The 144,179-nt window shown below is 37.3% G+C and overlaps 1 non-coding gene across 1 annotated transcript; it reads right to left on the bottom strand.

The window, feature by feature from the left end:
* Positions 1 to 93,157: 93,157 nt before the first annotated feature.
* LOC145080761 (small nucleolar RNA R71) lies at positions 93,158 to 93,264 on the bottom strand. Its single transcript, XR_013695347.1, has one exon. It is a non-coding gene; the product is annotated as a small nucleolar RNA R71 (small nucleolar RNA).
* Between the last annotated feature and the right edge of the window lie 50,915 nt (positions 93,265 to 144,179).

Here is a 144,179-nt window from a genome sequence, read left to right as displayed (position 1 = left end):
TTTCGCTTTGGCAGACAAACATCTCTATACCACTGCATGTCTGGAGCATGTCTTAGGGATTATCCATCGGTGCAAGAAGAACACAGCGGATGATAAAAAGTAATTTGACGATATGATTCAATGGTACATTCGCTTCAGATAGACTATCCTTGCGCTTATCTCACGTCTGTTTGATACTACCAAGAAAGTTCCAGCTGCTGGTCCAACCAAGAAGAAATGAAGTCTCGCTCCAAATTGACGCAAAGGGGGAGATTGTTAGGTCCAGTATTGTGTTGCGTCTATTGGGCTCGTTAGCTAGTCCAATGTTTATCTCCGGTATGGGCCTGTCCATCCGTGAGTTTTGTAGGGTTTATTATAAATAGATGCTTGCATGTATCCTAGAACGTAATGATTAGAAACGATTAGAAAAGTATTTTCAAGCATATTCATCGTTCTTGTTTTGTAACCCTAGAATCCTCTACAGCGGAAGTTCTTAGTCGAGCTCTGCTGAGGATTGAGTAATCTAATCATTCGACTCATTGTGATCCATACTTGTGTTTTATTTCCCTGCTTTTTACGTTCTTTACTTACCTGTTACGAAGATCTAATCGATCAAAGAGTTTTTATAACTCATCAAGTTGCATATTTTTATAAAAGATTTAAATTTTATAAATAAAAAAAGAGAAAAGATGGTAATAAACCACTTAAATTTGGACCTCTCTCCTCTCTCTCTTACTTGAAAACCCTAATACTCTATTTCCCCAAAAATATAAATCATTTCCATTTTCTCCACACTTCACTCTCTCTCACACTTTCTAACACCAACTCCATTTTCTCTCTTCCTCTCTCTATAACCACAAAATTTTACAGCAAACAAACCTAAGAACACTCCTCAAACATGAAATATTTATCATATTATGGTGTTCTTAAAGGTAAAATTGATTTCTAGTTCACTATTCCTTCAAGTTTAACTATTTCTTCTCCTCCGTGAACACTTTTCTTTGAGATTATTCACATGCATGTTCATAACCACGATTTTTGTTGTTATGGTGATATTATTTCACTCAAAAACCAACATGCATGTGATGATCTTCAAGCTTAGAGGCTTGATCATCAAAGTTTGTTGTTAAAAAACATACAAAATAGGTTCATAAAGAATTTATTCCTAAATAAATATCTAAAACTTCTTTTCTGATCAAATCCGATTTTTCCCAGAATTCCACAAACAAAATGAGATGTTCTACAAATTTTCAGAAAATAATTATTTTTTCTCGAATTATTATAATTATTGCAAGAAAATAGGGCAATAATTCATATAAAATACTTTTTGAGGTCTATAAATCTTAGGTAATTTCGTGGATGACCCTTAAAGTAAATGATGACATTTCAGTGAGTTTCATCAATTTTTGTTACTGTTTGGTATGGTTTTGAATTTTTTTAATACAAATAAATCATAAAACAACTTTAAGGAATGTGAAAAGGATATATAAGATTTCTCACAGATCTTACCTCATGTGGAGTACTCAGAAAAATATTTTTAGAATTTTTCATAATGCATTCCTATTTTTCCCCTATTTTTGTATTTATAATGGACTAATAATCGGAAAAATATTCATACTCATCCAAAATTCATGAACATTTACCAGACTACCTTCTAATGAGTTATAAATCTAAATAAAAAAATTAGGTAATTTTTTTATTCAGTATGCTATTTTTCTTCTATTTTCTAATATTAAATACACTTAAATCCAAAAAATCAGATTTCAGTGGATAAAAGCCACATTTGATATTTTTCTTAGAATATTTACACTGTAAATAAAGTTTAGAATTTTTTTGGTAATTTAATTTAACATTTTAATAATTATTCTTCAATTAATGATTATTTAAGAGGATAAAACTAAGAAAAATAGAAAGACTAATTGAAAAATATATTTTACATTTTTCACAGATTCTATATGTATAATAAAAGTGTTAAAAAAAGTTTGGGCAATTTTGTAAACTTTGTTCTATTTATTTCAATTTTTATTAGAATAAATGCACAAAAATCATTAAACTCGGTTAAACAGTTTATAAATCCATTTTTATATTTTACCTAGCTTAATAATGTTAATTAACAGTAATACAAAATGCTTGGGCATTTTTGGAAACTTTTTCTATTTATTCAATTTTTATTAGAATAAATGCACAAAAATCATAAAAATGGGTTAAACAGTTTAGAAATCCATTTTTATATTTTTCCGCTTAATAATATTTAATAACAGTCATAAAAAAATGTTTCGGCAATTTTGGAAACTGTTTTCTATTTATTTTGATTTTTATTAGAATAAATACACAAAAATCATAAAAATGGGATAAATAGTTTAGAAATCCATTTTTATATTTTTTTTTCCCCAGCTTAAGTATTTCTAGTGGCAGTATTATAAGAATTTTGGGAATTTTTATCATCTGGATTCTATTTTTTGAGAATTTATATTGTTATGAAGGCTTAAAATTCTAGAAAAATAGTTAATCACATCAAAAATTAAAGGGAAATTTTATGGAAGACCTCTATTGTATTTGGAACGAAAATGTAAAATTTGATGAATTTTGGAAACTTTTTGATAATATTTTTGGATTTTAGGAGTTTAAAACACCATTAAATGTATTAAAATACCCTCAATTAATATTATAAAAATCTGAAAAATAATATCCAAAATTATCTTAATCACATGAGTTATAAAATTTCATCATTCCATAAAAATGTTTGTAACTTAACAATATTAAATTTTGACATATTATTGACATAATTCTATTGTAGTAAGTATACTAGTATTAGATTTCAATTAGAGACTCATTAGTGTGTAACATCATTGTAGGAAAACGATAGTGGTATGAGTGGAGCATAGTTCAAGGCACCATTTGCATCATCTCAATACATATTGTGAGTATTCACGTATTCCCCTATTTTCGGTTTTTAAATGTTTTGGGGTGGAAAAGCATGTCCTAAACTATTTATGTTCGTTGTATTTAATTGACTCGTATAAACTTGTTTGCTATATTTTGCATATTGTGAGTATTCACAACTTCTCCTATTTTCGGTTTTAAATGTTTTGGGGTGGAAAAGCATGTCCAAAAATTGTTTATGTTCGTTGTATTTATTTTGACTCGTATGAAACTTGGTTGCTATATTTCGTATGTATGTGTATGTTACTTTAATTCATGAGGACTGTATCGCGGTTAAGTTCTTGGAATCTCTAGACACAACTCATTAACTCTTTTGAGCCTATGGTTATTATGGATAGCGCTATCAGGAGGTAGACAACTCCTCACTCGCACGATTCGCTTGAGTGCATTTTACCATTTTATACACTATGTTTGCGATACACATAGTAGCCAATAGGGCACGATTCGGTCATTAGGCTTAGGTTGTGAACTCATGAATGGAATCTTTATGCACATACCAAACTTGTATTCTCATGTTAGCAACGACACTTGTATACTTATTTTAGCAATGAAACTTGTATACTTATTATAGCAATAAACTTTGTATCTCATTATAACAACAAACTTTTATTAGTGGAAACTTATATACATGTTTTAGCAATGAAATTGTTTGCTCCTTGTAGCAACAAAATTGATTGCTTGTTTACTCTTTTGAGTAACGAACTTTATCTTCCATAAGAATATGAACGTTGCATCTCATTTGGGCAACATACTTTATCTCTCATGATGACAAAGAACTTTGTTTTTTTACAAACTTATTTACTCATTTTAACAATATACTTTTATCATTATAAACTTTTATCAAAACTTTGATTTCAATTCATGGAACCAATATTAGTTTGTTTATCTGTGAGTACTCACCAAATATTTTTGTAACATCCCAAAAATACAGGCTAAAAATTTCATTTTTAAATACGTCATTATAAAACCAACAGTGTAATAAAACATTTGTAATATCATGTCATGTCAAAACCAAAATAGAAATAATCAAACATGTTATCATAAAACAATATCAGAGTGTAATCCCAAAGATCTCATGTGCGGAAAACCATAGTGTGATGCGCTACGATCAAGCCGACTCCTTTCTTTTAAACACGAAGTACCTGAAACCAAAACTGAAAACCGTAAGCACGAAGCTTAGTGAGTTCCCCCATCATACCACATACCATACAATCACATATCATACATATATTGCCGGGCATATCTGGGTGCCCGACCTACCCCTTCGGCCCTCTTGACCGGATACTACCTAGCATATCCGGGTGCTGGCCTCCCCTTCGGTCCTCACGACCGGATACTGACTAGCATATCTGGGTGCTGGTCTCCCTTTCGGTCCTTACGACCGGATACAGCCTAGCATATCTGGGTGCTGGCCTCCCCTTCGGTCCTCACAACCGGATACTGACTAGCATATCTGGGTGCTGGTCTCCCCTTCGGTCCTTACAACCGGATACTAGGGACTATTTCACCCCCTACTGCTACCACATAACACATATCACATAGCATCATATCATACTAGCACATAAACATAACACAGGTAGTAGCAACCCTAGATGAATATCACAGAGACAATCATCTATCATACAACTCCTACTGGTGGGCCAGCATTGTGGCCGTAGACCCACCGCTACTGGAAGGTAACTCACCTCACACTGCTGAAGTCCCGTAGACACAATCCCACACTGCTGAAGTCCCGCAGACTCAACCCCAGCTGCTAGCTGACAGATTCCCGATCTGTCAATATCAAAACATCACCCAATTAATAATTGGGTCACACTACATAACCAACCATAAACACTTACTTTGGATAATTACATTGCCCCAAGCTTGGCTTATTCAAGCCCAAGGCCCAATCCGTAGGCCCCAAAGTCAATTAGGAATCAAACCCAACACATGGCCCAATTTTCCAAATTGGGCCTAGGCCTACACATGGTCTCATTCTAAGGCTCAACACCATATAATCATTAAGGCCCAAACTATGGCCCATCTATGGCCCAATTTTCCAAATTAGGCCCAAGCCCCTTACATGGGCTTTACCCCAGGCCCATTAAATTATTTTAGTTCATTGGCTTGACTTTGGATGGCCCATTAATTACCCAACCCTCAAGGCCCAAAAGAAAGGCCCAACAATAAACCCAAGTGAAATTAGGGTTTCACATAAAATGATGATTAGGGTTAAGTTTCCTACTTAACCCATTAAGGACTTAATCCATTAAGTCCATTATCGCTTAGATTAATCTTTGCCAAAGTTTATTATTTAATATCTCATGTTATTAAATAATTCTTGTGTGTGTGTGACCCGATTAATTCTTTAAGTTAGGGTTTCATTGGCATTAGGGTTTTCCAAACCCTAATTAGGGTTACCAACCCAATACTAGTCCATTAATTAATTTGTTGGGCTTTTAGATCAATTAGGGCTTTATTGGGCCTATTAAGCCCACTAAAATATCATTGAGCCCATTAGGGTTTTATTGGGTCAATTAGAGTCCATTAGACTCATTAGGGTTTTCACTAAGACCATTTGGCTTCATTGGGCCCATTAGGCTAACAAGGCCCATTAGGGTTTCTAGCATCCCCAACCGAGTCAACTTACAAGACAAGCACACCGCCACCCGACACAGCAGCCGGTGGTGGTTTGAGATTTCATTTCATTATTTCGACACTATTACAGTTACAATGCAAAATCTCAAAATAACACACACTCACACTAATACTAACACATACACACAACCACCTAATGGTGGCCGGCGGCGGCGCATGGCGGTAGCCACCATGGCCGGCGGCCATGGTGGTTATCTTCATAGTTTCCGGCTAACCAACATCCACACAACACCCACTCTACTGCAGCAATAAACCACGCACACCAAAGCACGCACAACCACCTTCTCCGGTGGCTAGCGGCGGCGGACTAGGGTAACGACCCCTATGCATTTTGCTCGGACCCCGAAAGCAGCCACCCACATGGTGGCATTCAACGAACGACAGAGACCCACGAAGGCGGCAGTAGCGGCTAATGATCGAACAAAAGCGGCAGCCACGCTCCAGCTCCCCGGCGGCGGCAACAGCAAGGTAACCATGGCAGTTGGCAGCTCGCAACCTTGTCGTCGACTGATGATGCGGCTCCACTGACGGCGGTTGAAGAAGGAGAAGAAGAATGAGAACGGTGGAGGCTAGGAGGCAGTCGATCGATTCTTCATCGCGCCTCGGGTTCGTCGGCACCCGTCGGGGAAACATCTCCGGTCTCGGTGGCCCTCCAAGCCACTCACAGCGTCACCGGAAACAGTAGATTCTTGTGTCGGTGTTCATTAGCGAAGCGGCAGGTGGAGAGGAGGCTATCGAACCTGCGATGCAAGTGGCGGCTAAGGGAGTTTCTCATGAGGGGTGACGGCTGCTCACTTCCAGCTAGGATTAGGGTTCCTTACGGGTTATATACCCGACACCATTAAAAGTTTTGCCATAATGACCAGAATGGTCCCTCCCCATATGATTCCTTTCACAAGAAGTCCACAATTTACACTTCTCACCCCTGCTCACATAATTTCTTTCATATTTAGTCACACAGTTACCATTCAGCCCCTCCTTTACAATTTATTCTCAAATAACATCCATATGTTACCCTTTTAACCCCAACCTTCAAAATTCTTTACAAATGGAGTCTGTAATTTACCATTTTGCCCCTGCCTTCATTAATACTTACAATTTAAGTCCGAATTTTACACTTTTAACCTCCATCTTCTAAACTTGTGACAATTAGCTCCTTGAGACCATCCTTTGATATGTAATTATTTATTTTAGGGCTTCTATTCATTTATTTATTTAATAAATAAAGGGGGTTTTACAATTTTTATAGTTGACGCTCGTTTTACATGCTTTTTCAGGAATCATCGAGTAAGTGGCACTTAGGGACACATCATTGTTAGGAGCATTCGAATGTTTTGTATTTCAATTTACATTGTAATTTATTTTAAAATTTCTTCAAACCCATTGTAAATTTGTAATGATTTTTAATACAAAGATTGGTGTTGTCTTTTAACTTTTGCTATGAAACCCTTTATATTGCCACGCCTTGTGTTTCTGCTTTAGCAGGGTGTGACAGTAAGCGCGGTTCATCGTTGGTTCATGTTATAGGAATGTCAGATGGGTTGGGAATCCATCAATTTTTGTGAGATAAGAGAGCTTCAATGAATCCAAGTGGGGGAGAATCGTTCAGAATTCGGGAGTTGGATCGGGAATGGAGCTAGGGTAGGTTTCACACCCTAGTCAGGAGGAGAGACGACTCATATGGATGTATGGATTGAAGTTGTGTAAGCTAGGAGTTCATGAACTTCCAACAACTGGTTGGCGTCTTCTTTGTGATGTATAGAAGGCTTAAGGATGGATTCACATAGGGGGTTATGTTAGAGCCTCGTTGTATGTTCTTATTTGATGAAGACTTTGGGGTTCAAAGCACGACTCAAACACCTGATTGGAATCCAGTCAGATGCGGGTTCAACCAGGATGATTAGAGTTGAGATGTTATAGATGTGGTAATACCATGGGTAGTAACCATGGATTTAGACGTGTTGTAAGACTGGGGAATGGTCGTAGCATTCACTGGTTTGGCAGATAGGATAAAATTGTTGTAAGTCTACAATGGGATCATAACATTCACCATTTTGAGGTAGACTATCGTTGAGGTGGTCATGAGTATAAAGGAGGAGCAGTCCATGCCTTGGGTAGGACGGGCATGATTGTCGGAGAGCATTTCTCTGTCTTGGGAAGAGGACCATTGGGGTCCAAGGTGGGGTTTGCGCCTGTGTAGCTGTAGTAGGATGGGACCCATGGGTGAGGCCTGTGTGATTATGGCAATACAGGTGGGACCTGGTAGAGACCGTTTGGGTCAAAGTATTGGATCATGGTTTTTGTAGGAATGATTATGTGGTCAGTGAGTGGCGCAGAGTGATGTATAGGCTAGGATAGCCTTGTCAATTGGACTCTTAGGAACCTGGTGGTTGGACCAAGTGTGAGACTGGAAGTCTCAGTGGTGGTTGGGGATCTTTATACCCAGTTTTAGTAAATGGTTGCCACGAATCATAATTTTTTGGATGAAATGAAAGTGTAAATCCTTGGATCTCCGGTTACTAATTATATACCGAGTTGGCTTATGGTGGGAACTCCCATTAGGAATCACAAGTGTTTTGTGGAAGGTCTTTATTTCAGTAAGACGTGAATTAAGGAATCTGTATGCCAAGGGCATCAGCTAAAGTGTTCAGAGGAAATAGGGATGTTTTGGTTATGGTGGTAGGAAGAGCCCTTATGATCATGTTTTGGAATGATTCTACCTGTGTATGAGTCGGGAAAGTTTTGGGACTTCGGAATTATAGCAGAAGCATATCAGTTCAGCAGTGACTTGTTCAACACTAGAAGGTTTAACTCCCAGATTGTCTCTCGTTGTTCATTATGTTCATGGAATCGTTAGCTTTAGGATAAGCCTTTTCTCGAAATAATATCTAATTGCTTTTGTCAAGTGAAAAGTTTCTGGAATCAGTAAATGGTTTGTGATTCTGTTTTCTAGTGGGAACCCCAGGTAATCAGAAATTGAGTAGTTAGTTTATAATACAAGTGGAACAGAATTAGCAGTGGTTCAGTATGGGTGGTCTGTCGAGGAATCAGGCCAATTCGAGATTTTAGAATTCTGGTAGTGTAGACTTGGTTATTCTGCAGGGGATTAATTTAGGCTGAGAAAGGATTAGTTCATCATCAGGTTTGGAGAGCCCTATTAAGGTTGGGTTAGGTTGCGTTTAGGAAGGCTATTGTTGTTGGAATAGTGTCTAAGGCTGCAACTATATAATGCAAGTATTTGACCCGGTTGTGCATGGTCCTTTTGGGTTGCCTTCACCATAGCAACTTGACAGGATGATTTATAATGAGAGAAGGAATATTATTAAGGAATAATAATATTGTTATTTGATTAATATAAGTCATAAATTAATTAGGAATTAATTTGGTGACTTAAAGAGATTAATTAAATAAAGGGGTATAAACTGTCAATTGTTTGATAGTTACACTTTGGGCTATATATCCTTTAAAGATAAAGGGTGGACGATTTCTAGGGCTATGGATAGCCATAAAATCGTCCAAGCCTTATCATGGAAAGGATTTGGATTGATTAGGGCCTAAGTTATCCAATTAGGGTTTAAGGGTGAAACCCTAGGAGCCTTACTAGTATAAATAGACCCCATGGGTTAAGGAAATCGGCACTTGTTCTTTAGAAAGAAACCCTGGCCGATTTCTATTCCCTCTCCTCTCTCCTAAATCATCTTCTTGCCAGTTGGTGTTTGTAAGCCATTAGAGGAGTGACAATTGTGACTCTAAAGCCTCAAGGACAACAAGATCAAGCAACTGATTCAAGGTAAGCTTCTATTCTTTGATTTCATATTGTTATTGTTGTATATTAGCCATTAGAAGTCTTGGATTCAATGTATGTTCAATTAGAGAAACCTAGATCCAAGCATTAGGGTTGCATGTGCACATAGGGATGTTCATATGGCTAAAACCCATCAGTGGTATCAGAGCCTAGATTGGTTTCTATTGAATTGATACTTTGATTGCTTGTTTGTTGCTGAAAAATTCATTTTTCTGTCCTTTGGCTGATGAACTCGGTGAGTCCCATGGTGGTACTCGGCGAGTAGGCTGAACTCGGAAAGTCCATATGGGTACTCGGCGAGTTCAAGTGTCAGAAAGAGGAAACTTCGGGATTTCTTGTTGTTTATCTTTGAGATACTTGCCTTAATCATATTAGATCAATATAAATCCGATTTTATGATATATATATATATATATATATATATATATATATATATATATATATATATATATATATAAGTATATTCTTGACCTAATTGAAGATATTTATCAATTAATAAAATATTTGTTTCCTTATGTGATAATTGATTAATTATTTTATTTTAATTAGTAAATTGTTTTGCAAGTAATCATTAAATAAATCAAATATGGATAATTATGGAATTAATTGTTAATTAAGATTATTTGTTATTTGATCCTCTATGTTTTAAATGTTTAAAACTTGCCCTCAAGTTTTGAAATTTATGTTTTGTGATTAAAAGTTTAATTTAGACAATTTAAATTTCAAACCCTAGAATTTTACAAGTTTAAAATCCAACCCTATACTAATATGATATTACAAGATTAATATGTATATATGTATAATTAAAATGCTAGTCTTACCGTTAGTAGGCCTCATTCACGAAGCCGGTCTATAAGGTGGGTATAAGGTTGCTGCCTATAAAATGGCGCTTAATGGGTGTACACTCACACCCACCGCTTGCTTGATCGGTGGAGGGTCGTTAGCCGAATGGGTAGGATAGGGCAACCTCATCTCCTCATTAAAAGTATAATATGAAATACAAAGTAACTACATGTTTTTCAAAAATTTCCCAATCTTAGTTACTTTAGGAAAAGTGAATTGATGCAATCCCATGAAATTACACTTTGCACCCTTGCTAAGAAGTTAGTGGAGCGTGTGTGGTTTACCGGCACACTAATTGGTTCTAAGGAAAGGTGGCAAAGGGTGATTCATTGTTTGTCATAGTTCAATGGAGCGTGTGTGGTTTACCGGCACATCGAATAGGTGATCGTTACAATGAAGGCACCATGTGAATTTGCATGGTAATTCACACCCACTTTGTGATCCTCGGTATCCCAGTCACAAATGAGAGGGGCATATCGAGATTTAAACATGCCATTGAAAAGTTTCAATGAATCTCATCCAAACCTAGGAATTCTCAATACATTTAGGGCTTAAAGTTATGTTTTTATGGTGGAGAATTAGTGAATCGTCATTCACTTACCTTCATATTATTTGCATGTTGGATTACGGCATCCCTTTTCTAATATGTAAATATTGTTGTTGGATCCTAGCCCTAATTTTTCTTATTGGGTGATAATTAGGGATTCATATTCTAATCTATCTTTGTCCTTTCTATTTGTAGATGTCGAACACAAACAACGCTGCTGCTAGTTCATTCACTTTGATGAGCCTTTGTCAAAAGGTCACTTTCGATGGGACGGACTTTAGCGAATGGATAAGATACATTTTCACGATTGCTCGCTATGAGGACAAGGAGTATGTCCTCGATGAGTAGCTCGAGAAGATCAACCCAGAAATCGCTACTCCGGCTGAAATGACCGCTTTTGAAACCCACGAGCATGATGCAACGAAGGTACATTGCATCATGATTGCCACCATGAATGCCGAATTCCAAAAGTCCTATGAGGACATGTATCCGTACGAAACGCACCAAGACTTGTTGAAGAGATACCACCAGAACGCGAGGCAAGAGCGTTACGAGATTTTCACTAACATGATTTCCGCTAAAATGGGTCATGGAGAATCTCTTACCGTGCACTTGCAAAAGATGCAAAGGTATGTCGATCGTCTTCGCAAGTTAAATGTTGACTTTGGGGAAGACTTGGCGATCGACATGGTGCTTCACTCTTTTCCTCCATATTACAATCAATTTAGGATGACCTATACCACATGAACAAGGAAGAGGTCACCCTAAGCAAGCTCCAAGGTCTCCTTAGGGTTGCGGAAAGCAACCTAAAGGACAAGTCTGTTGCACCCACTCCCAACCCAGTCGCTGCTCCTGTTTTGGCCATTGGGCAAGGAAAGGGCAAGAAGAGGAAGGCTCCGTCTAAGAGCCACCGCAAGGGAAAGTCCCGAGATGGTTCCTCTTCTAGTGGGACCAAAGTTGATCCTGCTAAACCCTGTCCTAACCCTAAGGAGGCAGAGTGCCATCATTTCCATAAAATAGGGCATTGGAAGAGAAGCTGCCCAGACTACCTGCAAGCCATAAGGGAAGGAAAGATCAAGCCATCTTTCGCAGGTATTTATACAATTAAATCTAACGATTCATCTCATTCTATTTCTTGGGTCCTTGATACCGGTTGTGGTTACCATGTTTGTTCTGAATTGCAGGGACTAAGAAGAAATAGAGACGTGGAGCATGGAAGAATAAATCTAATCATGGGGAACAGAAGATCGTCGCCTGTGACCAAGATTGGAGTGTATTCTTTAGTGCTTAGGAATGGTTTATCTTTAGATTTGAACAATTGTTGCTATTCGCCAGAAATGGCTAGAAACATCATTTCATTTCATGGTTTGTTTACACAAGGTTTTAGATTTTCTTTTAATAATGAGAATGGTTCTATTCTTGCTTATCTAAATGGTGTCTTATATTTTGAAGCTATACCATGTAATGGAATTTATGAAACTGTTATGATTGTAGATAACTTAGGAAATGATGTTTTATGCATGGATTCTTCCAATGGTATGGATAGAGCATCCTTGTGGCATTGTCGTCTTGGACATGTCAACAAGAAGCGTATAACCCAACTCCAAAAGGATGGAGTGTTGGAGTCATTCGACATTAGGGAAGATGACACATGCGAGTCTTGTTTACTTGGAAAGATGATTAAGTCACCCTTCACAAGTACGTGTGAAAGGGGTGAGGGTCTATTGGACCTAATACATACCGATGTATGTAGACCGTTTAGATCAACCATGAAGGATAGGAACCGCTTCTATGTGACTTTTACCGATGACTATAGTAGATATGGGTATATCTACTTAATCAAGCAAAAGTCAGAAACTTTTGAAAAGTTCAAAGAGTTCAAGAATGAAGTGGAGAATCAATTGGGCAGGAAAATCAAGATGCTTCGATCCGATCGAGGAGGAGAGTACCTAAGTCTTGAATTCCACGATTATCTCAAGGAGTGTGGAATAGTTTCACAATTGACGCCACCTAGGACACCACAATTGAATGGTGTGGCAGAAAGGTGTAATCGAACCTTGTTGGACATGGTTCGCTTTATGATGAGTCGTGCTTCACTACCTATCTCTTTTTGGGGGTATGCCTTAGAGACTGCCGCCCATATCCTTAACCGAGTCCCTACTAAGAAGGTTGGCAAATCACCTCACGAAATGTGGACAGGGAAAGCTCCCTCGTTGGCACATATCAAGGTTTGGGGTTGTGAGGTTTTTGTAAGACGAGATACTCACGACAAGCTCGAACCTCGTAGTGAGCGATGTATTTTCATCGGCTACCCGCAGAAATCCTTTGGATATCTCTTCAATAGACCGAAGGACAATGTTGTCTTTGTTGCGAGGATAGGAGTTTTCCGAGAGCGAGAACTCATAAGCCAAGGAGACAGTGGGAGGCAAATCGAGCTTGAAGAGATTCAAGAATCGATAGATGAAGGAACCTCTACCGCTGGCACTCAACTCGAGGAGGAAACTCCGGTTGAACCGATTGACGAGTCCTTACCTCTTACACGTTCCGAAAGAGTTAGAGTTCAACCCCAGTTTTATGGTTTTCATATTACTACCGAAGGGGATACGTATATTAGTGATGGTACACTAATAAATCTAGATGAACCTAATAGCTATAAGGAAGCCATGGCAGGCCCGGAGTCTGCGAAATGGAAAGAGGCAATGGACAGCGAGATCCAGTCCATGTATGACAACCAAGTTTGGAATTTGGTTGATAATGTGCCCGGACGTAAGACCGTTGGGTGCAAATGGATCTTCAAGAAGAAGACCGACGTGGATGGAAACGTACACACATATAAAGCGCGATTGGTCGCGAAGGGCTTTACTCAAACTCCCGAAGTTGACTATGATGAGACCTTCTCACCAGTTGCGAAGATAAAATCTATTAGAGTAACGGGAAGAAACGGATCTTTTGACCGTTTGATGCAACGGTTTAAAAAAAATTTAATTATTAAAAAAACCAATTTATTATCCTATAAATACCTCCTATTTTATTTTAAAAATTTCACACTTTCTCTTCTCCTCTCTACATACTTTCAATTATCTTAAAAAAAAATATGGATCCTTTCGACTCGTCCGATGATTCAGATGATGATATTTTCTTTAGGATGATATATCATTATTACACTACCGACCTGCTACAACCAGACCCAGTCCCGCTACTAACAAGACGTGCGATGTTAAACAGAAATCGCGAGGAAGGACACGAACATCTATATCGCGATTACTTTGCGGATAATTGTGTATACGGGGCGAAGGACTTCAAAATAAGATTTCATTTTAGTAGGAATGTGTTCTTACGAATCGCCAACGCCTTGGAAAGTCGGTATGATTTATTTACTTTATTTTTATACAAAATAAATAAAAATGTACTACATGTTTCTTTAATTTTACAACATATGCAATATATTTTTAAACTGTAGTTAATTTATGTTTAGGTACGAATTTTTTCAATTAAGATATGATGCTAGAGGTAGATGCGGGTTTACAACGTTGCAGAAAATGTGCTGCGGCCATTTGTTTGATGGCTATGGGGGAGTCACCCGACACCATGGATGACTATATGAGAATGTCCGAAAGAACCGCAAGAGAGAGTTTGTATACATTGTCAAGGGGTGTTGTTGAAACTTTTGGTGACGTGTATTTGCGGAAACCTTCGTTGTATGATTTGCAAGAATTGTATGCGACGCATGAAGAACGCCATGGGTTTCCCGGAATGATCGAAAGCATTGATTGCACACACTGGAAATGGAAAAATTGTCCGGTAGCATGGAAAGGGCAATACGCCAGTGGTCATCACGGATCACCTTCTTTGGTGTTAGAGGCTGTCGCTTCTCAAGATTTATGGATTTGGCATGCATTTTTTGGGGTTGCGGGTTCCAACAACGACGTCAACGTTCTTGATCTGTCGCCAATATTCGACGATCTTTTGAATGGAAAAGCCCCGGATGCTCCTTTCACGGTGAATGGAAACGAATACAAATATGGGTATTACCTTACAAATGGAATGTATCCTCAGTATTCCACATTCATGAAGTCATTCCGCCACACGGTTGAAGAACGAGACAATTTTTTTAAGATAAGACAAGAAGGAGCACGTAAGGATGTGGAACGTGCTTTTGGAGTGTTGAAGGCGAAGTGGCATATAGTCGAACATGTAGCACGACCATTGGATTTAGAAACTTTACGATATATCATGTATGCATGTATCATAATGCATAACATGGTAGTAGAATATAAAGGGCGAAATATTGCACACTATATCCCAACGGGGCCCATACACGTTCAGTTTCAACTAGGAACAACAGATTATTTACATCGCGTTGTTGACATTCAGGACGCAAATAAACACTGACAACTTCGAGAGGACTTGGCGGATCATATCTTCTATGGTAACAATAACGATAACGAATAGCGTTGTTTTTTTTTTTTTTTTTTTTTTTTTTTTTTTTTTTTAATTTGGATGTTATTTCTTTTTTTTTTTTGTTTGTTTTTGGATATTATGTGTAATTTAGTCTTTATGTTAATTTTGATTTTTTAGAAAATTTTAATTGTTTTTTATACTTTTTAAACATTATGTTTTATTTATTTTTAATTTAAAAAATATTTGTCTCAATTTAAAAAAAAAATCGAAATAAATAAAATAAATTATAAAATGAAAAAAAAGTTGGTGTCATAACAAGATATAACATGTTGCCCATTTCCTCACTTGGTGTTATAACACCATTGATGATGTGGCATGTGATGTGGCACCAAAATGGTCAGGGCCGTCCCATATTGATTTGAGGCCCTGGGCAAAAACAAAAACGAGGCCCCTTCAAAATTGAATAATCGCAAATAAGAATACAACGATATATGTGGAGACCAGTGATGTCTATGGAGACCAGTACAACACTTGTTATATATATATATATATATATATATATATATATATATATATATATATATATATATATATATTAAAGGAGGTGAGTTCAAAAAACCAATAACAAAAAAAATGAACAATACAACAACTCGGATTATTTTAAAAAACCGTTAGGTTGGTGTCTGAAAAAAAAAACTAAACAAAAAGGTGTTTTTAGAAAGAGAAAAAAAAATCTTATGTTGGTGAAAAATATAAAATAAAAAATTAAACTTAAAAAATGACCTACCTAACCGGTTGGTTACCAAGATTTTTGTTAACAAATCTAAAAAAATAGTTATTATACCTTAAAAAACGGTGATCAGTAGAAATCTCATAAATAAACATGAAAATTATGTTAGCTATAAAAACACCAGAAGTTTAAGTAAAATAAGTGTTTGGAAGGTGTATAAAAAAAATAAAAAAATAAAATAAAAAAATAAAAGAAGGAAAGTATTATTTCTAGAATTTGGATGGTATATGAATAATAAAAAAGAATATAAGGGTCATTTTTGTAATTTAGATTCCATATCATGAACGTTTATTTATGTTTAAAAAAAATATATATATTACAAGAAAAAAGGCTCCTCCGATTGATAAAAAAAAGAGTAATAAAAGAAAACAAATCTTATTAAAAAAAATGCACATAACAGGATTCGAACATGAATCTATCAAAAAAAAAATTAAATGGAAATGATGCCTTTTAAGCTTTAACCAACTCTGCTACTCAAAGATTTGTTAATAAGTTAACAAACCGTGTATATATATATATATATATATATATATATATATATATATATATATATATATTAACCAGAAATAATTTTGGGGCCCCAAATTGTAGAGAGGCTCGGGGCGGTCGCCCAACTTGCCCACCCTATTGGGCCGGGCCTGAAAATGGTGTTGCATCTAGTTGCTCACACTTTATGGTCTTAAAAGAAAACTTAGTTTTTTGATTACTAAGCAAGAAGCTAATTGCGTCATGTCCACGGCAGTGCCCCTACCATCATATGTGTCCAAGATACATGACATGGTTATACTGAATAAGTAAAAAGCGACTAAACTGAAAAAAAAAAAAAATCGTTTTTCTGTTTTTTTATTTAAAGAAAAAATTTAGGATTTTTTTAAAATTTTTTCTAAAATATTGAGACTTTACTGTAGATATCCCAAAAAATTAAAGAATAAAATAGACATTTCAAATTTCCTAAGAGACCAAATTCACGATAAAATTAGTTAAAAATGACAATATTTGTAATTTTTCAAATGTTTGGACCTTAAATACATAAAATAACAAACCAAAGTGACCATTTTTGTAATTTTGTAATATCAATCATGTATTATAAATAACTTTATATAAAACAATCTACTATAAATTAAAAAAAAAAAAGAAAACTAAATAAATGGTTCATTAAACTTTATTAATACATTAAAGATAATGCATTACAATAAATAAAATAACAAAATTTCATACATTATCGCTATTCAACCAAATATATTCAATAAAATCTGAACGACATGAATCATGATAAAATTCATCTGAGCAGATCGCTATTCAACCAAATATTTCGATATATCAATTGTTTATTAACTTAATATTTAATATCAAGTTATACATAAACAATATAATCAGGTTTTTGAGATGCGTTATCTAACTAACATCACATGTTCACATGTGAAAGTATTATGAAAATTCATGTGGGAGAATCAGCGCGGAGAGGTTGACTTGACAAAATATTTGTTAGCCATCTTCTTGAATAAAAATCAATATTCAAAAAGTATCCCGTGTCTAAGAAAACGAATATTCCACCACCGTAGCCTAGTGAAGCCGTAAAATTAAATAATAAAATGATGTCATCAAATTAAAATAATTATTCGGCAAAGTAATCGAAAGAAATTAAAGAAGGAATGATAAATTTATGAAACAAGAGTAACTAACATAATTCTGGAAAGTAATTAAAGATAACTTGGTACTTTTTGAAAAATTTGAAATATCATATCTTCACCAATTACACCATCATTTATAACCAAACAATAAGAAAATTAAATTACGAGACTACTCGGACCCATGATAAAATGTCAAAAGTAGCACACATGCAAATTTCAAGGGTACGTCCAAAAAATTGAATTATACCAAAAAATATTAACTTTTTTTCACTTTGTTTATAAATTCGAGGAATAGCACAAGATACTGACTACTATATGGATCCGTACCTGACTCCAAAACCTTTCAGGGTTAATATATATATATATATATATATATATATATATATATATATATATCAAACATTGACAATTACGACAGTTTTGACAATAGTTTATCTAGTACACTAGTCTATTAGATGATTCGGCTTTGTTAATGTATCTTTTCAAATGCTAGATTTTTGCTAATGTTTTAATAAAACTCTTGTTATAAAAAATCTGATAAACATAATAATATGGTCTTTATTTGTTTAGGTCCGATCCAAATGGCAAACTCTATTAATATTATTGCTTTCTGATTGCTGGAAGGGTATAAGTGTAATTTCCGTACCACTAGCATCCTGTTAGTTAGATTGAGAAATGGAACCACAATTCAAACGTGCAGGTGATATTAAAAAAAAAAAATCACTTTACGACTTAAATAGATATTAGTTTGCCCCTTAACCAAAAAAAACGTGTAATCAACCCTCTGGGTTGACGGTATCTTGTAATATCAACAACAAAAAGGGACATTTCCGTCATTTAAGCTCATCATGAGCTGTATATAAAAACCCCACCAGATTTAATTAGCTCTCATTTACCACCTATCACCATCTTTCATCTTTCTTTTCTTACACCTCTCAAAATCTGCATTCTTCATGGACCCAGAAGACGTGATTAACCTCTTCGATTCCTGCTGGTTCAATTATGAAATCCTGAAGAAAGATCAGTCCTCTAAAGCAAACCAATCATTATCTTCGTCTGAGCCAAAATTTTCAAGCTTGAGATCAATCCTTGTGAGGTCTAAAAGTGATGATATAGGAAGCTTCAACTATGGTTCTTTCTCTCCCAACTCAGTTCTTTTCACATCGCACCTCGATTCCATCCCTTCAGGTAACTTAGATTCTACAGTACAGAAACAAGAACAAGTCCAAGAAGACGAAACAAAAACAATAACAGTAAGAGAAACAGTAAACACAGATCAAAAGGAGCAAAGTGTTCAAGAAATGAAGAAAAGGAAGAAGAAGAGACATGGATTTAGCAAGAGCCTATCAGACCTTGAGTTTGAGGAGCTAAAAGGATTCATGGATTTGGGTTTTATTTTTTCTGAAGAAGATAAAGACTCAAAATTGGTTGAGATCATTCCCGGGCTTCAAAGATTAGGTGTGGAGAGAGGAAATGATGATAAGGGTTCATGTTCATCTTCAAGTGCAAGGAGGCCTTATCTTTCAGAAGCATGGGAGAATATGGATAGAAGATTACAGACACCGTTGTTGAATTGGGAGATTCCTGTTGTTAGAGATGAGATTGACATGAAAGATAATCTCAAGTTATGGGCTCACACTGTGGCTTCATATGTTAGATAACTATGTGTATTTTTGCACTTCAATATTCTTCAATTTTGATAAAATATCATTCTTGTTATTTGGATAAGTAGTAATTGGGTTGATATGTATTTTCTTCTTGATATGTAAATATGATTGAGAAATAGAAGGAAATAGAAAGTGGAGGGTTGGTGTCCCTTAATCGAGTTAATTGGTTGGAAGTTTTTGAGAGTTGCAATGTCAATTGATAATGCGTTTGGCTCCAAGCAGTATCAATCAAATGTCAACACGAGTACATTTTGCTAAGACAACACTGCAAAAATGGTCCCTATGGTTGGCAAATTTATGTGTTTTTGGTCCAAAATGAAATGTTGATGCACAACTAGTCCAATTTTAGATACCTTGTGTGGTTTTGGTCCATATGGTTGTATTTTCTTGTGTTTTTGGTCCACATCCCACCTAAAATGACTATTATACCCCTTAAATAGTTATATTTTAATTTCTTTTATTTGTTTTCTTATTCTTATAATAAAATGAAAAACAAAAACAAAATAAATCCACCACACACACACACTTTCTCTCTCTCTCTCTCTCTCTCTCTCTCTCTCTCTCTCTCTTCTTTTTTCTGTATGTCATCCTCCCAACCAGATGCTCCACCACCAAAATAAAATCAAACCCATAGCACCACCACCATACCTTCTGGAACACTAGCTTCATCGGCATGACTTCATCGGACCACCCTTTTATGATGGAGGACATTTTCCGGTTCTTACATCTCTGAGACCTCCATCTCATATGCCTTCAAGATGGTGCTGCCCTACACGAACTTAAATCCCCAAATCAAATCCAAAAACTGAAGTCCTCATTTTAAATTCTCCTCTAAAACCAAATCCGAAAATCATTTCCAATCTTGTTTCAGGAACCAAAATTAAAAGTCAGTAGTGGTGTAGAGAACGAGAGGAGAGAGAGCGAGGGGGTTCAATAGATTTTAGAGGAAGGAGCTTGCAGTGCTAAGGTATGTAGTGGAGTAGAGAACGACTGAGAGCAAGACTTGAATCGATTGCTTATCGTAGGAGATGGAGTTGGGGAAGTTATGATGGTCTTCGATTGAATGGTGGTGGCAGACGGAAGGAAGCAGATGTGGACCAAGTTGGACAAGGTGAAACCAAGCTTGGTGGTGATGGTGGTGTAAGGACGCTTAGTGGAGGTTATTTGGTTGTGCTAGTCGGCTGGTACTGCTGGGTAAAGAAGAGGTCTTGACCTAATTCTTTTATCATCTTCTACAATTAATCTCCCATCACCGAAGGCTCCATGTTTGGTGGGTGATTCGATTTGGGTTTAAATTCCTCTGCTGTCTCTGTTGACCCAGTTCATCACTCCTTCCCCAATGTACGTATAGATTGGTGGGGTGTGAAGGTTTCCGGCGGTATCGATGTTGGGTAATGGTGGTGGTAGTGGGGTGGGGAGTCTAGCAACCAGGTCTCTGGAAAAGGTGGTGGTGGTTGCGATCTAGGTGAACTCCAACGAGAATAGTGGCTGATGATGGTGGTTCCAGATATCGGTGATGAGGGTGGAGCCAATAATGAAGGGCTTCTTTAAGATAAGAGTGGGGAATGGGTTATTTGTTTTTATTTTTTGTTTTAAGTTAAAAAGATATAAATTAAATTAGTTTATGTATTTCAGCAATTAAAAAATATAAATTATAAGGGCATAACTGTCATTTTAAGTGTATAAGGACCAAAAACAATAGAAATATTCAATTTTGGACCGGTGATGCACCAACATTTCCTTTTGGACCAAAAACACATAAATCTGACAACCACAGGGACCATTTTTGCAACTTTGTCTTAAAAGAACTATGCACACTTACTTCATAATTACTTTATTATAGTGCTCTGTCATCATGGGTATCATCACCCAATAATCTAATTATAATTTAAAGAGCCACGTGAAACACACGTAGTCGGGTGCGGGCCTGCCTAAATAAATTAGGTAACCACTCAATTCTTGGTTGTTCATTGGTTTGTTGTATTTGGTTAAAAATTATTTATATATTTATATTCATATCTAACACTATCTGGTGTGGGATGAAAACGATATAGAGGAGTCTATGTGGGAAGTGGTAACGACAGTGTAGCTCTGCAGAGAAAATCAACCAATCAAATTTTTTGATCTTTGAAAAGTCAATAAAAAAAACTAGTAGAGTATTTTTACCTATAAATACGGACCATCTTCTCCAATTTTTTCCACATCATTTTTTCTTTATATTTTATACAATTTCAATACATCTTCAATAAAATTAATGGGTCGACTCGTCCGAAGATGATGATAATGACATGTTCATCACCATTATGAATAACAAGCTACTAGAAGCAAATGTAGTCAATCTACTAATAAGACGTGTGATGTTAAACATAAATTACGAGGAAGAAAACGAACGTTTATATCATGATTACTGTGTGGATAATTGTGTCTACTAGTCAAAGGATTTCAAAAAAAAGGTTTCGTTAGAGTAGGAATGTGTTTGTATGGATAGCCAGCGCCTTGAAAAGTAGGTATCGTCTATTTCATTTTTTTTAAAATTAAATATATTTTTTACCTATTGTGTATATATATATATATATATATATATATATATATATATATATATATATATATATATATATATATATATATATATATATATATATATATTTCCTATTAAGATATGATGCTAGAGGTAGGCGGGGATTCACAGGTTTGTAGAAATATGATGCAGCGATTTGATTGACGTCTTACGGGGAGTCATCCAATTCCATTGACAATTATATGGGAATGTCTTAAAGAACTGTAAGAGAAATTTTGTATAGGTTGTGTTAGGTGCATTTTGGTGCACGTTTTTTCGTCCATTTTATGCATCCATTTAGTGTAGTTTACTTCATTTTATATACATTTCATTCTAAGTCATGTTAGTTTCGAGAACAACCTTATTTGCATGTTTTTATGATCTTTTCAGGTGATCCGGAGGTGGAAACACACTTTGGGATGTGCCGGGAAGTACAGGTGAAGATGGCAGGATGATTGGATGTGAAACAAAGAGATTGAAATAATCAAGTTTGCATTTGGAAGTAAAAGCGGGAATGGGCTGTGTTGGATTTGCACTCAAAAAGCGAGCTTGGGGCGTGTTTGACCAAAAAGGAGTCATTGACCATGCTAAACATGACCCGTGTTGATTTAACATTTTTTGACACGGGTCGTGTTGGTCTAGTTTCACATTTTTGAGCAACTTACTTTGGAAGAAGACCAGAGGATGGCATGTCAATTTCCACTCAACACGACCCGTGTTGATTTACTCTATTTTGACTGTTCGGCACTAGAACTGCCTTTTGGCAGCTTTTCCTTTTTACCCTATCTAACATCCGCAGATTTAGGTTGGTCAATATAGAGACAATAAGTGTTAAAAATAAATTTTTGATTGAATATTCTTTAGAATAAATAATCTTAACCAAAGTATAGTATATGTCACATGGATTCCGTACATATAAAGAACGTTGAAATCCGACTTATAACAAAGAAGTTACGACTCGTTGAAGTTTTGCGACAAAACCGGCATGGTGCCGCATATCGTAAAAAGTAATTTTTTTATAAACTACTTTTTAGCCTTAGCGACCTAAAAGAAAGTCGTAGTATATGTTAAACCGGGAGCGTGTGTATAGGGAACGTCCAAATTTGACTTCGTTTGAGGAAGTTATGATTTTTCTAAGATTTAGCATAGCAGTACACAGTCCGGAAATCAAATTTTAGATCGATAGATTTTTAGCCAAAAAAACCTAAATGAGAATTGAAGATCTCATTAATAGGAGCTCAACGATATAAAGACAGTTGAAATCGGACGTCGGATGACAAAGTTATGAATTTTTAACGGACTTTAACTGGCTAAGCCTGTTAAAATATAACTTTAAAAATAAAGTCAAAATTAGCCGACGGAGTCGAAAGTTGTAGATCCCGTCGATACCTACACGTAGATATAAAGAATGTCAAAAACGGAGCTCGTATGCGAAAGTTACGGATTTTAGAAGATATTTAGTTTTTGGAGTAACCAGCGAGTGACACGTGGCGCGATCTGAGCCACTGCTTCTTCCACACGCCTTGCCTCCAGATGGTGAAACGTCGCCAACAAACGCCCAACATTCAGCTAGAGAAGGCCCCGCGTGTGACAACTCGAAATTTCTATCTTGTACACTTATTCAATTCAATCAAAGTTAGACTCGTTTTGCTATCTTTTAGCACTGTTTAACATCTATTTGAGTGTTCTAAACCTAGTACAATCAAGGTAGGAGCCTAGAAATGGGTTAACTCGGGCCGTAGAAAGCAAATTTGGGCCAATCACTCCAACATGTGGAGTGTACGGCCGCACACCCATTCCAGCCATACACTCCCATATATATATATATATATATATATATATATATATATATATATATATATATATATATATATATATATATATATATATATATATAATCCTTAGTCATTTTTGAACATTTTTCCACTTCTGCAAGTCTAGAACTTGAAATCCTCTCAAGTATCATCCAACTTTTCACCTCAATCTTCAATCAAGTAAGTGATTCATCCTTTGATTAGCTAATACATGACCTTAACTAGCCTTCCCCTTTGATTTGATCCATGAAAACACCTATTTGGTGTTAGATCTTCAAAAACACCAAGAACACCAAGAACACCTACTAAACTTTTTGGACTTTAACTACCCTTCTAAGCCACTAAATCAGATATACACTTGCAATAGCTTGATATAAGCTAAGGGTCCTTGAATTTATGCATGAAAAACGCCATTTCAGATGATCTTCAAGTGTGTACAGCTGCGCACACCATGTGTACGGCCACACACACCAAGTGTAACTACACACACCCTTTTAAGGGTCCAAAATAGCAACAAACTTCCATTTCGGCTAAGCAATGGTCAAAACACCTTCCCTATAACATTCCTAAGGCTTGGAAAGAATTTTTTGACACACTTCATAGGGAGTGTGCGGCCGCACACACATAAAACCCATGATTTTGTGGCCTTACACTCCAATATAGGGCCATACCCCCCTTATGTGCAACCATAGGTGTTGGTAACACTTAATTCTAAGTGTTTTTAGGCCCCTAAGGTGTGTCCCTATCACCATTAGTAGTTATATACATTAAATGTATACATATATGTGTAATTATGTGTTAAATAGGATTTGTTTGTGCTCAAGACTCCAATTGACACCCAACAATCCTATATCGATCTTTCATTCGAGTTACTCACTACAGGTGAGTTCATACCCCCTTAATCAACCTTTTAAATGATATTAACTGCTTTTATGGGGGGCGGGGGGATTACAAGTTGAAACATTATAGTTATTAGATCAATCACATGTGATTAATAACTATCAAACAAATGGGATTGTTATACTTTTAACTGTTTTATCAAACAAACTATTTCAAAATGATTATCATACTTTTTTACATGCTAGAGCCTTTTGTCAAGCTTTATTAAATGCCAAATCTTTTCTTTTAAACTCTTTTAAACTTATATATTGTAAAGCAATATCTAACGCATATATAGTTATATAGGTAAGGTTTGAAGGACTTTGTCACACCCCAAAACCAAGAACGGCGGAAACGTTCTGGGGCGGAGGACGTCATGTATAATATCAACAACAATGTAAAGTAGTAAACAAGCAACAACATCATCCATTGCATTAATAAAATGATTATTATACAATTGTATTCTGTCAAATTTTGATAAACACTAAAGCATAAATCAAAATGAAAGATAAGTCTTGAATAAGCTCCATCTTCCCTTCTCCTTGCATCGGTACCTGTCTATGATGGCCTGAGGATACAAGTAATTTTGAAAGCGAGTATCAGCTTTAAAGCTGGTGAGATCATAAGTATTTAGTGGCTTAATTTGTATGTAAGAATTTGTAGGTCTATGTATTGTAAGAATTTGTAAGTGTATATGAACTGTAAGTATTTGTAAGTGTTTGAAAAACTCTAGAATCCCTATGATTCTTTCTAGTATATGAAGCTGTCTTCTACCAAGACCTATCTGTTCTGTGTGTGTATGGCTCTTGTAAGAGTATGTATTTTCCAAAGTATAACTATCATTATCCAAAAATATAGTTTGTACATTGATGTTTAAGTGAGGTTATCACTAAAAATATGTAATGGAAAAATTAACGTAGTACTAAAACGTAGCTCTAAAAGGACTACTACAATACTAACTACCTTATGCCGAATTTTAGGCAAAGGCACTATGTGATAAATTGCGCCATACTATCGACTAGTAACAACGACATAATGAATGGTCGTAATAAAGAAATGACGTTTGGCACCCGCAGATTTGCAGGTCCGGCTGTAATTAGCAGCAAGGTGTAGGATTGTCAATCCAGCATAGATCTATACGCAAACTCAACGCTCCCCCTTCAAGAGACTCTGGCCGCAACTTAAGTCATGAGGTTTTAAGTCATGCTCCGATTTAAATCACAGTAATTAACGTATTCTCGTATATGTAATGTAATGTACTGTTCTAGCTGTAATGTAATGAACTGTTCTAGCAAGTATAGTAATGTAATGAACTGTAATGTTCAATGTGTGCTAGCTGTAATGTGTGTTCTCTCTATCTAGCAAGTATAGTAATGTAAACGTTCTAGTGTAGTTGTACATGTTCTCGTCCTAGTATAGTTGTATATGTAATGTACAGTAATGTTCTAGAAAGTATTGACTCATGAATGAACTGACTCATCGTATGATATCGCGTTCTAGTAATGGTTCTAGTATCTTCCTGAACTACCCATATGGTAGCTTTACTAGCAATCTAAGTGGTACGTATGGACGTGGATGTATATCCTTGCTACCCAAGGGCATAGGATGAACTGGAAGGACCTTTTATGATTTTATATGTACACATGATATATAACTAATATTTAAACGACCTTCGGACGAGTATCCGATATCCCACCAGACCACATCTCAAGGCGCGAAAAGGAAATAGGGTGGATAGTCTTCCTAAGCCTTTTAAACATTCTTATATAACTATACATATAGAGGCATGCAATTTATAATATAAAAGCATAAATAAGTTTGGTAAAACATTTGAAACATAAATATTAGTTTAAGGAAAGATCGACTTGATGTCAATCTATAAAACAATTTGAAGGCATAAGTTTGATAAAACAATATAAGTACAAGGAACATTTGTTTGAAACACAGTTGTAAATAAGTTTGAAATATGATAAACAGAGTAAGAGGTACAGTGTAAAAAGTAGTTTGAAACATATAAAATGTTTATAAAAATCATTTGAAGGAAACTGTTTGGTAAAACGGCTAATGAGTAGCCAAATCTTTTGAATGCTGTATATTAATCACATGTGATTGATGTAATAAGTAATATAACCCTACTTACTAATCACATGTGATTGACATAATAAGTAGCATGATTCTACTTGTATCCCCCCCATAAAACATTTAAAATAGTTTAAAACATTAGTTAAGGGGTATGAACTCACCTGCAGTATGTGACTGGAATTGAACGGCTGTTATCGTATGGAAGGATCGGACAAGTGCTTGGTGTCAAGTGAAGACTTAGACACACACAATGATCCTAATTACATATGAAAACATATGTATATAAATAATTAGTGATTATAACACTAATTATACAAGTAATAACATTTAAGCGCGAGGATAACACTTTTGGTCAAGTGCTAGGAGGCTAATGGGTTGCACAAAGAAGTGCAATGCCCCTAATGGAAGTTTAAGGTCAAAAGACCATATTCATTGGAGTTTACGGCCCAGGGGAGTAAGCTCCTGGCCGTAAACTCTCAACCAAGTCTTGAAATGGTACCCTGAATTACTACAACTCTAGTGGGGAATTGTTTCAAGGCTATACAAGTGTTTGGGCACCACATTGACTCCTTTGGGGAGTTTACGGCCCAAAGACCCTTTTCCGTTGGAGTTTACGGCTGTAAACTCCCTTGGGAGGGTTCTTATTGTTCTTTCAAGTCTCCAACATTTCTAGGAACAAGTCTAGGCTTTAGTACTTGGCTTACGGAAGATTTATGGCACTAAATGGTACCATTTTATGGAGTTTACGGCCTTGGAACCTTTTGGGCCGTAAAATCCCTCACACATGGGGTTCTAAATGTTTTAGTTAGTCCAAAACTCATCTAGGTACATGCCCTAATTGTCTCATGGCCTAAGGAAGTGTCTAGGGTGTCCTTTGACCCCTTTATGGGAGTTTACGGCCCAAGAACCACTCTTGGCCATAAACTCTTCAATGCTTGTGCTTTTCTTATGTTTCCTAGGTCCTAAACACATTAAGGTATTTGCCTAAAAGAGAGTCCAAGCCTTAGGAAGTGTTTGAAGGGATTTTGGCACTTAAACTTGGAGTTTACGGCCTAAGGAGCTTCTTGGCCATAAACTCCCTTCTAAAATTGATTTCTAATTGTTTTGGTGGCATAAATCATGAGTTTAAGGCTTCTAGGTTTTTGTTCTAAGGCTAAAGGAACATTAGGCACTCATTTGTGCCCTTTACTTGGAGTTTACGGCCCAAGAGATGTTCCTTGGCCGTAAACTCCTCAAACTAAATGGTTTTGATTTGTTTCTAGCCTCTAATGCTCATACATAAGGTCCTTAGCTAGATGCCTAACACGAAAATGGGACTAGATGGCCTTTAGGCTTGATTTTGGAGTTTACTCCCCAAGAACGTTCTTGGGCGGTAAACTCCCGGATCTTGCATTTTAGACATGTCAACAATGTTATTTAGCATATAACAAGTATTAAAACACATCTATGAAAGTAGACTCACAATCTGGGATGAAAACCGGAAGATCCGTGAGAGAGGAATTGGCTTTTCTCTAATTGGAATTCAACTAATGAACCAATTTGGTTCAGAATTCTATTTATAGTCCTGAGATTTTTGGCAGAAAATTTTTCTATTCTCGGAATGGATTCTAATGATCTAGGATAATGAAATTACAGTGTTGCACAAAACCCTAGTGCAACCACTCTCCTAATATCTCTTTTAGGTGTAAAACCCTGAAAACTGTGAAACTTATACTTGAAGTCTGAATTTTCATTGTAACTGATCTACATGTATTGGCTTGATATGGTTTGATTTGAATGGAAAATTTTGGGTTGTCACATCATCCCCATGTTAAAGGGAATTTCGTCCCGAAATTAGAATTTAGGCAAGGAAGTATTCACGAATGATCGAGTCGTGAGGAGGAAACTTCCTAATCGATTGGTTCTAGCGTACTTAAGTGAAATCGGGCTCTCGGTTGGCATTCCAACGAACCTTCACTAATTGGCGATGGCGTTGCTTCGTCCGCTTGACCTCTCGGTCGAGGGTCATTACGGTTCTTAATACGAAGGCAAGAATCTCGACGAGTGGACTTGCAAGAGTCCTAACGGAAAGGTATGGTTTCACGATCGGGATGTGTAGAGTGGAAAGTACGTTACTGGGTTCGCGGGGTAGGTCTATTTTGTGCGAGGCACAGGACCGATTCTGATAATAATCTCGGAGGTCCTGTCTAACTTGGATTTAGCTTTCCACGTCCTACGAAGCGTATTAAGCCATTCCCAGAGTGAGTTATCCTAAAGAACTTGGTCACTCACTTGGAATTTCAAAGGTTCCTTTTCTTGCGTAACTTCCCAGTCAAGGGCCACCCCTTGCTGGGTCAAAGTCGTACGAGTTTCTGTAGCTTGCGAGGAGTTCTAAATGAACTAAGGCGGTAGGTCGGTAAGACCTAGAATTTGGCGAAAACTGTCGGCGTCTCTGGTGTCGATGAATGCTCAATGGTTTTGGCAAATTGAAAGAGTACCCAAAATTTCCCACATTACTAATAGTGTGTCCTAGAAATTTGACTCTTCAATTTCCAAATCTCGTGCCTAGAGAACTTTGCTAAAAGTTCCTCTGTAGGAAATGTTTTCATGGGTTTTCTTCTTACTACGAGGGTAGATAAGTAAGTCATTTCATGGAGAAATGACGAATCGATCCAAGTATGAAAGACGTAACCCTATTCATTTAGCTCATGAAAACCATGGGCGTATTGGTCCTATCTGAAAGGTTAACACTACGGACTCGAAGTGTCCGCATCGAGTCCAGGAGATAGTCTTCCTGACATCCTTCCCTAACACTCGGATTGGTGATATTCGGATCTCAGATCCATTCCTGGAAGTAATCCTTTCCTAGTGTTTGCTCAACCATTTCATCTATACGAGGCAGAGATAACGATTTCTATGGAAATCTTTGACGGAGTCCTCGATATCCGAGGTACATACGATGCAATCCGTCGATCTCTGGAAGAATATGACCGGGGTTCCCCAGGGTGAGAAGCCTAGTCTTCTAATTCTATTTCCGTGTAGTTCGCTAAGTTGTTTGTACTGTTCTTGTATCTCCGTGGGTGTTTAAACTATAGGGTGATCTGTTTACGGGAGTCGTACAGGGTTCTAGGTTTGTTCACATGATGATGTGATTACTCGTATACTTAGGCAGTCCTCCGTCCTGAAGTCCATTTTAGAATTCATACATGGTTTCACAATCACAACTTCGGGTATACGAGTCATATATAATTAAGATTGAAAATGTAGTCGAATAACTGATTCTTCTTTAAGCTCGCATCTCATCGGGGAAAAAGAAGTTAAAGTGGAATCCTCAATTCTAAACCTGTAGAAGCTTGATTATATATAACTCTTACATATACCTTCCTTAGTGATAGATCATCCGCATGAATTCCTGGATTGAACTTGACGTACTGCACGAGTGGTACTTTGGGGATTCCTTCGGAAAGAAAATAACTAAGAGGTACTCCTGGAATGAGTACTTCGGGGATTTCTTCGGAAAGAAATTAACTAGGAGGTACTCCTGGAATGAGTACTTCGGGGATTTCTTCAGAAAGAAATTAACTAGGAGGTACTCCTGGAATGAGTACTTCGGGGATTTCTTCGGAAAGAAATTAAATAGGAGGTACTCCTGGAATGAGTACTTCGGGGATTTCTTCGGAAAGAAATTAAATAGGAGGTACTCCTGGAATGAGTACTTCGGGGATTTCTGATATGACGGCTTCGCTGGAAAAGTGATCTAGAAGAAAGAGATGTACGTATGAAGCTGTTTTGGCGTCGATCAAATTGAATCTGATTGTATGATAATGTCGGAATCATACAGAAACTTAAAAGACATTAGAATTAAACATAAGACGGTTACAAACAAAACACAACTATGCAACCATGAACAGAGTTACAGTACTTTAGATTTACCACAAGACTATTGCTGCGAATAAGATATACTACAAAAGACAAGTATACGTAGCACGAGACTCCCTATACAGACAGGATTTCGCAAAAGGTAAGACTCTAGTTGCACTAGTTCTAGATAGTTTATAAGTATGTTACAACGAAACACCTTAATTACATTGACGTGGTTCCTGAGCAGGCTCTCCTGCAGTTGTGATCCTGAGAATCCTCCCATCTACGCCAGAGTTCTTTGTTATCGGGCAATCTTTCTTGAAGTGCCCTGTCTCACCACATTGGTGGCATGACTGGCTAGTACTAGCTTTGGTGACGGGATTTCGGTGCTTAGCCAATGTTATGTGACACGAGTGCCTTCCTCATTACTCCACCTTGAAAATTGCTTCTTAAATCGTTCTGCGTTATAACTCATCTTGTGTGCAGGGTTAGTCTCGATGAAAGGGACTTGAGTGATGGGTCGTTTCGGTGCTCCACAGTCACGAGCATGATGCCCTATGTTTAGGCAATTGCAACATTGCATCTCATGGCAAGCCCCATGATGATGGAAACTACACTTATCACAATTCGGGAGTTTTCCCTCATATGGCCTGCGCGGTACGGGAACGGCAGGGGTTTCCACTTGCTGCTGTTGTATAGCCAGCTTTTGGGCTCTCTTGCGTTCTTTCCGGGCTTGACGCTTTCGTTTCTTGTTCTCTGCTTTCTGGCTTTGCGAGCCTGTGACTGTTACTGTTTGGTGACTTCCTGGATGGATATCACGATTGGGAACTTCATTCCCATCAGTAGTATCGACTGTGCTGATAGCGCTACGGTGCGCAATGACCACGGTTACGGTAGCCACTACGGCAACTGTAAATGCCGTTTGAAAGGTAGCGGCGTCCATAGGAAAAGTAGAGGTCTCGTTGCTTGGCTGGTTGTTTCCGGATGACGACATGATTCTGTAACACGAAAGAGTACAGATTTTGTGAGCGATTCTGGTCGACCTTGATGTACTTAGATTATTCATGTAAAGAGTAAGAGTATGATCTCGAAAGTTTGACCTACATCCCTATGATGCAGTCCTGGTAAAGTATGAAAGTATGTTCGCTAAGGTTTGACCTACATCCCTATGATGCAGTCTTAGTACGATATGGTAGTATGTTCGTAGAATGGTCTCAAGACGTTTGTCGTTTGAGCTGAGGTATCGTGGGTTGGTGAATAACAAGATCCAACCACTGAAAGAGACTTGGAAGTGTCTCTTGGAATAAATCACCATAGTCCAATGACTTGACTAAAGTATGATTCAGATAGGCTCCAATGAAAGTAAGATAAAAGTACTTGAATGAAGAATGACGCAAAAGTTAGCCGGCTGTCAATATCTTTGATATTTACGATGTAAAGGTTCAGGAAAATGACCTTGTAAAGGTCTTACATCATATCCACAGAAGATAGTTCCTGACAGCATAAAGACCTAGCTGAAGTACTTACGGAACAAGATAATTTCATAGAAAATGCCACATCGGGCATAGACAGAAAACGATTCCTTTTTATAAGGGAAATAAAGTAAAGCGTCTAGTACTGGCGACGGTCATTCCTCTGGTGAACTCTTAGTTCAACCAATTGACGTTCCATGTCAAGTAGGTGTCTTTCGCACACCATATGGCGTACTCGGAGCTCTATGACTTCGGCTCGTGATTCATCCAGTGCTTGCAACAGGGTTTCATGGTTTCTCACTGATCTCTCGTGAGCATCCTCTAGACGAACGGTGCGGAGGGTATGCATTCTAGCATAGGCGACTATTTCTGAAATCTGATGTAGGGCTGTCTTGCCTTGAATCTCAGTTCGGGCCTCTCCGCGGACCAAGATTGGCAAGACTATATCTGCTAAGCCCTCATTGCTCAAGTCATAAAAGCTTTGGTCGCCATCAAATAGCATAGACTGCTCTTGTCCTTGGCTCCATATTTCCAAGCATTCCACTCACTCCGGGTCGGGCCATGAAAAGCCGGACGATGGTTAGGAATTGGAAAGGAGCTGCTTGGGGTAGGTTCTCACCCTCTGGTGCAGAGTTAGCATCATACGAAAGGTCTTCATCACGGTGATCCTCCAAGGGGATAGGATGATCATTTCCTGGTTCTTCTCCAAACCAACCAGCTATGACTTCATTCGGAAGATACTGGTTGTACAGGGGATGGAGTCCAGCTATGATTTCTATGCGAGAATTTAGGGTAAGTGGATAATTATTAGACGAACTATCTAGATAATTATTTAGAAAACCTTCATTAGTTACATCGCTATTTGTGAAGTGCATACCAGCTATGTGTAATCTAAACAGGATAGACCTTCGAATAAGTGACCTTATTTCCAAATTCACACAGAATAGGGGTAAGGCAAAATTATCACTGATTCTAAGTCTATAACATCCTAATTACATGTAGCCTTAGTGTATCCACTTAGCAACTATCAACTTAGTAATGAAGATCCCGTTTTAATTCTCAAGTATAAAGTACTTATAGTAACACCAAATACTCCTATAGTATTTTAAATTTATTGTTATGTTCTATTGTTCTCATTGTGGTAGGGTTGGTAAGATTTTAGCATTGTTGCAACCACACACTTAAACTTAGGCACATGCTAGTCAACCCTCGGATAATATAGGTGATCAGGCTATATCTTCCCAGTTTTGACCATATGTCTCTAAGCCCACTTGTGTTGCCCAACAATCGTAATTCTTTTGTACTGTCTTAATGACACTGATTTTAGTATGAATGCAGCACGTATACTTACTTAAATATTTTACTATTTAAAGTATAAACTCTTGGTCAGAGTATATTTTAATCCCTTATGTATTTATAGTTAGTATATCTTTTATGGGTTGATATACTTAATTCACTATAAATAATGCTCTGATACCAATCTGTCACACCCCAAAACCAAGAACAGCGGAAACGTTCTGGGGTGGAGGACGTCATGTATAATATCAACAACAATGTAAAGTAGTAAACAAGCAACAACATCATCCATTGCATTAATAAAATAATTATAATACAATTATATTCTGTCAAATTTTGATAAACACTAAAGCATAAATCAAAATGAAAGATAAGTCTTGAATAGGCTCCATCTTCCTTTCTCTTTGCATCGGTACCTGTCTATGATGACCTGAGGATACAAGTAATTTTGAAAGCGAGTATCAGCTTTAAAGCTGGTGAGATCATAAGTATTTAGTGGCTTAATTTGTATGTAAGAATTTGTAGGTCTATGTATTGTAAGAATTTGTAAGTGTATATGAACTATAAGTATTTGTAAGTGTTTGAAAAACTCTAGAATCCCTATGATTCTTTCTAGTATATGAAGGTGTCTTCTACCAAGACCTATCTGTTCTGTGTGTGTATGGCTCTTGTAAGAGTATGTATTTTCCAAAGTATAACTATCATTATCCAAAAATATAGTTTGTACATTGATGTTTAAGTGAGGTTATCACTAAAAATATGTAATGGAAAAATTAACGTAGTACTAAAACGTAGCTCTAAAAGGACTACTACAGTACTAACTACCTTAAGCCGGATTTTAGGCAAAGGCACTATGTGATAAATTGCGCCATACTATCGACTAGTAACAACGACATAATGAATGGTCGTAATAAAGAAATGACGTTTGGCACCCGCAGACTTGCAGGTCCGGCTGTAATTAGCAGCAAGGTGTAGGATTGTCAATCCAGCATAGATCTATACGCAAACTCAACGCTCCCCCTTCAAGAGACTCTGGCCGCAACTTAAGTCATGAGGTTTTAAGTCATGCTCCGATTTAAATCACAGTAATTAACGTATTCTCGTATATGTAATGTAATGTACTGTTCTAGCTGTAATGTAATGAACTGTTCTAGCAAGTATAGTAATGTAATGAACTGTAATGTTCAATGTGTGCTAGCTGTAATGTGTGTTCTCTCTATCTAGCAAGTATAGTAATGTAAACGTTCTAGTGTAGTTGTACATGTTCTCGTCCTAGTATAGTTGTATATGTAATGTACAGTAATGTTCTAGAAAGTATTGACTCATGAATGAACTGACTCATCGTATGATATCGCGTTCTAGTAATGGTTCTAGTATCTTCCTGAACTACCCATATGGTAGCTTACTAGCAATCTAAGTGGTACGTATGGACGTGGATGTATATCCTTGCTACCCAAGGGCATATGATGAACTGGAAGGACCTTTTATGACTTTATATGTACACATGATATATAACTAATATTTAAACGACCTTCGGACGAGTATCCGATATCCCACCAGACCACATCTCAAGGCGCGAAAAGGAAATAGGGTGGATAGTCTTCCTAAGCCTTTTAAACATTTCTTATATAACTATACATATAGAGGCATGCAATTTATAATACAAAAGCATAAATAAATTTGGTAAAACATTTGAAACATAAATATTAGTTTAAGGAAAGATCGACTTGATGTCAATCTATAAAACAATTTGAAGGCATAAATTTGATAAAACAATATAAGTACAAGGAGCATTTGTTTGAAACACAGTTGTAAATAAGTTTGAAATATGATAAACAGAGTAAGAGGTACAGTGTAAAAAGTAGTTTGAAACATATAAAATGTTTATAAAAATCATTTGAAGGAAACTGTTTGGTAAAACGGCTAATGAGTAGCCAAATCTTTTGAATGCTGTATATTAATCACATGTGATTGATGTAATAAGTAATATAACCCTACTTACTAATCACATGTGATTGACATAATAAGTAGCATGATTCTACTTGTATCCCCCCCATAAAACATTTAAAATAGTTTAAAACATTAGTTAAGGGGTATGAACTCACCTGCAGTATGTGACTGGAATTGAACGGCTGTTATCGTATGGAAGGATCGGACAAGTGCTTGGTGTCAAGTGAAGACTTAGACACACACAATGATCCTAATTACATATGAAAACATATGTATATAAATAATTAGTGATTATAACACTAATTATACAAGTAATAACATTTAAGCGCGAGGATAACACTTTTGGTCAAGTGCTAGGAGGCTAATGGGTTGCACAAAGAAGTGCAATGCCCCTAATGGAAGTTTAAGTTCAAAAGACCATATTCATTGGAGTTTACGGCCCAGGGGAGTAAGCTCCTGGCCGTAAACTCTCAACCAAGTCTTGAAATGGTACCCTGAATTACTACAACTCTAGTGGGGAATTGTTTCAAGGCTATACAAGTGTTTGGGCACCACATTGACTCCTTTGGGGAGTTTACGGCCCAAAGACCCTTTTCCGTTGGAGTTTACGGCTGTAAACTCCCTTGGGAGGGTTCTTATTGTTCTTTCAAGTCTCCAACATTTCTAGGAACAAGTCTAGGCTTTAGTACTTGGCTTACGGAAGATTTATGGCACTAAATGGTACCATTTTATGGAGTTTACGGCCTTGGAACCTTTTGGGCCGTAAAATCCCTCACACATGGGGTTCTAAATGTTTTAGTTAGTCCAAAACTCATCTAGGTACATGCCCTAATTGTCTCATGGCCTAAGGAAGTGTCTAGGGTGTCCTTTGACCCCTTTATGGGAGTTTACGGCCCAAGAACCACTCTTGGCCGTAAACTCTTCAATGCTTGTGCTTTTCTTATGTTTCCTAGGTCCTAAACACATTAAGGTATTTGCCTAAAAGAGAGTCCAAGCCTTAGGAAGTGTTTGAAGGGATTTTGGCACTTAAACTTGGAGTTTACGGCCTAAGGAGCTTCTTGGCCGTAAACTCCCTTCTAAAATTGATTTCTAATTGTTTTGGTGGCATAAATCATGAGTTTAAGGCTTCTAGGTTTTTGTTCTAAGGCTAAAGGAACATTAGGCACTCATTTGTGCCCTTTACTTGGAGTTTACGGCCCAAGAGATGTTCCTTGGCCGTAAACTATAAATGGTTTTGATTTGTTTCTAGCCTCTAATGCTCATACATAAGGTCCTTAGCTAGATGCCTAACACGGAAATGGGACTAGATGGCCTTTAGGCGTGATTTTGGAGTTTACTCCCCAAGAACGTTCTTGGGCGGTAAACTCCCGGATCTTGCATTTTAGACATGTCAACAATGTTATTTAGCATATAACAAGTATTAAAACACATATATGAAAGTAGACTCACAATCTGGGATGAAAACCCGAAGATCCGTGAGAGAGGAATTGGCTTTTCTCTAATTGGAATTCAACTAATGAACCAATTTGGTTCAGAATTCTATTTATAGTCCTGAGATTTTTGGCAGAAAATTTTTCTATTCCCGGAATGGATTCTAATGATCTAGGATAATGAAATTACAGTGTTGCACAAAACCCTAGTGCAACCACTGTCCTAATATCTCTTTTAGGTGTAAAACCCTGAAAAATGTCAAGCTTATACTTGAAGTTTGAATTTTCACTGTAACTGATCTACATGTATTGGCTTGATATGGTTTGATTTGAATGGAAAATTTCGGGTTGTCACAGACTTAGGATTGATAACTCACTTTATTTCATGTTCCTTATTTGGTTGTTGTCACACCCCAAAACTGAGAACGGCAGAAATGTTCTGGGGTGGAGGACGTCATGTATAGTATCATAACAATGCATAATAGTAAAGACAAGCAACAACATCCATTGCATTAATATAATAATTTGTAATACAAGCGTGTTCTGTATAGTTTGTAAGACACCAAAAGTATAATCAAAATAAAAGATGAGTCTTATATGTGCTCCATCATCTCAAAAGTTGCATCTGTACCTGTCTACTGATGACTGAGAATACAAGTTATTTTGAAAGTGAGTATCAGCATAAAGCTGGTGAGTTCATAAGTATTTGGTGTCATTGCTCGTATAAAAGTGTTTACAATCATGTAATATAATAGCTGTTATCAATGTTTGAGAATAGTATGATCCCTAGAAAATCCTATATTTTCCAGCAAAAGTAGTCTTCTACCAAGACTCGGTTATTTGTATGTTTGATCCTTTGAAAATGTAAAAGTTTTCCTGGTGAAACTATCAGTATGAAAATATAGTTTTAGACTTCATTCATGTAAAGTAATTGGGAAAATAATGTTTTACCCCAGTAGTGTCACTGCCGGCTGAATATAATAAAAATGCAGAATCCAGGTAGTATTAAATGTACAATACACCTCAGGGAGTCTGTTTTGCCTTTAATTCTTAATGTGTTTATTAAAGGTCTGAATGTGAGCTCGTATGTAACCAAGCTGATTGACGATCGAATAACATATGACCCTCCAAGTCACACATAGTATGGTGACATTTTGTCACCCCTAAGCCTAGTCGGCTCGGACTGTAGCTAGCAGTCGGGATGTGGGAGTGTCTGTCCCGTATAGATCTATACACATAATGCCCGCTCTCCCTCCAGGAGACTCTGGCTACACGGTGATAGCACAGTGAAGTGTCGTATCGAGAAATAGTATGTCAGATTCTGCTTTAGTATATTCTTTTGTATTAGTGTATAATGTACTTTCTGGTATAATGTATAGAGTGTTCTCTAGTATAGTATATAGTATTCTCTTTGCATAGTATTTAGCATGTATTGACTCATAATTGTACTAACTATAGTAAGTGTCATGGTAATAGTAGTAATGAGCGGTAATCCTAAACTATACCTATTATAGTTAAATAGAAATGTTAGTTGCATGCCTTTGATACACAAAGGTATTGAACTGAAGTGAAGACTTTTATATCCAACACAGATATATATAATATATAACTAAGAATTCAACGACATTCGGACAGATAACAATATACCCTAAGTCCACAATCAAACAAGAACAGGAAGTAAAGTGAGCTATCAGTCCTAAGTCCTTCAAGTCTTACTTATATAAATATATTGGTGTAGAGATGGTTTGGGAACAAAAGAAGTTTAAAAGAGTTTGGAAATAGTTTTATAACAATTTAACATGAAAAATGAGTTTGATAAACATTTAAAGCAGTTTTGTTGGCAAAGCAGTTAAAAGTATAGAAAATCCTTTTGGTTGCAAGTTATAAATCACATGTGATTGATACTATAACTTGATTGATTTAACTTGTATCCCCCCATAAAAGCATTTAAAACATTTAAAAGGTTGATTAAGGGGTATGAACTCACCTGTAGTGAGTGGAGTGGATGGAAATGTCGGGTATGGTGCTAGGTGTCAAGTGAGGACTTGAACACACACACAGATCCTATGTAATATGCAGTGATAGATAATTTTATCCAATTAGTTATTTAATGAATAATTAAGTAAATAAAGATGCTCTAATGCATGAAAACACTTTGTTTCAAGTGCTAGGAGTGTTAAGGGTTGTATCTAAGGAGAGTATGGCCTCACTTTGGAGTTTACTCCTCAAATGGTAGCCCTTAGGGGAGTTTATGGTTTCTGGACCATTTCTCCCATGATTTTACGGTCGTAAACTCATGGGAATGGTGTATTTGTATGTTTTAAGGTCTCATGTTTCACAAAGAAGTGCTCTAGGGTTGAATCAAAGGCTTAGGAAGTGGTTAGGGCTCGAAATGGCACCCCTTTGGAGTTTGCAGCCTTTGGACCACTCCATGGGAGTTTACGGTCGTAAACCCTTGGGTTCATGGCCTTAAACTCTTGGCCACTTCATCCTTTTCGTGCTTTGTGGTTCTTAGATCATGCATGCAAGTTTCTAGCCTCTTGTCTAAGCATTTGAAGGTGTTAGGGGCATCAAAACGCCCTTTGGGGTGTTTACGATTTTGGGAGATCCCCAAACCATAAACACATGTTCTTGGGGGGTTTTTGGTGTTCATTCCATGGATTTGCAAGCACACTAAGTAAATAACTAGATAGAAAGAGTATACTTACTTATAGGAAGCTTGTAAGAGTGTTTAGGACCCAAGAACACTAGTGTGTCTTCTTGGTGTTCTTGGTGTTTTGAAGAACACTTGAAGATCTAGTTAAAAATCGAAGATCCAAGGATGAAATGATGTATAAACACTAGATTAAGTGTTGTATGAAAGAATCTAGGAAGGAAAACTTACATTTTTGGCGGATTTGGAAGAAGTGTGTGATGCTTGAGAGAAAAAGCTTGTGTTCTTGAGGTGGGAAGTGGGAAGTGAGTAAAAAGGGTGTAAACTCATGCTATATGCGTGGGTCCTTTGGGAAAAGGTGTTTATGGCCCAAACACCAATTGTTTGGCCGTAAACTCCTAGCTAATGTGTTGGTTGTTTTGTTTGTTACACCTCACTAATAACGACACTTCCTTTTATTTAATCGTTTGAAGAAAAATAAAATAAAACACCAAAAGGACTTAAATCTGGCCAAAAATGTACTGAAATGTTTTTTACTAATATTTGAAGTGTTTGATTGTGGAAATTACACAAACGAAAATTTCGGGTTGTCACATTATCCCCCCGTTAGAGGGAATTTCGTCCCGAAATTAGAGTTCAAACAACTAAGTTATTACAAAATAACTAAGCAAAAAGATGAGGATATTTAAGTTTCATTTGATCCTCGCGCTCCCAAGTGAACTCCGGTCCTTGCTTGGCGTTCCAGCGAACCTTCATAATTGGGATGCAACTTTATTTCGTTCGCTTGACCTCTCGGTCCATAATCTCCACAGGCTCTTCCACGAAGTTGAGGCTCTCGTTGATCTCGATCTCGTCGAGTGGGATTACAAGAGTCTCGTCGGATAGGCACTTTTTCAAGTTCGAGATGTGGAAGGTAGGATGTATGTTACTAAGCTCTTGGGCTAGATTGAGTTTGTAAGCTACGGGGCCGATTCTAACGAGAATCTCGAGAGGCCCTATGTATCTTGGATGCAGCTTTCCACGCTTTCGAAAGCGTATCAATCCTTTCCAGGGTGAGACTTTCAAAAGGACTCGGTCTCCTTCCTGGAACTCCAAGGGTTTTCTTCGTTTGTCTGCGTAGCTTTTCTGTCGGTCTCTAGAGGCTTTCAACCGTTCACGAATCTGAACGATCTTCTCTGTCGTTTCTCAAATGATCTCCGGACCCGTGAGAGTGCTGTCAGGAACTCGTCCTTTAGCTAACTGAGTGTCACCCACCCCAGCCTAGCACAGAGGGGACGTGCACTTTCGGCCGTAGAGGGCTTCAAATGGAGTAGCCTTGATGCTCGTGTGGTAACTGTTGTTTTAGGAAAACTCGACAAGGGGTAAGTGGGTATCCCATGCCTTACCAAAGTCGATCACATAGGCGCGCAACATATCTTCCAGAGTTTGGATAGTTCTCTCACTTTGTCCATCGGTCTGTGAATGGTAGGCTGTACTCATGTCCAGCCTTGTTCCCAAGGAGCTTTGTAATGACTGCCAAAACCTCAAAGTGAACCTACTATCTCTATCGGAGATAAAGATATAGGAACACCATGCAGTCGTATGATCTCCCTAATGTGTGTTCTTGTGATTTTCTCCATCTTGTCTGTTTCCTTGATGGGCAGGAAGTGTGCGGACTTGGTTAAATCTGTTGATGATGACCGATATGGTATCAAGTCCACCCGTTGTCTTGGGTAGCTTGGTTATGAAATCCATAGTGATCCGCTCCCACTTCCATTCAGGTATCTCCTGTTGCTGGAGTAGACCTGATGGTTTCTGGTATTCGACCTTAACCTTTACGCAAGTAAGGCATTTACCCACAAAGGTAGCAATCTCTGTTTTCATGTCAGGCCACCAGTATGACTTTTTAAGATCCATATACATCTTATCTGAACATGGGTGAACGGAATATCGAGTGTTTTGGGCTTCCTTCATGACCAAGTCTCTGAAGCCACCGTGTCGCGGTGTCCAGATTCGGTCCATGAGATATAAGGCTCCGTCACCCTTGACTTCCATGTTCTTATCCATTCCTTGCAGGGATTCTCCCGCCACATTTTCAGGTTTCAAGGCTTCGAGCTGAGCCTCCTTAATCTGTGCGGATAGATGCGAATGGATAGTCATTGTTAATGACTTGGCCCTTCAACCAGAATATTCTTTCTGACTTAGGGCGTCTGCTACTACATTGGATTTACCCGGATGATAACGAATTTCGCATTCGTAGTCATTGAGTAGCTCGACCCACCGTCGTTGTCTCATATTGAGCTCCTTCTGGTTGAATATGTGTTGTAGGCTTTTATGGTCTGTGAAGATAGTACTCTTCGTACCGTACAGGTAGTGTCTCCAGATTTTTAGGGCGAATACAACCGCTCCTAATTCGAGGTCGTGTGTGGTGTAGTTGACTTCATGTGTCTTTAGCTGTCTTGAGGCATAGGCAATGACCTTACCTCGTTGCATCAGAGCACAACCGAGCCCCTGATTGGATGCATCACAGTATACCACAAAATCTTCTATCCTTTCGGGGAGGGGTAGTATCGGTGCGGTGCATAAGGCTCATTTCAGGGTTTGGAATGCCTTCTCTTGTTTTTCTCCCCAGTCAAAGGCCACGCCTTTCTGGGTCAATGTTGTAAGGGGTTTCGCGATTCAAGAGAAGTTCTGTATGAACCTGCGGTAGTAGCCAGCGAGGCCTAGAAATTGACGAATTTCTGTAGGTGTCTTCAGTGCTAACCAGTTCTCAATAACTTTAATCTTGGATGGGTCCACATGGATTCCTTCTTCGCTAACCACGTGTCCTAAGAATTCGACTCTTCGGATCCAAAATTCGCACTTAGAGAACTTTGAATATAGCTTCTCCGATCGTAGGGTTTCCAGGACTTGTCGTAGATGATTGCTATGCTCCTCCTTACTTCGAGAGTAGATAAGTATGTCATCAATGAAGACGATGGTGAACTGATCCAAGTAAGGACAGCACACCCTATTCATTAAGTCCATGAATATTGCGGGTGTGTTGGTCAGTCCGAACGGCATCACTACGAACTCGTAGTGTCCGTAACGAGTTCGGAAGGCTGTTTTCGGGACATCCTCCTCAAGCACTCATAACTCGTGATACCCGGACCTTAGATCAATCTTGGAAAAGTAACTCGCCCCTTGCAGTTGGTCGAATAAATCGTCTATACGAGGAAGAGGGTAACGATTTTTGACCGTCAGCTTGTTGAGTTCTCTGTAATCGATGCACATACGGAACGATCCGTCTTTCTTCTTTACGAATAAGACCGGCGCTCCCCAGGGTGAGAAGCTTGGTCTTATAAATCCCTTGCTGAGCAGCTCGTTAAGTTGACCGGACAGTTCTTGCATCTCAGCAAGTGCTAGACGATAGGGCGATTTGGCTAAGGGGGTAGCTCCTGGAATTAAGTCAATCCTGAAATCGACCTGACGTTGGGGAGGTAAACCTGGTAGCTCTTCCGGAAAGACGTCGGGGAAGTCGCGTACTACGGGGAAGTCTTTTAGGTCTTTTGTTTTCTGGCTCGTATCGACGACGTATGCAAGGAATGCATGATATTCCTTACGCAAGTACTTCTGGGCTTGAATACTTGAGATGATACGAAGACTCGTAATGGGTTTGTCTCCATAGATTAACAAGGTTTCGTTATTCGGTAGATTTAGACAGATTGCTTTGTCAAAACACAGGATATCGGTACGATGGAGACTCAACCAGTCCATGCCGACGATGACATTGAAACTCTTAATCGATACTGGTATGAGGTCTATTGGGAACGAATGATTATCTAGCGTGAGGGTACAACCTATGTAGATCTTGTTAGAACTCTCTGTCTTTCCGTTAGCCATTTCAACGATGAAGGTTTCTTTTAATGGTTGCGGTGATTGTTTAAGTAAGTGTTTAAAGTTTTGGTTTACGAAGCTCCTCTCTTCTCCACTATCAAATAGGATACAAGCATAAGAGTTATCGAGAAGGAACATACCCATGACTCAGTTTGAGTCCAGATTTACCCGAAGGTGCATCCGAATCCCTCAAACCAAGGCTCTGATACCAACTTGTAACACCGAAATTTTCAAAACAAAATTTTCATTTAAATTCTCTTATTTCTTTAACACATTTCAACAAAATCTCATTTTTATTTAAATTACAAATCATGACTCTTTTGTTCAATCAATTAATAAACCAGGATCCTCCAAAACAAACGCTTCTTCTGGTGTGTACAATCGAGCCGGTGTCGTCCCGTGATTTTGAGGAAACCTGAAACACATAACACAAAACACTGTAAGCACGAAGCTTAGTGAGTTCCCCAAAATACCACTCTAACACATATTAGCCACTCAAGGATATAACTCTGTTGACCTTCTGGTTAGTGTGTCTCAGTGGGACCCTCCAGTCCCAACTCTCGGTGGGCCCTCTGGCCTTAACTCTATGGACCCAAAGGTTCTAATTCTGAGAACTCTAAATCACATATCACAATAAATCTCAACACATAAATAGCATACAAATACACTGGAACATAATTCTAAAAATACCGCATATAACATATATTAGCCACTCGAGGCTATAACTCTGTGGGCCCTTGGGCCCTAACTCTGCGGACCCTCTGGTCCTAGCTCTGTGGACCTTCCGGTCCTAACTCTAATATACACACATCATAAATCAGATAGAAATAATGCAGTGCCACACATCACATAAATAGCATATAATATCTCTATCACATAACTTTATTACCACTCTAGGTAAAGTATAGTGAGAAGACTCACCTCGGATGTCTCTGGTAATCTCGCACGCGGATACAGTGATCTAGCCTATGCCTAAATACATAAACAATTATCTCAATCAATAACGGCTCCCTAGGCTAGACTAATCCCTTCCATGTCTTCTAAGAAGGATAAAAGACCATTTTACCCTTCAAATGGTCCACATGACCAATTGTTGACCAAATCCTAAAAGTCAACAAAAGTCAACTCAAGTCATTGGTCAACACTGACCAGACTCGTCGAGTACACAAAGGTGACTCGGCGAGTCCATGCGTATCTTTTGACTCTTCCACGGCCTCACTCGACTCGTCCAGTGAACCTTCCATTCGACGGGTTTCTACTGGATTCGACTCGCGGGCAACCCGACTCGACTCGTCGAGTCTCCCCATGGACTCGGCGAGTTGCTCCCATGCCAACACTCATCTAACCTTCTAAGGTCAGATTTGTTCCTCTAATCCATAGATCTGGCTTCCCTATGACCAATAACCACATAAAGGTCGAGGCTTGACATACATGCAAAGCTCACAAGGCTTTCGTTGGAGAAATGGCTCCAAGAATGGCATCAAATCTCATTCTCTCCATGAATCAACAACAAGCATATAAAATAAGGCCCTATTGACCTCTATGGGTCCAGATCTGGGATCTCTCACACAAAGGGACCCTATACTCATCACTACAAGCCATAGGAAGGTGTAAAAACCCTAGAATCACCAATCTCACCACAAAACAGGAAAGGGAAAACAATTTGATACCTTTACAATGAAGATATAAGCTCAGGAACTCTAAATCAACAACTCCCTTGACCTCCCCTTGCTGGAAATGACATCTCCCGTACAAAATCACACCAAGAAATGATTAGAATGGCTTTATCTCTCTCACTCTTCGCTCCAGATCTCTAGGGTACCTCTCTCTGGACTGGTAGCTGCACAAGAGGGCTATAAGGTCCTTTAAAAAGGTCTCAAACCCGGGAAATTAGGGTTTTCCTTAACAGCACTGACTCGGCGAGTCCAAATACCCGACTCGTCGAGTCCCTTCATTAAACAGATCACCAAGCCGCGATGCTACTCGACGAGTTGAGGCATTAACTCGCCAAGTCTCTTCATATTCCAATATAAAATACTCAAATTTCCATGCCTGGATATCCGGATGTTACAAGCCGTAGCAGCTGTCATGGCTCATCTGAATGCTAACAACGTCAACATTAGCAGGAGCCCTATCGGGAATCCCGATCAGAGCAATGGACAGCAACAACCAACACCTGCATACCCAGCCACCCAAGGACCTCAACCAGATCCACCGAAAAGGAAATTCAAGAGCGACGAGGGAAGTACCTCGACTTAAGGACCTTCCAAAAGGCAACAAGCTGAGGTAGTCAATACCCCTGCCAACCCTTCCATCCCGACACCTAGAAGACCATACCGAGGAAATCTTCCCCGTTGCAGCAAATGCAGCTACCATCATCATGGTATATGCCGGGAACTTTTTTGTGCTAGGTGCAACAGGAAGGGGCATACCTCTCGTACCTGCAGAGCCCCGGTTGAGTTCATTACATCAACCACCAATGTGGGGGCCAGTCCAGTATGCAACCTATGTGGTGAAATTAGACACTTCAAGAGGGACTGCCCAACTGAAAGAAATGACAAAGGCGCAGGAGTAGTCTAACTCTAATACCTAGGAAGAAGCATCAAGGAACCCGGTAGAAATTTTGGTACGTCTCTCAATCCTAGATAACTAACCGAAAACATTAAAAGGCTAATTCTAAATGTAATTACTCTCCCGTTAAGGTGAAAGTCGCAGCACTGTTTGTAAAATTCAATATTTCATCAGGTAAAGCTATAATGGCTCGGTATATACGTTAAAGCCATGTATAATTAAGATGGATAGACCTCGAGTGAGTGATGCTGCCTCATTTCCTGTTCCTTGTTTGGTTGTGGACTTAGGGCAGAGTCGCTCAGTCAACTGTCCTTTCCACCTTAATTATACATGACTAGTGTATATTAGGCGATTATAGAGAGGCCTCGTGAGAATCCATTCATGAAAAGTACATTATTCCGAAACCTCAGGACCCTCTATAGTTCCGCGTCGACTCTATCAGTCCAAGTATCCGTGACCGTGATACACGGGACGAACCCCAAGACGCCAAGAACTTGTGTGCCCGTTCAGCACATGGCCCTATCGACCCTCATTCTATATCATGTCGATGTATGCCAACTTCGACGCCTTTATCAATCATGGTTCGACTTAGTGCAACCATGTGTAAATTCCTAGTGCTGTGTAAAAAGAACTTTCATCGTAGCCATTTCGGAAAATAAAGGTTCTTCCGAACCTAATAATAAAACCTAATGCAATCCGTTAGTCGTCTCCCTTATCTAAAACCTTCCGAAATACCACTGAGTAGGGTATCGCGCGCTGTTAACCAACCCTTCCTTAGACAAATAGAACCCAGAGCGAAAGACACTGCAGGTATTCCAGAAGGCGATAACCACCTGAAGCTTACTCCGTAGATCCCCCAGAAAGACCCTTAGCACCTCACAATCAGGCTCGTGAATCAAGAGGAAAGAATCTCATGGGACTGACTGCTATAACTGAGTATATGCATAAGGGTGGTATATAATTGAGATAAAAAAGATTTAAGATGTGTGCTTCCTCCCTACTCCCTGTTCCTCGTTGGGTTGTGGGTCTGGGGTGGAGTCGCACAACTGAACATCCCTTCGATCTCAATTATATACGGCTTGCATACACCAAGTATTAGTGGTTAAGCCAAGTATGAGCTCTACCACGAACCTCATAGTAAAACCCTTCATCCTATCCCATAGAATAGGAACTAGAGTCAAGAGAACCACTGCGGGGTGAGCTACTAAAATGACCACAAATCCGAAATTTGTTGTCATCCCGGTTAAGCCAACATAGTAGCTAACACCCTTAGTTGGTAAAGAAATCTAAGTCGTAAGAGTCAAGGACATTGACTACAACCATCCATTCACGCTTAATCCCACGAATTAAGTATCTCAGCGGATATCCCGGAAACCTGGAAGCTGCGATAAGTTAAACTCTGAGAAGAGTGGATGAAGAGATTTGAAATTCCGAGTGACGGAACCCTATACTTCTAGACCTAATCTAAATCTAGGAAACTGGGAACCACCGGAAGAGTAGTTGCAGAAGATGCTCGCACTACTCAGGCACTTCGTCCACCCTGTTACTGACGAGTAGTGCCTAGGACACTCCGCCTTCTCACATGGAAGAAGTCACCGTCGCCCTGTAGACAATAGACTGCATTCTCCGAAGTGAATACTAGAATGCCAAGAACCACAGGATAACCTCCGCAGAAAAGGATACTTGAATAAAGTACGAAGTAGGTTGCGTTAAGCCTTATAACCCAGATCCCGAAGAGATTATAGACTTGACACCAGTCTAGGTGTTAGTCGATGGATTATACAAGAGCACACGCTTCCTGCAACTAAAAGAAACCGACGCCTTAGAGAATCGGGCATGTCTTAGAGATTCATTGGACTACTAGGTGTTCCAAGAATACTATCTCACACAGAAATAGTAGAACCACCTCCCGAGATAGTCCAACACTTCAAAAAATCTCTAAGGATTGAGTTAGCCCTGAGCAGAGATTGCTATTCATGAAACATCAAAGCAAGTAAGAGCATGATTCTTTCCTGTTAGGAATCATATTGTGAAAGCGTCAACGAGATGATGATGAGAAGTTTAAAAACTTTCTAAGCAATCGTCTGGTAAAACCCAATCTCACCGATCCTGAGAGTTTCTGTTAGAAACACCTCAAGAATCAGAAGTGCAGGTCCATTTTGCACTAAGTTGAGATAGATGCCACGAAACCAATTACATGCCAGTGTGTAGCCAATACATCCGATGATCCAGAAAACCTCTGAAAGCCAATCGGCAGGAAACACGAATCCGAGGATAACCCGAGCCTTCTAAGAACCAACCCGAAGAACTACACCCCCGGTATGAGAGAACGTTTTGAACTTCAAAATGGAGATCACGCCAGTGATGATCCCACCATAGAAGTACATTATGTTCTAAGTACTGAAAAGCTTTATCTTTTCGAGAGCTTAGGACGATCCGAGATTCTTTATAAGAATTGGTCCAACCCTTGTCAGACCACGACTACTTTCGGAAGCCCATAAGTTTCACCCCAAATCGATCCACGTCCTAGACTTGAAAGAGTGCTTGTCCAACGTAACTCTCTAAATCCCACTTGTCTTGATAGAAATTATTGGGAACCCTATCTTCATAGACGAGCCTGTAGGAATCGATAACCGAACAAAAAGAAATCCGCATCCCGTTAAGTGAAGGTTTGCTGGAACGCCAAGCAAAGGCCGGAGTTCACTTGGGAGCGCGAGGACCAACCGAGTAGGAAGTACCCTCATCTCTTTACCCGATTGCTCATGCCTACCTCTCTGCCTAAACCCTAATTCTGGGACGAAATTCCCTCTAACAAGGGGGGGGGGATGATGTGACAACCCGAAATTTATTCCGTCACGGTAAACCCTTTTCCGCTGATAAAACTCGCATTATAAAATTGTTCTGTTAACCTTTTTGGATTAGGTTAATTAAATTGGGACTTTTATTATGACTTCATAAGGGTTGAAACAAATTAGAAAAACCCTCAATATTCACTTGAAAAATTTTAGTTACAACCAAGTCAAATTACGACCATTTAGTCGGGTGCGACCAAAAGCCCCGTTTAACGTCAGTATCAGGTAGATTTCCTCCGAGCCACAAACTCAAACCCTATATAAGGGTGAGTGGACTCCATTTGAAACTTTTCCACCCTTTCTCTACTCTCTCTCTCTCTTTACAAGTTGCCTTCAATCAAAAAACGCCTCTTTCAAGCCCCAAACTAGTAAGTGATCTACCCTAACTTGTTGTTTAGCTCATTTAACATGCAAATTCGTGTTTAGAACATCCAAAAGTAGCAAAATCTTGTGTTTACGGCCCAAGAACACTCTTGGACCGCAAACACCCATAAGTGGGGTTTTGAACCCCAAAACCCTTCCAAATTCCTTCTAGTGCTTATATATGACTTAAGGACTTGCATATATGAGCTTAGAACCCCAAAACCATATCATATGGAGAGTAAACATGAGTTTATGGCCCAAGAAGACTCTTGTACCGTAAACCTCTCTTCATGGGCCGTGAATACCATTTAAGGTGTTAAATTAGCCCTTAAACACCTCCTATGGCTTGGATAAATGTCTAGAATCGACCACCATTGAAGTAAGGGCATTAAACATCAAAGAAACTATGGACTTAGGAGTTTACGGCCGTAAACCCCCAAGGATTGGTCCATGGGCCATAAACTCCCTCAAGGAGGCCAAATGATGCCCTAACTTCCCCCTTTGACTTGGAAAAATGCATAGAACCTTATACTCTTTCATTTAAGACCTTAAACATTGAGTTGAAGGACCAAGTGAGAGTTTATGGCCATAAACTCTATGTTTACAGCCGTGAACTCCCTTAAATAGTTCATTTGGAGCCTTAAACCCTTACTATGCCCTAGATTTGAACCTAGACTAATTCTACAAGTGATATAAGACCTTTAAACATCCAAGGACACACCAGCCATGAGTTTACGGCCATAAACTCATGGGGATATGGTCTTAGGATGAAATCTCCTCTAAGAGTTTACTCTTGAAGAGTAAACTCCCTAACTAGGCCATACACCCCCTTATTACAACCCATTAGCCTCCTAAAACTTGACCAAAGTGTTTTTCCGCACATTAGGATGCTTATACGTGTTTGACTAGTGTTATAATCACTAATTATATGTAAACATATGTCTTCATATGTTATTAGGTCATTAAGTGTGTTCATGTCTTTACTTGACACCGAGCACCCAACCGACACCTCCATCCGATCCACTTATAGCAGGTGAGTTCATACCCCTGAATCAACCTTTTAAATGTTTTTAACTGCTTTTATAGGGGGGGGGGGGGAATACAAGTTGAACTGTACAGTTATTAGATAAATCACATGTGATTGATAACTGTATAGCAAAATGGATTTTTGCATGGTAAACTGTTTTATCCAGCTTAAGATTTTCCAATCTCATTTTCAACTCTTGTTAAAATATGAATATTTCTTTTAGATTATCATAAGTATTCGAAAGGTTTTCCGAAGTTTTTTCAATGGTTTTCAAAGTTTATTTTACAGAATGACATCAAGTAGAACTTTCTTGTTAAAGGTTTTCCAAAGGTTTTTCTTCACTTAAACTATTTATTAATAACCACTTTCAAAGCTATTTATGAATGGTTTTTCAAAGGATTGCAAAGATTTTCAAAACTTGTTTTACAAAATGACACCAAGTCGTAAATTTCTTATGTATGAAAGTTTTCCAAAGGTTTCGTCAAAGTATTCTTTCTATGCTTTTACTTCGTTAAATGCATGCCTATATTTGTATAGTTATATAAATAATGTTTAAAGGACTTAGGAAGGCTAGTTCTCCCTATTTCCTTTTCCTCGTTGGGATGTGGTTTGGTGGGTATCGGTTATCCGTCCGAAGGTTGTTTAAACATTAGTTATATATCATGTATACATATATGGACATAAAGGTTTCCATCGACCAATTTATTTCTCTTGGGTAGCAAGGGCATCCTTCCATTCATCATTCATAGATTAGAGACACTAGTAACTATTATAGGAATAGTTAGGAGATTCTGCTTACTATTTCTAGTACAGAGAATTCCAAAGGAGTCAGTTCATTCGTGAGTCTATATCGTTATTCTAGTACTTACAATAGAATTCAAAATACGAGATACATCTTCAAGACACAGATCTCCCCGTCGTGAAGTTGGTAACCAGAGTCTCCTGGAGGGAGAGCGGGCATTGTGTGTATAGATCTATACGAGACTGAGACTCCCGCACCCTGACTGGTAGTTACAGTCCTCGGCCTACCAAGCCAAGGGGTGACAAATGTCACATTTATTCCGACGCTTGCAAGGCGTCAAGTACTCTAGTGTCAATCAATATGGTTATGAGTATCTCCATGTTTACCTTATAATTCATGGCCTTAAGGTAACACGGTATTTTTGAAACAACCCACTTAGGATTACCGGATGTTTTAGACTTTGCTAGCCGTGTCGTTCATTCGATACTGTCTGGAGTCTGTATTTCCATGTTTTTGACTTTGCTAGCTGTGTCGTTCATTCGATACTGTCTGGAGTATGTGCTTCTTTTTGTTAGACTGAGCCAGGTGTATCATTCGTTCGATACTCTCCTGGAGTCTATGATTTCTTTTGCCTTAGTCAGCAGTATTACTGTTGAGGCATATGTTATTTTTCCCTTAGTATCTTTACTAGTGATATTCTCATACTTTCTTTAAAGTCAATACCGTACTTTGGTAATGATAGTATTTTGGGGGGGGGGGGGGGAATTACTCCTTAAAACATAAGTCTGTTGGGTCTTGGTAGAAGACTGCTTTTATTTAGAAAATATAGGATTTTCTGGAAAGGACGCTAATACACCGTAGATTCTAAACTACTATCTTTCATAAAGTTATTTTGAATAAAAATGCATATTTATACAAATGACACTAAATACTTATGGACTCACCAAAATTATAAAATGCTGATACTCGCTTTCAAAATAACTTGTATTCTCAGGTCAGCGATAGACAGGTACATCCCGGGAGCTTTTGTGAAGACAGCCTAGTACCAAACTACATCTATATTATTCCTTGTATTAATTTGATGACGCTATGAAATGTAAACTACGTAAAATTATTACTATTAATGAAATGATTGTTGTACTTTGATTACTATACTGCATATGTTATGATACTTGACACGACGTCATCCACCCCAGAACGTTTCCGTCATTCCGGTTTTGAGGTGTGACAAGTTTGTAAGACACCAAAAGTATAATCAAAATAAAAGATGAGTCTTATATGTGTTCCATCTTCTCAAAAGCTGCATCTGTACCTGTCTACTGATGACCTGAGAATACAAGTTATTTTGAAAGCGAGTATAAGCATAAAGCTGGTGAGTTCATAAGTATTTGGTGTCATTGCTTGTATAAAAGTGTTTACAATCATGTAATATATATAATAGCTGTTATCAATGTTTGAAAATAGTATGATCCCTAGAAAATCCTATATTTTCCAGCAAAAGTAGTCTTCTACCAAGACTCAGTTATTTGTATGTTTGATCCTTTGAAAATGTAAAAGTTTTCCCAGTGAAACTATCAGTATGAAAATATAGTTTTAGACCTCATTCATGTAAAGTAATTGGGAAAATAATGTTTTACCCCAGTAGTGTCACTGCTGTCTGAATATAATAAAAATGCAGACTCCAGGTAGTATTAAATGTACAATACACATCGGGGAGTCCGTTTTGCCTTTAATTCTTAATGTGTTAATTAAAGGTCTGAATGTGAACTCGTATGTAACCAAGCTGATTGACGATCCATAACAGATGACCCTCCAAGTCACACGTAGTATGGTGACATTTTGTCACCCCTGGGCCTAGTTGGCTCGGACTGTAGCTAGCAGCCGGGATGTGGGAGTTTCATTCCCATATAGATCTATACACATAATTCCCGCTCTCCGTCCAGGAGACTCTGGTTACACGGTGATAGCACAGTGAAGTGTCGTATCGATAAATAGTATGTCACATTCTGTTTTAGTATATTCTTTTGTATTAGTGTATAATGTACTTTCTGGTATAATGTATAGAGTGTTCTCTTGTATAGTATATAGTATTCTCTTTGCATAGTATTTAGCATGTATTGACTCATAATTGTACTAACTAGAGTAAGTGTCATGGTAATAGTAGTAATGAGCGGTAATCCTAAACTATACCTATTATAGTTAAATAGAATTGTTAGTTGCATGCCTTTGATACACAAAGGTATTGAACTGAAGTGAAGACTTTTATATCTAACACAAATATGTATAATATATAACTAAGAATTCAACGACAGTCGGACATATAACAATATACCCTAAGTCCACAATCAAACAAGAATAAGAAGTAAAGTGAGCTATCAGTCCTAAGTCCTTCAAGTCTTACTTATATAAATATATTGGTGTAAATATGGTATGGGAACAAAAGAAGTTTAAAAGAGTTTGGAAATAGTTTTATAACAATTTAAGGTGAAAAATGAGTTTGATAAACATTTAAAGCAGTTTTGTTGGCAAAGCATTTAAAAGTATAGAAAATCCTTTTGGTTGCAAGTTATAAATCACATGTGATTGATACTATAACTTGATTGATTCAACTTGTATACCCCCCATAAAAGCATTTAAAACATTTAAAAGGTTGATTAAGGGGTATCAACTCACCATCAGTGAGTGGAGTGGATGGAAATGTCGGGTATGGTGCTAGGTGTCAAGTGAGGACTTGAACACACACGCGGATCCTATGTAATATGTAGTGATACATAATTGTATCCAATTAGTTATTTAATCACTAATTAAGTAAGTAAAGACGCTCTAATGCATGAAAACACTTTGTTTCAAGTGCTAGAAGTGTTAAGGGTTGTATCTAAGGAGAGTATGGCCTCACTTTGGAGTTTACTCCTCAAATGGTAGCCCTTAGGGGAGTTTACGGTTTCTGGACCATTTTCCCCATGATTTTACGGTCATAAACTCATGGGAATGGTGTATTTGTGTGTTTCAAGGTCTCATGTTTCACAAAGAAGTGCTCTAGGGTTGAATCAAAGGCTTAGGAAGTGGTTAGGGCTCGAAATGGCACCCCTTTGGAGTTTGCGGCCTTTGGACCACTCCATGGGAGTTTACGGTCGTAAACCCTTAGGTTCATGGCCGTAAACTCTTGGCCACTTCATCCTTTTCGTGCTTTGATGGTTCTTAGATCATGCATGCAAGTTTCTAGCCTCTTGTCTAAGCATTTGAAGGTGTTAGGGGCATCAAAACGGCCTTTGGGGTGTTTACGATTTTGGGAGATCCCCAAACCATGAACACATGTTCTTGGGGGGTTTTTGGTGTTCATTCCATGGATTTGCAAGCACACTAAGTAAATAACTTGTTAGAAAGAGTATACTTACTTATAGGAAGCTTGTAAGAGTGTTTAGGACCCAAGAACACTAGTGTGTCTTCTTGGTGTTCTTCGTGTTTTGAAGAACACTTGAATATCTAGTTAAAAATCGAAAATCCAAGGATGAAATGATGTATAAACACTAGATTAAGTGTTGTATGAAAGAATCTAGGAAGGAAAACTTACATTTTTGGCGGATTTGGAAGAAGTGTGTGATGATACTTGAGAGAGAAAGCTTGTGTTCTTGAGTTGGGAAGTGGGAAGTGAGTAAAAAGGGTGTAAACTCATGCTATATGCATGAGTCTTTGGGGAAAGGTATTTATGGCCCAAACACCAATTGTTTGGCCGTAAACTCCTAGCTAATGTGTTGGTTGTTTTGTTTGTTACACCTCACTAATAACGACACTTCCTTTTATTTAATCGTTTGACGAAAAATAAAATAAAACACCAAACGGACTTAAATTTGGCTAAATATGTACTGAAATGTTTTTTACTAATATTTGAAGTATTTGACTGTGGAAATTACACAAATGAAAATTTCGGGTTGTCACAGTTGTGGACTTAGAGTATCCGGTTGTTTGTCCGAGTGTCGTTGGATCCTTAGTTATATATATATATATATATATATATATATATATATATATATATATATATATATATATATGTATATATATTGTTGGATTAGTGATATGTGCATAATTAGTTCATATTAAGTATACATTTTTATTCATTTATTAGCTAACTTATTGCATATTATGGACAAAAGGTACTTAAAAGTGTTAAATTATGTTTTTCAGTCCAAAGATGAAGCTCAGAAGCGAAAGGAAGCGGGAGAAACAGTTAGAAGATCGAGAATGAAACCAAGAAGGAAAACACTAAAAATGGCACCTACTCGGCGAGTCAGATCGACTACTCGGCGAGTCCAATCGAAGAATCGAGAAGATAATGACTCGGGATCCCAGAGAGCTATCACAATACGGGGAATGTGAGAGGGACTCGACGAGTCACCACTTGACTCGACGAGTCGATTCGTATATTTAAAGATAATTCCACAGATCGATTGAAGGGAGTTCTGGGACGATTCAGAAATACTTTGCTACGATTGAGAAGCCAGAAAAACCCTAGAAGACAACGAAGGAAGCTAGAATTCAATTCCGGAGAGTAATTGAGGCAAAATTTCATCGTTCCACTTATTCTTTTGTTTTATCATTATGATTAAGCAACTTGACTTTGTTAGTTTGCTATTATTTACTTTAATTATGAGCTAAAACCTTTAGACTTCTGTTTAGGGATACAAAGTTGACAATATGGTTTGATTGATTGGTAGGATTAATTCCAAGTTGGTGAATTTTTGTTATTTTAGCTTGCTAAAGAACCTTGTGTGTGAATAATAATTAATTTTCTGTTAATAGGAAGATAATTGATTAGCATGAACATCTATTGATTATTGACGTCATATGCTATGTGATCACTATGCTATATGTCTATGATTAATGAATATGAAACTAGAATTAATAAGAAAATTGAGTAAATTCATGTGCAAGCTTGTAAGATGACCATCAAACAAGAAGTTAATTAAAAGAATAAATTAGTTAACTATTGCATGTCTAACTTAACCCGAATAATTAATCTAGTGAATATAATTAAATTAGACAATTGGCCACTGTTTAAGTTAGTTTATTTTCTAAGGATTAGGGTAGTGAATACGAATCTAATCACTTGAATCGGTAACCAACGAAAGAATTAATCCATTGCACCATTACCTTGAAATCAACCATAGAGTTAACCAAGTTGAACTAAACAGAAGTTCCTTTCCAATTATTGAATCTAGTTAAGTCATTATTTTCTAGTCTTAAATTAGTAATAGTTAGTAAGTTTCTAGTCTTGTAAAACTAGAGAAAACCCCTACTTCTTAATTAACTTAGATAAAATTAGTTTTTAATTTAATTTGCCGTTCCCTGTGATCGATACCCTGCTTATTTAGCTATACCACAATTGATAGGTTCACTGCCTTTTGTGTGTTATTTGATAATTAAAAGTAGGTTTAAAACTAAGTGAGTTTGCACACATCAATTAGTGTCTAAGGCTGTAACTATATTTGGTAAGTACTTGACCCGGTTGTGCATGGTCCTTTTGGGTTGCCTTCACCGTAACAACTTGACAAGGTGATTTATATAGAGAGAAGAAATATTATTGTTAATATATTTTGAGAATAATATATTAAAGGAATAATATTATTATTTGATTAATATAAGTCATATATATTAATTAGGAATTAATTTGGTGACTTAAAGAGATTAATCGAATAAAGGGGCATAAACTGTCAAATGTGTGATAGTTGTGTTTAGGGCTATGAATCCTTATGGATACGGAAGGGACGATTTTAAGGATATGGATATCTTAGAATCTTCCAAGGCCTTATCTAGAAGGATCTTTGGATTGCTTTGAGGCTATGTTATCAAATTAGGGTTTAAGGTGAAACCCTAGGAGCTCATAGTATAAATAGACCCTTAGGGTTGGAGAAATCGGCCAATCAATCTTTGATGAAACCCTAGAGCCGATTTCTCACCTCTCTCCTTCTCTCAAATCATCTTCTTGCTAATTGGTGTTTGTAAGCCATTAGAGGAGTGACAATTGTGACTCTAAGTTCCAAGAAGAAGAAGTATCAAGCAAGTAATCCAAGGTATTGTTCTAGATCCAAATCCATATGATTAGATTCAATTGTTTATATTAGATCTAGTATTGTAAGTATTGGATTCAATGCATGTTTAATTAGAGAAACCTAGATCCAAGGAATTAGGGTTTGCATGTGCACATAGGAAAGTTCTTATGGCTCAAACCCATCATATATATATATATATATATATATATATATATATATATATATATATATATATGTGTGTGTGTGTGTGTGTGTGTGTGTGTAGATATAAAGCTTTTACCTTAGTTCCAACACCTTTGGGTAACAAAGGTGTATAAACTTACCAAGTGATTCAAACAACGTTACTAGTAAACTATAATAGGTATAGTTTAGAGATATACTACTTACTATTTCTAGTATAATGAAACATACAGAGAGTCAGTACGTACATGAGTCAATACATACTATACATATACAGTAGAATATACTATGAAGAGAAACTAAGGAGACTTACACGATACTATACATGAGATCATACTATACAAACATTAGAATACGATAACTAGAATGTGACACATTATTTCCGGATACAACAACACATTGCTGTATCATATTGTAACCAGAGTCTCCTGGAGGGAGAGCGGGCATCGTGTGTATAGATCTATACTAGACTGACACTCCCACACCCCGACTGCTAGCTACAGTCCCAACAGACAAGGCCAAGGGGTGACAAAATGTCACGTCACTATTTTACGACCCCGGAAGGTCACTAATTATTCAACAGTCAATCAACATGGTTACAAACAAGTTCACTTTTAAACCTTTAGTTAACCAGCTAAGAATTAAAATAAGACTCCCTGAGGAGTATAGTACATTTAATACAACCTGGAGTCTTTTTTTTTATCACTTCTAAATTTTGGGATTTTCTCACATAAATGGTAACGTAAACTATATTCTTATAACAATAGCTTCACTTGGGAAAAATCACTCATTTTACAAAAGAACAAACCATACAAACTGTTGGGTCTTGGTAGAAGCCTACAATTTAGTAGAAAATATAGGATTTTCTAGGAAGTACAAAGATTTACAAATACTTACATTACACAGATACAAACATTTTATACAAACAATGACACTAAAATACTTATGAACTCAACAACTTTTAAGCTGATAAACTCTTTAAAAATAACTTGTATTCTCGGGTCATCAATAGACAGGTACCGAGGCCAGCTTTTGAGAAGATGGAGCACATTCAAGACTCATCTTTTATTTGATTCATATTTTTTGGTGTCTTATAAACTATACAGAACACATTTGTATTAAAGTATATTATTAATGGAATGGATGATGTTGTTTGCTTGTTTACTATTATGCTTTGTTGTGATATTGTACATGACGTCCTCCACCCCAGAACGTTTCTGCCGCTCTGGTTTTGGGGTGTGATATCGCGTTTGGCATATTCACGGCCTATAAATAGAAGGCACAAATTGCTCCATTCTCCATACCTTTCTCACCTATTCTCTCCCAAACACCCCAAAGCCTCTATTCTTTCCTCTAGCACTTTCTAAGTGTTAGAAGCGAGTCCCGGAGCCCCATAAAGCTCCGAGAAGAAGAGCTTTTGGCTCAGAAGTTCTGCCAGTGCAGAGCCCGGTTCCTCGCTAAACCCCATTGTAAGTGAGTTATGTTTACCATACTTTAAGTATAACTTATGTTTAAGTTCATTATCGTTATTATAAACCTATAAACAAGATTTATCAGTGATTCCATGTCATTATACTGATTGATCTACTTACGGGGATGGTGTCTAGCCTCAAATTTAGTGAGGTGTTTAAAGTGGCATTTCCAAACAGTATACTTCATATACCAAACGGACCCTACCTCAGATATGATCCTACATGGTTGTTCCTTACTTCATAGATCTTGAAGTAGAATTTGAGTTAATGATGAATCTAGACTAATAATTAGTCGTAATAAATATTAGACTAAAACTTAACAATAATAATTCTAGGTTACGTCAAAGGAAAAGACAGTTGCTAGAAGCGAAGTGCTGGCCAAATTTCAAGTCGTCACTTTAGCAAGTGAGTTCATAGTCCCTTTCATGAGCATGATTTTAATACAAGTATTAATAAAGGTATTAAATATATGTTGAAAGTTTATACGTGAGTTATATGTTTATTATCTAGAAATATGTGTCAGATGCTTATGTGATGATATATGCTATGCGAACCAAACATGGTTCTATATGTGTTAAGATGTATTTACATGATAATAATTATAAAGTATTATAAATGAGAAGATAAATGCATTTTAATACCTAATACTCTGTATAAAATATTACACTAAATTAGAATAGTGTTGTTAAAACAGAGTTAGCATTGAAAGTTGATTAAAAGCATTGTAGGCTTGCTTAGTGATGAAATAAGACTTAAAAGAGATGCTTAGTTCAATTAAGTTTGGATATTGGGTAGTATCTTATTAAGGGTACGTGTGTGATCGTAATAGAGATTAGAAACTCTGTTCGAGGAGATTGATGATTGATGGAGTATGTCCTACGTATAAACGTTTATATTTATTGATTTCACATTGGTTGCAATCTGGTTTATGTTAAAAGTCATCTGTTATGCTGCCCGATTTTTGTTAGAAAGCGTTATTTCACTTTTGAAATACTAAGTGTTGAAAATTTTATATTTAAGGATTTAGGGAACAGATCTCTCATTTGGAACGAACTGAAAAATATTAGTTTAAGAAACTTTTAAATTGAAAGTTTAGAATTGACACTAAGACATATTTTTTAGATCGATTAAACACGGGATTCCCTATATAAGTTAAAATCTTCATCTGCTAAGAAAAAATAGTACAAGCCCTTTGTGCTATAACCGCTAATCCACAAGGAGCATGAAACTTCATTAGTATAGATCTATATAGGTTGCTAGCTACAACCTACGTCTAACGAATCAATCAGGTGTAATGGTTCATTCTCTACAGTTTTCATGGCGTCGATAAGGCGTTAGTGATGGTCTCGACACCTTCTCATGGTGCAGGTTCAGAGTTCTGTCTGTAGTTCAGTTATAGGCTCAATATAGAACTGATGTTTACTTTAAAATTGTGCAGTCGCAGAATTGAACTACTAGTTATATACATTCTGGCTACTCTCATGAGTGAAAGTGGGACTGTATATGGTAAGAATGTTTTGCTCAAAAAATGGATAAGTGCCAGCTACCTAATTAAGTTTGATAAACTTAATGAATATTTTGACATGTTTCTCTCTAGCCCATTACTTATTAATCAATAAGTCATTTATATGAAATAAACCTTTTTACTTGTATGGGATTACAAGTTCGCGAATGATTCAATTTTATACTTTTAATTAGAAAAGTACAACTTTTATAACTTTTGTTTTTATCTAAAACTTCTTTGTTTATAAGAGTACACATTGGCTAAAAATGTTGTCACACCCCAAAACCAAGAACGGCGGAAACGTTCTGGGGCGGAGGACGTCATGTATAGTATCATAACAATGCAAAGTAGTAAATAAGCGACAACATCATCCATTGCATTAATAGTATAATTTCATACAAGTGTGTTCTTTAATAGTAATAAGACACCAAAAAGAATAATTAAAATAAAAGATGAGTCTTGAAGATGCTCCGTCTTCTCAAAACCTGATCATCAGTACCAGTCTACTGGTGACCTGAGAATACAAGTTATTTTGAAAGTGCAAATCAGCATTTAAGCTGGTGAGTTCATAAGTATTTAGTGTCAATGTTTGTATAATTTTGATGAAAATGTTTGTAATTGAACAATGTAAATGTTTATATATGTTTGAAAACTCCAAGAAAATCCTATATTTTCTACTAGTATAAAAAGTAGTCTTCTACCAAGACCCAACTGTGTTGTATGTTTGTTCCTTTGTAAAAGTGAGTGCTTTTCCCAAGTATGACTATCATTACCAAAATATAGTTTTAAATTTCCCTTTATGTGAGAAGATCACAATATGAATATAACGGGAAAATGTATATGTGTACTACAATATTATTTGTATTAATCAGTGAAGTAATAACTACCTTAAAACCAATGGTTTAATTAAGGCAAAATGTGATATGATTGCTACCATACTATTCTGACTATAACACGACGATGAAATACGTCGGAAGAAATGACATTTGTCACCCGTAGACTTGCAAGTCCCACTGTAGCGAACAACAAAGGTGTAGGATAGCCAATCCAATATAGATCTATACGCAAACTCACGCTCTTCCTCCATGAGATTCTGGTTATAAAACGTGACATAACGAAATGGTCGATGTGTCATGAAGTAGTATCTCACATTGAGTTATCTCTAAATCTTGTTATAGTATACTTGTTATAGTAATAGTATTCTATGGATATTATTCTCTGTCTAGTATCCTTTGTATAGTATTTTCTATTATAATATTCTCTGTTTAGTATCCTTTGTATAGTATTCTCTATTATAATATTCTTTGTTATAGTGTTCTCTGTTATAGTATTCTCTGTTATAGTGTTCTATGTTATAGTATTTGTATATTATAGTATTCTCCTAAACTATACCGATTATAGTTTACTAGTAAGTTATGTATATGAATAGATGAATGTATACCTTTGCTACCCAAAGGTACTAAACTGATTGAATTGAAATTTTATGTCCACATATGTATACATAATATATATTTAATAGTTAGACGACCTTCGGACAACTGACCGATACCCTAAGTCCACATCCAAACAAGGAAAAGGAAATAAAGCGAGCTAACAGTCCTAAGTTGATGTGACAACCCAAAGTTATTCCGTTACATTACCCCGTACCGTTAACGGAATATTCCACTGTATAAAAGTTCCGTTAATTAGAGCTCGCCAATTAAATAAATATTTCATTTATTTATGTCGTTAAGTCGTGATAAGAGAAATATAAAAACTCATAATGCACATTTCCACTTAATTGGAAAAGTTAGTTTTATTATTACGACCACTAAATCGGGTGCGACCAAAAGCCCCGTTAAACGACAGTATTGGGTAGAATTCCACTGAGCCCCAACTCGAGCCCCTATATAAGGGGGAGTGGACTTCATTCCACTCTTTTCCCACTCCCATATTACCCTCTCTCTATACTCTCTCTCTAGGCTCGTTTTCGACCCGAATCCGCAACCAAACGCTTCCAAATCGTAAGTCCACTTACCCTAGTTTGTTCTAAACATTACTAGCTGTAGTATTACCCCAAAAAACATCCAAGAAGGCAAGGAGTAAGGAGCTTACGGCCCAAGAACACTCTAGGGCCGTAAACCCCTAAAATGATGCCAAACTTGCCTTTAAACTCATCCTTAAGCTTGGAAACTAATTGGTGATTTAGCCTAGGAGTGTTTAAACATCAAAACACAAGTTTATAGGGCATAAAAGAGAGTTTACGGCCCAAGCACATGCTTAGGCCGTAAACACCTCTAAAACTTGTAAAAATGCCCCAAACACACTCCCAACCACCCTTAGGCTTAATGCATGAATTAAGGGCTTGGTATTTCGGGTTTAGATCATTCAAACTCAAGGATTTAAGGGATTAAAAAGAGTTTACGGCCCAGACATATGTCAAGGCCGTAAACACCCGTAAACATGCTAAAATGATAGTTTTAATTCCATCAAATGGCTTCATGCTTCATTATAAATTACTAGGAGGGTATTAGGGTCTTGAAACTTCAATAAACTCAAGAAATAAGAGTTCACGCCCTTGAACTCCCTTAGGGATGGTTCATGGGCCGTAACTCCATAAATGTGCCCTTAAAGACCCTAAACACATTCATACTTCTTAGATTTGGACCTAGCAAAATTCCACTAACAAGATAGAGCCTTAAAACACACTAGAACACTCTCACCATGAGTTTACGGCCGTAAACTCATGGGGAGATGTCCCTGGGCCGTAAACTAAGTATTGAGAGTTTACTCTCGGAGAGTAAACTCCATTCCTAAGCCATACACACCCTTAGATGTTACCCGGGACACCCCAAACACTTGACCAAAGTGTTTTCCGCTCCGTAGAGTGCGTATACTTGTTTAATTGGTATATAATATACTAATTGTATGTGAGCATATTTTATCATATGTTAAATAGGTCTCTAAGTGTGTCCAAGTCCTTACTTGACACCGAGCACCCAACCGACGCCTTTATCGGATCCACTTACACCAGGTGAGTTCATACCCCTGAATGAACCTTTAAATGTTTTTACATGTTTTATAGGGGGGGATACAAGTTAAACATGCCAGTTATCATATCAATCACATGTGATTGATAACCCGCATGCACAAGATTTTACCGCATTGTACACTGTTTTACCGAGTAGGATACTATGATGGTTTCAAAAAGGTTTTCATTTGTTTCAAAACTCTTACCTATACTGTTTTATCTAAATTCATTTCAAACTGGTTTATAAAGGCTCCAAGGATTTATAAAGGTTTTCCCAGGGTTTTCATCGAAGTTCCCTTTCACGACGTATACTTTTACTTGTTTGTTACTGCTGCTTCGCTTTACTTATTTAAAACTCCTACTTGATAACGCATTTTTTTCGTGATACGCTTATACTGGGTATTGTCTCTATGTCGCTTATACTTGTAGCCACTTATACTTGATAGACGCTTTTACTTCACCAGTTGTCGTTTTCCACTTCGTGATACACTTATACTTGGTACACTTATACTTCACGATTCGATTATCTCACACTGTATGCTTATACTTCACGACTCGGATATTCCACTGTACGCTTATACTTCATGACTCGGATATTCCACTGCACGCTTATACTTCACAAGTCGGTTATTCCACACTGTACACTTATACTTCACGATATGATTCCACTTGATACACACTCAAGCGTAGTTTGTTGTATGTATGTGCTTGTATAGATGCGTATAAATAATGATTGAAGGACTTAGGAATGCTTGTCCGCCCTATTTCCTTTTCTTCGTTGAGATGTGGTCTGGTGGGATCGGATGTCCATCCAAAGGTCGTTTGATTCATTAGTTACATAATATGTACACAAGCATAGACATATGGGTTTACTTTAGTCAGTTCAGTTATGAGTCTCTACCTCTAGTTCAACACTTACATTAGAAACCCACTACCCACTATTTGGAAGTCTCTACCCACTAATTGGGATGCATCTTCAGGACACGGCCTTCTCCGTCGTCAAGTTGGTAACCAGAGTCTCCTGTAGGGAGAGCGGACATTGTGTGTATAGATCTATACGGGATTGACACCCCGCACCCTGACTGCTAGCTACAGTCCACGGCCCACCAAGCCAAGGGGTGACAAATGTCATATTTTATAGACGCTTGTAGGGCGTCTGGTACTTTAGTGTCGGTTAGTATGGTTACGAGTATCCCAGGTTGCCTTATAATTCATGGCCTTAAGGTAACGGTATTTCACCGGCAATTTACACTGTATGCTGGTAACTCATTTTCAGAGTCACACTGTTTTGACCTTGCAAGATGTATCTTTCATTTGATACTGTCTGCGGTCTGTATTCTCTGTTTTGACCTTGCAAGATGTATCTTTCATTTGATACTGTCTGCGGTCTGTATTCAGTTTTTTAAACCTTACCAGCTGTACCTCTCATTTGGTACCTTCTGGGGTCCGTGTCTCCATTTGTTAGACTGAACCAGGCGTGTCGTTCGTTCGATACTCTCCTGGAGTCCATGATTTCTTTGCCTTAGTCAGCAGTCCTCACTGCTGAGGCATATGTTACTTCCCTGACTTCTCTTGCTTTCTTTAATAATCAAATTTAGTATTTTGATAATGATAGCGATTAAGGGAAAACTACTTTTTACCACATCACTCTGACCAGTCTTGGTAGAAGACTGCTTTTTTAAATAGAAAATATAGGATTTTCTGGAAAGGACTCTATTTCACTGTACACTTGAAAACTACCACTTACATAAAGTTATTTGAACAAAATGTCACTAAATGCTTATGAACTCACCAACATTTGTAAAAATGCTGATACTTGCTTTTCAAATAACTTTTATTCTCAGGTTAGCATTAGACAGGTACATCCCAGGAGCTGATGATGAAGATAGCTTAGTACCATGCTGTATTTATTCTATTACTTGTATTACCTTGTTGTATTGTAAAGTAAACTATACAAAACTATTACTATTAATGCAATGTTTTGTTATACTTTGATTACTATAATGCATGTGTTGTGATACTTGACATGACGTCATGCACCCCAGAACATTTCCGCCGTTCCGGTTTTGGGGTGTGACATAAGTCCTTTAAACATTATTTATATAACTCTACATATATAGACATGCTTTTGACAGTATATATGTATATAACTATACATATATAGACTCATCTTTTATTTTGATTCATATTTTGGTGTCTATATAACTTTAAAGAACACACTTGTATGAAATTATATTATTAATGCAATGGATGATGTTGTTGCTTGTTTACTACTTTGCATTACTGTGATACTGAACATAGCGTCCTCCACCCCTGAACGTTTCTGCCGTTCCGGTTTTGGGGTGTGACAGATTGGTATCAGAGCATTGTTTATAGTGAATCGAGTGTATGAACCCACAGAAGATATACGACCTATAAACACGATGGGATTAAAATAATCTGATAAGGAGTTTATACTTTTAAATAATAAAATATTTAACCAAGTATACAGACCCGCATTCATACTAAAACCAGTGTCACTAGGACAGAACAAAAGTATTACGATTGTTGGGTAGCACAAGTAGACTTAGAGACATATAGTCAAAGCTGGGAAGATATAGCCTGATCAACTATAATATCCGAGGGTTGACTAGCATGTGCCTAAGTGTGGTTGTGAGGTTGCAACAAGTTTAAAAACTTACCAACACTACTACAACGAGAACAGTAGAACCGAGCATAAACTTAAAATACTATAGGAGTATTTTGTGTTACTATAATTACTTATCTGAGAACTAAAGGTCTTTATTAGTATGTCAATAGTTGTTGAGTGGATACACTAAGGTTATATGTATCTAGGATATCATAGACTTAGAATCTGTGATCTTTGCTTTATGTCCTGTTCCTTGTTTGGTTGTGGACTTAGAGTTAGGGTCACTTAGTCAAAGGTCTATCTTGTCTTCGTTACATATGACTGGTATGCATTATGCAAATATTGAAGTAACTGATAAATGTCATCTTATAATTATCTAATTAGTTCGTCTATTTAGTTATTTCTTATATCCCTTTTCTCGCATAGATAAAATGGTTGGATTTCATCTTCCCGGAGAACCATACTACCCAAACCATGACAATGCAGGATGGCTTGGAGAAGAGCCAGAAGATGATCACCCAATCCCATTGGATTATCACGAAGCTGAAGGTTTTTCTGATGGTGTTGACTCAGAGCCAGAAGTCAACAACCAACCCCCAACTACTCGAAACCCAAACCATCGTCCAACATTTCAAGGACCCACAACTCTGTGGGCCACAAACTTGAATAGATGGAGTTAGGAATAGGGTTAACCCATTCTCTACAATGGAGAAAGAAGCTTCTATAACCTCACCGAGGGAGGTTCAGCTGACAGGGTCCTACCCATCATGGTTCGTAGGATTTCTCGGAACACCGAACAAGGTCGAGCAGCTATCGACCAAGTCGTGGAGATTGACGCCAACTCTGGCGTTAACACAGTCCGCATTCGTCTGCTGGAGTCTACTCATGAAAGGACTCTAGTCCACAATTCAGCTTTGCAGAGAGAACTTGTTGAAACCCAAGCTGAAGTCAGGGAACTTCGAGCTCAGCAAGTAAGATCCGATAGGCGCATGAGGGACATAGAACGTCTTCTGTCGGATTCAAGAACTCACTCTAGTAGTTCTCGTCGCCGATAGAGTCTCATCAACTTCTCTTTTGGATATAACCTAGTTTATGTAAAAACTTTAGTCTAAATTCCTATCCTTGTAAAACTTAGACCTGTTAGGTCTTGATTAGGTCATAGTTCTGTCAAAATTTTCCCATCTTGGTTGATGTAAGACCTACTTCTAGGTCATTTTCCCCGAACTTATTACATCTGTAATTCCAATATAATTGACATATATCTAATCTCATGGAAATTTTATCCAAATGCTTTCGTTTACAATCAATCATGCTATTCAATTGTGCTATTGGACTATGGAGAGTTAGTCCATTAGGCATTCTCATCAAATTTCGTTGCTAAATTCTTATCAATATCTTCATCTTTCTAAGCTTATAGTTAAAAGATGCCTCCACGCCGATCAACAAGATGCAATCCCCCATCAACTGCAACACCACCTGCTCCTCAATTCGATATTGCAGCTCTAAATACTGCAGTAGCTGCGGCTGTGGCAGCAGCCATGGCTCAATATCATTCTTCTGGGTCCATTAGGGGAGGAACCCTAGTTCAATCTACTATTGGTGAAGCTCCTATGCGCTTGAGAGAGTGCTCCTATAAGGACTTCACTAACTGCAAGCCCAGGTCCTTCAAAGGGACTGGCTGAGTCATTGCCCTCTCGCAATGGTTCGAGAAGACCGATTCAGTTTTCGAAATCTGTTCCTTCCAGAGGGGAGCAAGGTCAAGTTCGCCGCTTGCACCTTTGAAGACAAAGCCCTGACATGGTGGAATATCCATGTCAAGTAACTATCTTTTGTAGTGGCTAATGCTATGGGTTGGGAAACTTTGAAAGACCTCATGATTAAGGAGTACTGCCCGAGGGGCGAAATCCAAAAGCTAGAGGAAGAACTGTGGAGCCCAACCATGAAGGGCTCCAACATAGTCTCCTACACCGCTAGGTTCTATGAGCTGGTGGCCCTCTGTCCCAACATGGTTCATAAAGAGGGGAAGAAGATTGAAAGGTACATATGGGGGCTGGTGCCTCCATTCCAGGGAAATGTTTTGGCTTCAAACCCCGCTACATTCGATAGTGCCAAGCGATTGGCACAACGGCTTATAGACCATGGGGTTCGTACCCCGGCCGCAACAACAACCCTGGTCATCTCAAAACCCGCCAAAACCGCTGATTCCAAGCGGAAGTTCTGGGAGGACAAAAAGAAGACGAAGGCTGCCAAAAAGCAGCAGGTCGTGGCAGTTCATGCTGCGTTAGCACCTGCCATTGCTGCTCTGGTAAAGCAGTACGTTGGAAGTTTGCCTAAATGCAACAAATGCAACTTCCAGCATATTGGTGCCTGCCAGGAAATGCAGTGTTTGAACTGCAACAGGAAGGGGCACACTGCCCGTTTCTGCAAAGCTTCGGCGAGGCCAATCACTCAAGTCCCCGACACTGGTGTGGGCCAAGCTTGCTACGGATGTGGCGAGGTGGGCCACTACAAGAGAAACTGCCCGAAGGCAGGAAATGTCGGTGGAATGGCAAGAGTTCTGGCCATAGGCCATGAGGAGGCGGTTGCCGACCCCACAGTGGTCACTAGTACGTTTCTCCTCGATAACTCTTATGCATGCATACTATTTGATAGTGGAGCAGAGAGGAGTTTCGTGAACCAAAAATTTGCTCATTTACTTAAGCAAAAATCACGAGCACTTAAAGAACCGTTCATTGTAGAAATGGCTAATGGAAAGACAGAGAGCACTAGCAGTATATCCATAGGGTGTACCCTAACTGTAGATAGCCATTCATTTTCGATCGAACTCATGCCGGTATCAATTAAAAGTTTTGATGTCATTATTGGCATGGAATAGTTGAGTCTTCATCGTGCCGACATCATGTGTTACGAAAAGGCTGTTCGCCTTAATCTGCCATCTGGTGAAACTCTAGTAGTTTATGGTGACAAACCCGACACGGACCTTTGTATTCAAAGTCAGAAATTCTTGCGAACGGAATGTCACACATTCCTTGCTCATGTGGTCGATGTGAGCCAAGAAACGAAATCTATTAAGGATATTACAGTAGTACGCGACTTTCCCACCATCATTCCAGATGAACTCCCAGGATTACCTCCGCAGCATCAAGTCGAGTTCTAAATCGACTTAGTTCTAGGGGCTACCCCCGTAGCCAAATCGCCCTATCGTCTAGCACCTGTAAAGATGCAAGAATTGTCTTGTCAACTTAACGAACTACTCAGCAAGGGATTTATAAGACCAAGCTTCTCACCCTGGGAGCTCAAGTCTTATTTGTCAAGAAAAAGGACGGATCGTTTCGTATGTGCATCGACTACAGGGAGCTCAACAAGCTGACCGTCAAAAATCGTTATCCTTTGCCTCGTATTGACGATTTATTTGATCAACTTCAAGGGGCGAATTTCTTTTCCAAAGTCGACTTAAGATCCGGATATCACCAACTACGAGTGCTAGGGGAGGATGTTCCGAAGACAGCCTTCCGAACTCGTTATGGGCACTAGGAATTTGTAGTGATGCCATTCGGATTAACAAATGCGCCCGCAGTATTCATGGACTTAATGAATAGGGTGTGTCATCCTTACTTGGATCAGTTTGTCATCGTCTTCATCGATGACATACTTATCTACTCTCGTAGTAAGGAGGAACATAGTCAACATCTGCGAAAAGTCTTAGAAACACTACGTTTGGAGAAACTCTATGCGAAGTTCTCGAAATGCGAATTTTGGATACGAAGTGTCTAATTCTTAAGGCACGTGATTATCGAAGAGGGAATACACATGGACCCTTCCAAAATCAAATCCATTGAGGGCTGGTCAACACCTAAGACGCCTACATAAATTCGTCAATTTCTAGGCCTCGCTGGCTACTATCGCAGGTTCATTCAGAACTTCTCCCGAATTGTCAAACCTCTTACAACATTGACCCAGAAGGGCATGGCCTTTGACTGGGAAGAGAATCAGGAGAGAGCGTTCCAAATGCTCAAGCGAGCCTTGTGCACCGCGCCAATACTATCCCTCCTCGAAGGGATAGAAGACTTCATTGTCTATTGCGATGCGTCGAATCAAGGGCTCGGCTGTGTTCTGATGCAACGAAGTAAGGTCATTGCCTATGCCTCGAGACAGCTGAAGACATACGAGGTCAACTACACCACTCACGATCTTGAACTAGGAGCAGTTGTGTTTGCTCTGAAGATCTGGAGACACTACCTGTACGGTACAAAAAGCACAGTCTTTACAGAATACAAGAGCCTACACCATATATTTGACCAGAAAGAGCTCAACATGAGACAACGATGGTGGGTCAAACTACTCAGTGATTACGAATGTGAAATGCGCTATCATTCCGGCAAGGCCAACGTAGTAGCTGACGCCCTAAGTCGGAAAAAATATTATGGTCGTAGAGTCAAGTCATTGACTATGACTATCCATTCACACTTGTCCATGCAAATTAAGGAAGCTCAGCTCGACGCTTTGAAACCTGAAAATGTGGTGGGTGAATCCCTAAGAGGAATGGATAAGAATGTGGAAGTCAAGGGTGGTGGAGCCTTATACTTCATGGATCGGATCTAGACACCGAAACACGATGGTTTCAGAGATTTGGTCATGACGAAGGCACACAACACTCGTTATTCCGTCCACCCAGGTTCAGATAAGATGTATCGAATACCAGAAACCCTCCGGTCTTCTACAACAACTGGAGATACCAGAATGGAAGTGGGAGCGGATCACTACGGATTTCATAACCAAGTTTCCCAATACAACGAGTGGACTTGATACCATATGGGTCATCGTCGACAGATTGACCAAGTCCGCACACTTCCTGCCTATCAAAGAAACAGACAAGATGGAGAAGCTTACAAGAACTTACATACGGGAGATTGTACGACTGCACGATGTTCCCATATCCATTATCTCGGATAGGGATAGTAGATTCACTTTGAGTTCTTGGCGGTCGCTACAAAGTTCCCTAGGAACTAAGCTGGACATGAGTATAGCCTACCATCCACAAACTGAAGGAAAAAGTGAGAGGACTATCCAAACCATGGAAGATATGTTGCGAGCCTATGTGATCGACTTTGGGAAAGCATGGGATACTCATTTAACCCTTGTCAAATTTTCCTACAACAACAGTTATCACCCGAGCATAAAGGTTGCTCCATTCGAGGCCCTTTATCGCCGAAAGTGCAGATCCCCTCTATGTTGGGCTGAGGTGGGTGATACCCAGTTAGCTAAAGGACGAGTTCCTGACAGCACTCTCACGGGTCCGAAGATCATTCGGGAAAGGACAGAGAAGATCGTTCAGATTCGTGAACAATTGAAATCCTCTAGAGACCGACAGAAAAGCTACGCAGATAAACGAAGGAAACCATTGGAATTCCAGGTGGGCGACCGTGTTCTATTGAAGGTCTCACCCTGGAAGGTCTTGATACAATTTGGAAAGCGTGGAAAGCTAAATCCAAGATACACAGGGCCTTTCGAGATTCTTGCTAGAATCGGCCCGGTAGCTTATAAACTGAACTTACCTCGTGAACTCAGTAACGTACATTCTACTTTCCACGTCTCGAACTTGAAAAAGTGTTTGTCCGACGAGACTCTTGTAATTCCACTCGACGAGATCGAGATCAACGAGAGCCTCAACTTCGTGGAAGAACCTATAGCGATCATGGACCGGGAGGTCAAGCAAACGAAACAGAGTCGTATCCCGATAGTGAAGGATCGCTGGAAGACCAAGCGAGGATCTGAATTCACTTAGGAGCGAGAGGATCAGATGAAACTGAAATATCTTCGTCTTTTTACTTTGTTATTTGTAACTACTTATTTGCTTAAAATCTAATTTCGGAATAAAATTCCTTCTAACGGGGGGATGATGTGACAACCCGAAATTTCTAACTAATACATTCTCCATTTTTATCTAAGTTAGCCTCGTTTTGCTATTTTATAATGAAGTTTTGGGTCTATAGGAGTGCTTGAGTAATTATATGTTAAATAGGATTCATTTGTGCTCAAGACCCCAATTGACACCCAACAATCCTATATCGATCTTTCATTCGAGTTACTCACCTTAGATGAGTTCATACCCCTTAATTAACCTTTTAAATGTTTCTAAATGCTTTTATGGTGGGGGGATACAAGTTGAGCTATTTTAGTTATTATATTAACCATGTGATTAATAACTACCAAACAAATGGATTTCTTACTTTTCAAACTGTGTTATCAAGCTGTTTTACTTCAAACTATTTTACAAACTCATTTACATGTCAAATAATGTTACTTAAACTCTTTTAAACTTATATTCTGTTAAATTGGTATCCAGATAAATATAGTTATACAAGTAGGATTGAAAGGAATTAGGACGGATAGCTCACCTTACTTCCTGTTCCTTGTTTGGTTGTGGACTGAGGGTATTCCGGTTATTTATCCGAAGGTCGTTTGAATCCTAGTTATATATTATGTATATGTATATAGATATAAAAGGTTACTTCTTTCATCCAGTTCAATACCTTTGGGTAGCAAAGGTATACACACATGTTCATATACACAAACAACATTAGTAGTAAGCTATAATACGTATAGTTTAGAGAGATACTAATACTATTAGTAGAACAATGAAACATACAAAGATTCAGTTCATTTATAATACATAGCGATGAGAAAGAAACATAATACATAGTGATGAGAAACAAACAATACCATACAGAGAGAACTTACATACAGGCTAGACAAAGGAAGAACACACAATGCAGCTAGTACATACATTACATATACATTACTACAGTTATGTGAGACACGTAACGGGGCATGGCACTACCTGCCATGACCATTTTGTATCCAAAATCTCCTTAAGTGGGGAGCGTATGAGTTTGTGTATAGATATATACTGGATTGACTATCCTACACCTTGCTGCTCGCTACAGTGGGACTTACAAGTCTACGGGTGCCAAACGTCATTTCTTGTGACGTCTTACATCGTCGTTTTACTAAATTCGGTAGTAGGGTATAGGCCGATCACGTGATACTTTAAATAACAATTGGTTTAAGGTAGTTAGTACATCAGTGGTTACTTAATACAACACTTTAGTACTATTTTATTTTCCCATTACATTCACTTTGTGAACATTCACACAATGAACTATAACGTAAAAACTATATTTTTTGTTAATGATAGTCAGATTTGGGAAAATACTTACTCTTACAAGAGACACACGGACAGATACTAGATGCCTTGGTAGAAGGCTACTGTTAGTAGGAAACATACGGTTTTCTAGGAGAGTTCAAAAAATTACAAACTTTTACAAACTTATACCTTACATCTTACAAACATCTTACAAATGCTTTCATACAAACACAGGCGCTAATATACTTATGATCTCACCAGATCTAAAGCTAGTAACCTCTTTCAAAATAACTTGTATTCTCAGGTCACCAGTAGACATGTACCGGATCCAAGTTTTGAGAACATGGAGCTCATTCAAGACTCATCTTTTATTTTGATTCATATTTTGGTGTCTATATAACTTTACAAAACACACTTGTATGAAATTATATTATTAATGCAATGGATGATGTTGTTGCTTGTTTACTACTTTGCATTACTATGATACTGAACATGACGTCCTCCACCCCCGAACGTTTCCGCCGTTTCGGTTTTGGGGTGTGACAAAAGGCTATTCCTTAAAAAAAGAAAAGAAAATATGAGTCAGACATCCTCTACTGGTGACGGGTATTCCTTGGGCAAACCCTATGATCTGCCAACTAACGTACTACGTCTTGAAGATGTCGCTCATGAGCTCTTTGACGCACTCACAGTTCTATAACTTCAGCTCGGGACGCAGATAATTCCTGCTATAGAGTCTCATTAACTCTCCTAGTCCTTTACATAGCTTCTTCAAGATTGACAATCCGGACCGTGTTAACGCCTAAGTTAGCATCAATTTCCACGATTCGGTTGATAGCTGCTCTACCTTGCTCAATATTCCGAGCAATCCTACAGACCATAATGGGCAAGACTCGGTCAGCAAAGCCTCATTCATTGAGATTGTAAAAGCTTCGGTCTCCATTGAAGGTTAATGGTTGACCCTGCTCATCACTCCAGCGACTCAATTTTGTCGCCCACACGGGTGTGGGACCTTGAAATGCCGGTCGGGGGTTGAGATTTGGGTTCTGAACTACTTGAGATAGTTTGTTGAATTCTGGTTCGGACTCAGAACCATCCAAAAAGCCTTCTGCGAGGTGATCATCCAAAGGGATTGGATGGTCATCTTCTGGCTCGTCATCCAGCCATCCAGCATTGCCCTGATTTGGGAAGTACGGGTCTCCAGGGATATGGAATCCGGCCATGATATCTACGCGAGAAAAGGGGTATAAGAAATAATTAATAGGCGTACTAACTAAAATAATTTATAAGATGATCTTTATTAGTTACTCCAACATTTGCGTAGTGCATACCAGTCATATTAAATCAAAACAGGATAGACCTTCGAATAAGTGATCCTAACCCTAAGTCCACAACCAAACAAGGAACAGGAGGTAAAGCAAAGATCACAGATTCTAAGTCTATGCCACCATAGTTACATATAACCGTAGTGTACCCACTCAGCAACTATTGACATACTAATAAGGACCTGTTTAGTTCTAAATTAAGTAATTATAGTAACACAAAATACTCCTATAGTATTTTAAGTTTATGTTATTTTCTAATGTTCTCATTGTAGTAGTGTTGTTGATACATCATAACCATTCTCGGCATATGCTAATCACTTCTAGGACCAACATAGTTGATCAGGCTATGTCATTCCCAGAACTGACCAAACATCCCTAAGCTCACTTGTGATGTTCAACAATCGTAATACTTTTGTTATGTACTAGTATGACACTGATCCCTAGTAAGTATGTAGGTATGCAATTTTGTATACTTCTTGTTAAGTGTTTTAGTACTTAAAAGTATAAACTCTTGGTCAGAGTATTTTAATCCCGTTGTGTTTATAGTTTGTATATCTTTTATGGGTTGATATACTCGATTCACTATAAACAATGCTCTGATACCAATCTGTCACACCCCAAAACCAGGAACGGCGGAAACGTTTTGGGGCAGAGGACGTCATGTACAGTCTTATAACAATGCAAAGTAGTAAATAAGCGACAACATCATCCATTGCATTAATAGTATAATTTCAAACAAGTGTGTTTTTTAATAGTAATAAGACGCCAAAAAGAATAATCAAAATTAAATACCAGTCTTGAAGATGCTCCGTCTTCTCAAAACCTGATCATTGGTACCAGTCTACTGGTGACCTAAGAATACAAGTTATTTAGAAAGTGTAGATCATCATTTAAGCTGGTGAGTTCATAAGTATTTAGTGTCAATGTTTGTATAAGTTTGATGAAAATGTTTGTAATTGAAAAATGTAAATGTTTGTATATGTTTGAAAACTCCTAGAAAATCCTATATTTTCTACTAGTATAAAAAGTAGTCTTCTACCAAGACCCAACTGTTTTGTATGTTTGTTCCTTTGTAAAAGTGAGTGCTTTTCCCAAGTATGACTATCATTACCAAAATATAGTTTTATATTACCCTTTATGTGAGAAGATCACAATTTGAATATAATGGGAAAATGTATATGTGTACTATAGTATTATTTGTATTAATCACTGAAGTAATAACTACCTTAAAAACATTGGTTTAATTAAGGCAAAATGTGATATGATTTCTACCATACTATTCTGACTATAATACGACGATGAAAGAGGTCGGATGAAATGACATTTGTCACCCGTAGACTTGCAAGTCCCATTGTAGCGAACAGCAAAGGTGTAGGATAGTCAATCCAGTATAGATCTATGTGCAAACTCACGCTCTCCCTCCAGGATATTCTGGTTACAAAACGTGACATAACGAAATGGTTGATGTGTCATGAAGTAGTATCTCACATTGAGTTATCTCTGAATCTTGTTATAGTATACTTGTTATAGTAATAGTATTCTATGTATAGTATTCTCTGTCTAGTATCCTTTGTATAGTATTCTCTGTTATAATATTCTCTGTTATTGTGTTCTCTGTTATAGTATTCTCTGTTATAGTGTTCTCTATTATAGTATTTGTATATTATAGTATTCTCCTAAACTATACCTATTATAGTTTACTAGTAAGTTATGTATATGAATAGATGAATGTATACCTTTGCTACCCAAAGGTACTGAACTGATTGAATGGAACTTTTATGTCCACATATGTATACATAATATATATTTAATATTTAGACGACCTTCAGACAACTGACCGATACCCTAAGTCCACATCCAAACAAGGAAAAGGAAATAAAGCGAGCTAGCATTCCTAAGTCCTTTAAACATTATGTATATAACTATACATATATAGACATGCTTTTGACTGTATATATAAGTTAAAAAAAGGTTTTGTAATACATTTAAAGAGTTTTGAACAATAAATAAATAATGACTTGATGTCAATTTATAAAACGATTTAAAAGTAGTTTGTTTTGAAACACAGTTTGAAGTATATGAAATCCTTGCTTGAAACACAGTTATAAATCACATGTGATTGATCTTGTAACTAGAATGTTTTCTACCTGTATTCCCACCTATAAAAGCATTTAAAAATCATTTAAAAGGTATGTTAAAGGGGTATGTACTCACCTGAAGTGAGTGATGCGAATGTAAGATCGATAAAGGATGCTAAGTGTCAAGTGAGGACTTGAGCACACACGGATCCTATTTAACATATAATGACACATATATGCTTACAATTAGTGTTTATAACAACTAATTAGGTAATGGAAAAACCTTAGGGACTAGGAAACACTTGTACTAAAGTGTTAAACCACATAGGGCTGCACATAAGGGCTATAGGGCCTCACTTGGGAGTTTAAGGTCCATATGGTATGAACCACATGAGTTTACGACCCAAGGACCATTTCCTCATGAGTATACGGCTGTAAGCTCATGGTACTAAGTATCAAGTTGTGATTTATGGTCTTATAAGTTAATATGAAGTGCTCTATGCTCAAGTCTAAGACCTAGGAAGGAATGGTGGCACCATTGCACCACTAACTAGTGCTCACGGCCTAAGGACCTTTTCTCCATGAGTTTAAGGTCGTAAACTCATGGTATCTTGTAACAAATCAATGTTTAAGGTCCCTATCTTATGATATAAGTGTTCTAGACTTGATCCCAAGGCTTTGGAAGAGATTAGGGCTCATTTGGACCCTTAAATAGAGTTTACAGCCCAAGGAGGTTCCTTGGCCGTAAACTCCCTTTTGATTATGTTTTCTTGATGATTTCTAAGTGTAAACTAGTTGATTCAAGCATAAAATCAGCTAAGACAAGAGTATTTACAATGTAGAAGCTTGAAAGGGTGCTTAAGGCTCAAGACTACTAGTGTGTGTTCTTGGTGTTATTGGTGAAATGAAGAACACTTGATGAAGAGATTTCATGGATTAAATCATACACATACACTAGATAATGAAGTTTATTAACTAATCAAGGAAGAAAACACTTACTAAGTTGAATATCTAGTGATGATACTTGAGAGAGAAAGAGGTTAAGGACTTGAAAATGGTTAAAAATGACAAAATGACTAAGTGTCACTTATATAGTCCTTAGATTTTGCGTCCCCAATACCATTTGGGCTGTAAACTCCAAACTCTTGGATTTTAGGAACTTAAATGTTGCATACTTTACCCTAAAGTATCCTCTATCCAATTATCTCTTGCAGTACTTGGCTTTAGAACACTCAAACTGACTCCAAAACTGGTAAAATTTAGCAACTGAAAGTTTGACTTTGATTGAATGCAGGGATTGTTATAAGATAGAAATTTCGAGTTGTCACACATGTGGAACTCACCGAAAAATTTTGTTGAAATTTATTTTAAAATGCATGTATTCTCAAGATCCTTAGCATCCGGAGGAACTCGCATAAAAGACTTTTCATTATTGTACTATATTTTTCTAATAGCCAAACTATTAGGCATGTGTTGTGATTTAGTAATGACAACGTCGATTTAATTTCTATTTTTGGTAATAATAAAAGTTTATATTTTGCACTGTTTAATGTATGTTTGTTAAATGTGATCCAATTTTAGCATCACAACCTCGAGGTTTCCGCCGCCCGGTGTGTAACAGATTGGTATCAGAGCTAATGACTATAGCGAACTAGTACTTTCTTAGGAAAACACGACTATAGTCTAGGGCTTACTCTCGTAGGATTAGGTATACCCCTATCCTACAACATCACACATTTAGGCTCTCTTTTTTTGACCTACGACACTTTTTATGCCAAGTTTATGATTATAAACCAAAAATTAATATGTATTGTTAACTAATATATTGAGTTTTATGAAACTCAGTTCCGAGTTATGAACACTTATATAAAACCTAAACATATAGGTTTGATACCTTAGCTAAGTTTTATTGTATATGGGCCGAACCACAACTGAATATAGACTGATCACCTATGTTTAATTATGATTTGATCGATCGACAACTGAACTTAGATTTGGTAGATGATAAACTAAAACACTGGGAAATCCTATGAGACTCAAAGAATATCACAATTTAAAGATACACGGGAAAACTCTTGAGAACTCTCGAAAATTTTGGTAAACACCTCAAAATTATTTGATAAATATTTACTTTGGATCCTTGTAAAACTCTAACCCTCATAGATATCAATTATGTCAGAAGTTTACCCTACGTATGTTCCTAATAGATAATTAAGGATACCTTAAGAAATACGTGCACTTGTGGATCATTATAAATTAAGGTTGTAGAAAACTATGATGCTACGGAAATCAACTAATATTAAAAAATTGACTGGGAAGAATTGACAAAAATTTCCCTAGAGTTTTTCTAGTTTTTAAAACATCTTGATTCAAGTGAATCGAAACTCCAGAACTCGAGATATGGTCAAAACATCGAGTAGTGGTCAAATTTCCCTACAACATTTATTCATGAATTTGCACAATTTGTCCTAATTGTTCATAGTTTCCTTTCACTCATCCTTTGTGTAAATTCCCCCTAGGTAGTACTGTAAAATTTACTATACATAATACTCATGGTAAGTCACTTTTGGGCGAACCGATATCAATTCTACATGTTTGGCACAATTCTAATATTATCACTTGTACTTATGATGATATTTTCACGCAACTTATTTCTCCTTGAACCAAGTGTAGTAGGACGAAAAATATCTTACAAGAGATCAACAAGTGATCATCCATCACCAAGACAATCACTTGACATAGCTACGATCGAGTTAATGATCGAAAAACAAGTACCTAACACCTTGGCCACTTACGAAGCCAGTAGGAACAACATATGTGAACAAAGTAGAGTTAGAAGCAGTATCCATGGAAGTAATAATGACGTTCCAAAGGCATGCACATACGAGGAATTCATGAAATACCAACCCAGATCCTTCTACTGCAATGAAGGAGTTATATGGTTGACTATTTGGACTGAAAATATGGAATCAATATTCCTCATCAATTCCTATGTAGAAAGTTGTCGTGTTAAGTTTGCTACATGCACCTTCATGAACGTATTCCTAGCTCGGTGGAACAATTATACCAAGATCATATGTATTGACTTAGCCTATGCCACAACTTGGGGATAACTAAAGAGAATGCTTATTGGAAGATGTTGCCCTAGAGATAAAATGCAAAAACTAGAGAAAGAACTATGGGGCTTGACCATGAACGGGACTGAGGTTTTAGCCTCCACCTCCCAATTCGATGATCTTGTTGGTTTTTAAGAATTATAACACTCCTATGGTGCACATGCAACCCTAGATGCTTTGGATCTATGTTTTCTCTAATTATACATTTATTTTCAAATTTCCAAAGCATACATCCTAACTAGCATACAATGGAGGATATACAATACAAAACTCATAGTTAGATGAATACCTCTTGATGTAGTTGTAGTTCTTGGCCTTTGAAAGCGTTAGCACCTCAAGTGTGATGCCTCTAATGTGTCACAAACACGAAATGCAAGAGGAGACTTGAGAGAATAGGCTAGTTAGCACAAAATCAATGATCACTCTCTTAGAATGAATGGAGCAACCGATTTTGGCTCTAGGGGTGTGCTTTTATAGTGTTGCAAGGTCTAGGGTTTCATCCATGAAAACCCTAATGCACCATGACCCTTCATATTAGTTAGGCTCCATGGGTTAAACCTCCATGGACTATCCATGGACTCTCATAATGGTTTAGCCCATCCTAATTAACCATGGATTATTGGCCCACATTATAAGAATCATTGATTTACTTAATTAGTTCTCATATATTTAATTAGTCTCTTTGGTCACTAAATTAATTCCTAATTAATTCTTGATCAATACTAATTAAATAATATGATTTCTCAATTAATATATTATACTTATAATATATTAATAAATCATAAATAGCCTTATTCTCAAAAGTCCATCCTATCAAATTGCACTGGTGAAGGCAACCCAAAAGGACCATGCTATAATCGGGTCAAGTACATCCCAATTATAGTTATGGGCTTAGACACTAGATCCAACAGTCTCCCACTTGGATAAGTCTAATAACTATAACTGCCAATGCAACCTTAGGATTCGATTAACAATTATAGCTTTCCACTGTCGAACTCTGACCTAGTCAGTGACACATCCATTAGATAAAGGATCATATACTCCTCTGTTCTTTAAGATATCATGTGGACAAATACATGGAACATAGTCATACTTATTGTCATGTAGTTTTTTCCCAATTTCTAATTTGTCTGACATAAAACATAACTGAACACATCAATTTAGTTCTGACCGGGCCCGACACATAAGTCAAAACAAAATCATCGAGGGGCCTAAGATATTGCCTTTTATCCTCTTAGGATAAAACGCCTTTTATCCTCTTAGGATAAAAGGAACAGATAAACTTTGACATTATATGCTTGTACTAACTACTAATTAAATCATGCACAATAGTATGTTTTATAACATCAAGTTACTGATGCATTTTCGTATCATCAATTCACAACCAAATCGTAGTCAACAACTCATATATCTTGGTTTAAAGACTATATAATATTATCATCTCACAATCACTCGTGATAAATTCCATGAAGTGGTTCAGGTGAGCGTGGGTTTAATCCAATACTCAAATCTGATTTCAGGAGCAATCATGAATGTTGTAGCATACTTTTGCTATTTCTAACACCTTAGACAATCTACAAACCAAATTCATGACAGTCTAACCTCATAACCTACTTCCAAAGTATGATCGACTATGGATAGTTTGAATAATCTTATTATTATGGAAGTTAGAACATGCAAAAGTGAAATAATAGTAAATAATTGACACAAGATAGTAACTTTACTTATAAACAGAACTCCTATTATTCAATCATCATATGTCAATTACAATTTAGTTGTTACAAGTTTCTAAATATTTATCTAATCACTAAAACTAATATTGCCCGTTAGCCTGATCCCCCTTGCATGCTGCAAGTGTCTAACCCTACTCAGTCCCTTCATAAGGGGATCTGCTGGGTTGTCCTCTGACGATATCCTCTTCACCACGAGGTGTCCTTCTTCTACTTGATGTCTTATGAAGTGGTACTTTCTGTCGATATGCATGGATCTACCATGATCTCTCGGTTCCTTGGTTAAGGCAACCGCACCTTCATTATCGCAGAAAATCTCCACAGGCTCCTTTATGGATGACACAACTCCAAGGTCTCCGATGAAGTTTTTCCACTATATCGCCTCTTTCGATGCTTCGCTCGCTGCTATGTACTCTTATTTACACGTTGAATCATCCACAATCTCTTGCTTGGAACCTTTCCATGTTACTGCTCCTCCGTTTAGGGTAAACACCTAGCTCGACTGAGAGCACAAATTATCTCTGTCGGTCTGAAAACCGGTGTCACAATACCCTGTCACTCTCAAGTCATCACTCCCACCGAGGGTAAGAACACAGTCCTTAGTCCTCCGCAGGTACTTAAGAATGTTCTTTACTAAAGTCCAGTGAGCTTTACTAGGATTCCCTTGATATCTACTGACCATGCTCAAATAAAAGGCCACATCAGGGCGAGTACAAGTCATAGCATACATGATCGACCCAACTGCGGAAGCATATGGAACTCGACTTATCTCCACTATCTGAGCCTCTGTACTCGGACTTTGAGTCTTACTTGGTTTGATATTGCTTTGGATAGGTAAGTCACCTTTCTTGGAGTTCTCCATGCTGAAACGCTTCAACATCTTGCCTATGTAGGTACTTTGACTAAGTCCTATTAGTCTTTTACTCCTGTTTCTCATTATCCTTATCCCTATGATATAGGCAGCTTCTCCAAGGTCCTTCATAGCGAAACACTTCCCAAGCCAGGACTTCACTTCCTGCAAGGTTGGGATATCATTTCCTATGATCAGTATGTCATCTACATACAATACCATGAAGCTTACTATACTCCCACTAGCTTTGACATTTTCACATGACTCATCCTCACTTCTCGAAAATCCAAACTCTTTGACTTTCTCATCAAAACAAAGATTGCATCTATGAGATGCTTGTTTTAATCCATAGATGGATTTCTCAAGCTTGCACACTCTATTAGGGTACTTTGCATTGACAAAACCCTCTGGTTGACTCATGTAAACATCTTTAGCCAACTTTCCATTAAGGAAAGCGGTTTTGACATCCATTTTCCATATTTCATAGTCATGAAATGTAGCTATGGATAACATAAACCTTATAGATTTAATCTTCGCTACTGGTGAGAAGGTATCATCATAGTCAACTCCCTGAGTTTGAGTAAAGCCATTCGCAACCAGTCGCACCCATGTGTACTTTCCCATCCATGTAGGTCTTCTTCTTGAAGATCCATTTGCACCCGACTTTCTTACGACCCGATACATTGTCAACCAAGTTCCAAACTTGATTGTCATACATGGACTGAATATCGTTGTCCATTGCCTCTTTCCATTTAGCAGACTCGGGGCCTGCCATGGCTTCCTTTTAGTTGTTAGGTTCATCTTGATTTATTAATGTGTTATCACTGATAAATGTGTCATCCTCAGATGTTATATGAAAACCATGTAACACAGGTGGAACACTAACTCTACTGGAACGTCTCAGAGGTACAGACTCGTAAATCGATTCAACAGGAGTTTCCTCCTCAGGTTGAGAGCTAGTGTTTGAGGTTCCTTCATCACTTAACTCTTGAAGCTCTTCAAGGTCAATTTCCCTCCCGCTGTCCTCTTGGCATATGAGTCCTCTCTCTTAAAAGACTCCTCTCCTCGCAACGAAGACAACATTATCACTCAGTCTATAGCAGAGATATCCAAAGGATTTATGTAGGTAGCCGATGAAAATACATCGCTCACTACAAGGTTCAAGCTTGTTGTAAGTCTCTCGTCTCACGAAAGCCTCGCAACTCCAAACTTTGATGTGATCCAACGAGGGAACTTTCCCTGTACACATCTCGTGAGGTGTTTTGGAAACCTTCTTAGTAGGGACTAGATTAAGGATATGGACGTCAGTCTCTAAGGCATACACCCAAAATGAGATAGGTAACGAAGCTCGACTCATCATGGAACGAACCATGTCCAACAAGGTCAGATTGCACCTCTCATCCATAACATTAAGCTACGGCGTCCTAGGTGGTGTCAACTTTGAAACAATTCCACATTCCTTAAGATAGTCTAGGAACCCGATACTAAGATACTCTCCTCATCGATCGGATCGCAACATCTTTATCTTCATGCCCAATTGATTCTCCACTTCCTACTTAAACTCTTTGAATTTTTCAAAGGTTTCTGACTTATGCTTGATTAAGTAGATATAGCCATATCTATTGTAATCATCAGTAAAAGTAACATAAAATCAGTTAGCATCCCTTGTGGTGGTTCTGAAGGGTCCACACACATCAGTGTGTATGAGATCCAACAGACCTTCACCCCTTTCACAAGTACTAGTGAAGGGTGACTTGGTAATATTTCCAAACAAACAAGATTCACAAGTGTCATCTGACTTCAAGTCGAATGACTCCAAGACTCCAGCTTTTTGGAGTTAGGCTATGCACTACTTGTTAACATGTCCAAGACGACAAAGCCACAAGCATGCCTTGTCCAAAACATTGCACGAATCAATATTCAACACATTATTTCCTTGGTTATCTACAACCACCACAACTTCATATATTCCATTACAAGGTAATGCTTCAAAATAAAATGTACCATTATAATAAGCATTAATACTACCAATTTCATTATTAAAAGAAAAGGTTAAACCTTGTTTATACAAACTATGATAGGAAATAATATTTCTCGCCATTTCTGAAGAGTAACAACAATTATTCAATTCTAAATTTAACCCACTACTAAGCAATAAAGAATAAACTCCAATCTTGGTGGCAGACGAAATTTTCCTATTTCCCATGATTAAGTTTATCTTCCCGTGCTTCACATCCCTACTTCCTTTTAGTCCCTGCAAATCAGAACAAATGTGAAATCCACAACCTGTATCAATGACCCAAGAATTAGCATGTGGTGAGTTATTAGAAAGAATAGTGTAAATACCTACGAAGGTGGGCTTTATCTTCCCATCCTTAATGTCCTGCAAGTATTTGGGGGCAGCTTCGGTTCTAGTGCCCTTTTTCATGACAATGGAAGCACTCTGCATCCTTTGGATTGGTAGAGGGATTAGCGGAACCAAATTTGGTCCCACTGGAAGAGGATCCATCAAGAGACTTTCCCTTGCGGCTCTTAGAAGGTGCCTTCATCTTCTTTCCTTTCCCATGTCCAATTTCCAGAACAGGGGCAACAACAGTAGAAGTAGGTACAACCGACTTGGCTTTCATGTTGCTTTCTGTAGTTCTTAGAAGGCCTTGAAGCTTGCTAAGAGTAACCTCCTCCTTGTTCATATGATAGGTCATTCTAAACTAATCATAACAAGAAGGAAATGAGTGTAGGATGATATCAATGGCCAACTCTTCATCGAAGTTCACATTCAACTTCAGCAAGCGGTCCACATATCTCTGCATCTTTTGCAAGTGGGTCGTGATGGACTCTACATCCTTCATTTTGGTTGTGCTCATGGAGGCAAAGATCTCATACCTTTCCTGCCGAGCACTTTGATGGTACCTTTCCATCAAATCTTGGTGCATTTCAAAGGGCCAGAAGTCCTCATAGGTAGGGGCGTAGCCACCACATGCTTAGGTAGATCCTAGGACCTACCTAAGTTCTCAATATTATTTAAAATGTATATAGTAGAAAAATTAGGAACTACCTTAGAAAAAATAAAAGACCTACCTTGAGTTTGTTTTTTCTAAAAATTTCTTAAAAAATCATTTTAAAAAGAGAAAAATATAATTTATTAGGGGCAATTTGTTATTTTAAATTATGAGATTGATAACAAAAAGTTAACTACTCTTAATCGGCACTCTCAAAATATTAATAAATAAGTAAGTTTTTCTAATAAAATGAAAGCCCACATGCCAAAAACTCTCACTCTTCGTTCGCCGCTTTATTAATGGACTAATAATCAACTAGTTTTTTGTTAAACCGTATGTATTTTTCAGTTATATTTCAATTGGTTTTTTAAAATTTTTAATCGGTGGCACAAGGTACATGAGCCGATTGAACTGGTTCAGTTCTTTTAAGGTACATGAGCCGACCCGACCCAACCAGACCCCAAAAGTGTTGTTGATTTTTTTACTGGCATCACTTAATTTAGGAACCACGTGTTTTTTTGTTTTAGATTCGCCACTGCTCATAGGACTTTTGAAGCTCAGCAATCATGGTAGCAATCATAATGCACAACACCTTTGTCGCGTCCCTCTCATGAACTTTGTATTCCTCATTTTGTTTGGGAGTAGCAATTTGTTCATCAATCTCCTTTAGCTCTTTATCCAGGACATATTATTTGTCCTCATAGAGAAGGGCCATAAAAATGTTTCTCATCCAATCATTAAAGTTTGACCCATCGAAGATAGTTCTCTTAACCAAATTCATGAGGGAGAAAGAGCTAGAAGGGTTGGAGCCTGAAGCACTGTTTGGGATAGACATCTGAAAAGAAGAAAGAACAAAGTTTAGATTAGATGATATGACATCCCCAAAATCACGGCCAGAAAAGACCGGTTTCATTTATGCTTTTAAAATATATTCAGAGTAATCCATTGATTAAAAAGGGTTGTGAAATGTGTTCCCAAAACAAAACATGATAAAATAGAATTTATCAAAGCATTTCTTCAAGAGATGCCTTTTCATTATATAACAATATTCGGGATGTCATGTTCCGATAAACAAACCAAAAGCATAAACAACACAAGATAGACCTGTTGGGTCAAAATATGGTTTATACTTTACTTTTCTGGGCAATTGTATTTTTGTGTAATATTTTATGATTTTATGGCCTAGTTTACGGCTGAGTTTACGGTCGTAAACACCTTACGGCCGTAAACTCATGTACGGCCCATTTGTTTCCGGCCCATGTTCTTCAAGTATAAATAGAGGTGTTAGGGTGAGGAGTAGAGATTGATGAACCCTAAGGAGTTTACAACCTAGAGAGAGAAAAACGAGTGTGTGCGAATCTATTGCAGATTAGGGACTTACAATTTGTGTGCTAAGTTTTTTTTAGTTTTATTTTGTCTTGAAAAGTGATTTCAGATATAGATAAGACTCATGGAGTTTGTGTTGAAGATTTCTAAGCCAAAGGCTTCGTCCGTGAGCATCGAAGAATTCGCATTCGAAGGAGCAAGAATTGGAGATCATTCTTTCAACATTCAATCCTTCAACCCCAGAAGCAAGGTGAAGCTGCAATTGAAGATTATGTGACGGATTGCATTGAAGCCTCCTCAATCAGTCTGTTGCTATTGTTGTACCTGCTGAAGTGATCTAGAAGATTTGTTCTCTCTGATGTTCTCTTTGAAGATTCTTAAGCTGAAAGCGTTATCTTTCAAGAATCAGTACGTCAAGCCTCCTCACCCAACGTTCGTTCAATGCCAAATTCTGAAGAAAAGCCCAACTGCTCAAGATGAAGTCATTCATGGAAGATTCATATGTTCATCCTGATGCTGTGAAGAATTTGAAGATTAATGCTGAAGCCAAGTTCCCAATGAAGATTAACAAGCAAAGCCAGCTACTTTTTAGGGGGAGCTTGTTGGGTCATTAAGAAAAGAAAGCTATAAACCAAGGGGGAGATTGTTGGCTCAAAATATGGTTTATACTTTACTTTTCTGGGCAATTGTATTTTTGTGTAATATTTTATGATTTTATGGCGTAGTTTACGGCTGAGTTTACGGTCGTAAACTCATTTACGACCCATTTGTTTCCGGCCCATGTTCTTCAAGTATAAATAGAGGTGTTAGGGTGAGGAGTAGAGATTGATGAACCCTAAAGAGTTTACGGCCAGAGAGAAACATGAGCTTTTATGTGTGTGTGAATCTTTTGTATCTGGAACGTTAATTCATATAAATTCATACGAAGATTCATATTATTATTCTTCCTCTCCTTCTCTTTTATTTGATCTGACATCATCTGTTTGATTGGAATTCCGCACCATCAAACAGATCTGATTGATACACTGGCAAATTAGGGACTTACAAGACCTTACAACAGTTACATATAACATGTCTAAAATCAAAACATCTTGATAAGTCATCCAACTTATGCTCTCGTGCCACTACCTTTAATATAAACAAAACTGAGTGGGTTAGGCTTGGGATCCTAGTGAGCATATAGGGTTTTCAACCCACGTTAAATAATTATATTTAATTTCACCAACCAACAATAGCCCGATTACTAATTCCCGTTATCCTCACTTTACGTCCCTAAAACAACATCTATCTCAAGGGACCTAATATAGGATTTTCATCGGGACAGACATTACTGCAAAGGGGTTTCCTCAAGAGTAGATGTCCTAAAGGCAACCATGAGGGGGATAGAGTACACCGGTGAACACATCGTTCACAGCACCTACAGGTTATGAGCCTGCTAGCGTTCCACAGGACTGTCTAGAAAGAGTCTGTGGTCGTTATCCATACTCCACAGAATAACTAGATCAACAACAACAACATTGAGGCCTCTCATCTGTTTATCACACATCAACTATCTACCCATGTTCTACCCAACATATTAGTATATAAAAATATATATTTTTTTATATATATTTTTATACATAGTTTAAAACCTGTATAGCATTCTCATTCAATACATATTCCAAACAACAGATGAGACACACACAGATAACACGTATTTCATAGAGAACAAATCATATCTATGAGATAGAAGAAAGTGAATATACATTCACACATATAACAACAAAATATACACATAACACGCATTTCGTATAAAATACTTCATAATGATGCGTTAGAAGAAGGTAACTACACACTCACTTGATCAGAAGATGATCAGACAGCACTACGATTTTAGAAGTAGCATTCTTCGGTAGATCTGGAAGATCTTCACAAAAATTGGCTTCTCGCGGGCAGAGCTTCGGCTCGGGAATTGCACTTCTCGGGATCTTCGGGGCTTCGGGACTTGCTTCGGGGCTCAGGAATGATACCGGGGCTTCGGGGTATATGATGTGTGTAAAATGCATTGGTTTTAATCCTACTTTTAAATTATAAATTTAGCACACGAAGGCAGTGAACCTGTCTTTTAGTTGTATAGTTGGATAAGTAGAGTGTCGAACTCAGGGAACGAAAATTAAACTAATAACTAATTTTAACTAAGCAAGTAATAAAAGTAAACGTTTTCTCTAGTTTTACAAGACTAGAAACTTAAACACACCACCTAACAAGTGATTAACTAAAAACTAAAACAAGTAAAAATTCACCAAATTTGATAAAGAGTTTATGTTTAGGTCCAACCAATTCACTCCTATGGTTATTTCTGTAATAATGTGATAGATTAATTGTTATTGGTTACCAACTATAGTGGTTAGATTCATGTTCACTAATACTAACCCTTAGACAAGTAATCAATTCAAGCAGTGGCCAATTGTTTAAACTAATTAATTCCCTACTTCAATTATTTGGATTAAATAAGATTTATAATTGGCTAATCAAGTGGGTGTTTCAATTAACCTCTTGTTTGTTGGTTTCTCAAACAAGCTTACACATTAATTTACCCATTCTCTTATTAATTCTAGTTTCATGTTCATTATTCCTAGACATATGATAAAGTGGTCACATAAACATATGAGGTTAACAACTAAGATATGTTCATGCAACTTAATTGTCTTCCAATTAACAGAAAATAGTTGTGGTTAATGCATAAGGTTCTTTAACAAACTTAATTTAATAAAATCACCAATAAACAATTAACAAAAGTAATAATAAAACCATAGGAGTAATTTGGTTCTTCCTAAACAGAAACAATACGAATTTAGCTCATGATTACAGAGGAAACAAGCTCAAACACGAATTTAACTAAGCTAAACACGATTTAATCCTAAGATTACGTGGAAAATATAACCTAATTCGCCTTGAGTCTTCAAAAGATCGAAGGTTAGGGTTCTTCATGTCTTCCAAGGGTTCTTCAATCGCAGGTCTATCTCCAAGGAAGCCAGAAAAGTCCCCAATTCGGATTAAGATCCAATATTTATAGTTATCACAAAACAGGAGCAACTCGGCGAGTAGGTGCGTGGACTCGCCGAATTGGTGTGTAACATCCGTGTACGGCAAGGATTCTTGACTTTTCTTCAGGAACATTCTCATGAACTCGCCGAGTTGGTGCGTCGACTCGCCGAGTAGGTGTGGATTTTTCCTTCTTCTTCATTCTTTGGTCTCTAATTGCTCATCCTTATTCCTTTTTACTTCCAAGCATGTCTTTTGAACCGAAAACAAAATTAAATCATTATTAAGTACCTTTTGTCCCCATTATGCACATAATTAGCTAAAAATGAATAAAAATATATGCTAAACATATGGCTAATTATGCAAATATCAAAATACCCTACACTTGACTTTTGCTTGCCCCAAGCAAAACTGAATTTTAACACATTAGAATCACATAGGAAAACTCCAATCGAACCCAGCCATTATGCCAAGACCGCAACGCATGCATTTATGTCTAAAATTTTCCTAATAACCCCCCATACTCTAAATACTCGCAATCCTCATAAACATTCGCCCACGTTTTCCGAACAATGCTCATTTTATGCATCCCTCCGAATCCAACCGCAGAAAACCTGTTAACCTCAAGGTGTTTTTGGTTGAGCAACCCAAGCATACATAATCTAGAAAATTACAAATTTTCGATACCACTATGGAGCTATTCTTGGAATTCTTCACTTCTTTGATATTTGATCTTTGATTTCTTCAAATTCACCACCTTGTTTGATTTGATTTTTGGTATCTTCTACTTTTGAACTTTTGGAATTTTGATCTTTTGATCGTCACTTTGATTGCTCCAAAATTCTCACAACTTTTCTTGTAATTCTCTCTCTTCTTTTTTTACATGTACCTCACTTTTTTTTACTCAAAACCTACATGCTTAAGAAAGGGTGCTCAACTTCAACCTTTATTGGATAATGATAATAATTTTATGGATACATTTCTGGTACACGATGCTAAACATATTGCATCCTTCGGGCTAAGCGAGGTCGTGTTTTTGTCCCATGATTTCACTAGAATAAGGAAGCCACAAATGCACTAGAACGTATATAGGCTCAACTAAACATTTGAGTTTTCATGCAATCATCAACATAATTCTAACATGGAATCCTAATTACTTTTTACCAAAATTTTCTAAATTAAATCCTAAGTAACATTTTTGGTATGCAACAGAGCAAAAAATTTTAAAATAGACCTAAATTATGATATTAGGATTCTAAATTTGCTAACATATAACCAATCCCCTACCCCAGACTTATTTCATGCAATGTCCCCATTGCATGGTATGCATGAAAAATAAAAACATGAAATATAGAGATAATTGGAACAAACTCCCCTGGGGTAGTAGTCGCGAAGGCGATTTTCTTCAACTAAGCTCCAACTTTGAATGACTTTAGACATGGGAACAGCTCTTCCATGTCTTTGGTGTCATGTCGCGTGCGGTAGACTTGCAAATGACTCAAATATGTAGGACAAAGCTCCTAGAGACCTCCAGTAATGAATCCTTATGAAAAAGATGGATAAGAATGCAATGAACGTGCCCAAAACAACTCTGGAATTCGAAAAGTGTTGATGGACTCGGCGAGTAAGTCGTATACTCGGCGAGTATATTGCCAACTGGCAGTAATGTCGTGTAATTACCCATGTACTCGCCGAGTAGGCTGGATGCACTCGACGAGTAGGCACTGAGTTGAGAAAAATTGTCCTGCTCGTTTACTTCTTGACTGAAATGCTGAATTGGGATAATCCAATGACTCTTCTTCTAATTACTTCAATAATAATGCACTATATCACTCCCAACTCTAACGGACTCAACCTTAATGGAAAACACTTCGCACTCTCATCTAGGCATTCCTCACTTGAACTTTGACCCTTAAGACATCTAAATGCATCCTAACCTTCCAATCCTTAAAAACAATAAATGCAACCACAAGTGAAAGCAACCAAATAAAAGTCCTAAAAACATAATTATCCAAGTTCAACAATAATCCAAAACCAAACACCATAAAAACAAATAAAAAACACAAAACAACCAATCTTCAATCTTCTTCATCCATGTTCGCTCCTCCAGCACCACTACCTCCTTCTTCATTGTTTCTACGCATCCTTTCATACCAATTCATGATATAGGGATAATCGGGCCCGGGTCTTGGGGCGATGTTCATTTGTTGCAAAAGATACTCGATTGACGCATTGTTGTAGTTAACACCTCGCCCAATGTCATCCAAGTATCTTCGATATTCAACTTGGTTCCACCCGTCATTCTCATCTTCCACCGGGATAACCGGTGGGTCTTCTCGGTCCCTCTCACTCCTTTGCCTCACCCGTCGTCCCAGCTCCTCCAGAACAACCGCCTCGTCTGCATGTGGAATTGCGTAAAAATCTCCAAATTTTTCCATAATTCTCGCCCTCCGATATAGTGTAGTGTAGAATGGAGGAGGAGAAATGACGGTTAGGGCCCTCAACGCTGGTAAATCCAAGATCCCATATGATCTCACGAGCCTCGTTACGAACATTCCTACATTGATTTTGGAGGTCACCTTTTCTTTGACAGCCCCATCCGAGAGATATTTGGCTAAGCAGTAGGGAAGGTTGTAAAAGACATCAGAAGTAATGATGCTCCAAAGGTAGAAGATATCAAGGGTCGGGACCTTGTCATCGTCCTTCCGCATATTGATTGTGCTAGCAATGAAGCGGTGGATGAGACGATGAATTGGTGAGCGGATGTGGCCTTCTTGTGCGGAAGATGGAATGTATACCCGGTTGGCAATGGTGTTCCACCAGGTGGAAGCAACAACCTCTTCAGGGAGGTCTTTATGGTACTACTCAAAGAAGGTTTCAAAATCTTCATTTAACATGGCATTTTGATCGTAAATGCCAATTATCCATGCAAGCTCAGCCATGATGCATTGTCGCAGCTCCCCACCGAGTGAAAATGAAATAGCATTGGAATTATAATACTCACTACCACCCCGGAATGAGGTGGTAGCGAAGAATTCCCAGCACAACTCCGCAAAAACCGACTCTTGGATCTTGAATAATTGTAACCATCCAGTTTTTGGCGCCGTTGCCGGGGAACGGTTCAAAAATTAAATCTAATTCCTAATTTTATTGATCCTTTGTGTGAGTTTTCTTGCTCAAAGTTAATTTTTTTTAGTCATTCAGTATGTAGGTTAGGTTGTAGAATCCATTAGTATTTTTTAGAATTTTTACCTTTAGTTTTAATTTTTTTTAATAAAACAAGCTACTCGCCGAGTGCACTCGCACCTACTCGGCGAGTATCCTGCTGTTTGGTATTTAATTTTCGTTTAGTTCAGTTGCATTTTTTTTGTTCTTTTTACGTGTTTTTCTTGTTTTATTGCAGGATTTTCATGACCAGAGGATCCAACACTCCACTAGTGCCCCCTTTTGAAGACCCAGAATCCGCATTGAGAAAGAACAAAGGCAAAGACGTGGAAAGCTCGAATACACCTAAGAAGTCGCCTTTGTCTAACTTGAAGACTGTTTTTGGGAAGAAGAAGAGCAGCAAATCAGGAGCATCCAGCGCCTCTTTAGCAAATGAAGACCCGGTCAAAGAAGACACCGAGTACGAAACCGAGGAAGAAGAAGAACCTACATTCGGGCACGATTCCGATTCCGACAACGAATTAGCTATTCTCATGGCTAACATTGATGAAGTCCCCATGGGGGAATGGAAGAAGAGGATACACGATGATACCGGACCGGGACTTGTGCAACCCGCAATTCCCGCAACTGCCATTTTGGAGCTAAAGGGTCACATTCTTGCTCTACTCAAGGAGATCCCCTTCTATGGAAAAGACCACAAAGATGCTTACAAACACTTGGATGAAGTCAATGATGTAGCTGATTATTTTAATGTCCCAAACGTGCCTCATGAAACTCAGCTACTTCGCATGCTGCCGGTTAGATTAAAGGGTGCTGCAAAGGATTGGCTCAAGTCACTCCCCCCCCCCCCCCCCGGGTCCATCACTACATGGGCCAAGATGAAAGAAGAATTTATGGATCAATTTTTCTCACCCTCCAAGATATCTAAGTTAAAGAAAGCCATAGCCAACTTTGAACAACAAGCTAGAGAGTCACTATATGAAGCTTGGGAGAGGTACAAGAGCCTGCTAAGGAATTGCCCACATCATGACCTCAATAGTCAACAAGAGTCTCCATCTTTTATGTTGGAGTAAATGTTACCACAAGGCAATTACTTGACTCGCAAGGTCCACTCACAAAGAAGGCACCTCCAGTGATAAAGCAACTAATTGAAGAATTCTCTAAGCATTCTAGAGAATACCACAATCCAAGGAATGATGTGACAAGGGGATCAGCTTATGCAGCTTTAGAAGATTTATCAGCAGTCATGGCTATGCTAAAAACCATGGATAGGAGGATGGACAAAATGGGTCAAACGATACATGCTATTCGGGTGGGTTGTGAGAACTGCAATGGGCCTCATCTTACTAGAGACTGCGACTTGGATGAAAATGGCAATAAGAAGGTGCAACTATGTTACTCAAGTGGGTACCTATATGATGAAGATTGGCGCAAACCAAAGAAGGAGTGGCTTCCTTATGAGGAGTATAAGAGGGATAAGGAGGAGAAGTTTAAACAAAAAAGGAAGAGGTTTTTACCAAAAGGAGGAGCCGACACAAGAAAGAAAACCAAGTTTGGAGGAGATGCTTACCAAGATTGTAGCTGCTTCAGAAAAGAGACACAATGACCATGATGCTGCAATACAAGAGACAAGAATAATGCTTAGGAATCAGCAAGCATCTATCCACAACATAGAGACACAGCGAGGGCAACTTGCTCAAGAAATTACTCAAAGATCACTGGGAGAACTTCCTAGTAAAACCGAAAACAACCCACTAGGCGCGCACATAAACATAGGCACAACAAGAAGTGGGAAGATAATTACTCCTCTTCCCCCATTCAGAATGAAGCACCCAAAGACTTGCAAAAGGAGGACGCAAAAAAACAAGATCCAAAGCAAATTCTGCATAAAGCAGACTCTACTCGCCGAGTCCAAAATATGGACTCGACGAGTCCACTGCCAAATTCCGAAAATCAAATCCCTGAAAATCCCTTTCAGCCTCCAATGCCATATCCAGCCCGAGCTAAGAAAGAAAAGTAGGAGGAGGAGTACCAGAAGTTTCTTAACCATATTAAAGCTCTTCAAATCAACATACCCTTCATCGAAGCAGTCGCTCAAATACCAAAATATGCAAAATTCCTCAAGGAGCTTCTAGCCAATAGAAGGAAGATGGAGGAGGTGAAAGAAGTAGTTCTTAATGAAAATTGCTCAGCTGCCATGCTAAACAAATTACCAAAGAAGAAGGGTGACCCGGGAAGCTTGACTTTGCCTTGCCAATTTGGCAACTTGACTACCATTCATGCTTTGGCTGATTCGGGAGCAAGTGTGAACCTCATGCCTTATTCATTCTTCAAGAAGCTGGATCTCCCGGAACCAAGGCCAATTCGTATGGAAATTCACTTAGCAAACAAGACAGTCACATTTCCAAGAGGAATATGTGAAGACTTATTGGTCATGGTGGACAAATTTGTGTTTCCCACAGACTTTATAATTCTAGACATGGAAGCGGACCCTCAAGTCCCGATCATCCTTGGAAGACCTTTCCTCAACACGGCAAGTGCTATAGTGGACATGAGAGACTCGAAGCATACTTTACGGGTAGGCGATGATTCAGTCACTTTCGGGGTTGATCAAGCTATAAAGCATACAAGAAATAGTGATGACATGGCATTCTCGATTGGCATGTTTGATGAATTGATGGAGGAATGCGAGAATGAAGATCCCAACAAGTCCACCATCTTTGATGAAGAATTTGATGCTGAAAAAGACTTACTGGAGATCGAGAGGCTGCTGGAAGAAGCTGAGTATGAAGAATTAATAAAGCATTCTGATAGAGCTACTCAGCGAGTAGGGCCGATCTACTCGCCGAGTCCATGTGAAGAACCAGTTGAATTCGTAAATTTTGTTGCAGACTCGCCGAGTCCCTTACCTATACTCGGCGAGTACAACATACAGAACGTAAAACTGGAACTCAAAACATTACCAGATCACTTGGAGTATGCTTTCCTTGAAGATGGTCATCAAAATCCAGTTATAATAGCCTATGACCTATCCGAATCTGAAAAGGAAGAACTAGTCCAAGTCTTGAAGAAGCGAAAGTGGGTCATAGCATGGAGCATTACTGACATCAAAGGAATAAGTCCCTATTATTGTTCTCACAGGATTAACCTGGAGGAAGGAGCAAAGCCGGTTGTGCAGCACCAAAGAAGACTAAACCCAAACATGCAAGAAGTGGTCAAGAAGGAAGTAATTAAGCTCTTAGATGCGGGGATCATTTACTCTATTTCCGACAGTTCGTGGGTGAGTCCGGTCCAAGTGGTGCCCAAGAAAGGAGGAATGATGGTCAAAACCAACGAAAAGAACGAGCTTATTCCGGCAACGGTAACCGGTTGGAGAGTGTGCATCGATTATCAAAAGCTAAACGATGCCACTTGTAAAGACCGTTTTCCCTTACCTTTTATTGATCAAATGCTAGAAAGATTATCGAGCCATAGTTATTATTGTTTCTTAGACGGATTTTCGGGTTATTTCCAAATACCCATAAACCCAATGGACCAAGAAAAGACCACTTTCACTTGCCCAAGTGAAACTTTTGCCTATCGTCGCATGTCCTTTGGGTTATGCAATGCACCCGCGACATTTCAAAGGTGCATGACAGCCATATTCCACGACATGGTGGAAAAGTTCATGGAAGTATTTATGGACGATTTTTCTATTTTTGGATCTTCCTTCCATGATTGTCTCACTAACCTTGATTTGATGCTTGCTAGGTGTGAAAAAACAGACTTAGTTCATAATTGGGAAAAATGTCACTTTATGGTCAAGAAGGGTATAGTTTTAGGCCACAAGGTTTCTAAATTGGGAATTGAAGTGGATCGGGCAAAGATTGACACCATTGCCAAATTACCCCCACCAACTAATGTGAAGGGCATTAGATGTTTTCTTGGACACGCGAGTTTTTACCTGCATTTTATAAAAGATTTTTCCAAAATAACTAGACCTCTAACACAATTACTTTTAAAAGATGCACCATTCAATTCTACTAAAAAGTGTTTACAGGCTTTTGAATTCTTGAAAGAAAAATTGACTAATGACCCGATCATTATTGCCCCGAATTGGGATTTACCATTTGAAATAATGTGTGATGCTAGTGACTTTGCTTTAGGAGCTGTCCTCGGTCAAAGGGTTGATAAGCACTTTCGACCCATTTATAATGCAAGTAAAACTTTAAATCCGGCCCAAGAGAATTACACCACCACCGTAAAAAAATTATTAGTTGTGGTGTATGCCTTTGATAAATTCTGCCCTTATTAAGTTTTATCTAAAACAACGGTTTTTACTGACCACTCTGCTATCAAGTATTTGTTTGCCAAGCCAAGATTGATATGTTGGGTTCTACTTCTTCAAGAATTTGACATCGAGATACGCGACAAGAAGGGAATGGAGAATGTAGCAGCCGACCACTTATCAAGGCTTGAAAACCCGCAATTGCAAGATGATAAAGTTGGAGATGATTTTCCGGACAAGTACATTATGGTGACTACGGGAGAAGAGCCATGGTTCGCGGACATAGCTAATTACTTAGCTAGCAAGTACATCCCAAAAGATATTACCCGCCAACAATAGAAGAAATTCTTTTCAGAAATAAAATATTACTTTTGGGATGAGCCTTACCTTTTATGAGGTTGTGCGTATGGAATCATACCAAGATGTGTGTTCAGAAATGAAAGCCGACAAATCTTGGAGCATTGTCATAGTGGGCCCACCGGTGGACATCATGGAGCACACTACACTTCTAAGAAGATCTTTGACGTTGGGTTTTATTGGCCCACAATATTTAAAGATGCAACCCAATTTGTCAATGAATGTGATGCATGCCAAAGAGTGGGAAACATTTCATCCCACAATGAAAAGCCACAACAAAGTATTCAAGTGTGCGAAGTATTTGATGTATGGGTGATCGATTTCATGGGACCATTTCCCATGTCAAAAGGCAAAAAATATATATTGGTGGCGGTGGATTATATATCCAAATGGGTGGAGGCACAAGCATTACCAACTAATTATGCTCGGGTGGTGGTGCGATTTTTGAAGAAGCTATTTTCAAGATTTGGAGTTCCAAAAGCTCTTATAAGTGACCGAGGCACTCATTTTGCCAATGATCAACTAGAAAAGGTGTTAAGGAGATATGGGGTAACTCATAAATTCTCTACATCTTACCACCTGCAAACTAGTGGGCAAACCGAAGTGACCAATAGAGCCTTGAAGAGAATCTTGGAGAGATCGGTGGGGAGCAATCAGAAAGAGTGTTCGGACAAGCTAGATGATGCACTTTGGGCCTTCCAAACAACTTTTAAAACACCTATTGGTACTACACCATATAGGCTAGTTTTTGGAAAGCAATGTCATTTACCGGTGGAAATCGAGCATAAAGCTTTTTGGGCTTTAAAAATGTGCAACTTCAACATAGCGGAGCTCAAGAACAACCAGTTGATGCAAATGAATGCTCATGAGGAACTTACAAATGATGCTTACACTAGTTCTTTAATCTATAAAGAGAAAACTAAAAGTTGGCATGACAAGAGGATCAAGGGTAATAAAGAGTTTCATGAAGGGCAAAAGGTGTTGCTTTTTAATTCAAGACTTAAACTTTTTCCGGGCAAACTCAAGTCAAGATGGGATGGTCCTTTTCTAGTGACGAAGGTGTTTCCACATGGTGCTATAGAGTTATTATCAAAAGATGGTACCCCTTTCAAGGTCAATGGACATAGAGTGAAAAAAATATGAAGAAGGAATACCAAGAAATGAAGACATAGAAGAAGGCCTACTGTTGGAGGGAATGGCAGAAACGTAGCATGGAAGGAGTCTAGCTAATGACTCCTTAAAAAGCGCTTCCGGGAGGCAACCTGAGTTTAGAGTTTGCATTTCTTTTCCCATTATTTTCTTTTTAATTTCTTAGGATGTGTTTTATTTTCATTCTTCTTCTGAAAATATGTTTTAAATGATTTCTTGAGGGAAAGCAATGTGCAGAGTGTGGGGTGGTGGTTTAAAATAAAAAAAAATAAGTTTTTTTTTTCAAACTGCAAGCCTTACTCGCGGAGTTTATACGCATACTCGGCGAGTACATGTTTAAAAACCCAAAAAATTGCGAAAACGTGGATCTACTCGGCGAGTAGTAATTTTACACGGGTTGTTTTCAATCTCTAAAAGATGGGTTTTCCACTCAATTTACCCATTACCCTCATACTCGCCGCGCATATCTCCTCTCAAGCGATTTCTTCAATTTTTGTTTAATCTCCGTCTTTCAAGCATAAAGGTATGATCTTTACTCCCAATACTTGTTAAAGGTTGAAGCTTTATCGATTCTTAGTCCTTATTTTGCCCAAAACTCGGATTTGGGGGTTTTCTCCAATTCTAGGGTTTTGATTTTACTATGAATTAAGAGGCTTTAGTCAAAATTTATTTTGGGTTAGTGTTTAATGGACTTAGTACAGCAAACCCCTCTGCAAAATTAGATGTTTCAAGTGACCTAATATGGTCCGATTGGAATCTGGCCCCGATGTTCTTCGTACTCGCCGAGTAGTTCATGAACTCGGCAAGTAGAAGCCTTTACAGATCTGTTTTGTTTCATTTTAATTGTTTGGTGTTGTTTGTTTGTGCTTTCTTAATGTTATTATGCGGGAACCATGCCCAGAAGAGGGCAGACTTCACGGGGGGGGGGGGGGGGGGAGCCAAGGAGACATCCTGTGGCTTTCTTTTCGCCAAATAACTTCTAAATCCTCAAAGGCCCGCGCTAAAAACAAATTGGAAGATTTAAAGAAGAAGGAGATCCACCTCCCCAATGCCATAAACCGGGACTGGTTGGGAAAGATCGGGTTGGAGGAAGAATTGACGCCTTACTTGGTAAAATCTTGTGATGTGGAGGATTCTACCATCAGTATAAGTTGCACTCAAAACGATGCAAAACGGGAGAGAGAGAGAAGAGATTTTGGAAAAAGATGTCGGTTGCCCTCGTATGCCTTTTATAGAGGCTGAAGCCTCGCATTACGCTGGGCGTAATGCTCCAGTTTGCGGGGCGTACTCCGGATTCGTCACTACATGCGTCATCGGAGCACTTGAGTGCGAGGCAGGTCACGCTTCGGTGTATGCTGGGCGTACTCAACTACGCTGAGCGTAGTTCGGATCAGATCAGTGACTCTTTCAGATATACATCCGAGTTAAAGATTAATTAATAAATATTAATCATTTAAAAACTTCGGAAATTCATATCTTCTTCATACGAACTCCATTTTCAACATTCTTTAAATCCACGTGAAGGTGATACTATGCTCTACAACTTTCGTTTAGACTCCGTCGGCTAATTTTGACTTTATTTTTATTATTTATTTTTAGTAGGCCGGGACAGGAAAACTCCGTTATAAATTTATAACTTCTTCATCTGACGTCTGTTTTCATCTGTCTTTTCACCCATGCACTACTACCAACGAGATCTTCGATTCTCGTTTAGATTGTTTCGACCAACAATCACTCGATCTCGAATTCGAGTTTCGAGCTGCATACAGCTAAGCTGAAACTTAGAAAAATCATAACTTTCTCATACGAAGTCAGATTCGGGCATTCTTTTTATGCACGCTCTCAGTTTAAAGAACTCTACAACTTTTGTTTAGATCACTAAGGTTAAATATTGCTCTAACGTAAATTCACTTTTTACGTCATTCAACGTCGTGTCGGTTCTATCGCGAAACATCGACAAGTCATAACTTCTTCGTTATAACTTGGATTTCGGCATTCTTTATATATTTGGAAACCTCGTTTCAACTACTACAACATTATCCATAGATATCGGATTTATCTAATATTTCATTTTGATGCTTATTTTTATTCTTAATTAAATTAAGACACACAATTAAGCTCAAAACACATAATACTCAAATAATACACTTCTATTATTTCAAAACGGGTTACAAAGGTTAACCTAGACTATTATATCAACATTAATGACAATCCCAAAAACACAGGCGTTACAGATGAGAATCCTTAATATAACACCCAAATGAAATATTAAGGCTCACCGAACACAATATTTTACAATTCGGAAGAGGGATGCCGTAATTCAATTGCAATATATTTAAAGGTAGGTAAATGACAATTTACCAATTTCCACCATTAAAAACGAAATTGACTATTAAGTTTTAACTGGATTGAAATTCTTAGATTCCTCTGAGATTCATTGAACTTTTCAATGACATGTTTAAATCTCGATTGTGCCCTTCAAGTTTGTGATTGGGATGCTGAGGATCATAAACAAGGTGTGACTAACTATACAAAAGTGCTTGATACTCTTAATGTTACAAATCACATAATCAATGTGCCGGTTAACCAAACACGTTCCATTGATATATTATTAACATCAAGCTACCCTTTACCACTCTTGCCAGTCCCAGATTAGTGTGTCGATTAACCACACACACTCCACTAACAACTTAGCAAGGTGCAAAGTGCAATTTCATGGAATAGCACCATTTTCACATTTTTCCTAAAGTAACTAAGATTAGGAATTTAATAAAAGTTTAGTTACTTTATAATTATCATTATACTTTTAACAAGAATTAATGTCCTATCCTACCCATTCGGCTAATGACCCTCAACCAGTCAAGGAAGCGGTGGTGAGAGTGGACGCCAATTAAACCACCATTTTATAGGCAGTAACCTTATACCCCCTTATAGACCAGCTTTGTGAATGAGGTCTACTAACGGTAAGACTGACTTGTCATATATATATATATATATATATATATATATATATATATATATATATATATATATATATATATTATAATAGTATAAGGGTTGAGTTTTAAACTCTTAAAATTTGAAGGTTTAGAATTAAATGTTTTATTGGTGAGACTTTACAAATTCCAAAACTTGAGGGCAAGTTTTGTAACTTTCAAAACTTTTGGTTTCCATAACTTATGAAAAATTATGACTTTTTAATGTTCATGAATGAGACTCTTCATATAACTTGAGGACAAGTTACAAAAAACTCACTTCAAGAACAAGTTAGATCAATTTTAACTTATCACATTATCATATAACATACTATTGATCTAACCTAACTCATATAGCAAGGCAATTCATATCAAATAATACAAATAATTACTTTATTATCTTAAAATTTGACAATTGTCCTTTAATTGGATGAGGATCTACCAAATTAGAAAATACATTTTTTATGATTACAAAACAGTTTGTGGTAATGATCCTAGTCCAATTCTTGCCAAAAACTCGAAATTCTGCAACCAGAAGCATCAACTCGATGAGTGCATGAACTGGACTCGTCGAGTTGCCCTTTTACTGAGTGCACTCGTCGAGTCAGCCAGTGGACTTGGCGAGTTCATCAGACAGTGGCCAGAAAATTGATTTTTTCATCTTTGAAAATTAACAAGCATTAAATATAACAGACAACAATCCTAGGTTCTGATACAACTTTTGTGTTTAAAGCATTATCACGCTCCTATGGTGCACATGTAACCCTAGATGCTTTGGATCTATGTTTTCTCTAATTATGCATGTATTTTCAAATTTCCAAAGCATACATCCTAACTAGCATACAATGGAGGATATACAATATAAAACTCATAGTTATATGAATACCTCTTGATGTAGTTGTAGTTATTGGCCTTCGAAAGCTTTAGCACCTCAAGTGTGATGCCTCTAATGTGTCACAAACACCAAATGAAAGAGGTGACTTGAGAGAATAGGCTATTTAGCACAAAATCAATAATCACTCTCTTAGAATGAATGGAGCAACCGATTTTGGCTCTAGGGGTGTGCTTTTATAGTGTTGCAAAGTCTAGGGTTTCATCCATGAAAATCCTAATGCACCATGACCCTTCATATTACTTAGGCTATATGGGCTAAACCTCCATGGTCTATCCAAGGACTATCATATTGGTTTAGCCCATCCTAATTAACCATGGATCATTGGCCCATACTATAAGAATCATTGATTTACTTAATCAGTCTCGTATATTTAATTAGTCTCTTTTGATCAATAAATTAATTCCAAGTTAATTTTTGATCAATACTAATTAAATAATATGATTTCTCAATTAATATATTATACTTATAATATATTAATAAATCATAAATAGCCTTATTCTTAAAATTCCATCCTATCAAATTGCACTAGTGAAGGAAACCCAAAAGGACCATGCTACAATCGGGTCAACTACATCCCAATTATAGTTATGGGCTTAGACACTAGATCCAACATATCTCACAATGCTATGTGCAGGTTTTATAACTCCAAAGGACAAGAAGATCGATAGGTATATAAAATGTCTAACCTTACCAATACGGGAAATGGTTTCATCTCATAGACCCGAGACATACGACCATACCAAGAGAGTGGACATTATCCTAAGAAACCAACTGGTCTGACATGAGAAAATGGTCAAGAAAGTGGAAGCCAAGAGAACTGAGGATAACAAAAGGCAATACGATGGTGATTCCATGAGAACCTTAAGCCAAAACTCTCAAAAGAAACAAAACAACAAGAAAATTCATGACACACCAAGTAGTCAAACAAAACACTATATCGGGAAACAACCGTTATGTAACCGGCACAACTGCCATCACAAAGGTGATTGCTTCTTCTATAGCAAGTGCAACAAAAAGGGGCAGACTTACAACTTTTGCAGAAACTCAACACCTATTAAGCAAACCAGAGTACGAGTGCTGGAACAAGCACTGGAATAGGCACTGGTGAAGGAAAAACATGATATGGATGTGGTGAAATCAAGAATTTTAAAAGGAGTTGCCCAAAGTTAACAAACCGGGAAGTGAAGCCTGAGCCAGTTCAATCGTGATCGGAACCAGAGGTGAAATCCCAAAAACCAACGATAGTAACTGGTATGTGTCTCATTAACCACTCATATGCTAATGTATTTTTGATTTAGAAATGAACACGAGTTTAATGAACCCTAAACTTAGTAATATGCTAAACCAAAAGTCTAATAGAGTGGAGGAAAACTATAGAGTAGAGATGACTAGTGAATTGTGGAAAATCTACTTGCGAAATTCTAATAAATTAAGTTTCTAAACACATAACAAACACATCTATTCATGTCATTTTTACATCTATGGCCTTCTAAAATTTTGATGTTATTTTATGATTTGAAGTTATCCATTTCACGCTAAGATTTTTGTGCAATAAAAGCAATATGTAAACTTCCTCAACTGATAAAGTAACCTGGATTACCTATGAATGTGAGTAAGAACAAAACCTCAAACTCAATTCCTATGTAAAGGCTTAGAAGTACCTACACATGAAGCACTACGATCGTTTGACACATGTGAGAGACAAAAGAGCAAGGAGATCAAAGACATACCTCAGGGATGTAAACTATCCTGATATGCTCCCCGAAGGCCTACACAATATACTCGCAGTTTGTTAAGTCGAGTTTCAAAACACCTGATTCTCAGGAGCAACACTAGTAATGAAGTATCCCTAGTGGTGAACCCCATCAGAGATGCAGGAACTAGTAAGCGAACTATAATAACTTCTTGACAAAGGCTTATTATAACAAATTTCTCACCTTCAAGAGCATCAGTTTTTTTCGCAAAGAAAAAAGTTGAATTTTTTAAAATGTATATCTTTTACCGAAAGCAGAACAAATTAACGAGCAAGAGCTGATAACCACTGCCCAAAATTAAACGATGGGTTGTTGTGAACTCTTTTGTTCGCTGCAAGTTATGCAGGCTTATGAGGGATTTGATCAAATATGAAGGATTAAGCGAAGAATTCTTCCCAAAAAATAGATGTTGGAATTTTAACAGCAATGAAATACTTATGGATCCCACGAAAACCGAAGAAAATCAAGAATTAAGAAGCACCAAGGATGCTAACAAAAGTATGCAAATTTCTAGGTATTATTGGCTACTACTGGAGATTTATTGAGAAGCCCTCCAAAATAGCCAAACCTCTCACTTCATTGGCACAGAAAGAAACAAAGTTCACCTAAGCAGACAAGCAAGAAATTTCATTCCAGAAGTTGGAACAAATGTTGGGTAACACACCAATCCTACCCTTCCGGAAGGAATAGAAGACTTATCGTATATAGTGACGTGCCTCATCAAGAATAGGGTTGCGTGTTAATACAAAGAGACAAAGTGGTTGCTTATGCATCTTGAAAACTCAAAGTGCACGAAACGAATTCTATGACTCATGATCTTGAGCTAGGAATAGTAGTCTTTGCCTTGAAAAATTTAGAGACACAACTTGTACATTGTGAAATGTACAATCCTTACAAATCAAAAAAGTCCCCAACACATCATCAACCAATGAGAACTCAACACGAGACAACGAAGATGGCACAAACTTTTGAAGGGTTACGAAGGAAAGATTTGTTATCACTCCGGTAAGGCAAACATTATGGAAAATACTTCAAGCTGCAAGGATGAATGCAGCCCCTTCGAGGGCAAAACTTTATCAATTATTTTCCATTCCAACCTTACCACACATATTTAAGAAGTTCAACTCAAATGCCTAAAAGAAGAAAATATATTATAGTATAAATATGTGCATTTGAAAAAATATGCACATATGCAGCAAAACATTTACTTTTGAAAAAAAATGCAGTTTTTCTAAACAAAATTGCAGTTTTAGTTTTAAATACAGTTTTTAAATACAGTTTTTTATATCTAAAAATGTTGTTTTTTTTGTTTTTTTTAAATTACAGTTTTTTCTGAAAAAAATACAGTTTTCTTTAAAAAATTGCAGTTTTTTTTTTTAAATTGCGGTTTTTTTTTAAAAAGTATTCTCTTTAATATTTTTTCAAAAATTCATGTTTTTTAAACAAAATTAAAAAATCTGCATTTAAAAATAAAAACGAAAAAAAAATACTATTTTAAAAAAAATACGAAAAATTTGATTTATCATGTAAATTTTTAGACATTTATATTAATATGTTAAAGAACACAAAAAAATTAAACATTAAATGAGATTGGTAAGATGATGATCATGTCCTTAATGAATTACTTTTGATCCAACGTTCCACTTTTAGTTCTTGGGTTCTCAGGAAACTATGAGTTCTCAACCGATCTCAACCATATATATATATATATATATATATATATATATATATATATTCACCCGAAAATGATGTAGATGTTATAAACTTGTTTTTATACATAAAATAAGTATATGCATCTATGAACTTATACAAAAAAATGTTTATACGTATGTAAATGTCAATTGTTACTTAAATGATTGCAATATACATATATATACTAGGCGAATGCTCGCGCGTTGCGCATAAATACTTATATAGTTGAAGTCTTTACAAATATACGTTTTTTTAATATAGCAATAACATTGTTGTTAAATTTGATATAATAATTTGTATACTAAATTGATATAGTGTATTGATTATTTTGAATTATATGATAATATATACATATATTATAACTGCATAATCTCAATCGTTTGAATGACTTCTACCAGCGAGTTATACATGAATAAAATTAAATATAATATAATTTATAGTTGTTATTGTTAATTAATTTTTTAGAATTTATTTGCTTAATGTTTTAATTTTTATCATTATAATTATTTAAAACATCAAACACTGTTTTTTGATTTTAAAGGTAACAATATAATCATTTATATAGATTTATTTTTAACTGTTGTTATTATAAATTATTTTAAGCTACTTATTTGAAAACTTTTAACGATTATAAAAATATATTTAGGAAATATTTTAGTTAAATTGATATTAGAATTTAATTTTTGCATTTATCACTAAAATTTATCACTTTTAACTATTTACAAAATATACTTTGGTTTTTTAAGTGGAACTGAAATTTATATTTAATTTGAGATTGTAATGTTATATTTAAAATAACAACTTAAGTATTTTGTCCAAACTGTTGAAAAATTATAGTTTTAAACTGATAATGGTTTACATACAACAACATATTAAATCTAATAAATTAAGTATAATATGTTAAAAGTTAAAGACATAACTTTATAAGTAGAAGTAAAGATATTATTTTAAAATTAAAATTTAGTGTTTTTATGATTACACTTTAGGTTTGATATTTATTTAACCTTATTAACTAACTTATAATCATTATTAGGAAAACACTAAAATTAATCACTTTTAACTATTTACAAAATATTTTTTTGGTTGTTTAAGTTAAACTAAAATTTATATTTAAGTTGACCCTCCAATGTTATATTCAAATTAATAATTTAAGTATTTATACAAATTGTTCCAAAATTGTATCTTTAAAATGATAATAGTTAATATCCAACAATATATTAAAACTAATAAATTAAGTATAATTTGTTAAAAGTTAAAAAATCACTTAATAAGTAGAAGTAAATATATTATTTTAATATTAAAATTTTGTTTATATGTGATTACATTTTAGGTTTGATATTTAATTAACCTTATTAACCAACTTATAATTATTATTAGAAAAAAAAAATGAAAAGTCATGGGAGTTTCAAATGAATGTGATGAAACGTAAAAAGCTTCCTTTATAGTATAGTATGATATGATAAATTTCACGAAATGAAACAATTTATATATATATATATATATATATATATATATATATATATATATATATATATATACATATATATATATATATATATATATATATATATATATATATGCATGTATTCTCAGGATCCTTAACAGCCGGAATAACTCGTATAGAAGACTTTTCATTATTGCGCTATATTTTTGTAATTGCCAAACTGTTAGGCATGTGTTGTGATTTAGTAATAGACAACAACGATGTAATTTCTATTTTTGGTAATAATAGAAGTTTTTATCTTGTAACATTTAGTGTATGTTTGTTAACTATGATCCAATTTCAGCCTTGCAACCCCAACGTTTCCGTCGCCGGCGAGGTGTAACAATACTTCACAAGACTGGGAACCCATCAGTCTAAAACTCCAGTGACATGTCCCAAATTAGTATATGCTTGTTTCTGATTTGTTTTTAGATTGCATGTGTAGTTATATGGTTATATGTTAATTGTATATGTATGACAGGTATAGAGAATATGTAATGTTATGTTATATATGTGTTGAAATTCACTAAGCTTTGTGCTTACCCTTTCTCTTAAAAACTACTAATTCACAATTGTCAGGTACAAAGGATGGTGAGGCGTGATCGTACGTACTGGCTCTGTTTAGTTTAATGGAAATTTATCATATATTGGAGTATGCTTTCACGTGATTTTTGGAATTTTATAATTTACTGATAGCTTTTTGATTTATGTTGATCTTGGGGTTGATTTTGAAATCTTTTAATAATAAAAGTTATTCTTTTTGTTTTAAATATATGATTTTCTTAAAGTTTAAATTTATTGAAATTTTTGGGATATTACAAGTTGGTATTAGAGAACAAATTTAAAGAATCAGCCTCACTTCGGTGAGTTCGGAACTCAAGTTTGCACCTCAATATTTTTTTTTAATTATTAAGAAAAAAGAAAAGGTTTAGAAAAGGGTGATCAAAAGCGCAATGTGTATAGTCAGCCAGTGCTAGAGGAAAGGGAGAAGGATGGTGAGGTGTGACCGTACATACTGACTCTGTTTAGTTTAATGGAAATTTATCATATATTGGATTATGGTTTCGCGTGATTTTTGGAATTCTATAATTTACTGATGGCTTTTTGACCTATGTTGATCTTGGGGTTGATTTTGAAACCTTTTAATAATAAAAGTTATTTTTGTTTTTAAAATATATGTTTTTATTAGAGTTTAAATTTATTGAAAATTTTGGGACATTACAAGTTGGTATTACAGCACTACTTTAAACAATCAACATGTCACACCCCAAAACCAAGAACGGCGGAAACGTTCTGGGGCGGAGGACGTCATGTATAATATCAACAACAAAGTAAAGTAGTAAACAAGCAACAACATCATCCATTGCATTAATAATATAATTATTATACAAATTGTGTTCTGTCAAATTTTGATAAACACTAAAGCATAAATCGAAATGAAAGATAAGTCTTGAACAAGCTCCATCTTCCTTTCTCCTTGCATCGATACCTGTCTATGATGACCTGAGGATACAAGTAATTTTGAAAGCGGGTATCAGCTTTGAAGCTGGTGAGATCATAAGTATTTAGTGTCTTAATTTGTATGTAAGTATTTGTATGTAAGAATTTGTAAGTATATGTATTGAAAGTGTATATGATCTGTAAGTGTTTGAAAAACCCTAGAAATCCCTATGATTCCTACTAGTACATGAAGGTGTCTTCTACCAAGACCTAACTGTTCTGAAGGTATTCTTCTACCAAGACCTAACTGTTCTCAATGTTCGTTTCTTGTAAGAGTGTGTGATTTTCCCAAGTGTAACTATTATTAACAAAATATAGTTTTTACATTTATAGTTTAAGTGAAAAGATCACTAAATATATGTACAGGGAAAAATTAATGTAGTACTAAAACGTAGCGCTATAAGAACTATTGCTGTACTAATTACCTTAAACCGGATTTATATTAAGGCATTATGTGATAAATTGCACCATACTATCGACGGATAACAACGACATACGAATGGTTGTAATAACGGAATGACGTTTGGCACCCGCAGACCTGCAGGTCCGGCTGTAGCTAGCAACAAGGTGTAGGATTGTCAATCCAGTATAGATCTATACGCAAACTCACGCTCTCCCTACAAGAGACTCTGGCTACAACTCGAGTCATGACATTTAAGTCATGCTCCGATTTAAATCACAATAATTATCGTATTCTCGTATAAGTACTATAATGAACTGTTCTAACTGTAATGTACGTGCTCTCTACCTAGCAAGTATAGTAATGTAATCATCCTAGTATAGTCGTATATGTAATGTACTGTAATGTTCTAGAAAGTATTCACTCTTGAATGAACTGACTCATTGTATGATATCATGTTCTAGTAATAGTTCTAGTATCTTCCTAAACTACCCATATGGTAGCTTACTAGTAGTCTACTGGTACATATGGACAAGGATGTATACCCTTGCTACCCAAGGGCATGGGATGAAGTGGAAGGGCCTTTTATGACTATACATGTACACATGATATATAACTAATATTTAAACGACCTTCGGACGAGTACCCGATATCCCACCAGACCACATCTCAAGCGCGAAAAGGAAATAGGGTGGATAGCTTTCCTAAGTCTTTTAAACATTTCTTATATAACTATACATATAGAGGCATGCAATTTATAATATAAAAGCATAAATAAGTTTTGTAAGACATTTGAAACAGAAATATTATTTTAAGAAAAGATCGACTTGATGTCAATCTATAAAACAATTTGAAGGCATAAGTTTGATAAAACAGTTTAAGTATAAGGAAATATTTGTTTGAAACACAGTTGTAAATAAGTTTGAAAGGTAATGTACAGAGTAAGATGTACAGTGTAATAAGGAGTTTAAAACATATAAAATGTTTATAAAAATCATTTGAAGGAAACTGTTTGGTAAAACGGCTAATGAGTAGCCAAATCATTTGAATGATGTATATTAATCACATGTGATTGATGTAATACTAGCATAATTCTACTTATTAATCACATGTGATTGATATAATAACAAGCATGTTTCTACTTGTATCCCCCCCCCCCATAAAACATTTAAAATAGTTTAGAACATTAGTTAACGGGTATGAACTCACCTGCAGTAAGTGACTGGAATTGAATGGACTGTTATCGTACGGAAGGATCGGGCAAGTGCTTGGTGTCAAGTGAAGACTTAGACACACACAATGATCCTAGTTACATATGAAAACATATGTATATAAATAATTAGTGATTAAAACACTAATTATACAAGTAATAACATTTAAGCGCGAGGAAAACACTTTTGGTCAAGTGCTAGGAGGCTAATGGGTTGCAACAAAGGAGTGCAATGCCCCTAATGGAAGTTTATGGTCCAATGACCATATGTTTTGGAGTTTACGGCCCAGGGGAGTAAACTCCTGGCCGTAAACTCTCCTTAGGGTCCCTAATTGAAGCTTAGAATTATTACAACTCTAGTGGGGAATTATTTCAAGGCTATACAAGTGTTTGGGTACCATATGAACTCCTTTGGGGAGTTTACGGCCCATAGACCATATTCCCTTGGAGTTTACGGCCGTAAACTCCCTTGGGAGGGTTTATATGGTGCTTTCAAGTCTCTAATTTAACTAGGAACAAATATAGGCTTTGGTACTTGGCTTTAGAAGAGTTTATAGCACATTTGGCACCATTTTATGGAGTTTACGTCCTGGAACCTTTTGGGCCATAAACTCCCTCACTCATGGGGTTCTAAGTGTTTTAACTAGTCCATAATTCATTTAGGTACATGCCCAAATTGTCTCTTGGCTTAAGGAAGGATTTAGGGTGTCATTTGACCCCTTTAAAGGAGTTTACGGCCCAAGAACCACTCTTGGCCGTAAACTCTTCAACACTTGTGCTTTCTTATGTTTTCTAGGTACTAAGCACTTTAGGGTATTTTTCTAAAATAGAGTCCAAGCCTTAGGTGCCTTAAAAACACCATTTGAGCAAGTTACAAGGGAGTTTACGGCCTAAGCTATTCTTGGGCCATGAATTCCTAAAATTGGGTGTTTCTTGGTTGATTTCTTGCCCTAAACACACTCCTATACAAGTCCAAGGTAGTTACTAATCACGGGGGACAATCTAGGCTTGGTTTCGGGAGTTTACCGCCCAAGAACACCTTGGGGAGTAAACTCCTAAATCGGATGATTTAGCTATGTAATCTATGTTATGAACACAATTAAAGCTTTCTAACACTACTAGAAAGAGTTACTCACAATTTGGGATAAAAACCCGAAGATCCATGAGAGAGAATTTGGCTTTTCTCTAATTGGAATTCAACTAATGAACCAATTTGGTTCAGAATTCTATTTATAGTCCTGAGATTTTTGGCAGAAAATATTTCTATTCTCGGAATGAACTCTAATGTCCTAGAGTATTGGAATTACAGTGTTGCACAAAAACCCTAGTGCATCCACTCTCCTAATATCTTCTTAAGTGTAAAATCCTGAAAACTACCAAACTTATACTTGAAATCCGAGTTTTCACTGTAACTGTTCTACTTCTATTGGATTGAAATGGTTTGTTCAGAATGGAAATTTCGGGTTGTCACACAGCATCACTTCGGTGAGTTCTAAACTCAATTTTGCACCTCAAGAGTTATTTTTTTAATTATTAAGAACAAAAGAAAAGGTTTAGAAAGGGGTGATCGAAAGCCCAGTGTGTACAGTCAGCCAGTGCTAGAGGATAGAAAGAAGTGTTAAAGTGTTATTTATTGTTTTGTAGGACATAAGATATTATGTATGCTATAATGGCTTGTTAGTTGACGGCTTGACTGTTGATTGCTTTGTGCTTTTAGAAAATTTTACTGATATTTAGTAAAGGTTAAACGAATAGGTTGCATGCCCATAGATTTAGGAAATCTTAGATGCTTGGTTTAGCTCTATTTCTTAGCTTTTATTTGAGTCTAATTCTTGTGGTGCGGGATCTCTAAGTTAAAAGACTTCTTAATTCTGGTTAGACAAAAGTGCAAAAATGGTCCCTGTGGTATGCATTTTTTTGGGGTTTTAGTCCAAACCCCGACTTTTTTTGATTCGTGGTCCTTTTGGCCATGTTTTTATGTAAATTTGGTCCCTCGTAAAATTGAAATGACTATAATGCCCTTCTGATATATTTTTTATGTTTTTTCTATTTAATTTAAATAAAAAGGAATTAAATAATTAATTTGGGCCCACTTATCTCTCTCTCTCTCTCTCTCTATCTCTCTCTCGTAAAATCAAGAACAGATGGAAACACACCCATCACTAATCTCCCCTTCTTCGCTCACCTGTTCATCTTCTCTGATTTCCAATAGGAATACACCCAAATCGCCGATGTTACTACACCCAAATCTCGATTTCCGGTGGTACTACAAACAGAATGAAAGCTTCATCCAGAAAAGGTTGATGTTGATTATGAGATGGTACTGTGATCTTAGGAAGATTGGTCTCAAGAACCCTAAATCTAATCTGAACCCCAGATGATGGTTTTGATCAGTGAGATTTGTTCTGGATTGGTGGAATGTGATGGATAGGGTAAGTTAAGCCGAGAAGAGGGTTTAGGTCTTGTATGGTGTTGTTGTGAGTTCAAAGTACTCTTCTAGAAATTCCCTAAATCCAAATCATGATGATCTTGTTTAGTTGGTGGTGGATCAAAATTCAGAAAGGGGAGGCGCATTCGTTTTCATCAGATTGAGAAAAGAACTGACGAAGCAGCAAGAGAGGTTGTCTAGTGGTGGATCAAAAATCGCGAGGAGGGAGAAGGGGGTCCATCTAGATCGGCGACCCTTTGTGGGTTTACTCTTCATCAACGGTGGCAACTGTGGTGGTCACTGTCATCTGCGGTGGCGAGGGAGATAGACTGTTCTTTCTTTTCTGATCCAACAATTATGCAAGGAAAGAGGTGTTCTGGGTTGTGTTTTCTCGACAATCCTGATGCGTTAGGTGGCTCCAGGCAACAGAGGAAGAAGAGGGGAACGAGGGCTCTTTTCCCTTTCGATCTCGTCGGAATTTGCAACCACTCTGGTGGTTTCTTTCGCAGTCAACCAGAGAGAGAGAGAGAGAGAGAGAGAGAGAGATATCCTTTATTATTTAATTGTTAAAATATATAAATAAATATTAAATTTAAAAATAAAAAGAAAGAAAAATGAAAAATAAATACCCCAAGGGTATTATGGTCATTTCAATTTTCGGAGGGACTATTTTCACATACAAACCACTCCAAAAGGACCACGAATCAAAAAAAGTCGGGGTTTGGACTAAAACCCCAAAAAAATGCATACCACAGGGACCATTTTTGCAATTTTGTCTTCTATTTATATATAATAGTATTCGTGAGATAGTTAACTGACATTGATAAACGTTTCTTTCCTAGCGGAATAGCAAGGTGGGATGGGATTCCTAGTGATCTAGGAAAAGTGTTAGTATATGCTAGTATAAGCATATATGTTAGAATTGTCAGCAAGAATCGACTTGATCACTTTGGAACAGATCTCAAAATGGGCATGGATAGGTGTGCAAGATAATAATAGAGTTCCTACTATCAGAAGCACATGATCTACACTCGATTTGGGAAAAGTTACGAAGGAACTCAATGAATTGAGAGCGGGATAATAAGCATATTGATAGTATGCTAGTGAATCATAGTAATCTTTACCCATTTCATTGAGTATGTTGATCATGAGGATACTGAAGAGAAAGTAAATAGAGAATAGGTTAATGAAAATGAAATGAATATATGGTGTCGGTTCTATTTACGTTCACTGGAATGCCGACCGCTAGACATGGAGCAGGAAGCTCTGGGATTGGTGCGGAAAACACAATATTGTGTGGTCGGATTGCCTCGTAGGTCTCGCATACCTTACTAGAGGAGTTTCTTGGTGTCTTTAAGTAGATAACTGAAATGTTGACTGTCAGGTTAGAGGAACAGATTACATTCATTCGGGTTATTGATGAGACTGTTGAATCAACTCACAAGGGAGAGCTTGGAATGGAAACATTTCCCCGAAAAGGAAACAAACATAGTATCCAACACCACCGATGATAGTTGTGGAGTTCAATGTTGTTTATTTGGGTACTGGCAATCTGAGGGACTTTGATGTCTATGGCAAGTTTGAGGAAACCTACATGTATGTGTATCACGAATTCAAATGCTACAAGTATGAAGACTAACGGCATGTCATTCGTGATTGTAAGAAGGTTCAAATGTGTTTTTACTGACACAAATCGGATCACCACAAACTTAATTGTCCATAGTGGGAATATTTCTGATCAATGTTATATTGTTCGATATAATATTTACTCCGAGAGCAATGAGGTAAGATTAGTTCCTTGACTACCTTATCATTTGTTGATATTGGGACTATCCACTCGTGTATATCTCATGTTCTGGATCATGATATTGAGAGAGTTTAGTTCATCCTCTTGTGGTTGAGGTCCTTGACGATAAGACGGTGGTAGTTACCCACGTTTACCGTGGTTGTCCCTTAGAGGTCTAGGGCGAGGGGTTATCGATCGACTTGATTCAGTGGTGATGCACGAACTTTGTGTGATAGTGAGAAAGGATTGGACACACACATTTATGTAGGAACTTTTTTCGTCAGAAACAAGTGCAGGTTCGAGCCCCATGTGGCGGATAACTATTAGTATAGGGCAATTCCTTAGGCAGAGGATGAAAATATGCTTAGTTGTAAGAGCTCGGAAGTACCTATAGCATAATGGTTTTGGGTATTTAACATTTATGATGGATACGTGTGGTGACAAAGAAAACAATATGGGTGAGGATGTATAAGTCATTTGGAAGTTTGCAGATTTTCGCCTTTGGAAACGCTGATTCTTTTCATGAAGAAAAGGTTTATTTAGCTCTGTATTATGCATAGTTACTTAGAATGCAAATCATATGGCTCGTTTAAGATAAGGGTTCGATCGCTCAAGGCCCGACGACAGAGGTTCATCGGATTCCAAGTAGGAGAGAGTTACCATCCAAAGCAAGAGTCTAAGGAACGCACAAATTTCGGTATGGCTGAGAAGACTTGAGGCAGCTATGGCGGATTTTCATAAATTCTAGTCTTTTTAGGTAATGTGCGTAGGGAGGAGAAAATCAGACAACAATGGGAGACGGAAGATTCAGTTCGGTAATGGTGTATCTATGATTTTTCCATAAATATTATTTCAAATGAATTGTAAAACCTATTTTTCATTCATCTATTGTCATTAGATATATGGAAAGCATTTCCATACATTTTGATTATCTATGAAACATACAAAAAAAACAAATATGGTATGTATTTTGCTAAAATTATTGGAGTAACTTCAACCTACAAGACATTTAGCATAGATTTTTCCTTTATCGTTAACAAAAAGGATGAGAGCTATAAAGTGGCTGTCATCGTGTCTAAGGTTGACACTAGAAAAGTGCATGCAACCTCGTGTTATAGTGACGCACAAAGAGTTGGCATTTGTGAATGCATGCCAACAAGTTTTCCCGTATGCCACTAACTTATTTTGTTGCTGGCACAATACTGAAAATATTAGAAAGTATTGTAGGTCGCATATCTAGTTGCAGGTTAAGTTGGATTACTTTCGTGCTTTGTGGATTATAGTTGTTGAGTCTCCAACATGGATATTGTATACCAAAAACTATAGTAAACTCCAATAAATGTTAAGAAAACATGAGGTACAATTCTAATTACTTTTTAACTAATTGTTTATAATTTTAGAAGGTTTTTTTTTTGAAATGTTTAAAGAAACCTGCAATAAGCATGAATGTTGTGAAAAAAAAAAAACATGTTGAGAAAGCTACTAGATATATTCCAGCTAAGTAAAACACATATTAGAGGACTCACAATTCAAAAATATATTTGCGGGCGACCTAGTTTGGAGAAAAAAAAAACAAAACGAATTGATTCTATAAATTAAGCTCCTGGAAGACGCAACTTATTAACCATGTCAAAACACATTGAGTTGAACAAGGAACCGACAAGATATAGTTCATACATAACCACAATTCCAACTTGAACGAAGAGCCTCTATCATGCTACATTCATCGACTAATGGATGGAATTCAAGTAATGTTTCATCCTTACATCCAACTTTATAGACAACTGAAACCTTACAATCCTGAAACTGCTTTTATAACTATTGAGCATTGTTAAAGGGTATTATTTTTGTCTTGAAATTTTCATTTATGTATTTATGAATGATTGTTAATGATATTGTTTTTGCATCATATTTTTGTAATTATGTATTCATTTCTATTTAAATATTAAATAATATATAAATATATATGTTATTAATAATTTTTAATTAGAAATAAATAATTAATTTATTATATTTAACTATTAAATAATATATATATATATATATATATATATATATATATATATATATATATATATATATATATATATATATCTATCTTTATTAACTAGAAATAAAAAAATTTGTCATTTATATTATATGTATTAATTAAAAGCAAAGTAATAAACATTACTTAATTACCACAACAATAATAACATTTGATTTAAAAAGTGTTTATAATCATTATCTAATAATTATATTTCACTATAAATAGCTAAAAGGTGTAATTTAATTATTAAGGGCTTTTTTAGTATACGTTGTTTTCTTAGTAAATTGAGTGTTTATTTAGTTAACCCATTATGTGTTTAGTTTTGTTGAGTGTAACAAAGTTTTATTGTGTTTTAATTTGAGGTTCAAGGAATATGGGTTGAGTTTTCTGTATTTTTGTTGAGTTTTGATATTTGTATACATCTTTTCTCAAAAGGTTTTAGAATTTTGTTTTTTATATGTATACTTATTAAGTTAAAGGTTTTGTTTGTATGGATATTAAAAAATGCTTTTTGAATGTGTATTTATAAGCTGTTTGTTTCACGTATGTGTTAATTTTCCCCTAATATTTACGTGTTTAGTTTTGTTGAGTGTAACAAAGTTTTATTGTGTTTCAATTTCAGGTTCATGGAATATGGGTTGAGTTTTCTGTATTTTGGTTGAGTTTTGATATTTGTATACATCTTTTCTCAAAAGGTTTTAGAATTTAGTTTTGTATATGTATACTTATTAATTTAAAGGTTCTGTTTGTATGGATATTAAAAAAATGCATTTTGAATGTTTATTCATAAAGTTGTTTGTTTCATGTATATGTTAATTTTCCCCAAATTTTATGTGAAAGGGTACTGTGATTTGGTTGTCGTATTTGTTGAAATGATAATAATAACTATAATAGTGAAATGTTAATTTTAATTATTAGAATAAATCCAATGCTTAAAAATAAAACAATTTGATTTTTTTTAATTTTAGGATTTTGGACCGTTTGAAAGTAAAAATATAAAAATATAGGTTATTTTCAAGAAAAATAAATGCATTAAGGTACAAATTTAAATTTTATATTTTACTTATGATTTCTTATTGTTATTTTTGGTAGATGTAGGTTTGAAGATAGAAGTATATGGTTCTATCTAAAAATCATCCTCGTTTCCTCCCATTTCCTCTAAAAACCTTCCACCACCACATGCTGGAGTTCCCAAGAAAATATCTGAAACACCGTAGAAAAAACCTCTCCGATTACCTAGGACCCCAGGATCCTACTGTGTTGATTTCCACCAATGAAATCTTTGCTATAATAAATAGACTAGAGCAACAAGTTGTCACACCCCAAAACCAAGAACGACGGAAACGTTCCAGGGCGGAGGACGTCATGTAAAGTATCACAATAGTGCAAAGTAGTAAACAAGCAACAACATCATCCATTGCATTAATAGTAAAATTTTAATACATGTGTGTTCTTTTATAGAATAAGAAATGAAAATAAGTAATCAAAATAAAAGACGAGTCTTGACTGCTCCGTCTTCTCAAAACCAGGTCATCGTACCTGTCTATTGGTGACCTGAGAATACAAGTTATTTTGAAAGCATAGATTAGCATTTAAGCTGGTGCATTCATAAGTATTTTAGTGTCATTGATTTGTAAAACTGAAAAGAAAAGACTTGTAAATGTTTGATGCAAAAGTTCGTATAAGTATGAAAACCATAGAAAATCTCATATTTCCTACTAGTATAAAAAGTATTCTTCTACCAAGACTCGACTGTTTTGAAGGTTTGCTTCTCTGTAAAATGAAGGTTTTTCTCATGTACAACTATTATTATCAAAATATAGTCTACCTCATCGTTTATGTGAATGTGTCACAAAATAAAAGTAATAGGGAAAATTATATAATCATTGAAATCGTATCCTTTTGTCTAGGATAAACACGATGCGGTAACTCGCCGAACAGTACAACCGAGAACATCCGTCGATGAACAGGTCCCGCTGTAGCTAGCAGCTAGGTGTAGGATGGTCAGTCCCGTATAGTATGTAGTAATTCTCCTTGTATAGTATATAGTATTTCTCTTTGTATAGTGTGTAGTAATTCCCTTTGTATAGGATATAGTATTTCTCTCCGTATAGTATGTAGTAATTCCCTTTGTATAGTATATAGTATTTCTCTCTGTATAGTATGTAGTAATTCCCTTTGTATAGTATATAGTATTTCTCTCCGTATAGTATGTAGTAATTCCCTTTGTATAGTATATAGTATTTCTCTCCGTATAGTATGTAGTAATTCCCTTTGTATAGTATGTTTTTATAGACTCATGAATGAACTGACTCATGTGTGATTCCTTATGCTAGGAATAGTAAATAGTATCTCCTAAACTATACCTATTATAGTTACTAGTAATGTATGTATATGACAGAATGAAAGTATGCCTTTGCTACCCAAAGGCACTGAACTGACTGATAGAGCCTTTATGTCTACATATGTATACATAATATATAACAAATATTTAGACGACATTCGGACAACTAGCTGATAGCCTTAAGGCCACAATCAAACAAGGAAAATGAATTAAAGCGAGTTAGCAGTCCTAAGTCCTTTAAACATTGCTTACATAACTATACATATATAGGCATGCATTTGACAATATTGAAGTTTGAAAGAGGTTTTGTAAAACATTTGAGGAACGATTTAAAAGCAGTTTGTTTGATATAAACAGTTTAAAGTATAAGAAATCCTTTGTTTAAAACACAGTTATAAATCACATGCGATTGATTCTATAACTTCATGTTTTCTACTTGTATCCCTCCACCCCCCCCCCCCCCCATTGAAGCATTTAAAATCATTTAAAAGGATAGATTAAGGGGTATGAACTCACCTGTAGTGAGTGGTTTGGATGAACGGATGGTATAGGATGCTAAGTGTCAAGTGAAGACTTGAACACACACACGGATCCTATTTAACATACAATGACACATATATGTATCCAATTAGTCATTTAACAACTAATTAACCAAGTTAAGACACCCTAGGACATGGAAAAGACTCTGATTTAAGTGCTATAAGTACCAAAGGGTTGCATCTAAAGGTTGTATGGCATCACATTGGAGTTTACTGCCCAAAAGGTAACACCATGTGAGTTTACGGCCAATGGTCATTTCCCCCATGAGTTGACAACCTTAAACTCATGGTAATTAGTACCATAATGTGTTTTAAGGTCTTATAAGTCAAGTTTAAGTATCTTATGATCAAGTCCAAGTCTTAGGAAGTAATACTGGCACAATTGCACCACTTTTTGGAGTTTACGGCCCATTGTCAATTCCCCATGAGTTTACAGTCGTAAACTCATGTGTGCTTGATTCTTTTGTTTGTTTAAGGTCCTATACTCCTCAAGGAAGTGATCTAGACTTGTATCCAAGGCTTAGGAAGGGACTAGGGCTCATAATGGCCCTTTCATTAGAGTTTACGACCCAAGGAGATTGCCTTGGACGTAAACACTTATGATCTTGTGTTTCTTGATGTTTCTAAGGTGTAAACAAGTCCATTCTAGTATACAACAAGCTAGGACAAGAGTACTTACAATCTAGAAGCTTGTTTGTGTGTTTAAGGTCCAAGAACACTAGTGTGTGTTCTTGGTGTTATGAAGAACACTTGAAGATCTATGTAAAAGTGAAGATTTCATGGATGAAATGGTGTATAACAACTAGATGAAAGGTTATAACAACAAATCAAGGGTAGAAACAGTTACATTTTTGGAAGATTGGAAGAAAAGTGTTATGATACTTGAGAGAGAAGTTGATGTTCTTGAGCTTGAAAGTTGGAAATGAGGAAAATGAAGAGTAAACTCATGCTATATGCATGAGTTTACGACCATAAGGGAGTTGACGGCCCAAACTCCAAAAGTTTGGTCGTGAACTCCTTATTAAGGTGTTATGTGTGTGCTTTCTACTCCAATACCCTAGAAGGTACTTCATTTTATTCATTCTTTTGAAGAATTATTAATAAAACACCTTAAACGGACTTTAATCCGGTTAAAAATTAGCATAAATGTGTTTGACTTTTATTTGAAGTGCTTGACTGTAGGGTTTGTTCAAATGGAAATTTCGGGTTGTCACACAAGTCACCCAACAACAGGAAGCTAAAAGGACGATCCTTAAGGAAGTGGAAAGATTAAGAACGAAGATCCACAAGCCTCAGGAGGCAGTGCCCTTGATCTTGTAGCCCAAGATCCTAAACTTTGATAAATCAAGATCCTCATCAATTCTTCGTGAGATAGGATTCTCTGTACCGGCGTCTGTTAACGCTTGGGGCGCGACTCCGAGAAACCTAGCCCATGCGACTCAGGATCCTAACGAAACATTTATTACTCTTAATAACAAGGATCTTGGTAACTCCATCAATAATAATAATTTTACAACTAAATCGATGGATCGTAACACAGGTTTAAGCCCGATAATGGCTAAGGAGCCACAAAGACTAAGTCAGATGATCTCAAGCGTACTTAGAGTAGTTCAACTAGTACCATAAGTATCCCCCACAAGTCCCAGGTTCACTAAATTCATTCCAGCGATAGCTGATACTGAAGTTCCAAAATGCTTCCAGACGCCCTACTTGAAGCCCTACTACCGAACCATGTATCCTGAGGTGCACGTATCACAATACAAGGAGAGGATGGAAAATACTCCCATCCCCACTCACTTGAAAGAAGCTTGCATGTTCAAGGGCTTTGGTTCTACCTGTTGGATTAATGTCTAAGTCCATAACTATATTTGGTATGTACTTGACCCGACCCGGCATGGTCCATTTGGGTTGCACTTCACCGGCACAATTTATATGGATAGTATTTTGAGAATAGTATATTTATGATTTATATTAAAATATTATAAGTTCTAATATATTAATATAATCATATTATTTAATTAGTATTGATCAAGAATTAATTTATAATTAATTAAGTGATCAAAATGAACTAATTAAATATGGACTCTTATATATATATATATATATATATATATATGTGTGTGTGTGTGTGTAGTGGGCCAAGTTCATTTAGGTTGGGCTAAGTCTTCATGGATAGTCCATGGAGCTTTAACCCATGGATCCTAGGAAATGAAAGGTCATGGGTATTAGGGTTTAACCCTAATCCTCTACACTATATAAAGATGTCATTTGTTGGTGAAATGGGCACTAGTGTGGGTACACTAAGAGGGCTAGCCAATTTCACTAGAGAGAACCAAGTATCCATATTCTCTAAAGTCTTCCAAGGTGCTTTGGTGATTTGTGATTCCATTTGAGGCTTCCACACTATTGGGGCTAAGCTCTTAAAGCTTGAAGACATCAAGCTACACCAAAAGGTATGTCATCTAACTAGTCTTTGTAGTATAGTTACCTCATAGTATGCTATTTAGGATTAAAGCCTTGGAAAGTTCTTATTTGCATGTATAATAGAGAAAACATAGATCCAAGGTTTATAGGGTTGCATGTACACCATAGAAGTGTTAGAATGCTCAAAACCCAACAGTGGTATCAGAGCCAGGTGTTGTTTTCTGTTATATTGATAAAAATGTTTTATTTTCAAAGTTGAAAAAAATGAAAAAAACATGACGTTTGTCAAATTTTAAGATATTTACTTTTTTTTTGTGAAAAACTAATTATTTGTAAAATTTGAATCATTTGCTATATGAGTTGAATTAGGTCAAATTTAGTAAAGGATAAAATGATATGATTATTTTATTAGTTTTAAAAGTTTGATCTAAAGAGTTTTTTAAAACCTCCATAAGTTATGGATATGAAAAGGTTTAAAAAAATTGATTCAAAGTTTTTATGGAGTTACAAAATTTGGTGTTAATGTTTTAAAGAATTCCATAACTTATTCTTAAGTTATGGAACATGAAAAGTTTCATCATAAAACAAACATTTAACTCCATAAGTTATGGATTACCAAAAGTTTTATGTTTCCCTTGTTTTATGAGTTATTTTTTAGATTAATGAAAAATATGTGTTAGATGTTTTCAATCCAAATTAATCTAAGAGTTGTTCATAAAATGTGTTTTTGTAACTTGTCCTCAAGTTATATGAAAAGTCACATTTATGAATCTTAAAAACTCATAAAAATGCCTTAGGTTATAAAAAAAATGAAGAGTCTTTTCTTATAAATAGTTTTTATGGCTCCATAACTTGTCATCAAGTTATGGATGTCCAAGAGTCTCTTCATTAAAAGTTTTAATACTTTAATTAAAACTCATAAGTTATGAAAATCCAAGAGTTTTGAATAGTTTCAAAACTTGCCCTCAAGTTTTGGAATTTGAAAAGTTTTCTTTTATGAATACTTTAATTCCATGTTAAGCCCTTAGAATTTTAAAGAGTTAAAATTCAACCCTTATACTTTATAATATTATAAGTTAATAATATTTATATATATATGTATAAGAGTAAAGTCAGTCTTACCGTTAGTAGGCCTCATTCACGAAGCCGATCTATAAGGAGGGTATAAGGTTATTGCCTATAAAATGACAGTTTAATGGGTGTCCACTCTCACCCACCGTTTCCTTGACTGGTGGAGGGTCGTTAGCCGAACGGGTTTGACAGGACTATAATTCTCCCTTCATTAAAAGTATTAATGATAAATACTAAGTAACTAAACTCTTAATAATACCCAATCTTAGTTACTTAGGAAAATGTGAATAAGGTGCTAATCCATGAAATTACACTTTGCACTTTGTTTAAGTCGGTTAGTGGAGCGTGTGTGCTTAACCGGCACACTAACTTGTATTTAACAAGGTAGGCAAAGGGTAAATTAATGTTTATCATAGTATCGATGGAGCGTGCGTGGTTAACCGGCACATCGATTGACGGGTAAACACTTAAGGGTACCAAGTAGTTTGCATGGTTACTTCACACCTTGTTTTGTGATCCTCGGCATCCCAGTCACAAAAGCTGAAGGGCACACTTGAGATTGAAACATGCCATTGAAAGTTAAATGAATCTCAAAGATCTAGGAATTTCAAATCCAATTAAAACCTAATTAATTATTTCGTTTTTCATGGTGGAAATTGGTGAATCGTCATTCACCTACCTTCAAATATTCTATAGCTTGGATTACGGCATCCCTCTTCCAAGTTATAAATAGTTTGTTGGGTCCTAGCCTTAAGATTTCATATTGGGTGTTATATTAAGGACTTTAAATCAACTATCTTGAATATCTCCCAAAAGATGTCAAGTTCAGACATCTATGATCTTCCCAAATATCTTGGAACCTTACTTCCTCCACCTCCTCCAATTATTCTCCCTATCCCACAAGTTCAAGGTCACTCAAGCCCTATTGGCAAGGCAAGGTCTAGGTGTGATCACATCTTGGAGATGAAGTCACATGCTGACAAGCCGGGAGAGTTGGGTGTCAAAGTCTTGAGAAAGTTAGTGGTTCAATCACTTTCTAAGTCACATAGTGAGTTCCTTTGGGACTCCTATGAGATAGACTATGACAAGACCCTTAATGATCATATCTATTTGATTGGTTCTGCTAAATCAGAAATGATTTAGTGTACTAGTAAAGCAAATTTGATTAGGAGATCAACTTCCCAAAACTTTATGGATAGGGACAATAGTGACACAGGAAATCCAGAAATGCATTCTCTTCCCAATGGAAAGGGATTGGCCATAGTTAACTTGGTTGACCAAATGGTAAAGAGAAAGGCTAAGTCTGATATAGTCCCATGTACTATTACCTAAGGATCCATATATTTCTATTGCCAAAGGAAGGGGCTTTGGTTATGAAGCTGCCAAACTTACCTAAGGATGATAAAGTCAATAAGTTTGACTTTATTTCAGGTAAAGTCCATGGTCTAACTCTATTAAGTTGCTACTTGGACATTCTTATTACATGATGTGGCTGGTTCAGATGTTGATGTTTTAAGAATCAAAGAAAAGTAAAGAAACTTAAAGGAAGTATATGCTGATTCTGATCGCGAAGATGGATCGCATGGTTCAGTGATCAGAATTTTGAGCATGTGCTTAAGAGTTATGATAGATTGCTTAGGAATAGATGACAACAAGTTTTCATATACATTTGCATTGTAAGGATTAGTTTTTCCGCAAAGTTTTAAAATAAAAAGAAAAGCTTTTAATTTTATTTATTCTGAAATATCCTTACAATGGCATTTGTAGAAAAAGGAAAAGATGTTGCTTATATGATTCCATTGATAGCAATATTGGAAATATGAATTTGATTCTTTCATTTGTGGTAGTGTCTAAATTTACCAAATAAGGAAAGATTCTCATCACCCAAGTTTCAGTTGGATAGAAACTTGGAATCGTGCAAGTTGTATAGTATGATGAATGAGAACTTTTGAGCATTGGAAAATTAAGACTAACTGCTTGTTCACATGGATGTATGAGTCAAGAGAAGGACTAAGGGATCAAGTACACTTTCTTGTGCACTTGTCAAAGTCCACCACAAAAGATGGATAAGACTATTCGTCATGATTTACTAAGGTTTAGTAAATATGATTATACTTACAAGCTTAAGTATAATTCTGAAGCATTGAAAAAATTTTCAATGTATGACAGAACGAATAAGAAGAATCAAATTAGGCAGAAGGATAAAAGTTTCTCAAAACTGAAAAGATGGGAGAGTCCTTTTAGTATCATGTTTTAAGATCATCTTAATGATTTTGAGACCTTATCACAATTCATCCTCTAAGTACATTCTGAGAGTTAAGAAGAGGAGTTATGAATTGTTGAAGTGGTTAAATCAAGAAGATGATTCATACTTCATTCGAAAACAGTTCATAGAGTTATACTCTAAGATTGTAACTTGAGTGACATGTCTTTAAGAAGGTTTAAAACACTTGTCAAATGTAAGAGTAATAGTTTTCTACTCTTGTACATTTGAAATTGGTAAGTTGTGATGTTTTGGATAAAACAAAGATCAACTAAGTCTAATTGTGTTAAGTATCTGTCTTGATTAGAATCCATACACTATCTCTTGAATATTTGGCAAGAAAGTCTTATAGGTCAAGGAGACATTGGGAGTCTAAAAGATCCTGAAAGGGTTTCAAGAAGTAATCAAGAACAAAAAACTGTATTTCATCACTAGCACACAACTAGAGGTTTATAACCTATCGTGTTGACATTTCTGTGCCCATTCCAGTTAAATTGGCTATACATTTGAGTTCTACAGGTTCTCAATTGTTTGGATAACTACTTGGAAGCAATGGCAGGCCCTTGAGCTGCCAGGTGGCAAGAAGTTAAGATTGCACAAGTTCAATCCATATTAGTTAGGATTTGTCACTAACCTAGTCATATGGTTATGGTTTTGACAAATTCACATGGATAGGAACGCTTACACCATAAAATCTAACTGTCATAAGGTTTCTCTTCGATTCATGAAAATGATGGTAAGGAAACTCTTTCACTAAGTAGATTTTAAGTAGATAGCAATTGTGACTTTTGCAGTTCTCAAAGTCGTTAGTGGAGCGTGTGTGGTTAACCGACACACTAACATTGACTTATGAGAAATGGCAAAAGGTCTAAACAATTTAGACTATGATTACGGCATCCCTTTTCATAGTTCTGAAATTGTTTGGACACACTTGTGAACTATCTAAGAGAGGTGTGTGATTTTGATAAAGTCTTATCAAGGCAATCTAGTATCAGAAATCTGAACTTTGGTAAGAAAGTCAATAAAGTATTGATTTCTAGAAGTCCAGTTGATTTTTGGGTACATGTCAAAGCTAGTGGGAGAATAAGTGTTGTGCTATTAATCATCATGTTAGTGGGAGCATGATAATTATGATAAAGGTTGCAAGTTATCAATGTTAATTATAGAAAAACAAAAGGTCTCAATTGGGAAAAAAAGTTGTTTTGCTATAATTAAGGGAGAGGATATTATACTTCATCTCAAATCTAAAAGTTTAGCTTGAGGTATTAATCATATTTAGTCAAGAATATATATGAATTTCATGTTGGAATGGCTCAACATAAGGAAATTCTATATATGGGTTCATTATTTGCGTTCTAAAATTCGATTATGATTACAACATCCCTTTTCATAATCTGAATTATGAGAACTTGGCAAATAGAAATGGAAATATTATAGCAAAAGAGTGGTTTAGTCTTTATGTGAGACATCATGAATCGTGTCCCATATGCTTCGGATATAGGATCGATTACATGTGCTATATTCATCCTTTCTAAAATTTTCCAAATGCCTAGGGCATTAAGAAGGGAAAAGGTCTAGAATTGGATATGACTAAAATGATTAAGCAATTGTTGAGGACAATCTAAGGTTTACCAAGGATTGGTTGCTCAAGGACAGTTGGAAGTATAGTGTTGACTTTGGAAGGACCATATTGACATAGTCTGAAAAGAGGCAACTCTTGTTTGGAAGTGATAGTCAAAATGGAATATGGAAATGGTTCAAAGTTAGAAAGTATTCAATATGTAAGATTAGGAAACTTAATGCAAGAAGGATGTTTCCAAGGAGTTGATCTCCGTTGGAATACTCTGTAATGATTGTTGCCAAGTCTGGTTGAATTTGTGCATAATCATTACAAGAGGATCAATGCATATAAGTTTAGAATCTAACAGATTTTAGTAAATGGCATGAATTTGGAATTCTTGCATTTGCAGTAAGGGTTTGGGACTGTGAAAAGATGATCATTGGAGTTATGCTCAATTGATCTATTTCACAAAGTAAAGATCATAGACAAACATAGTATGCATACTTTGTGTATGGCATGACTAGTATTTAGAAAACATAATGTACATGCTTGGAGCATGGGACAACTATTGTTTTAAATTCAAGTATAAAGTTGATAAAACCGAAACAATGAACAATGAGTAATCAGTATGGTGATAAAGAAAAGTGTTTATTTATATTCATAGGGTTTGATACCATATTTGATTCATTTATTCTTGTGTTTCACTTTGCATGTTTTGACTTCCAGAATAAACTAGGTTATTCTTCTGGAATGACTAAGTTATTCAAACCATCCACAGTCGGTCATATGTTGGAAGTAGATATGAATTAAGACTGTCGTGGGTTGGCTTGTAGAGGTCTAAGATGTTGGACAAAGGGCTACAACACTCATGAGTGCTCATAAGTTCTGAGTATTGGATTCAGCCCGCGCTCATTGGAATCACTTCATGGATTTTATCACGAGTGATCATGAGACGATAATATCTTATATTCTTCAAACCTAGAGATATGAGTTGTTACTATGAGTTGGTTGTACATTGATTGCACGAAAACGCATTCGGTAACTCGGTGTTATAAAACATGCCTTTGTGTATGATTCAACAAGTAGTAGAACAAGCCATATGAGTCGAATTTTATCCATTCCTTTTACCTTCGGGATAAAAGCGATATCTGTGGGCCCCTCGATGATTTAATGATGATACATGTGAGTGCTTGGCCAAGCCAGGACTGATTTGATTTGTTCAATCAGTCAATCATCATGAATCGGAAATCGGGAAACAACAAATGGATAGAGAGAATGATTATAATCCATGTCTCAGTCCATATGATATCTAGAATGGAGGAATATGATCCCTTATCTAATGCACAAGTTCGTAGACAAGATCAGAGTTCGAGGGCGGCTTTAAGAGCTACGATTTCCAGTTAGGTTTTGAAGTCATACTCAATAATAGTTTTAGACTTATCCAAGTGGGAGACTGTTGGATTAATGTCTAAGTCCATAACTATATTTGGTATGTACTTGACCCGACCCGGCATGGTCCATTTGGGTTGCACTTCACCGGCACAATTTATATGGATAGTATTTTGAGAATAGTATATTTATGATTTATATTAAAATATTATAAGTTCTAATATATTAATATAATCATATTATTTAATTAGTATTGATCAAGAATTAATTTATAATTAATTAAGTGATCAAAATGAACTAATTAAATATGGACTCTTAGATATATATGCGTAGTGGGCCAAGTTCATTTAGGTTGGGCTATGTCTTCATGGATAGTCCATGGAGCTTTAACCCATGGATCCTAGGAAATGAAAGGTCATGGGTATTAGGGTTTAACCCTAATCCTCCAGACTATATAAAGATGCCCTTGGTTGGTGAAATGGGCACTAGTGTGGGTACACTAAGAGGGCTAGCCAATTTCACTAGAGAGAACCAAGTATCCATATTCTCTAAAGTCTTCCAAGGTGCTTTGGTGATTTGTGATTCCATTTGAGGCTTCCACACTATTGGGGCTAAGCTCTTAAAGCTTGAAGACATCAAGCTACACCAAAAGGTATTTCATCTAACTAGTCTTTGTAGTATAGTTACCTCATAGTATGCTAGTTAGGATTAAAGCCTTGGAAAGTTCTTATTTGCATGTATAATAGAGAAAACATAGATCCAAGGTTTATAGGGTTGCATGTACACCATAGGAGTGTTAGAATGCTCAAAACCCAACACTACCCTCACAGGATCCACTCTAAAATGGCTCCTAATGTTCCTCCTTATTCGATCACATCATTTTATCACTTAGTTAATTTCTTTAATAATCAATTTTCTTGTAGCAGAACATTCGAAAAGACCATAATGATCTCTATCAAGTAATTCAGGATCCTAAGGTATCCTTTAGGACTTTTGTGAACAGGTTTTGCAGGGAAGCTCTAAGTATCCCCTACATCGACATGGCAACTGCAGTCGAAGCTTTCAAATTGGGCTTGAATAAGGATTCTCCCTTCTATGAAGATCTCTTAATGACCCCATGCAAAAGGAGGGATGAAGTCTAGAGTAGGGCATTGAGATTCATAAGGCTCGAAGAAGTCAAGGATATCCAAAAGAGGAGCAACCCACCAAGCTCTTACGATCTCCCCAATAGGAAAGTCGGTTCCTCGGCCCAAAGATCCTTTAAATCAAAACCTTATTCCAAACCTGACCATCACAGGTTTAAGGCCCTTGAATATGAGGGAGAGGAAGAAGATTTCCCTAAAATTACTGACTATTGTTTTTCTATGGATATTTCAGGTGTGATCTTTTCCAAGTAGGATCTTGGAGACAAAGCAAGATGGCCAAGAAAAGGAGAAAAATCCACCGCTTAGAAAGACAAGTCCAAATGGTGTGTGTATCATGAATACTTTGGTCATGAAGACTTTGGTCACATCATGGAGAAGGAAAAGGGACCGTGGAAGAACACAATTATCACCAATGAAAAGGAGATCACCTTTGACGAAGTAGATAGGCAGGACATCTAGGATCCTCACCATGTCGAACTAGTGATTACTCTCTACATCTGCCAACCAATTCGTTAGAAGGATCCACGTCGATGGAGGATTCTCAGTTAACATCATACTCCTTGGCGCATTGAAAAGAATGAACGTCAAAGAGATAGTTACAAGATCCTCAATGTTAATCGGATTCAACGGTGAAACCAAGCACACCATCGGAGAAATAAAGCTACCAATCTACATAGAGGGGGTAAATTCGGTACAATGTTTTTGTGTCATTGATACATTATCCTCTTATAATTTTATACTATGTAGACCATGGATCCATGAAATGAAGGTCATTCCATCAACATATCATCAATGTGTAAAGATGCCCACCCCATGGGGGACAGTGAAGATCATAGGAGATACAGAAGAATCCAAGGATGCTACTAGACTTTGATGAAATCCTCACCAATACCACGACAAAAATAGCAATTAAGGCAGGGGCACGAGACGTGCTAGAAACAAGAGATCATGATATAAAAGAAGTGCCCCTGAAATTTGATGATCATGAAGCCAAAATTCTCATAGGATCCTCAATGCTTGAACAAATCGAATAGGATCTCAAAAATTTCCTCAAGGCTAGAAACAAGATGTTTTTGTGGAAGCATGAGGACATGACAGGTATCGATAAAATCATAATAGCCTATAAAGTTAACATAGATCCATCTTTCATGCCAATACACCAAAAGATAAGGAAAATTGCACCGGAAAGAAACCAAGTTATACAAGAAGAAGTAGAATAGCTTCTCAAAACTGGCATGATCAAGGAGGTGAAGATCCCAAGATGGCTAGCTAATGTGGTCGTGGTACAAAAGAAGAAAGGTAAATGGAGAGTGTGTGTGGACTATACGGATCTTAATAAGGTTGTACCAAGGATCATTTCCCTCTCCCACACATCGACTCCATGATAGACGCAACAACAGGCCACAAATTACTAACGTTCATGGACGCATCGGTAGGATTCCAACGACTACAGATGGAACCCTCTGACAAAGAAGACACTGAGTTTATAACTCCAAAAGGTATCTTTTGATACATTTCCATTCTATTTAGTCTTCAAAATGCAGGTGCAACATACCAAAGACCAAGGTTCTAAATGGCGTGAGGCGTGGCGTGGCAGCAAGGCCAAGCCTCAAGCTTAACGAGCCATGGCGAGCCACGGCGTTTTTCAAGGCGTGATGTAAGGCGGCGATTTTGTATTAATTTAAAATTATATTACCACATAAATATAAATTTATATTAAATATAACTACTTTTTAGAAGTGTAAATCAATAACTAATAACAAAAAGTTAACAAAAACCACAATACTTGTATCTCCGGTTCGAAAAGACATAACAAAGAGAAAAAAACTGTGTCTTAAACAAAAAAACACGCGCCATAACACGCCATAACGCGCCATGGCGCGCCATATCACGCCTTGCCATTCGTTACGCCTAACAACAACATTATGAAGCTTTTCGTAACGGCGAAGCCACACCTCATGACATGGCGCGCCTTAGCGCGCGCCATGGCGCGCCTTTTAGAACACTGCCAAAGACTGGTCAATAGGATGTTCAAGGAGAAATTGGGGGACATGATGGAAGTCTACATTGATGACATGGTAGTCAAATCCAAAAAATTTGTGGATCATCTCAAGGATCTAGAAGAATCCTTCGACATCCTAGACCAATACATCATGAAACCGAATCCCTCTAAGTGCCACTTTGGGATGATATCGGGTAAGTTCCTAGGACACATGGTGACCAAAAGAGGAATCGAAGCGAGCTCGGAGCAAATCAAGGCCATCCTTGATCTAAGATCACCATCCTCAACAAAGGATATTTAGAGATTAATGGGAAGAGTGGCAGCCCTAAACAGGTTCATCTCAAGATCCTTAGAAAGATGCAAACCCTTCTATGACATCTTGAAGAAGAACAAAATATTCGAGTGGACCTAGGAGCATGAAGATGCTTTCTAAGAGCTTAAAAAATAGTTAAGCTCACCACCCCTATTGGTAAAGCTGCTAGAAGGGGAACCACTTTTTCTTTACCTGTCAGTATCCTTAAATACGATAAGCACTGTACTAGCTAAGGATCTCGATGGGAACCAAAATCCCATATACTACGAAAGTAAAAGTCTTCTGGATCCTGAGACCATGTACTCTCACCTAGAAACCCTTATACTTGAATTAGTAACAACTTCTACTAAGTTAAGACATTATTTTGAAACACACCCTATAATTGTAAGAACTAACTATCCAATCAAGAATGTTATAAGAAAACCAGAAATGTTAGGAAGAATGCTAAAATGATATGTGAAGTTAAGCACATATGACATAAAGTATAAACCAAGATCCTCCATAAAGTCCCAAGCATTGGCAAGTTTTGTGGCTGACTTTAGTGATGTTCTAAGAGTTGAAGTTGAAATATAAGCTAAACAACTTCTAGAAGAGGAATACATGGGAAGATGGACTCTATTCACAGATGGAGCATCGAACTAAAGATGAACTGGCTTGGGGATCATCCTAAAATCGCCACAGAGGGACATCTTAGCCCAAGCAGTTAGTTATGAATACAATGCAACCAACAACGAAGCAGAATATGAGGCGCTAATCATGGGACTATAGTTAGCCAAGGATCTTTAAATCAAGGATCTTCATGTATGCGTCAATTCTTTACTACTAACTAAAATTTTAATGGATCCTATGTAGTGAAAGGAGAGAAGCTAACTCTATATCTCCAAATCCTCAAAAACGTGGCCTTAAAGTTCAAAACATTTAGCCTAAACCAGGTTCCTAGAGAAGACAATGTTGAAGCAGATGCTTTAGCCAATCTAGGATCTTCCTTAAGGATCCCGCCGGAAACCAAAATCCCTATAACCAACATATTCACCCCGGTAATCGAGGATCCCACCAAGGGACTAAAAATCCCGACGATCACGAGGAGACTACCGACGTCGCCGCAATCAAAGATCATGACTCGACAATCCAACACAACAAACTAACATTCAGGATCCCTCTCTAACTTCATGATCCTAGATCTGGCCCATCATGGAATACCTCAGAAATGGCATGATCCCCAACGAGGAGAAAAAGTGAGAGAGCATTCAAAATAAGGATCTCAAGGTTTGTTATAATCCAAGGTAGGCTGTAAAGAAAATCTGTAGCAGGACCATACCTTAGGTTCCTGGAAGATCATGAAGTTGCAGAGGTCCTAAAGGACATACACGAAGGAGATTGCGGCAACCACACTGGGGGCAGATCCTTATGCTCCAAAGTATTGAGGACAGGACACTACTGGCCAACTATGAAGAAAGATTCCTTCCTTCATTCTCATAATTGTGATGCTTGTCAAAGACATAACAACTTCCTACATCAACCAACAGAGCCCCTACATCCCATCATCTCCCCTTAGCCATTCATGAAATGGGGAATGGTTATAATGAGCAGGCCCTAGAGGAAAGGTTTGCATGCTAATGATGACTAACTATTTCTCAAAATTGATAGAAGTTGAAGTCTATGTCCAAATAAGAGACAAAGAGGTAGTCTCCTTCATCAAACGTAACATCTTGACCAGGTTCGGTTTTCCCTGCTGAAATTATATGTGACAATGAATCGCAATTCATAAGCAAAAGGACAAGGGACTTTTGCACAAGTTGGGGAATCAAGATGGTGATGTCTACTCTTATCCACCCTCAAGCCAACATCCAAGCAGAATCCAACAACAAAATTATAGTCAACAACTTGAAGAAAAGTTTGGATGAGAATAAAGGAAGATGGGTAGAAGAACTTCCTTTCATATTAAGGGCGGATAGAACCACTTCCAAGATAGCTATGGGCCAAAACCCATACTCATTAGTGTCTAGAACAGAAGCAATGATCCATACTGAAGTGGTGATCCCAAAGGAAATATACCTATTCCAAAACCAAGAGGACAACAATAGGATCCTAGCCCATGATCTCGACACTATAGATGAACTTAGGGATTTTGCCAAGATCTATATTGGTGTTAATCAACAGAGGATCACCAAGACATACAATAAAAACATAAGAGTCAGAAGATTCCAAGTAGGAGACTTGGTATTCCAAAATACCAAGGATCATAGTGTAGGTAAACTAGCACCTGAATAGGAAGGACCATATCTCATAGATGTTGAAGCTTTAAAGGGGGCATATTGGTTAGCCACCTTAGATGGAAACATATTATCAAGATCCTAGAATGCGGTACATCTCAAAACCTATTTTTTGTAGGTAAGGTCAATTATTTCCCGATACACCTAAGGTACGCACACTATTGACCTTTTATCTTTTGTTACTATTTATTCCCTTCAAACACCATTACTAACTTAAGCATCGGAGGGGCATTAGCCAGGTTAATGCCCACCCCTAGCTAACGTTTTCTGCATGTAGAGACTAAAGGATCCCGATGCTCCAGGATCCTAACCTCTAAGGATCTCAAAATTTAAGGATCCAGACACTTAAGGATCGAGACTTTCAAGGATCCTGACCTATAAGGATTTTTACAGGTGTATATTCAGAAATCCTGATATCCAAAGGACAACTGGCACACAAGAATCTTGTGACTAAAAACATCTGATGATTCACGATATGAATCTCCTAAGAATAGAGACTGATCATCTCTCTCCTACGAATAAGGTTACTTAATCCCCTCTAAGGTTTAAAGAGTTAGTTACCTCTTTCTCACGAGTTAAGGTCCATACACCTCACTTGGATGCACGCTATCTAACTTTGGGATGTGAATAAGGGGATTATTTCATGCTTTAGTGATTTGGAAACCCTCTTATTTCTGAACATCAGTTAAGATCCTGAAGTTTGAATCTAAGGTTTATAACATTTACATGTTATCTTCAGTTGGGATTGTCCCCAGAAAATTCCTAAGGTTTATAACATTTACATGTTATCCTAAATTGGGATCTTCCCCAGAAAATTCCAAAGGCTTGTAACATTTACATGTTATCCTAAGTGGGGATCTTCCCCAAAAAATTCATAAGTTTTATAACATTTACTTGTTATCTTAAGTTGGGATCTTCCCCAGAAAAATGCATAAGGTTTTTATCATACGGTTTGGGATTTTCCCCAGTAATTCGCTAAGGATTATAACATTATCGTGTTACCTTAATTTGGGTTTTTTCCAAAAACTTTCCATAAAATCACGACATATGCTGAAGATAGGATACTGCCCAGAAAATAAACAAGATTCATGGCATTATCATGCAAAGACTTTCCTCAATGATAAAATTGAGGATCCTTCTTGAAGTTTGATAAGATAAAGTCAAATGAAGATCCTTCCCAACGAACTCCTAAAGCAAAGATCTCCTCGCATGAGGATCATACGAAGATACGGAAGTCATAAGATCCTTGTTAGGGCTAGGATCTCGGAACTACTTTGAGATCCTCAAGAACTCAGGAACCTCGAACCTCAGGATCCCAAATATTCTCCAGGATCCTGATTGATATTTTTTATTTATTTGTTTATAACAACTATATATTCTTTTGTCTTTCTCACATTTGTAGAAATAACTAGTCAAAGTCTCAACAAATTGTCACAACCATGCAAAAGACCCGGAGGACCAAGTCATGCAACGACTATAAGTTGATCTTGGAGGATCTTATAATTTTCTCAATTGTTGTTATTAACTTTAGACTATCTATATCACTTGTATTCATCGCATAACACACGCATTTTGATAGTTTTCTAGCACTTGTACTCATTATATTTTCTCTAGAATCATTCATTTCAATCAATAAAGTCATCAAGGTAGGTGATCATTATTACCACCCATGGTTTTGTGTCGGAGATCCTAGCAAGGATCAAGGGCTTTCGTTGTAAATCGCTTGTGTAAGCTTGTTCTAATTTCATTAATCACTTCACTAATAACACCACAGCCTCTCATACACTTTGGTTGATTTCCATTTAGTTGATTTTTTTACCAAAACAATTTGATGCCCACCGTGGGGCCATGATGTTCAAAATCCCTCAAAAAAGTCATGTCTACTCAGGTGACTCTGTCCTCCTCCTCAATTCCTCCCATTTCCTCTAAAAACCTTCTACTTCCACAAACAGGAGCTCCTAAGAAAGTCTCTGAAACACCAAAGAAAAATACATCTTCGGGTACCCCAGGACCCAAGGATCCTACTGTATTGATTTCCAACAACGATATCGTTGCCATAATAAAAAGACTAGAGCGACAAGTCGCCCAACAGTAGGAAATAATAGGACGATCCTCAAGGAAGTAGAAAGAGTGAGGCCAGAGATCCACAAGCCTCAAGAGGCAGTGCCCTTCTTCTTGCAGCCCAAGATCCTGAACTTTGATAGCTCATGATCCTCAGCAGTCCGCCGCGAGATAGGATTCTCAGTGCCAGCCTCTGTGCTTGCCTTGTGTGGGACTCTAAAAGACCAACCTATACGATTTAGGATCCTAACAAAACCTTTGTTACTCCTAATAATAAGGATCCTAGTAACTCCATCAATAATAATAATTTTACAACTAACTCAATGGATCTTGATACATGTTTAAGTCCAATCATGGCTAAGGAGCTACAAAAACTAAGGAAGATGATATCAAGCTGTCACACCCCGAAACCAATGGCGGAAACGTTTCGGGCGGAGGACGTCATGTAAAGTATCACAACCAATGTACATAGCAAGCATAGTAAACACATCCATTACATTACATAGGAATATTTACATTTGTTTGAAAGAAAAGTAATACGTGTTTTATATATATACCTCAGTACAAACAAAAGTAAAGACGAGACTTCTACACGCTCCATCTTCTCCAAAAGAAAGCGGGATACATATCTAACGTGAACCTGAGAATACAAGCAATTTTAGAAATATCAACATAAAGCTGGTGGGTTCATAAGCAGTTTGTTTCTTGTAAAAGAATGTGTTTCCTTTGGTTTTATGAAAAGTTGTTTCCCAAGAAAATCCCATATTTTCTTATAAAAGAAGTTTGTCGATTTCCATAAGATAAGAAAAACCCTGGTTATCACCAGTAAGATAAGAAAACCATAAGTTATGATCCCTGGATTACCCTCCAGTACGAAAGTAGGTAGTTTTTATTACGTAAAACTATACGTTAAGATCCCTGGAATACCCTCTAGTACGAAAGTAGGTAGTTTTATTACATAAAACTATAGAAGAAAGAAAGAAAGAAATCCGTGACCAAAGTTAGATTGTTTAATACGTATTATGAGTCGTATAACCATACTGATTTGACCCGTGACCTCCTTGACGTTCTTCAGGCGTCGATCGATTTCCAAAATGTGTCACCCCAGGCGTGCCCGCCTAACTGTAGCTAGTAGTTTAGGTGTGGAATTGTCAGTCCCGAATAGATCTATCCACAAATTTCACGTTCTCCCTCCAGGAGACTCTAGTTATACTTCCGGAAAGGATTTACTGGTACCCCGAAGGGTATAACGAAGACAAGTCTCACAAGCTAGTATTAAATAATTCACGGGATAATTGGTTGTTATCGAGTTTCGAAATCATTTTGAACAATGTAGAGTATAAATAATTAAATACAAAGTAATTATTTAGCATGATACTCTAGCTTAAACATGGATAAACTAAATCAGACATAGTTTATATATTGACTTTGCATGGAATCTGAATCCGTAAAACAAGTAATAAAGATCCCAAATTATTCCCATGATAATTTGAATGGTTTGATAAGTTCCCACGCTGTTTTGAAAACCATGTAATTATATTCAGAAAACGTCCCTAATGCTCCGCACAGTACAAAAGGGATAAAGTATCTAAAGTTTGTCAGAAAATTGTATAATTACATCAGTTTTTAAGTTAAGAAAACCTTTATGATTTGCTTGTATTCCCCCCCCCCCCCCCTTGAAAACATGAAAAACTCGGAAAAAGTGTAGGGGTATGAACTCACCGGTCGGGAAATGTGCCGGATAGGATGCTAAGTGTTGCAACCCGATATTTCAACTCTTTGTAATGCCCTAAAAGGTCAAGTATTGTAACCACTTTTGAGTTAATAAAATTAACTTTCATAATAAAATGTCCAAATAGTTCTATTTTAATTCCTTCTATGTTTAAACGTCTTTAAACCATGATCGTACGTAAAAAGAACGCCCAAATCCGACTTCGTATATTGAAGTTATGATTTTTCCAAGCTCAGCATAGCAACAAACAACTAAAAACTCGAATCAGAGATCGAACGACTTTTGGCTGGAATGAACTAAACGAGAATCGAAGGTCTCGACAATGGTATTTCAGCGGTAAAAAGTCTGGCAAAAACCAACGTCAGATAAAGAAGTTATGAATTTTTAAAGAAATTTCCTTAAACACGATGAGTTATAAAATAAATAATAAAAATAATTTCGGAATTTGCCAACAGAGTCTAAACGAAAGTTGTAGAGCGTAGTCTCACCTACGCGTGGATATAAAGACCATCGAAAACGGAGTTCGTATGAAAAAGATATGAATTTTTGAAGTTTATTAAATAAATTATATATTTATTTAATTCAAAAATCAAGCCTTATCCGAAGTGGAGTCAGTGTCCTCATCCGAGGTACGCGCTGCGTACTCCTGTACGCCCTGCGTACCCGAGGGCCTTGGCCTCTGATCGTCCATGTCGCCCTATGCGAGGCTACCGACCCGTCCGACCCGCCCGTCCGACCGACCCGTCTGACCCGCCGTCCCATCCGACCCGCCAGACTGATCCGTCCCATCCGAAGCCGAGGCAGTCGAGGCTTCGGTAATGCATGACGTACGCATACGCCCCGCGTACGAGGCTTCTCAGACCCTCCTATAAATAGCATGCGAGGGCTTCTGAGAAAAATGCTCATTTCTCTCCTTTCTTTCACGATATTGCCTCGTTTTCCGTGCCCGTCAAACCTGAAGCTCTGGTCTTTTTGCTCAAGTCCCGAGGGTCGATTTTACTCCCGAGATTCCCGAGAATCCCGAGAAAAATCCGTTTCCCGAGACGAAACTCTGCCCGGTTTTCCATCTCGCTATCTTCAAACTTTCAAGTGAGTTCATACCCCTTAATTTACCTTTTAAATGTTCTATAAAAATTTTTATATGCTTTCAAGGGGGGGATTACAAGTAAAACACACGAGTATTATCGTGTGTTACATAAAGAACTCTTTTATATGCTTTTATATATCCAAATCACATGCGATTTACAAACTTTATAAGGAACTTTCATATATATAACATATGTTAAAATAGCATTCTATCTTTTGAAATATAAATTTGTTGTAATGCATGTATAAACTAAACTTTTCTTAGATTATACTTATCATTCTTAGACTCTACACCAAAAATCTATGCTTTCATAACAAATGATTCCTTTTCTAGGTATTTCTAAACAAACGAGAACCACTTTTAGAAAACTATAATAGGTATAGTTTTACGAACAAATTTCTAACTCTTATGTACTAGAAACAAGAATTTCAAGATGTCACTTTCGTATACAAGAACAAACGTAACATTTTAACAAGTAGATCTGTTTTTATACCACGGTTTTGTGAGACACTAACTTCATGTATGTTCGAGTACACATTTCAAGTCCTGTATTATATACCAGAATCCCTTGGAGGGGGAGCATGGTGTTTGTGTATAGATCTATACGGGCTTGACAACCCGCGCCCTGACTGTTAGCTGCAGTCCACCGTTTGGGGTGACAAACGTCATAACATTCCAACGCCTGAAGAACGTTGTGTATAGGCATTCCGAGTCAATAGTATGGTTATAAAACTCACATGGGGTATTAAAAATGCATTTACTTACAAGGTTTTCAAACACATTGGTTATTTTACACTTACATACATTTTTAGAAACAAACGTTGGTCTTGAGTGAAGGCTACTTTTATACTAGTAGAAAATATAGGATTTTCTAAACACAAACAAACAAAGACAAAACATTTCATTTCATACAAACATTGTCATTTAAATACTTATGAAACTCACCAGCTTAAATGCTGATCTACTCTTTCAAAATTACTTGTATGTCCCAGGAAATCAGTAATTTCAGGTATTCATTATGCTTTTGATGAAGGGATGCTGCGGCGCCAGTTAAATCTCGTATTTTTGACATCATATTGTAATTATTTTTGAACATGTAACTTTTGACAAATGTAAACTTTCAATTATATATATGATGGTTGTATTGCTTTCTTTACTATGTATTCAATTGTTACGTTACCACATGAAGTCATCCGCCCCCGAATGTTTCCGCCATTCAGGTTTAGGGGTGTGACAGATTGGTATCAGAGCAATGTTTATAGTGAACTAAGTATATCGAACCACATAAGATATACAAACTATAAATGCTTAAGGGACTAATACTCTCTGACAAAACAAATTTTCTTTTTACGCTTAAGCAGCATTGCGTTCAACTTAAATTGATAGTTCATTTAAGTACAATTACATGCATACCACAAATTATTTTCATGTTACCCAACTATACAAGTATTTAGAAAAGTTGACACTACGATTGAGACTTGATATATGTAATCAGATTTTGGACAAATATAGCGTGATCAACTATATTTGCCCAAGATTGGACCAACGTATATCGAGGAATGATCGTAGTAAGCAACAAGTCAAAACTTACCAAACCATTACTAGAATCAAACACAAGAATTTAAATACTATAGGAGTATTTGCTATCTAAACTAGTTTAACTTACATGTTTTGCATGTTTCAAGTTTATTCCATTCTTATAACCCTATTTCTCGTATAGTCAAATGGCTGGATTTCACCACCCTGGCGACCCCTACTTTCCCAACCAAGGCAACGGAGGATGGATCGAAGATGATCCCGAAGAGGACGAGGAACCCATAGAAGTGGGTGATGACTCCGGTACCGACTCAGAGCCGGAAGTTATCGATCCACCACCCATTCAACCTCCCATCTTCGTAAGGAACTTTCAAGGACCGACTCCCGTCTGGGGAAGTCACCTCCACCATTGGAGCCAACAACAAAACCTACGCCCTCCCTACGGCATGTGCCGGGACTTCTATGATGTCCGAGGCGGAGGTTCGGCTGATCGAGCACTCCCAGTAATGGTGGGTAAGTTAGCCAATCAGTCCTATCAGTCTGGAGTTCAAGCTAGTCGACTCCGGGATGTCAACGTGGAAGTGCAGGTTCACACTTCTGACATCCGTAGGCTGGACAAGATACAAGACAATGCTCAACTCCAAACCGAAGCATTTCAAGTGCAAATGATTGCAGCCCTCGCTGAACTGAGGGAACAACAAGCCGCTTTTGATAGGCGTCTAATGGAGTCGAAGCAATCAGATGCGGAGTCAAGCTCCAAGTGCAACATACGTCGCAAGTAGTGCTTGTCAAAGACTCAAATTTTGTTATAGCTTAGGACATCGGCTAAAAGTCTTTAAATTTCTCGAACTATGTAATCGGAGACCCTTATAGGGGTCAAATTTTCATGATTATTGTAACAACTTTTATATTAATATAAGTGACACTATTATTACTATGTTAAGTATTTCGTTCAAACCTTGAAAGGTCTTTGTGAAACCAAATACTTGTTTCATACCTTCAGTCTTACAAATAACTTTCATTCTTCTATTTTAAGACTCATACTATCATCTGTTGTTGAACTATAGCGATTTAGTTCATGAGACACATACATTTTCTATTCTATGAAATTATTATCCTTGTCTTTTCAACCTATAGTTGAAGGATGCCTCCGCGTAGGAATCCAAGGCGAAACAACGGTGAGGAAGCACCTGTACCACCACCACCTCCACCACCTCAATTTGATGCTATTATGTTTCAAGCAGCAGTCACCGCAGCGGTGGCAGCTGCCATGTCACAGATCAATAACTCGAGTACTAATGGCTCGGGATTTGGCACACACCTATCCAACCATGGCGAGAGTCATGGACCACCTCGAGAATGCACCTATAAGGACTTCACCAATGCCAAGCCTCAGATGTTTTATGGAACTGGTGGTGTGATGGCCCTGAGGCAGTGGATTGAAAGGACGGAGGCAGTCTTTGAAATCTGCTCCTGTCCCGAGCACAGCAAAGTCAAATTTTCAAATTTCACCCTTATTGATAAAGCTTTAACTTGGTGGAATGGCCACGTTAAAGTACTTACCCTAATCGTGGCCAACTCCATAAGCTGGGAGAGCATGAAAACCATGATGATGAGAGAATACTGCCCACGGGGAGAGATTCAAAAGCTCGAACACGAACTATGGACTCTTGGAATGGTTGGTACTGACATCGCTACTTATACCAACAGATTCTGCGATCTGGCAATCCTTTGTCCTGATATGATTGCTCCCGAGAGCAAGAAAATAGAAAGGTACATCTGGGGACTGACGCCCCAAATTCGATCAAGCGTGTTAGCTTCCAAACCTGACACCTTTGAAAGTGCTAAGGAACTGGCACAATTTCTGATTGACTACGGAGGTCATCAGAACTCAACCACTTCTGCACCAGAACCACAGAAAGGAAACAACAACAACAACAACTACAATAACAACAACAACAATAGCAGGAAGAGAGTGTGGAATAAAGGGAAGGGTGGGTCTTCCCAAGAATACGCAAAGAAACAACTGGTTTCAGTGAATGCTGCCACTGTACCTGCTATAGCTCCTACAAATACCTACCCAACAAAGCCTTATATAGGTAACCTCCCAAAGTGCACCAAATGCAATTACCACCACCATGGACCTTGTCGGGAAATGCAGTGCGCCAATTGCAATAGGAAAGGACACACAACCCGTTTCTGCAAGGACCCCGCAAAGCCGATCACTCAAGTTCCCAGTGCGGGTGTAGGACAGACTTGCTATGGTTGTGGCGAGGTGGGCCACTACAAGAGGAACTGTCCTAAGGTAGCAGGCACCGGCGGTGTGGGACGAGTTTTGGCAATAGGCCACGACGAAGCTGTAGCTGACCCAACTATAGTTGCTGGTACGTTCCTTCTCGATAATTCATATGCATGCATATTATTCGATAGTGGAGCGGAGAGAAGCTTCGTGAGTCAAAACTTTATTCATTTACTTAAACCCAAACCTAGCAAGTTAGAAAAATCATTCACGGTAGAGATGACCAATGGAAAAACCGAAAACACTAACTGCATATACATGGGTTGTACGTTAACTTTAGACGGCCATTCTTTCCCAATCAATCTCATGCCGGTCCAAATTAAAAGTTTCGACATCATAGTCGGCATGGATTGGCTGAGCCTTCTTCGCGCCAACATCATGTGCTTTGAAAAAGCAGTTCGTCTTAATCTCCCTAACAACGAAACATTAGTTATCTACGGCGACAAGTCTAGTACAAACCTTCGCATCATTTCGTGCATCCAAGCTCGCAAGTGCTTGCGGAAGGATTGTCGAGCATTCCTAGCGCACATCGTTGATACAAGTCAAGAACCGAAGGACATCAAGAGCATCTTGGTAGTACGCGACTTTCCCGATATCTTTCCAGAAGAACTACCAGGATTACCACCGCAACGCCAAGTCGAGTTCAGAATCGACTTAGTTCCAGGAGCTACCCCAGTAGCGAAGTCGCCTTATCGTCTTGCACCAGTAGAGATGCAGGAACTTTCCATTCAACTTAATGAACTCCTTCAAAAAGGATTCATAAGACCAAGTTTCTCACCTTGGGGAGCACCGGTCTTGTTTGTAAAGAAGAAAGACGGATCGTTCCGTATGTGCATCGACTGTAGAGAGCTGAACAAACTTACTGTCAAGAACCGTTATCCTCTACCCCGTATTGACGACCTATTCGATCAACTTCAAGGGGCGAACTACTTCTCAAAGATAGACCTACGATCCGGATATCACCAATTACGAGTTCTAGAGGGGGACATTCCAAAGACAGCTTTCCGAACTCGTTATGGACACTACGAATTTGTAGTGATGCTGTTCGGATTAACCAATGCACCAGTAGTATTTATGGACCTAATGAATAGGGTATGCCGCCCTTACTTGGATCATTTCGTCATCGTCTTTATCGATGATATACTTATCTACTCCCGAAGTGAGGAAGAGCATAGTCAGCACCTACGAAAAGTCCTAGAAACACTGCGAACGGAGAAACTCTATGCGAAGTTCTCTAAATGCGAATTTTGGATTCGAAGAGTCGAATTTTTAGGCCACGTTGTTAGCGAGAAAGGTATACACGTGGACCCCTCCAAAATTAAGGCCATTGAGAACTGGTCGGCACCAAAGACACCTACAGAAATTCGTCAATTTCTAGGTCTAGCTGGCTACAATCGCAGATTCATAAAGAACTTTTCGAGCATTGCGAAACCTCTTACTACATTAACCCAAAAAGGCGTGGCCTTTGACTGGGAAGCGAAACAAGAGAAGGCATTCTAGACACTAAAGCAGGCCTTGTGCACCGCACCGATACTATCCCTCCCCGAAGGGATAGAAGACTTCGTAGTGTATTGCGATGCGTCAAATCAAGGACTTGGTTGTGTTCTTATGCAGAGAGGGAAGGTTATCGCTTATGCCTCCCTACAGCTTAAGACACACGAAGTGAACTATACGACACACGATCTCGAGTTAGGAGCAGTGGTATTTGCTCTGAATATCTGGAGACACTACTTATACGGAACAAAGAGTACTATTTTCACCGATCACAAGAGCCTTCAACACATTTTCGATCAGAAGGAACTCAACATGGGAAAACGACGATGGGTTGAGTTACTAACTGACTACGAATGCGAAATTCGTTATCATCCTGGCAAGGACAACGTAGTAGCTGACGCCCTCAGTCGAAAGGAATACACTGGTCGGAGGGTCAAATCTCTGACTATGACTATCCATTCCCACTTATCCACTCAAATTAAGGAGGCAC

This window comes from Lactuca serriola, chromosome 1 (assembly GCF_051521515.1).
Source record: "Lactuca serriola cultivar US96UC23 chromosome 1, Lser_US96UC23_V15, whole genome shotgun sequence".
Lineage (NCBI taxonomy): Eukaryota > Viridiplantae > Streptophyta > Magnoliopsida > Asterales > Asteraceae > Lactuca > Lactuca serriola.
The sequence above is the reverse complement of the archived record's forward strand: the minus strand, read 5'-3'. Positions and strand labels throughout refer to the sequence as shown.